The sequence below is a fragment of the Hydra viridissima genome, unplaced genomic scaffold (genome assembly GCF_058129835.1).
Source record: "Hydra viridissima isolate aposymbiotic clone 2 unplaced genomic scaffold, HvirCarnegie_v1 scaffold_6, whole genome shotgun sequence".
Lineage (NCBI taxonomy): Eukaryota > Metazoa > Cnidaria > Hydrozoa > Anthoathecata > Hydridae > Hydra > Hydra viridissima.
Genome location: NW_028324305.1, coordinates 2,655,308 through 2,797,333, shown reverse-complemented (window position 1 = coordinate 2,797,333; position 142,026 = coordinate 2,655,308). Strand labels below are relative to the sequence as shown.

Below are 142,026 nucleotides of genomic sequence, written 5' to 3'. Positions count from 1 at the left end.
TAAGTTTAACGCATGACTAGCACATCTAAAATATTGTGGTAACTGAACAAATAAGTCTTCTTGTTCATGGCTACTTTTGTCCAAAATTTCATACAAATTTACATTATCATTGCATAAATTTTCATTGTCATTATCTTTATCATCATCATCATCGCTATCTTCCTCATTCTCTGAATTTTTTGAAATTGGATATGATTTAAAAGCTTTTACAAAATTCGAACCTCTGTCTGTTGTTCTAGCAACTATCTTGTTTTGTATTTTATAGGTTGTATGAATCTTATACAAAACTGTAGCAAAAACAGTATATGTTTGTCTTCCTTTTATGCAACTACATGCTAAAGATACTGAATGTCGCTAAAGAGTCTTTTGATCTATCCAATGGCATGTCACCCCAATATAACCTCTTTTACCTTTACTCCAACAGTCAGCTGTGGTTGCAACATACATAACATCTCCAATGTTGAAGTAATATTTTCAATCATTGATAAATACAGATTATTAGTACGTAGTTTTAAATCTTTACTACAAATAATCTTCAGGTCTTTAGGAAGGCCTAACTTCACCAAATTTACAAATGATGGTTTATCAGCTATAGTTAAAGGTTGTGTTTGACTAACAATAAAATTTACAACAAATTGATCTAAACTTTTTTGATTTAATTTAAAATGCTCATTTCCTTTATTGGTTCCATATTTCTCCAAAGTAGTTATTTTTGAATTAATCAAATAATTTCTCTAAATTATCTGATTAATTCAAAAATAACTACGTGTGACCAACTGAATCTGAACTAGTTTGTGATATTATCCAAATACAAATCATTTTGTTTTTGAACTTTAAAAACAACTATAAAAAAAAGCAAAGTTATAAATATTTGAGGAACTATTACTTTTTGTTCACGTTCCTTCAAAAAAAGAATTTGTTCTCTTTCCTCGTTCCGTTATTTGTCCACTGATTTTTATCAAGATTTTACATTTACAATTGCATTCTGTTTCCTGGGCATTCAAAAAAATCCTGTCCTCTTTAATTTTTATTATACCATTTTATTATACCATTATAGTATTGACATGTGTGATCTCAAAGAGCGATGATGTAAAGATAATAAAGTCAGTTTTCTTTGCTTCTCCCGCTTTTTTAAGGTTTTTAACAACTTCTTTATACTTGTTAATATGTGCTTTCAACTTTTTTACTCATATAATTTAAATGTGTTTTATTAGGAAGTCAGTATAATAAGTTAGTTCAAATTATAATTGTTGCATGTTGACAATCTTGTATAAACTATACAATATCATATTCAATGAAATTTTAAGGTCAATAAAATGACATTCTATGATCTTCAAAATTTTTTAGGGTAGTTTTGAGGTCAAATAGAATACAGTGCCTTCAAAAATCAGACAAAGTGTTTGTCTATATATATATATATATATATATATATATATACATTTTGTATATATATATATATATATATATATATATGTGCATGCATGTATATTTATGGGTTTTCTAGAAAAAGTAGCAAAGATAAATGAAGCCTCCAATCAGCACTTGGAAGGAGTTTTTATGCAAGTTGGCAGATGAATTAACTAAAGAAAATGTGAAGAAAATAAAGTTTCTTATAGGGGATTGTTTGCCTCGTAGGTTACTTTATTATATTATTTAAGTAGGTTACTTTGTTTAAATGTTTATATATAGAATATAAGTCTATATAAATATATATTTAAATATAATTGATGTATGTAAATAATCTATATTCTTTAGAATTTTAATTTTGAGTTAATTTTCATTCCTATTGTACTTTTTCTCCCTTTTGTTTTGCACTTCATTAATTTTTGAGTATGGTTGTTATAGTAATATGGTTGCTTTTCTTGCTTTTACTTACATGTAAACATGTAAGATGTCAAATTCTCACTAAATTTTTATCTATTTTTTATGGTTATATTCTTTTTATTTCTGACATATTATGTAAAAATCAAGTGTTGTCATTTATGTCTTTTTTTTTTAAGGCGGCATTATTGAGAATCTTGATGCACTTGCTCTACTAGATGAGTTAGACAAACGAAATATAATTTCAGAAAAAGACTTGAGTAGTTTGAACAATCTTCTAACTAAAATTAGTAGAAAAGATCTTGAATCAAAAATAAAAAAATTTCAATCTGAAAATGCAAATTTTGCAACTGATACTGCTGTTGATGCTCAAAGTAATAACTGCTTTCTCTTTTTTTATCATGTTTTTTGAATGGGTTTCCTTATTTTTTACAATTACTAAAAAGTTTTGAATCAGTTCCTGATTAAAGTAAAAGCTTATTTGTTGTTTTTATTTTGGTTATCTGTATATTAAGCTTTGCTGTGTAGGTAATGCAGGTCTCTTCAAAAAAAACATTTCACAATATGAATACTATTCTCCAGATTACAAAAGATCAAGATTTGAAGAACCAGATAAATTTTATTCAATGAATACCCCCACAAGTTCATATCCAGTATATCCAAAGCTACCTTCAGAGATATACACAAACAGCGATGTTTGTGATGTAACTCCCAATTGTGAACTAATTCCATCATACAGTATGAACAGTGTTCCATGCGGAATATGTGTTATATTTAGCAATTATTTTGAAAAAGTGGTAACAACTGAGGACAATACCAGGTTAGAGCAACGTTTGGGAAATGGTGTAGATGAAAGTTTATTAAAAGAGACGTTTGATTGGCTGAACTTTAACGTTATAGTTTACAAAAACAAAAGCGCAAAAGAAATGCTATTTTCATTGAGTCTTGAACTTCAAGCTCGAAAAATCTCTGATTGTTTTGTTTGTGGCATTTTGTCACATGGATTTAGAAATGGAGTTTATGGTAATGATGGTTCCAAACTATCATTTGAAGAATTGTGGTCTACAGTTGAAAAAGCATCAATAGGTCTTCAAGGCAAACCAAAATTGTTTTTTATACAAGCATGTCAAAGTGACAATAAAAATCAACAGGCAGATGTAGTTTCAACCGTTGACCAATATCCTGACTGTTTGACATCTTTAGCAACCACACCAGGTGAACTTCTTTTTAAGTGCATTTTTAAGAGATAAAAGATAACTATTTGTATAATATAAAGTCTATTTCTGATGTTGTTTTTTGCAAGATTAGTTTGTTGGGCACATTCTGCTTACCGATGTTATAATATTTATAGGTAAAATTGCTTGGCGTCATTCAACTGATGGGTCGTGGTATATTCAAGTTCTTTGCAAAATTTTGAAAAATTGTGCTAAGAACAAGCCATTAATAGATATGTTACAGGAACTCAACAAAGAGATGGCAGTGAAAGTGGAATCTTATTTTGAAGGAGAAACTGAAATTGAAGCTAAGCAAATGTCCGCAATTTACAAATGCACACTAAGAAAACAGTTGTTTTTTAAACCTAAAGTCTATTTCAATGAAACTGCCCTATCGAAAATCCATATCGATGAAAGTTAGGTTGCTACTTGTTAAAACCTCTTGGGAAGCAGCTTGTTTTTAAGATAAAACGTACATTTAAACTAAACAACCAGAAAAGAACTTTACATTTGAAAGGTTTAAATGTCATTCATTCAAGAAACATTAAAAAAAAAAGATAACTGATTATATATTCAAAAGTAGAAAAAGCACATTACCGTAACAACCATACTTTAAAAAATTGATATAGCGCAAAACTTAAGGGAGCAAAAGTACAATAGGAATAAAAGTCTACTCAAAATCAAAATTACAAAAGGTTAATAAAATTTATATACATTTATACATTTGAATAAAGTAAACTACAAGGTAAGCAATCCCTTAAAAGAAATATTTTTTCTTCACATTTTTTTAGTTAATAAGAAGTAAGATTCTAAAAAAAAAATAAAAGCTGGTTTATCTCTATAAAAGATACTCTCTATTACAAGTCGTTTTCCCTTCGGCTTTTTTTATTTGTAGAATGGATAATATTCGGTGTTTATTCGGTGTTTATTCGTAAGCATGTTCACTAATTATTCGTTGCATGATGTTGCATAAAAATTATGAATAGGCAAACGTTGATGCTATTTGGTGTATTATTCTTAGAAAAAAATGTTCGACGTTTTATTCCTTAGCATTACAAAAAAAAAAAAAAAAAACGAACAACAGGTACGCTACGATTAAAATATCGACTAAGCATAGATTCATGCTATGTTGCGTTTTTACTCTTAGCTTACATGTCATTCGATGTTCTTGTCTTATAAACTATACTTTGAAATATTATTTGAAAATATCTTGTTTTTTGTCATTATTTTTAACTCGAAGGTTTTTTCTTTTTAATGTTTTTCAACCATTTGTTTGTAAAATAATTTTTTAATTAAAATCATATTTCTGTGTTTCCGTGTAAGTTATTGATTTTTTAAAGTTGTTATTTTTACTTTTTAACGCAAATGAATTCAAATTTTAAATATGTAAAAAAATGTAAGTGTCTACTGACTTAAGATTTCTTCATGTAATCGAATCAAAATTACTAGAAAAATTCTGTTTAACCCTTTCATGCGCTGGGTTGTTTTATAACAACAAATTAAACCAAGCTTCCCCAATGCAAATAGTGCATGATAAGCGATTGAAAACAATATTATTTTATAAAGGACATTTGATTAGGGTGGAAGAAAAAGTCTTCTTTGCTATTTCATAGTACAACTGACATTTTATAGATGATTTTTATGGGTGAAGTCGGTACTGGGAGCAGACAACGAATACTACTTACTTAAAGGGTTTAAGGTGGTACACCCCCATTCTAAAAAATTTCCTTAAAATAATCAATACAAAATTAAAACTACAATACACAAGTTAAAACAAGTATGCTGATTTTTTTTTTTAAATAAGAAATCTCGATTGCTCAACTTTTGCCTCACTTATTCCATACGAATTGCCAAAATATGGGTGTAATTTAAAACAAGATATCTCCAGTTCTATATATCTTTTAACTCTGAAATTTTCACACTATGTTCCTAAAAGGTACGAAGAGGTTATGAACCAAAATCATGCATTAAAGATGCATAAAACATTTTAAAAATAATTTTCTATATATTTAAAAAAATTGTTAACAAAAAAAGCAAGAAAAAAAGATTTTAAACATACTTATACATCATATTTATTTGTAGTTTTGGTTCATTACCTAAGTCAATTAATAACAAAAACACCCTGAAAATTTCAAGTCAGCATATGGTCCCAAACAGAAAATATTGCGTTTTAAAATTTAGGTATTTGGTAAACATGACATTTTGAGAAAAACACAAAAAACAAAATAAAAGTTCGTTATATTAGGAAAAGAAGCACGAGCCCAATTAAAAACCTCCACTATTATATTGTGGGTCCTTTTCGTATTAAATCATATGATTAGTAAGTAGTTTACATTTTTTGTTTTTAAAATGCGTTGCTATGGCGTTGCTACGGACTTCTCAATTTACTATGGCCAAAAAACACATAATTATACACACTTCCTTATTTATTTATTAAAAAAAAAATTAATAATATTGTTCTATGAAAAATTTTGAATTTAAAAAACCAATTTTCAAAAAATTGATTTTTTCTAAAAAATTTCAAAATTAATGGGGATGTACCACCTTAAAATTGTGATCTTGTTGTAAAAAAAAATGTTTTTAACTTAACATAGTACTGTTCTTACTGCTCATTTATATTTTTGTTTATTTCTAACTTTTTTTTTATCTAACAAATGAAATTAATTTGTTGTAAAAACAACAATTTGTTGTTGTAGAAACAGCACTGCACTCCGACGGAGTAAAATCCAATCCATTATTATTGTTTTATGCGTTAAGTTTTTTTAACTAAAATATTTTTTTAACCATTTAATTATTAAAATATGTTTAAAGATATAATTGTATATGATTTTGACGGTAGTGATGCTGATAGTTATAATAATAGTGATCTCGAGGATGCAAATATAGAAAAGGATTTGGCCATGTACATTGATTTTACTTGTTCAGAATCTGAGTGTAGTGTAGATGAAAATTGAAAGTTTGTGGATGAAAATTGTAGATGAAAGTTCTGATGATGAAAGTATCAATAATAAAATAACTTCAGCAAATAAATTTCATAATCATGCACATCGTTGGCCTAAAGTTTCTGTCCAAAAAGAAATCGATACTTTTAATGGTGAGCCTTTTTCAGAAGCACCTTATCCAGAGCTAACACCTTATCAGTACTATAAACAAGTTTTTTGGTTCTGAAATATTTTGCCTAATTGTAAAACAGAAAAATCTGCATAATGCAAATTTGACAGGTAAATCAATATCAGTGACAAACGATGATATAGAAAAATTTATTATCATTTTAGTTTTGATGTCGATAGTTATGCTTTCACATAAGAAATTTTACTGGAGTAATGAAACGTTATTTGCATTTTCCAGATAATAATCATAATGATAAATCAATTCCCTTAAACCACCCTAATTATGACAAATTATTCAAGGTGTGACCTCAAATTCAACTTATTTTAGAAAACATCAAAAATATTCCACAAGAAAAAAGTCATTCAATAGATGAACAAATTATGAAAACAAAAGGAAGATCGTTTCTAAGACAATATCTTCCTAAAAAAGTATGTAAGTATGGGCTAGATGCGAAATTCAGGAATTTTACACGATTTTGAGATTTATTGTGGAAAACGTTCGTTGAAAAGAGATGAACTTCCAGATCTATTAATGGGAGGCCCAGGGCGTAAATAAAATATGACTGTGCACTCAAACCTTTTAACAGTTATCGATATTGTAAACAGGTTATTCATTAACTTCCAGAGCTAAGAGGTTCGTGAAATAGATATAGTACATGAAACACAAAATTGTGAAACTGGTATAGAGCATAGAACAAAAAACTGGGCTCCATATACCAGTTCTTGTAATTTTTAAAGGATTTTTTAAGTCATTTTCACACGTATTTTTATTTGTATTGTTAAATTTATTGAATTATTGATGATAAAGTTTATTTTATGTTATTTGTAATTTAATCGATATTTAAGGTTCTTAAAATTATATACAATTCAGGAAATTTTTATGTTATCAAATTAAAATACGAAAATAAAAACGAAAATTAAAATACGAAAATAAAAACGAAAATTAAAATACGAAAATAAAAACGAAAATTAAAATACGAAAATAAAAACGAAAATTAAAATACGAAAATAAAAACGAAAATTAAAATACGAAAATAAAAACGAAAATTAAAACATAAAAATAAAAACGAAATACGAAACTTTATGTCATTAATTGAAATGTGATTATAATTTTTTTTTCAGTTTTTTAGTCCTGCAAGATTCGGAAAAAGATGTTGAAGCCAAAGATCCTAACCGTAGTGAAAAGAGGAAGCATGCTGGAGCCACAGACAAGTGGCTTGTCCGTTCAAATGATCAGATGACATGACAATAATGAAATGGTTGGCAAATGATAACTTGCTCTTTAATCTTGTCAAAACAGCTATATTTTCCAAGATGATGGGCATCATGTGCGCGAAATACTTTTTTGCCAAGTTTTGATAGTACTATTAACAATTGTCACTTACAGTTGTGGACAAAATAATAGTAGTGGCTAGTAAAACAATCATTTGTGATAGTAATTTTATGTAAATTTAAATATAAGTTAATAGATTTAGGCATAACAGTAATACAAACACTGAATAATGAAATGGGAGTAAAAAATGTTGGTAACACTGTTAAAATTACTTTAGGGAAGTCCCGAATTTTATATACGAACATATCTAGATTTGTAGGTTAAAATAATATATCTGTTGTTTCCTATCAAATTATTTATATTAGCTTTTTGTTTATTTGGTTTTAGTAAGACTAATTAAAGGTAAGATTAATTTTAGTATTAGTTTAATGAAATATATAAAATAATCGTATAAATTTATTTTATAAATAGGAATTATGGGTCGTGCAAAACATTGTAGTGCAGAAAAGAGACAACTAATTATTAAATTAAAACAAGAAGGGAAAACATAAAAATTTATTCAAGAGACATTAAGTTGTTCTCCTATGATGATTAGAAATGCTCTAAAATGGAAAAATGTAGGCGAAACAAGGGGCCGAAAACAAAAAACAACTGAACATGAAGACAGATTGATAAAACGTGCTGCTGTTGCCGATCCTTTTGTAACGTCCAGCCATATTAAAGAAGATTTAAATTTAAGCGTTTCTTCGAGAACAGTACGTAGGCGGTTAATACAAAGTAAGTTAGTCGCCAGAAGCCCAAGAAAAGTTCCCCTTTTGAAAAAAAGGCATGTGGTAGCAAGATTACATTTTGCAAAAACGCATGCAGATTGGCCTGTTTCAAAATGGCGTAATATTTTGTGGTCTGATGAAAGCAAAATTGTTTTATTTGGGTCAAGTGGACGCAGGATGTATGTAAGGAGGCCACCTTACTCTGCATACAAACCGCAATACACCATAAAAACTGTAAAACATGGCGGAGCAAAAATAAATATTTGGGGTTGTTTTTCTTATTATGGCGTAGGGCCAATCTATAAGATTGATGGTCTATAATGACCAAGACAAATACCTTCAAATATTAAAAAAAACCATGTTGCCCTATGCAGAAGAAGATATGCCCCTAAGATGGGTTTATATGCAGGACAACGACCCAAATCATACCAGTCGCTGGGTAAAAAGTTGGTTCATTGAGAATAGGGTTGCAGTTATGGATTGGCCTGCACAGTCACCGGATCTCAATCCGATCGAAAACCTTTGGACGAATGTAAAAGAAGCAGTTTATAGTCAAAAACCAAAAAATCAGCAGGAGTTATGGCAAGTTGTCCAGAATGCTTGGAACAACATTCCTTTAGAACGTTGTCAAAATTTAATTAACTCAATGCCGAATAGATGCAAAGCTGTGATAAAAAACCGGGGGCATGCGATTAAATACTAATTTTTTACTCTTGTTTAATTAAATTTATATCATTTTTTTGTTAATAAAATAAATTATTTGCAATATAACATTAAATAAATTAATACTACTATTATTATGTCCAACCTGTTTTTTATACTTATATTATTATTACAAATAAAAGCAAAAGTTTAAAATTTTCTACTAATTAGTTTATCATCTCACACCTATTTAATTAATAATCCAGTATTACAATTTCATTTTCAGTAACTGTTTAAAGATAATAATATTAATTCGTTAATTTTAATCACACTACTATTATTTTGTCCACAACTGTACGTAAGATTTGAATCTAACTAACTCAATTAGTAACAATAAATATTTTTAATTTTTATCACTAAAGAAAAAATTCAGTCAGGTTTCTCTTGATACAATGAATAATTTTAAAGTAATTTGAGTTTCACTTAAAACAATTTTTTCTATTTTAGGCACAAGCTGGGTGTCAGTCCCTTCTCGATGCGCCACACTTGTAAAAACATAGCAGAATTTCTCAATGAACTAATCAAGGGTAACGAAGACCTGAACTCTGTCTAACATTGTGTTGTTGTAGTTGATCTGCCATACACCGTGAAGGCTATACTCCCTGTTTCTACAAGTGGAATCATTTAACTAAATTTCAATCCAATGTACGGATCATAAAATGAACACGGACCTTTGCAAGACCATTGAGAAGGTTGATGTCTTGAAGTCTAATATTGATGTCGGGACAAAAGCGACAACCAGGCTACATCACTCTCTTCATGCACAGCAGCAGTTTCTTGCAAAGTATGAAACTAACCATTGTAACTTAGTTGAAGCTTAAAAAATGAATTAAGATTACAAAAAATAAACTGAAAAAGTTTCATTACTTAAATAAAAACAAAATATGGAGTTCAATAAAATATATACATTTTTTGCAGGGAAATACATGCTCATCCCTGCCCCGTTTGCTATCCGCTGCCAAAGCCATCAGATGATGATTTCTGGACTCACAGAGTTGCAGGAACCACTGGAGCGGTTTAACAAATCACCCTTGGATGTGAGAATGTGTCAACTGCTTATAAGTTCATTCTTCTGAAAAAAAATACTCATGATCCTGTTATGCTTCAGGGAGACGTCAGAAAGTCTTTCAACAGACAAATTTCTAAAGACATCTAAGAAATGTTTCTCTACTTTAGCTTTCTGAGCCAAAAGATTGAGCAGGCAAAGATTGGTGACCCTAATCATAATGGTCTAAAAGTGTAATGGTGCAATGCTTTCCTGATTTCAATGATTTCCTGAGGGAGGCATAGGAAACCTGCTTGACTTCCAGTTTTTAGGTTTTTAAAAAGACATTGGTTAAACCTTAAGATTACGCTTGGATGAGATGGTTTTCCCAACTGGATCTTAAAATGAGGATCACCAGCCTCCATTTGATAGAGAATTCAAAATATACTCTGCCTTCCAAAAAGTTGACCTAGACGTAAGTTTTAATTTGAAATAAAAAAAGATATTGATAATTTGTTATTAGAAGTATATAAAATTTCGTCAGTAGCTGTTGATGATAACGTATTTGTTCAAACATAAAAATTTGTAAGTGAGGCTAATTATTAATAACGTGTGCTTGTTTTTAACACTTATTTACAAAGTTGTGTAAAATTTTTCTATACGGTTGACCCTCCGGATTTATAGAGATCAAATGAGAAGTATCTATCGTTACTTGCTAGTCTGGCGCATGCATTCTTGTGTACTCCACCCAAATAATTAACCGCAGAGAGGGCCTTCTCACAGGCTGTTATAACCATCACTCAAAAATGAGCAAAATTGAAGTCTAACACAGCCCAGAAACTGGCCTTCGTTCAGCTGAAAAAGTACTTAAATCTTCGAAAATATTTTTTCGAAGATTTAAGTACTTTTTCAGCTGAATCGAAGTTTATTTTTTAGTTTAGTGTATTTTTTTTTTAAATTTTCATTATTATAGGATTATAAAGCCACTATTACAAAAATAATCATTGTCTAATTTCTCTGCAGTGGTTGTAAATTAGATAAATAGTTTGTAAAACTTTCTTTAAAACAAATAACTATATACTTTTTCTTAGCCTTACTAGAGCATCCCACCATCGGAAATTGCGTAAATGCGTAAATTCCGATGTGAGAAATAATTTATAAAGGTGACTCCGATATGATTTAATCTTTTTATTTTCCGATATTTTCCGATGGTTTGTGGTGGCTTGCAAAATTTCGCTGTAATTTTGTGAAAACTTCGTAATTATAAATAAATATGTCGGAAATACCACAATATTACGAGTTTACACTTTAAATACGATTTATTGTGAAATTACGCGAAAATATCGTACGATAATGCGTAAATCTCGAAATATATCGGAGAGTGCGTGAAATTCTCGCCATCGGCCTCCTACTACATCGCACCTCCGATATGATACCATTCCTCACCATCGCATCACATCGGAGTCACCTTTATAAACTATTTCTCACATCGGAATTTACGCATTTACGCAATTTCCGATGGCGGGATGCTCTAAGCCTTACGCAAGACCAAAAAAAAATCTTAAAAAATTTTTTTCAAAAGGCGTGGTAACCACAAAGCTACCCACCCCCCACCTCCCCTCCATCTTTGGAGTAGTCTATGAGCAGTCATCATTAAAATATTGCTGTACACGGCTTGAAGATTTTGACCATTTTGCCGACTAAATATCCCAGATTTGCCCTTTTGAGGATTGATTCTATATATATTGGGGACTCCAAAACAATAAATTTTAAAAACCTGAATTAAAATCCAAGGGAGATATTTACCTTCGAAATTACCGAATTTTCTCACTTACTCAAATACTTTGTTTTGGAATTGGAAAGCCTAAATTACCTCAAATAATTTTAATATATATTTTATTATATTTCTATAAAAAAAATAAATAGATAACAATAAATAAGTACACAATAAATATGTAAAACTATTATTCACAACATTTCTAAATTTAATTATCACAAATATCTTCGTTGTATCCTTTTGTGCTTCTTAGAACTTTTTGCTATTGTTATCAACAACACAATTCAACAGCTGTTTGGAATAATCTGGATGAGACAATTCTTTTGAATCTGTGCCAATGAGGCTTGAAATTTAAATGGAGTGCCTCTGTTGCTTGCTCAATGTAAATTCCAAGACCGGTTTTATGATGCTATAGAAATTGTGGAACATTGTAAAAGACAACATGAACTTTTTGGTGTAACAGAAACAGTCAACTTTAGATAATTGCTCTCAAACTCTTGAATCTTTTTTTCGAAGGTGGAGAGAGTGAGAATCCCAAACAAGAATTAACAACTTGGAGAAACAAATGTATGTTCAGCGTGTCAATTTTTTTCAGCAACTTCATGCAATTATTGGCATTGAAGTGACCTCCATGGTACGGCTGTAATGGTATATGTATTAAAGTCAACCATTCTTTTGTTTTTGGCAAAAGTTGAACCAAGTGCTTAATAAGATGGTTAACAACGCCAAGAAGCAAATGAAGTTCTATTGGAATAGCTTCTAAGATAAGCTTTTCATCTAGCAATCGAAGTATTGGTGGATGAACAGCATTCTCGAATTCTTTTGATTTCTTTACATCATGCTCTGAGTCGGCCACAGTTGTTCAAATTTGTCGACTCAATGTTGTACCAGCAGCAAGGATATTTTCTACCGTGAGACTGAATTCCACAGATAATGTTTGCAAGCTTCATGTTACATGACAGCATCAATTTGTCATTTAATTCATTAACTTGCATTAGGTCCAAAATCAGCTTGATATTGCCAAATGTTTTAAGGGTGTTTTTAGAGATTGCTACCATTAGTTGCTTTTTGACACCTGTGCTTTTAAAGTTTTCACTTGAAGCCAACTTAATTGACTTCTTTACTGGACTTTGTTGTTCTGTTTGGGGTTCAGAAAGTAGGCTCAAACTAGCTTTGAAAAAGGACCCTTCACCATCAAGGCCCAGTTTCAAAGTGTCCGAGCTCATCAAATCTTTTTAAACTGTGATGTTTTCCTTCAGGGTTTTTAAATCGATACAATGAACAATGTCACAAACCTCATTAGAATCTGGCAATTTTACATTGGTAGCAATGAAAAAATCTTTTCGACTAGATCCTGCTGATACAAATTTCTGTTGAAAATTTGGCTCAAGAAGGCGAGCTGGACTAATTTGGTTTAGAAAAGATCCAAGCTTTCTGATTTTGTTGTTTGAAAGCCCAGTACTCTGCTGAATATCAACCATATTTTTTGTTGTCAAAGGGCCTTGAAAGAGTGAATGTGCTGCAGATGTTCCTTAAGAAAGAAAACTAAATCAGCTACTTCACTTATAAATTGTATTGCTCAGAATGTACAGAATAATAAAATAACTAATACTTTCTTATAGAAAGGGGTGTGCTATCAGCTTGACCAAGAAGAATTATTCCGCCCGGAGATGCTTCTTTCGATACAATGACAGATGAAGCAACTTGTTCTGCGCCCACAGAATCTTCCAATGCAAATTTATATACAGTATTGGACAAAACATTTGCTACCAAATAATGCTAATTTAGTTTCTTTATATAAAAGTGCTGCATTTTTTCAATTTAGAGAAATAACTATGTAACTCTTTAGAGACAAAGTTCTTCAAGTTTTATTGATCACAAAGTTCATTATTTGTACACGAAAATTAATAAATTAATCAAAAGTATTAAAAAAAGTTGATTTCCTTCTGGACAAAACAAGTGCAACTCGACAAAATGTTGACCAAGCTGTATTTCGCTATCAATATTTTGTGGCGAATCCTTTGTTGTCGATCACAGCCTTGCATCTTCGAGGCATAGATTTGATCAGGTGATCAATGAAACTTTGTGGAATTGCAGCCCAGGCCTTTTGGATTTGTTCAAACAGTTGATCCTTATTACGAACACCTTCACGATTATTTCTGCGGTTGACGATCTCCCACAGGTTCTCGATAGGGTTGAGATCCGGAGATTGAGGCGGCCAATCCATCACCAATAGGTGGTTGTCTTGAAACCACTGCTTGACTACTTTTGCAGTGTGTTTCAGATCGTTTTCTTGCTGAAAAACCCAGTTTATTGGCATATTCCATTCAGCATGAGGTAACATAACATCTTTCAGGATATTTTTATACATGAAACGGTCCATTATTCCATCGTTTCAATGTAATGGACCTAGACCGTTAGCAGAAAAACACCCCCAGACCATGACATTGCCTCCACCATGCTTCACGGTCTTATGGCAGTTACTTAAATCGAGGCGTTTTCCGGCCGGTCGACGTACACGGCAAATGCCATCGCTCCCAATGATGTTGAACTTCGATTCATCACTGAACAGGACAGTTCGCCATTTCTGCACATTCCAGTCAACATGAGATGTAGCAAACAGGAGCCTTTTCTTCTGGTTTTTTAGTGAAATCAGCGGTTTCTTTGCAGGGCGTCGAGAAAACAATCCGGCTTCAACAGCACGTCGTCTGATTGTTCGGTCCGATACAGGCAGCTCTAATTGCTTTTGTATCTCGACTGATGATATCCAGGGATCCTTCTTGACGGATCTGACGATCATAGAATCCTCTCTAGAAGTGGTGGAACGCGGTCTTCCACCTTTGTTATCTGCTACCAACTTCCCCGTAGAACGATATTTGGAACATAATTTGATGTTGGTTGCAATTTATTGTTTTGTAGTCCCCAATATATATAGAATCAACCCACAAAAGGGGCAATTTTGGGATATTTAGTCGGCAAAAAAGTCAAAATTTTCAAACCGTGTGTAATGTTGTTCATCAAAGAGAAAAAAACGTTTTTTCTTTTGTCCTTGGTCTATCAAAATGTTTTGCGTTATTCTAGGGCAGGTGATATTTTTTGATCTGATATTTTTTGACGCTCTTCTACCCACAGTTTCTGTAGAAGTTTTTCTTTTATTTAATTTTTTGATTAAAATCATTTGTAAAAATCATTTTTGGCTGAATATAATTGTGCTTATAGTTGTTTTAATATTTTTCTTCAGTGTTTTGTGGTTTTTAGAACCGAAATATTTTTATTGGAACAGTTTAATTTTCTTCAAAGTTTAGTAACTTTTTTATAGGATGAATTATTTTTTAGTTACAGTAAGAAGTTTAAAAATAATCTTATGTATATGAATGCACATTATCGCAGAAATTCGAGCCAAAAAAACAAAAAAGATCTTAATTCTAAAGATGTCCCCAGAATAATCAAACACGCGAAACATATCACAGTACCTGGTTCTAATCCTCTTTAAGTAATGCCTTAAGTTCAACCCTCGAGGTTATGTAAATATCTTAGAAATCAAAATTTTTAACTGGTTCAAGGCCAATCCAGAACTCTACTTTTACTTAAAGTACCTTTCCGCATATTAAAGAGGTATCTAACATGGATGAAAAACGAACTACAGTGCTGGATGAAAACCACTTAACCTATTAGGCTTAAGTAGCTCTGAAGCCTAAAATATTATGCGAACTGACTTCCCTTGTAAAGACAGTTTTTAAAGCCTTTCTAAGGATCATATCCTAAAAACTTGTTCCAGGCTCAGCCAGACTGCAAAGGGTTTAATAAGGCCGGGGGCGGCCTTATCAATTAAAGTATTCCTAAATAAGTGTAACTTTTGAATTTTTTGAACCCCATTAATGCTGTTGAGAGACATTTTGTGAAAACGTCGATCATTTCATCTGTTGTGAGACTAGTCTATAGTAAACTATGAACACTTTCTATTCGTTATTGCGAGATCAAAAAATGGTGATTTACTCAAATATCATGCGATTGGCGAGAACTCAATATTTACTGACTATAAGGTCAAGTTATTATTCAAGCATTTTTTTTTCTAAAATATATAATCTTGTTATGAAAACCGATTTTTGGTTAGAACTTTTTATTTTTTATACGTTTATGTTCGTAACTTCGTAATACACTCCAAATTTTTTTTGTCTCTTAATATTTTTTTTTTTTCCTCCTTTGTTTTATAAATTCTTTTTTCTGGATATTTACAAATTTCTTGAAACGCGAACCGTTATTTACTTTTTAAAAAAAAATGTATTTTTAGAGCGTTGCGAACAGTTTAAATTTTGATGTTTGTGATTTGTTTTTATGAAAACAAGATATAAAAAAGATGATTTACCATTTTTTTAAAGCACTTTTATGTTGTTCTATTGTCTGGTGTAGCTGTATTACTCGGGAACCTTCAGCTACATGTTTATTTACTGAAAAATTGACGAATAACTTCATGCCGACAATAACAAATGGATTTGTAGGTACCGTTGTGTTAAGCGATAAAATACATGTTGGAGGGTTATATAACGGAAGAGCAAATACAAGGCCTAATTTTCTTTTTGAGCCCCATACCAGCAATGACAACAAAGGGATTCGAAATTCAAACATGCACACACACAGAGCAAGAATTCCGTCTACTGTAGCTGTAAAATTTAAACTGAATATCAGTGGTAAAAGTACTGCTGCTCTGGATGTTCAAGCCAACGTGTTTTATCAGTGGTTCGACAGTTTAAGTGTCAATATAGAACAACGAGTTTACGCTCACCAAGAGATAAGAAACGTTTTAGTGAATGAAATCACCGTAAACGCAACCCAAAACCTAATTATGCATTTTGAGACAAATAAAGGAGTACCAAGTGAAGACATTACTTTTAGGCACATAAAACTGAATGAAACATCACCGTACAATGCAGAAGAGGGTGAAATAAAAGAAACTGAGATAGAAAACGTGACTAAAACATCAGTAGCTGTTGTGTGGTCAAAAGTACCCAAAGCTGTCGAAATAAAAAAAAACACAAAAAGATTGTTTGTATTTATTACCTCAATAGTAACAAGTATCGAAACGGCCGAAACATTAAAAGATGCAGTGATGTTTTGGGAAAAAGCGCAAAACCTCGGAGAAGGTTTATTTCAAGCTCATCAAAAAAGAAAGATTCAAGCTTTTAATGGCTTTTGTATAGAAGTCGAAGGCAATCTGTTCCTCGCTCAAGTTATCAACTCAGCTTTATCTAGTTTGTTTTCTTCAGTTCGCGAGGATTGGGAATTTGGACTTAGCCCAGGAGGTCTTGCACCGAGTGATGAGTATTTAGGTCATGTATTTTGGGATCAAGACATTTGGATGGCACCGTCATTTTTAATATTTAACCCTGATCTTGCAAAGATCTTATTAAATTACCGAAGTAAAAGGTTAAATGCTGCTCAAGATATTGCAAGAAAATACAACTTTAAAGGTGAGTGCTTTCGCGTTATATTGACAGTTGTACTTTATATTCTAAAATTGCTTTTCAAATCTTTTTTGCAAAGTAAATAGTCTCAAGCTGTTTACATAATTTAAATGAATTCACTTATTACTTTTGTGGTTCAAAAATTGCTATCAGTTCATAAATCAATATTTTAGGAGCCATGTTCCCTTGGGAGAGCGCATTTACTGGTTTTGAAGTGTGTCCGGAAGAAAAGTATGGAAGAAATGAAATTCATATCACTGGTGACATAGTTTTCTCTATTCGGCAGTATTTTTATGCTACAGCTGATTTGAATTGGATTTTTAAGAATGGGATACCAGTAGTTTTTAATGCTGCTGATTTTTGGTTATCAAGAGTTACATTTAATAATACTTTAAAATTGTATGTCATAAATGACGTAATGCCGCCAGACGAATATCAATACCCTGTTAAAAACTCCGTTTACACAAACGTAATAGCAAAAATTTGCTTAGAATTTGCAATTGAACTAGGAAAAATTTTTCAAATTAAGACACCTCCTGACTGGGAAGATGTAGTCACCAAAATGTATATACCGTTTGACAAAATGCTTAAATATCATCCTGAGTTTGATGGATTTGACATTAAAAAACCATTAAACGTTGTCAAACAAGCCGACGTAATTTTACTTAACTTTCCATTAATGTATCCGATGGAAAATGATGTCAGAGAGAATGACCTTTTGTTTTACGAGAATATTACAGACTTAAATGGTCCTGCAATGACTCATTCTATGTTCGCAATAGGATGGTTAGAGGTTGGAAACAGAGTTGCAGCAGAAAAAGCTTTTAAAAGAAACTTTGAAAATATTCAAGAGCCTTTTAAAGTATGGACTGAAATAAGAAAAGGTGAGGGGGCTTCGAACTTTTTGACGGGGGCGGGAGGGTTTCTTCAAACAGTAATCTTTGGCTACGCTGGAATAAGATTGCGTAACTTTAGTCTTGATTTTAATTTAAATTTACTTCCTGAATCAACGTCTTTACTGCTTAAAGGAGTAAAATATCGTGGTAATAGCTTGACCTTCAGTGTAAATGGTAATAACAAATGCTTTGTAGAACTAGTTAAAGCCTCTGACACACGACTATTTTGTTTGTTAAACGGCGAAAGAATGCCTCTGAAAGTCGGACTAAGAATAGTAGCGTGTATTGGTTCGATTGTTCCACATAGCAAACGTTTTTTGTATAAAACAAGTTAAAAAAACTGTCGCCTGATATCTTTTAAAACCATTTTGATGTTTGTTTTTTTTTCTTAATAGAACTTTTGAAAAAAGTTAAAATACTTAATGTGACTATAAAAAGTTAAAAGTTTATTATGATAACAAAAAAAGTCATTTTAAAAAATTAGGAAACATTAAAAAATAGGAATTCTTTAAAAAAAGTAAATAAATAAAAGAAAGAAAAACAAAAATAACAAAGTGACCAATGACAGGAAAATTTTTATTCTTTAGTTTTTTACAATTGCTACAGTGAGTTCGAAAGTTGCGACTCATAAAATGCTTTGATTTTCGGAAAGATTTGAATCAAGAATATCCTTGGGTCTATAAATTAGACCGGGTCGCCAGTTCTTTTAAGTTATTTTTTGCTTTAAAGATAGTTTACCTTGATGTAGATATTTTATTTATTCTTTATTTACGTATTGTAGCCTAAAACAATGTTGTTGTTTTTTTTTTTGAAGCAATCGTTGTTTTTTTTGCAGCCATTATTTTTTTTTTAGCAACCTTTGTTTTTTTTAACAAGAAAAAATGAAAACCTTTAAAATAAATTCCGATGTTGATTTTAAAAAAGAACTAATGACATTATACACGTTGACATCCAGTGTATTTCAAAACTGTTAGTTTCATGAGTCCAGTAAATATTTAGATGCTTCAGTTGCACTATATACAGTAGCGTGCAAATGTTTATAAACAGCTAAATTTTTCAAATTTTTTTGTCATTACTTTTTGACTTTTCACTAAAAATAAATGAAATTTTCAACAATTGTTTCTATAATGTTATAATATTTATATAATGTATAATGCTTATAAATTATTCAAAAACATGATAACTTGTAACAGAAGGAAGAATTTCAAACTTTATTGAAAACATAATCGTGCAGAAGTTTATAAACAAATGAAAAGTTTCAAAAAAGAGATACTATTTCTAATTCCTCCATAGTTTTTTATCACAACACATTTGTATTTGTTAGATAGCCTCTAGATTTTAACATTGCTTAACAACAACAAAGTATAGAGTCAACTAAGTTGATCAGAGCATCTATGGGGATTTTTTGCCCAACAATTCGAAAGCACCTGAAATAAATCATTTTTATTGGTCGATTTTTCGTCTTTTAATTGACGGTTGAAATATTCCCAAAAACGTTCTGTTGGATTTGAATCCGGGTTTTGAGAAGGCCAATTCGAAGTAGGAATGTTTTTCATATTTGAAAATTTTTTGATAGAATTTGCACGGTGCTTTAGATTGTTGTCTTGCTGGAAAATCCAACCACGAGGTATTTTGTCTTCTCCATTTGGCAGCATAACATTCTTGATTATATTTAAATATACATTCTGATTGATTATGCCTTCGATGCGATGAAGTGGACCAATAGAATCACGACTGAAAGATTCTCAATCCATTATATTGTCACCACCGTGTTTAACTGTTGGCATTTGATACTTATGAGCAAGTTTTTCATCTTTCGGACGTCTCATATACTTCATACCATTGCTATCAAACATACAAAACTTTGATTGAATAAGAATAAGACTTTTGCCCATTCTTTTGAAGTCCAATATAAATGATCTTTTGCAAACCTCATACATACATACATACATACATACATACATACATACATACATACATACATACATACATACATACATACATACATACATACATACATACATACATACATACATACATACATACATACATACATACATACATACATACATACATACATACATACATACATACATACATACATACATACATACATACATACATACATACATACATACATACATACATACATACATACATACATACATACATACATACATACATACATACATACATACATACATACATACATACATACATACATACATACAAACTTTTGCACGCTGCTGTATGAGGAATCAGGAACCTTTTTAAAATATCTGTGAACCATTTTATCAAACTGTCACAAAGGTTATTTTTAGAAAATAGTCATATCATTCACAGACTTACAGGTCAATAAAACATTAATGAAGTACAGTTTTTAGTTTAATTCAATTTAATATTTTCCCCCACTTCAACTTTGCCCCTCGCAGATGACAAAGTGTTGTCATTTGGAAAAAATACAATCACTGAAAATTTTGAATGAAAATGAGAAGAGTTCATGAAGAAAAAATGAAGAATTTCAGATCAAATACTGCGCCTTGCTAGGATGTTCAAGAAATCCTGACCTATTGCGGGCCTGATATAAATCTTGATATGAATAAGCTTGCTGAAACTCTTTTCTATGCTGCTGTGGTTGGTGCTGTAAGGAAAATCCTCTAACTGACATCGAGGTTAGAATATTTTTTAATAAAAAAATCGAACGAAAACATTTAACAGTTTCAGTAAAACCCAACTTTTTTCTACTTAAATTATGAACCAAAAATGTTTTTATGGGATTTATTTCCTGGATTTATTTTTGATTTATTTGCTGCACCTTTCACAGCTGATATCTTTAGAGCACTTCTCAGATAGTTAAGCTGCTTTGCGCTTTAATTTCTCTTCTTGCATCTTTTATTAATTTTAAAGAAAAATCTATTTTACTGCATTGAAACGAACTGTAACCCCCTCCAACAATATTAACCTATATTACAAAAAAAAAAAGGGCTTTCGGAAGTGGGTTTCCTTAGGGGATTCATCTGCTTCGTCCGCTTTACTCACATTTTCATTAGGTGCATCCTCATCATTGAATTCTGGCAGTAGTATTACTTTTTTTTAGACAATTTTACTTCTGGTGTTTTTGAAAGTCACTAGTTGTTCAAGTTGCTTCCATATTTTTCTATTAAAGTTGGTGGGTTTATTGGTGTTATTATTTGATTGCTAAATTTAATTAAAATAATTATTAGAAAACAGGGATGTCAAACTTGCTAGAACTAATTTAAAGTTTTCATCCCAAGTTACCCCTACTGTTCCAAGTACACCTAGTTGGTGGTTTATCTATTTATATTCCCAATTTAATATATAAATAGATACAGCTTTCTTCTTAATGCGAAGCTATTATAAGACTGAACTATTGATTTTTTAACAGGGGAAAATTATGGTTTTATGATAAATTTTCTTACTTAAATACTTCTTCTGCAATTTTTTAAAAAAATTTTCAAGCTTGTTTTAAAGTTTAAGTGTAATTTCAAAGCCGCATGTTACATTTTTTTGCTTTTGATAACTTCATGTGACCGTTCAACTAATCAGCATTTACGATATAAAAACAAAACAAAAAACAAAACAACTTTAAATAAATTTAAAGCTTTATGTTCATTTTAGGGATCAATAATTGGAAACCCCAATTTACTTTGGGAATCTACTATGGAAATCCCAATTTACTTTTCTTAAGTAAAAATTGAATGCTTCTTAAAAAAAATTCTCTAACTGTAACAATTTTTATGAAAAGTTTCTTCAGAAATTTGGAGAGGCTAAAAATTCAACAATTTTGAAAAACAATGTTCAAAAATTTTGTGGTATACGATTGATGAAAACACCCGAAAAAATCCCTTGCAGAGGTAATAGTACATGCCAATGGGATATCATTTCAAGTAATTTTGAAATCTGGGATGGGCGCCTGTGAGAGAAATTTGCATTTAAATATCTACTAAAAACAGAAAAAATCAAAATCATCATTCTTTGAAAAAAATCCATTAAACAACCAAATATTGCATTTCTTCAGGTTTATTTTGAAACAGATAAGCACTAGAATTGTAGTTCAAAAAATTTTTATGGTTTTTTTGTTACTTACCACAGACCTACAGCTTAAAGTTTGTCAAATTTATTATTGTTTTTAGTTACGGTTAATATTGTATTTACTTTTAAATTTTCTGTTGTTTAGTTATTTTCTAAAATATTTGAGTGAAGAAATTAAAGCTTTGAAATGCCAAACTTAGCAGAATCTCACACTGAATGCTGAATCTATGTTTGCATTCTTTGCAAATCAAAAAGTGACCGATCACTGTCCCCCTTTCTGATAAGCAGATTGACAAAGCACTCATCAAAACCTTTGGAATTTACTGATGACCGACTTTCAAATGGCATTTACACAACTGTCGTTTCCATCTTCAAATTATTAATGAAGGAAGAGCAAAAAAGCTTTTTCCTAAACATTATGACTTCTCTTCCATCTTTGTGAAACAGCCCACACAGAATTCACCTTATTATGGCTGCATCATTTACAAAATTGCAAAAACCAACCGAAAAGCACCGTTACCATTGACCAGTAATGTTGTCCCAGAGAGAAGCACTCCCACAGTTCAAAAGAGATGTTCCCATTGTCTGAAAATAGTTGGACCAGGATTACCACACCATTGGACCCCTGTATCAAGACGGGCTAACCTACTTTGGTTTGCAAAAGAAGACACAATAGATGCAGAAGTTGTGGTTTCTTCAATAAACCTTTGATAAACTTCCCAGATGAGTCCCTCATTCTAAATGCGATCCCACCCATATGGTGTTGTCAATCATCTCTACAAAAACTTGAACAACATATGACCAATATGCAAGACTTGGCCTGAGGCATTAAACATCCCTCTGAGCCCTTCCATACAGGACATTTTTAATCTCCTTCATCTTCCAGCAACCAACACAGCAAAGGTTCATGCTGTGTTCTTCCATCTGTCTCAGCTTATCTTTCAGAATCATCAAGGTCTTAGCCATTATAGTGAACAAGCCACAGAAGCACTTCATCCAAACTTTAAGCCGAACTGGCAATAGTTCAAGAGACAGACAACTTTCCCAGAATATGGAAAGTATTTGCTTAACTGTGTTGTTGACTTTAACAGTAAACATGTTTAGTTAGAGTATTGAGATTCCTGACTGAAAGAAAAAAAAAAAGTTGTAGAGTAGAAGCTTGTGCTTAATTTATTTTCTAATCTAGTCTTCAAAATCCACTTTACTTTTAAACAGAGAGTGATGTTTTATAAATGTGTTGCTTTGTTATTTGTGCAAAAAAATATATTTGTTGAATAAAATACAGAAAAAATGTTTTATAACGTTTTTCTATAAGAAAATGGGTTTTAGTTTGAACTATTATAGGTGAAAATTAAAATCCAAATTTCTCTCACGGACGCCAATCCCGAATTTCAAAAATACTTAGAATGATATCCCATTGGTATGTACTATCACCCCCCCCCCCCCCAAAAAAAAGGATTTTTTCTGATGTTTTTATAAACAATACACCCTTAAAGTTTCTAACAGTAAAAAGGAGACTGTCAGTTTTGAGATTTTAGTTCTTCAATGAGTTTTAGCAACAAAGACAAGGAGCTACTTATAGGTGGTTACTTAGGGGTAAATAATTTTGCTTACATTTCGTTATAAAAAATTTTTTTCTCGAAGTATTACATCATGTGACGTAGAGCTTTTAATTGTGGGACAAAATAAGCATATCACGCTATATTTTGAAACTTACTTGTATCTGTAGTTAGCTTTCTAGCAAAAGCAGATTTGCAAAAATAAAAAATGGAAAAATCTCTTCATTCAGCGTACATTTTGGTTCGTATTAAACTTAGAAAAAAAATCAAATTAGTCCACGACAAAATGACTTTAGCATACTCAGATGGCGCTCCTTCGTACATGATTGTTTTGAGATGGATTAATTGATTTAAATAAGGTATTGAGGACCTTGACCGTTCTGGAACACCATTTACAGCAACAACTCCACAGAACATCGGACCTTAGAACAACTCATTGACAATGATCCCATTTTTCTTCATACCAACTTTAGGCTCAAAAACTCGTTGTCCTACAGTATCATTAAAAGAATCATTCACAATCATCTTTATCTTTAAAAATTTGCATCATTCTGGGTCCTTCATTATTTTACGACAGGTTAAAAACCAAAGCGTACTGTTTTTTGCCAGCGAAACGGCGATTTTATGACGTTTTCAAGGAGGAAGAATCCTGGATATACTTGAAAAAGTTTATCCAGGACTCATCATCCTTGAAAAAATAAGTTTGTTTCAAGCAACTTTATTCATTTTGAGTGGATGTTGGAGAATCCCCGAGAACTTTTGTCCGTCGAGGCCAAGTTTAGCCTAATTACATAGTTACCGTCATGTTTAAATCGGACAGGCTCACTTCTAATCCACTATCTGGATATGGGAAAAATAACGAGTGCTCAAAAATATATCAAAAACTGCCCTAAGCCTGAGAATTGAGAAGCAACGACCAACTTTAGGCACCAAAAACATGAAAATCTTACATGACAACGCAAAACCTCTTGACAACAAAGCCGTTCGAGAGTATCTCAACAAGGAGGGCATTGCAATGACCACTCATCCATCCTAATTGCCGGACTAGGCACCTTGTTTTTTTTGAGTTTTTAATGAAATCAAGAAATACCTGATTGACAAATATAGATGTCTAAAGTCTAAAAAACCATATTACGGAGATAGTGGCTAAAATGTTCGTGAAGTATCTGGAGGGAATACAACTATGCATTGGTAATAAGGTTGAAAGATTTAGTTACATAAAAGTTTCAAATATCTTACTCTTTTTTTTTTTAAATTGATTACATCATTCCTTCTGGGTACCTCTTAGTAGATCAGCTTTAGCTTCACTGTAAATGGAATTGGAGGCACCAACAGTTGAATAACCTTGTATTTTGCTTTTGTCAAAATTTAAAAAGAATTTTTATTAATAGTAAAGGATAATAATAGCTAATATATGAATTTTAAAACTATTAAATACGAATATACCTAAACTGAAGTTGATTGTTGTAGATTTAAGTAAAATTAATTGTATATCATACACCGTTTCACTGCTGATAATCTTTAAAATGGTTGCGATGATTTCTCAAAATAAATAAATCAGTTTTTTTGAGTTATTTTTTAAATAGTATTTAACTGTAAAAGTTGAGATTTTTCTCTATTTCAAATTTCCCAAAAATTATTTTTAGCAGCAAGAAATCGTCGCGTTGGTTTGACAAGGTTCTAACTGACATTTTTGCCAAAATTGACTTAATCATTTTATTAGACAATTTAAATCATGATGAACAAAATAAACTGAAATTTACAGCGATATAGCGCAAAACAAGCAAACTGCTAAAGTGCCAAAGTTCTATCTGCAACTTTATTTAACTAATATTTAGTTTGACAAGGTCCTAACTAACAATAACTTCATAATCTCTTGCTGGTTTTTATTAACTAATTATTATGATAGAGAATTTTATACCCATCAAAAATCATATAAAAAATAGGTCTGAAAATCAACAAAAAGTGTTCTAATTTGACACCGATGTAGAATAAAATACCATTAAAGCTATTATTTGAAAATTTAAAAAAATCTTTTTTATAGCGCTACTCAAATTGGCACCTGTCACATTGCGAAGCAAAATACTGGTTTCGATTAGCATAGAAATAACTGTTATAATTCAAAATAAAAGGGGATTTATGAGCTAAAATTAACTTTTTATTTTAAAGTAATGATGTTTTTGCATTAATAAATTTACAAACTTACCGCAGTCAATGTAAGTACAATTTGCCGCACAATTCCCTTACGGTAAGTCGATCTAACTATATTTTGCAGCGCCTACCAAGTCAATACTTCTTTATTTTTCTTTACTTATCTACAACGGTTAGTCAATATATGTGCACTTTGGAACGTTGATCTTACAAAGTAACTTATTTTAACTTGTTAAATCAAAAATATCAGTAATATTAAAATTTAAACAACTTGTAATAAAACGTTTTTGTAGCAATAATAAAAACCAGGCTACGTAGTTAAAAGAGAAACCGCGAGGAAAACAATTGTAGTGAAAATGCAAATAAAAACTGAGGACCACGCTGAAAAAAAAGATTTTTTTAAAAAGGAAGTACGCCTATAGATACTTTTTTCATGTAAAAGGAGAAAAAGTCCGTGTTTGCAAAACATTTTACCTAACTACACTGTCAATTTCACAAAAGCTAGTTTACACAGCTCACAACACCAAAGATGTTAAAACAAATAATGCTGCACAAGATCTACGAGGTAAAATCATGAAAGGCAAACGTTCACCGCACAGTGCACCAAAACGTACACCAACTTAGCTAGGGATCACATAAAATATTTTTCAACAGTTGAGTCACATTGTTGTGTAAGTACCAATAGAGAATACCTTGAGTCACACCATAATATTTCAAAAATGTATAATCTTTACAAAGAGAAATGCATAAACGAAAATGTTGAGCCAGTAAAAAAACCTATTTACTACCATATTTTCTCCACCGAATTCAATCTTGGTTTTCACATTCCCAAAAAGGATAGATGCGACCTTTGTGAGAAGTTTAAAGTTGCTGAAAACACTGATACAATGTCTGAAAAATTTAGAGAAGACTTTGAAAGACATCAAGTTTTTAAAAAAGAAATGAGAGATACACGTGCTAAAGAAAAAAAAGATAAAAATTGTCGTATCATTCAAATGAAACCACATGACTTCAAGGAGTATTCAGTAACAGTAAATCTATTTAATTACAAGTCAGTTCCTTTTTCTGACGTTACTGTTCTAATATTTGCGTAAACATCTCACATCATACATTTTAAATATAGCCATGATCGCAATGGACCTATGAACTGTGCAAATGTCAAGTTCAATGAAAACCCTAACAGAAAGAATGCAGCAACAAGTCCATCAACTTCCACTGTTTTGAATGTAAACCCAAAGTTTCAAAATTGTACAAAGGAACTTGCAGACTTAAAAAAAAAAGATATTAAAGCTGCATTTCCGTTTATGCCTCTCGAGGACAGAGATTACTATCGAGTTGTTCTTCACCTATAAAATAAACATGAAAAACTTTTAAGGGTTGTACTTAATGTAATGATTTTAAAATGTAAGAAAAAATGTAGCACAAAAAAAAAAAAAAAATGAGTTAACAAAATGTTGTAACCTTGTTTTGTGACTGAAACAATAATCTAATTTATTAAAATTAGCTTTTTGTTATATCATTGTTTCAGATACAAAATTTAAAGTAACTAACTGCCTCAGTCACAAAATTTAAAAGTCACTAACATGTTTCTAACTACCATTAAACAGCAGTTAGAACCTTGTCATAGTAAGAATATGATTATTTCACTATGACAAGGTTCTAACTGCATTTTGGGGGTATTCATTTTTCTATGAAGAGTGAAACATTTTTTGATAAAAAATAGTAATACTTATAGCAAATGCTTATGTTATCATGAGTAAAAAATATTACCGATGGATTTTAATAATTTTTGATGGAAGGAATATAACAATTTTTAACATTTATTTACTCAAAACTACTCGCTGATCAGTTAGAACCTTGTCAAACCAACGCGACGAAATGTCTATAAATAAAAAAATTAATAAATGCTTTGAAATTCTCTATGTGAAAACCAAGCCATATAATTTCCCGTAAATGCGAAATAGCGCCAAAATGTTTACTGATTTGCTTTTTCGAATTTTGATTTAAACTTTAAAATTTAAAGAATCTTAAATTTTAAAGTATCTTCATTATGTTCATAAACAATCAATAAGACTAAGTTATTTAAAAAAAAAGGAATAAATAGCTAAAAATTCTTCTATGTTATGAGTTACAAAGACTTGTACAAACTCAAGTTCAAAGTCAAAACAAATTCAAGAACTTATTAGTTGTTATATTCTGTTTTAAGTCATATCTCCTTTTAGTAAAATTGGCAGGAAATAATAATTCTGCAATTAATATGGCTAAAAATGTGTATAAAACTATTGTTTATTGCATATATCTGTGTAGTGAATAGTATGCAGAGATAAGTTTTTGCAAGTTTTTAATTTTAGCTTTTAGATTTTATAAAAATTAAACTTTTTCTTTGTATTTATTTAGTGAAAAGAAATGATTGCTTTTGGCATCAAATCTTTTTTATGTTGTTTTATGGTGGCATTTGACTTTGTACACTCACAATGTAAATGCTTACTTGTATTTATTATATTATGTCTATTTAAATGCAGTACAATATTTTTATATAGATGTAGCGTACATAAATATATAATATGAATGTATATATGTATGTATGCATGTATGTATGTATGCATGTATGTATGTATGTATGTATGTATGTATGTATGTATGTATGTATGTATGTATGTATGTATGTATGTATGTATGCATGTATTTATGTATGTATAAATGCATACATGCATGCATGCATGTATGTATGTATGTATGTATGTATGTATGTATGTATGTATGTATGTATGTATGTATGTTAGGATATTTCACGAAAGCAAAGTAACACATTTCAGTTGTCCACAACATTATTTTTGTTCTTTGTTATGATTATAACAATTTTAATAAAAAACAAACAGCATTTAGAGCTCAGCCCATTTAACAGAATTTAGGTAGCATATAAATAATTACATTGTGGCAAGAAAAATATTCAATAAAACAAATTGCAAAAAAATTTAAAATTTTTACTTCAACAGTACAGAATATTATAAAGAAACTGTGGTCAATCAGAAACTATCAGGGCATCAGCAAATTACCTCTGCTACTGAAGAAAAAAGAATTGCAACCACTTGTAAAAGAAATAAGTTATTGACTGCCCCAGAAATTGCAAATAGCATGAATTGTTTCCAAGGACAACAGTGAAGAGGTGATTGACAGTCACAAAGTAAGAAAAAAAGACTACTGTGGGCAAAACAACATGAAGAATTGACTGTTGATGACTGGAAATGTTTTATTTGGACTGACAAATCAAAGTTCCAAAATTTTGATTCAAAAAGAAGAGTATTTGTTTAAAGAAAAGTTTATGAATAGATGATGAAACAGTGTGTAGTGCCATTGGTAAAAATTAATGGTTCTTCAATTATCTGACTTCCTGAATGAAGCCAGATAATTGGAGAACCATTTCATTTTCATTCATTCATCAAGAAGATAATGGCCCTAAGCAACCTCAAACTCTGTAGGATTCAATTAAGTAAATTAGAAAATGATAAAATAATTGAAAGAATGATTGTTCTCCCCAATCACGCAATCTTTGCCCTATTGAACTTTTATGGGGTAAGTCCTGGGACTAATGAATAAAAAAGTTTTTGATGTTATAAATTGCCTTAAGGAAGATTGTCAACATTGAGTTTTTGGTTCTTTTAAAAATTTTCATAGCATAAAGTTTTACTTCAGTTATATTTAACATTATAAAAAGAATTTTTTATGTTTATAACAACTGTTCTTATAAAGGTTTTTTTCTTTTTCTTTGATTTTTTTTTTTTTTTTTTTTTATATGTGATTATAAAAAAACTTTATTTTTGTTAAAAATGTAAATTTTTATAACAATACATGCCTGCAGTAAAATAATGTTAATAAGAAAGCATGAGTTTGTACATATTTTTGTATTTAAAGAAATATTTGTACATACATTTTATAAGAGTGTTTGACAATTCTCTTCTCCATTTGTTGATAGTATAAAAATTTTTAATGGCTTTCATTAAACATGTCAGAATTTCTTATAACTGAATATTTGAAACACCTTACTATATAACTATAATGTTAGATAAATTATGCATATATTTTAGCATGTACTTGCGACTTAACTTCAGAAAAGTGTGATATTAACTGTTGCTGTGATGTAGACTGTTCGTCAAATGATAAAATCTCATTTACCACATGTAAAGCTGTGGAAGAAAAGTAAGTTTAAGGAGTATGTATATTCTTTCTGATGATCACATACAGTTAGTTGTTGATCTTTTTACAATCTTAAATCATTTTTTGGCTTTCTTGGTCACCAATAAAATGATCATTGCTTCTTTTATAACTTTAAGATGAGTAATTATTTTGTTATTTACTGTAGCAACTTGCGAGAAGTTTGTGTTTCTGATACTTTATTATTTTCTGCGAATGGAGAGTATCAAGCTAGTGGTAATGGTGGAGGATTGTTTTGTGTATACAAGGATAATTGTAAGTATATTTTGCTTTTTTGTTCTTGCATCAAAGTTTGTAAATATGTTCTCAGAACAATCGATTGAATTAAGTTCATTATGAGATATTTTTTAATCAAAAGGTTTCTATTTAAAAATACTTTCCTATAAGATGTACAAAAAATCTCCAAAATCTTTTTATTTTAAGTCAAAGCAAAATTTTGTTCTACTACACGTTTTTTTTTTTTTTTTGTTTGCTTTTTTTTTTTTTTTGTAAGTAACCAAGCAAATAGGCTAATACTAGAAAGTTTCTTACTTTAAGGGTACTTTTTTTACAACTCTAGTATTAAAAGTTTCTTAAGAGTTTCTTAAGCTTCAGATTATCAAAAGAGAGAAAAAGTAAATAAGATGCAGTTTGAAAACATGTTAACAAGATAAAATGTTTAGCAGTCAACTAAAATTATTTGAATTCCATCAAAATCATTCAATTTAATATAATTTCATCAATATCATTCAGTATAATATAATCCTCAGATTTGTCCCTGAACAGAACCACAAATTAGAAAATATTCCTCAAACTTTAAATAAGTTTCTTATCAAAAAGTAGCCTAGTACAAATAGTTTCTTAAGATTCTGGGGCTTCTACTACTAGTTTCTTATAAAAAAAGTTTCTTATTTAAAAAACGTGTAATGATTAGTGTATTTTTACTCAAAAATTCTCAATAGAGACATGTATTGAGCTTTCCATTCAATTAGTTTAGGTTTTCTTATACTATTTTCTTATACTATATTTTCTTATATTATATTATTTTCTTATACTTATATTTAGTCTTCCCTCCTAATTTGTGTGTGAATGCAGTTAAAAGAAAAACATTCAAACTTTTTACTTTTATGCAGAATATAAATGTCAGAATGTAATAAAATGTCACAAATGACAAATGAGTGGTGTCACCATCACTGGCAGCATGGACCTCACACACATGTTTTGGAATGGATTCTGCAAGACTTTGTAGGTAGTCCTAAGTCATTTATCCCCATTTAACCCTGTAATTTAACCTGGACCCTGTCAATGAGCTGCTTCTTGTTTATGGGTTCTATTAAAATCCTTTCCTTAAGTTTATTTTGGTTCTCACATTTTTTCCATAGAATGTTTATTAGTTCACCCAAAATGGTCATCATTTAAATAGCCATGTTCTTCTAACCAATCACAGAGTTTTAGTCTATCTGTCTTGTTATTGTCAGTAAGAGGTTTTACTGGCCTTTTTCAGGCTATTTTCCACATCATTTATAAGTAGTGTATCTCTGAACAGCTGAGATGGATATTATTTTGCTGATAATATTTTGACAAATTCAGCCTAAGATTACATGATACCATTGATGTTCCTCATTCATCCTTCATATTTAAAGTGGCAAATTTCTTCAGATTTGGTGTTTACCCATCCACACTTTGTAAATAGTAAACAACAAAGAGCTGCAATAAGAATCAGTTACTTCATGGCAGCTCTTTTTTTATGCTTTACCTTGGGGAAGACAAACCATTTGAGAAACTCTGTAATACAAAAGGACTAATTACAGTAAAATACAGTATTGATAATGATAATCATAACATTACTCATAATGTCATTATTTTCCCATTTTTTCAGATCAAGAGAGAAACTTCTATGCTGATGTGTCAGTTGGGAGCAGCACTAAAGAGTTTGATGCACTTGTTAGTAAATATCAAAAAACCTCTTATAGCCCTGGTGAACAGATAGTGGAAAATTACCAAAGCTCTTTTAAGGTGTTGAATATTATTACTGTAATGGTGCTTGCTATTATTGATTTAATGTGTATAATGTATTTTTAAATTATTTAACTAAGAGGTTTTATAAGAGGTTTCATTTGGTTAAGAGGTTTCATAAATTTTGCATTAAATCCAGGCATTTTAAGTATTTAAATGCATTCTTGTTAAGTTTCAAGATTTAGTGAATTTTGTTGAATTCCTGAAAGTTTTTCATAAATTTCTATTTAGTATGGAGATCCGCTTTTTGTTTTGCGTTCAAATAACATCCAAGGTTTTCTCGTGCAGCCTCTAAATGGTGAACTTTGTTCTCTAGCTAATGCTGCAAGTGAGTATTATTTTAAGTTTTAAAATAAATTACTGTGAGGAAGAATCATCATGTAACAATTTTATGAGATATACTAAAAGTTAAGGATTATCTTCTTTTTTTTTTTTATTAGCCAAACTAGTTGAAATATAGAACAGGAGCAAATAAATGGTTTTGTTTTTAAAACATCCTTAAAACATCCATCAAAAGTTTCTGTTAATTACTTTGAATATCTTTTCTGAACATTTTCTTTTGTTAAAGTTATCAAAATCCATTTAAAAATCAGTTCATTGATTAACTAGTTTCAAAATGTTTTTGGTAAACCAATTAATGTAAGTCTTTATTTAAAATTAGGTTAAAATTGATTAATCATGAACAGTTTTTAGCAAACTTTCTGATAATAACAGTTAATTGATTAAATGACTTTGTTACTTAATGAATTCATTCATCAAATAATTGCTGTAGCAGAAATCAAACAGGACATTAGTTACAAAAAATTTTTTCACAAAAGGTTTCCTCTTTCAAAAGACAAGACAAAGTAAGATAGGGAGATGGCATTTTAGTTTAATATTTGTTAAAAAATAATAAAAATTTTGTAATAAGTTTTTTATTAGATTTAAATAGATAAAAACAAGTCAAAGGCTATATTTATACTGAATTAGTGAATGTCTTGGTCCAGATAAAAACCAAACCCACCCAGACCAGAACAGGTATGACATGACACCCTGGAATGAGCAAAATATTTTTTTGTTGATATCTGATTACCCAATCAACTATTACCCAATAGCACTGATTTAATTGGGCAAATTTTAATACTTAATGCTTCTGGTAGTAAAATTTTAGTTAACTGACCTCTATGAGCTCTCTTCGTGTCTGAACCATTTAAAAAAAACACTCATCCAATACCTGAAAGATTCTATTATCAGATAGTACAAAAAACAAAAGGTTTATTTAAAAGTGTGTTTATATAGGCAATTTTACTTGTCAATCATACTAAATGATGCATTTTTGATACGATTGATCCAAAGAAATTTTTTAAAAAAACTTTTATTTTGTTAATTTGTTCTATTGAGTTTAATCTTTCTTTGTGCACCTCCAGGACTTAGAATCTTGAGTACTCAAGAAGTAAAAAATGTATCTCATGAAGTACTCAAATTAAGTGCTCATTTGAGAATATTCTAGTTTTTATTGAGACTAAATGGTCATGATGCCAGATGCAAAATGGGTAGCAGGTTTTCAGCTATTGAAAAAATATAATTTGAACATGTATGATAATACCTGTTCAATTAATATTTTTGATAACTGATAATCTTTTGGTTTTGGCTTCTCATTTGTCATTACCTGTTAACCTGATTAGTTATCACTTTGGGTACTTGTATAACAGATATTTGCCAATTCCATTCAGGTTTAGATTCCCATATTTTACAAAATTGCCTGTTTGATGGCCTGATGAAACCAATGCCTGATGACATCCCTGCACTGACTTTTTTAGATTAGATTTATAAATTAAGTTTTTTAGACTAAAGTTTTATTATAGTAATAGAAGAAATAAGCAATGATTTTTTTTAATACTTTAGCAGGTTGACAGTTCTCAAAATTAAAGAGCTTTTATAAAGCTATATACTTGAGAAAAAAAAATTTAATTGAATAAAAAGGTTTTGTGGCATGTTTGCAAAAAGCACACAAAACATGTTTTTAAAGTTTTTATATAAAAATATCCCTGCTTCCCCCTTTGTCCTCCAATCTTATCAAAACCCTCTAAGCACAAGTTGTCAGCAAGTTGTCTGAAATAATTTCTACTTAGGTTTTATCAGTAAGTAATAATTTTTTACAAATTGTGATAACTACTATTTGGTTGTATTATATTTGTTATAAAACTACACCCTGAAAAATAAGTCATAAAATATTACAAAGCCAAAAGAAAACAATCAAAATATAAAATAGCCGGTCATTTGTCTAAGAAGTAAAAAAAAAAATGTCTTTCCGTTATTCTTTTAATCAATGAGTTGACTTAAGGTCAGTGAAATGCAGTTTCTGATTCTCACCAGAAATGTGAAGAAATTAATTGATTTGACCAGAATATTTTAAATTGACTTTTCTATCAACAGTGGTTAATAAAACACTTAATAGAATTGCATATGTTGATTAATTGGATTTTTAGTTAATTGATTTTTTTATTAATTTTTATTTAGTGTTATAGTTCAAACATTGATGCTTGCAAAAAATCAAATTCTTTTAGGATTTCTTCACTCCAACACATCAACTTGTGTTCAACAGGTAAAAAGTATAGCAAACCAATGTTCAAATGATGCCAGTTGGAATGCTCTTAATTACGTGCAAGGATTCAAAGTAGCTCCAGTAAGTCATTTACCTGTAATTATTTTAGTTTTTTCAGAAAATGATAAAATATGATATTATACTCCTTAAATGCTATTTGCTTTATTGATGTTGTTAAATATCAATAAAGCTGAATTCTTTTCATTATATATTTTTACATCAATAATATCCTTTTTACTAAAGATACTTGTATTGTAACATTTGGTTAATATTCAAGATAGAGTAAGGTGATTCACCTGGACAGATTTATTTCTTTTGCTTAAAAAGAAAAATTAGCATTTCTTACTTAGAAATATTCATAAAATATATAAATGTGTACGAAACTATCAACTGTAATTATTGGAGACCATTAATGTGACAGCTGAGTGTTCAATTTAATCATGATTTATTAACCCCAAAACTAGTTTTATTATTTTTCTCCTTAAAAACCACATCCTATGTGGATGTAGGACAATTTTAGACTTCTTCAATTTTAGACTTTGTAAAAATAAAAACACAAAGTTTTCCAATTAAAAATGCTTCAGTTTCTTAACTCTTTCCTTCACCTTCAGCTCTTCTTTAGAGTAAACTACTTGGTAAATGTTTTAAAAAAAGTGTTCATAATTTAATAATAAACACAATATACTGTTACAAAAATTAATAAATAAAAAACAAGCAAAAAATAGCTTATTACAGCATTCCTTCTGGTATTAGATCCATTTTACATTATGAAAAGATCTGGACAGTCAAATAAGAAATCAACACTGAATGCAAAGAGTATGGCCCATTCTTTACACTCTTCCTGTGGGCATGCCAAATATTTGTAATAAACCCTTTGTTAGTAAAAAAAAAATTTTCCACCACTAAATTTAATTTTATGAAACAATTTGTTGAGTCACTGAGAACTGACAGTGTTTACTTACAAAACATAAGTTCAGAGTTTCTGGGTTTGTTATTAGAAATTCTTTCTTAGTCACTGCAGTTTACATTATTTTTAGGCTATAATAACTTGAGACTTTGACAAGATGGTTTTTGCACTTACTTTTGACTCTATTTTTATTTATTTCTTTTTTAATTTTGTAAAAAAAAAAAAAAATAAATGAATTGCTTTTAAAACATAATTAGTAACTCTGTATGAGTATTCAAATTTTGCTTTTCAGAAATTCAGAAAAAAAATCTCGGTAAATATTTTTAAGCCTACCTAAATTTTGCAAGAACCTAAAAAATGCCGCATTGAAAAAAATCTTGTAACTTGTCATAAAAATCTGACTTTAGATTTGAATAGCATATCAAAATTATGCAAAGTTTCAAAGTTAATGAAATAAATTGTTTGTTAGTGTCTGTAATTGTCTCCTTTTGTTAAGGAAGGTTTAGATAACATTGAAGGAAATTGTTGAGTTTATCGTTTTAGTATCCTTCATTCATAATTGGGATGAGTGATGGGATGAGCCAAAACTCATCTAATGAACTTATTTCCCCAATTCTAAAGCTACCACTCAAATGCAAAGGAAGTGATGTTAAGAATTGCTCCTTTTCAGACATTTCTGAACCAAAACTTTTGTCAAGTGGAGTCTGTAGCAATGTACTTTCAAAGGTAAGTTGAATTTTTATGATAGTATTATTGTTAAAATACTATTCAATAGGTTTGTAAATGTTGAAATTTAAAAGTAATTTTTTTAAACACTAAAAGCTATTATAATTACACTATCATTTAATAATTCTAAATACTATTACTAGATGCTATATTGCTATATTACTATATAACTATATACTTTATTACTATATAAACACTATTACTTACTATACACTATATAGTGTACTTATTAAACCTTATCAAGTTTATAAAGGAAATATTGTTCCTTTATGATATAAAATATTTTCAAATCAAACAAACTTTATTTAAAGAACAAGGGCATTGTTAATATTTTTAGATAAGTTATGACATCACTTACTCTACAAATATCACCATTAAGATATCAAGAGTTGAAGTTTCCGTTGAGCTCGCAAATGTTTCGAACAGTTTCACTTCATTCCTTCAAACATATGAATATAGTTTTCATTCTGTAAGTTCAAGATTAAACCAAGGTTAAAAAGAAAAAAAGATGCTAAATGCTTTTAAATGTTTAATAGTTAAGACTCTTAACAAGATTTTATATATCTAAAAAGATGTTGCATGTTGTTTAAAAAGATGTTGCATGTTATTTAAAAAGATATCTCTTGTTATCTAAATGATTGTTTTTGATTTCTAGAGTTTAAATCTTTCTTCAACTTCAAATATTTCTTTAAAAACGTCTTTTGAAAGAAGTGGTAACCCTGGTTATTTAATTGACTATCCTCTTATTGTTGGAAATGTAATACCCAATAATATTTCTGGAGAGTAAGTTAAACTTTTTATGCAAAAAAAAATATTTTTTTTTACAATAAGACATAATTAAATAACTATATTTATTAAAACATAATTGTATGTTTATTATAAATTCTTCTTGTAGTCATTTATATGTGTTAAAATCCAGGGTCGATGTATCAACATTGACAACAATTAAACCTACAACCAGTTCCAAGTGTGAAGATGCCTCAGTGAATCGATTGCCTGTAAAATTTGGCATAGATTTTCATGCAGCATGTTTTGTAAGGTTAGGTTTTTTTAATAAAAATGTGCTTGCATTTGTATTTGTATTAAATTTATTTTATAGTTTTTCATTTTTATTTAACTTCTATTGTAAATCTAAAGATGGTTTTATTGTTAGTTTTTAAAGCAAATTATTGTTTACCATAGCATACAAAAAAATATGAGTGAAAGTGACTGTGTTAGATTACAAGACCAGATTTATAGCCATCTATTAAATAATTTACCTTCACATGTTGGTTCATTTGGATCACTAGATGGTTCCACTACAGCTGGTTGGATTGCTATTATCAATAATAAACCTACATCTGAAGTAAGATTGTTTTTTGTTTTTTTTAATCACCATTAAATTAAGAGAACTTCTTCACCTATAACTTCATAATTGAATAAAAAAGGAAATTGTAAATTAATTGTGTTTTTACTTGTGTGCTATGCATGAATATATTTAGCCAGCATCATCAAATGGTGAATGTCAAAACATGGTGATGAGTGTATCATTTGAAATACTTTATGCTAAGACAGGATTCTTTGGAAATCCTCAAAGAAAGGTCAACTTAAAACTTTGTCTTGAATATTTGGGATTACACATTACTGTAATAAATATATATATATGAGCAGTGTAAATGTAAATATATGAATAATACTAGTATTAATTTATGAATAGTGTAATATAAATTAGTGAATATAAATCAAAATACCTAATCATATAAAAAATCATATAAAAAAATATAAAACAACAAATTTTTGTTTCAATTATTTTAAGAGTTTTTTTAAATTTTCCTCAAAATCATTTGAAGATTTATACAAATGCTTTCTAAAAACATTAATTTTTTGCTAAATACAGGTAGTTGGCTTTCAAGTTAAGTACGGCACAGCCAGAAGTTTGTTTGTTGGTTGCAATGGGTTGTTATGTTCCCCTTCTCATCAGCAAAAGTTTGTTGTGACTCAATCAATAGCATTTATTGATGTATCATCAACACCACAAGCTGAAGTCAGGCCACTCCCATCCTTCGCTGTCAAAGCACCTAATGATTTTTTGTATCCCTTTTTTTGAATAGGTAGGATAAGTTGTTAAAAAGTTTTGTAAAATTTTCAAATGCAACTCAAACCAAAGTTCTCAGCTTATCTATAGAAGTATTTAATATATTCTCAGCTTATCTATAGAAGTATTTTAATAACAGTCGCTTTTAGTGTGTTGTTCTATATCCTTTTTCAAGACATGTATTGGTGTATATTGTTATATTTGGATATTTATAGTTAATATAAGAAAAATTTCCAAAAAAAAATAATGTTAACGTATATATTATATGTATATCTATGTATATATTATAGTTATTTATAATATATATCTATGTTAATGTATATTTTATGCCATGAGAAAGTTCTCAAGAATAAACTCAAAGCGTACGCATAAAGATAAATTTGCAAGGTAAATTTGATAATAATATTAATAATAAATGCCATTATGAAGAAGTTTTTTTAAGATCAGCACGTCGCTACATTAGGTAAATTACAGCTTCTTTGATTTACTTTAAAACTTTAATAAAAAATTTAAAATGTGTACTTCAAACAAAAACAAAAAAAACGCTTTGTACTATTGTGTGAGCTTCCATAAAACCAGTTTGTTTTGTTTGGTTTAAAACCAGACCTCCACTGTCTTAACTCATACAATAAACTATGTAGATAACTTCTATATCATTTTCGTAGCTTATATAATGCATTTATAATTTTGATAGAATTTTTTTTTTTTTTTGTCTCTTTACTAACTATATTTAGCAAAAATATAGTTAGTAAAGAGCACTTCTTAAGTAAAAGTTTGTATGCTTGCAATTAAGTATATCTTTAAAGTAATGCAAATCGAATCATCTCTGCAGAAAATGATGGCCTACCTTATGGCTTTTTTTCTGACACAGTGTTTTTTTCTGACACAGTGTATAGTTACCATGTTTGGTAAGATGTTTTTTACAAAAGTTTACAAGAATATTTGAAAGGAACAGGTTTCATGAGGCAATTTATCAGCTCTAGTTATATTTGTCCTCTAAATAAAGTTCACATAAAATTGAATGTTTCGTTGGTATCCAAGCCAACGATAAAGAAATCGTAAAAAAAAAGGCCATTTAAGTTTTGTTATGTTGGAAAATGAAATTTTGCAATGTGCTTGTTTTTATTGCTAAATTAGCCAAGATGTACGTTTTGATGCAGAACAGTTATCGATCACTTAAAATTTTCGATCACTTAAAATTTTACCGATTAAAAAATTCTTCAGGAAAATGAAATTTCTTTAAATATTTTTTTTTTTTTTTTTTTAATAAAAAACTTTTATTTGTTAATTTATAAAACTGGCCTTTTTATTTCCCCTTTAAAAATGTGAGACATACGGCCATGAGTTGGCCATGAATTAAAAATTACTTAATTGTAAATTCCATGTAAATTTCACAAAAACACTTATATGGAAGTTTGTGCTTTATCCGTTATTCGTTACAAAGAGAAAAATAAAACTCCGACGCTTATTCAAAACATCCAATTTCGCAATCTAATAGAAGATTGCACAGCCTACGCTGGCACAACCCACGCTTTGTGATTGATTTTGCAATCTTAAACGATTGCACGTCTAATTACGAAGCTCAAGCTTCGTAATTGTTAACGCAAAAACTTTTACGTGGCGTTTCACTTCAAACATTTGTAAGGATCCGAGCACGAATTATTTCTTGTTGAGATACCTCTTAAAACTGGAGCAACATTTGACATTACAAAAACCAGTGAAAAAATTACACAAACTTTAATCAGGTTAAGAAAAAATGGGAAGGTTTTTATTTCTAAATAATTTAATAAGGATTTCATCTTTTAGTAGCAAGCTTTTTTTTCTATCAAATTTATAAGGTTTTAAAAAACATTTTTTTTTTTTTTGATTGCTTAACTTTTCTCCAAATTTCAACCACTGTTAGTAATCGAGTAATTAGCTTTACTTGAAATTGTTTCAAAACATTCCGTACCAACCAATTTCCATAAAACTGTCGGCGCATTAAAGTTGTTTTCTCTTCCTTTGTTTTTCTGCTTAAGTGCTCTAAATGTGTCATTTGGAATAGTAATTTAAAATCAACTTTTTTTTTCTCTTTATTTGTAACATATCAACGGATGGTATTTAAAACGTATCATGTTGAAATTTTAAGTTCTAAAAAAAGACTAAGTTCGATTTTTCCCTCGGTTCACTAAATTTAAATCAGCACGTTGCTTGGCAACAACACCCCTAACTTCCTTGTATTGATCCATAAAGTACGTGTGCACTATCAAAATTGCGTAGTTTGTGTGTTCTTCGGTTCGTGTTTCTTTCTCGTACACTGTTCAAAGCAATAAACTTATAATCTTTCGATGAGTAGCCACGCAAAAAAACCTTCCAGAACAATCGAGACATGTTTCAAGGTAAACTGAGTTAAATCATTGTGTTTATTAAATATATATCATATATTATTTAATTGTATCTGTTTTACAGGTTTTATATATATGTTTCCAGCAATCCTCTTCTATATATATTTCTTTTTGACATCTAAGTATTTTTCTTGTATGTCACACAGATGTGTGGTACACATCAGTTAGAAAAGATTTGTTCCAGAGGCGAATAGTGAACTCAGTTAATCAACCAATGTCCTTTTTTTACTTTTTAAAATTATTCTTCATTTGTATTCAATAAATACTATCGTTTTATACTGATGTTTTCGACAATTGAATATTTCCTCGTTAGAAGATAATTTTATTTCGCGGAGGTTTTTTTTTTCCGGATTTCATTTTGCGAAGTTTTTTGTATTTTCCGGATTGGCGTCAGAGTTGAACGATTTTCCATTCATTTTTTATCGTTGAGATTTTTTTATCTATAGTTCGTTTTCTTTTCTTTCTCTAAATACAAAAGTTCTCATGACTTAATATCTATCATCAAAAAATATAACATATGCAAATAAGATGCTCTTGCAATTTGAGATTAACTCGCAAATATCGTTATTTCTAATTTTTAAATTGCTTCTTTTGTCGCTTTCATTTGAATATTTTCAGGCATGGTCTAGGAGTAGAAGTATCTTTGCTGTGCAACAGAAAACAGCATGGAGATAAAATAAAATACCATATTTAACGGTTTTAAGTTTACTCAGAGTTCCCAAAACTTGTAAAATCTGTTCTTAATTTTTGTGAAACTTCAGATAGGTTCTATATAGGTGATTTGAAACACGCACTGATGGTTATTTCGTTGTTTGTTTTTTTAATATCCTCTTTGTTCGTTCTTAGACTTCGATCAAGACATTAAATGAAAAAACCGTTTTGCACAGAAAATGCATTATCATTTTCAAGACGAGCTGCGTGTTGTTAGAAACCACATGAAGGCATTTTTTTTGGCGTTTAAAGTTTTTTTTTTTAAGTTTCAAGAAATTCTTGATATTTAGTTTTAAAGAGTTGGTTGTTTCTATTATTGACACTCTTCTAAATATTACAATTCCCTGAACGTGTGAAATACATGTGCATGGAATAAAGGGAGGGGGGGATTTTAATGTTAAAGAGAGTGTCACTAAAAGTAATAACGCAGATGTCTCCTGCTTTTGTAAAGATTTTTCTCGGATTTAGAGATGCAAAAAATGTTTTTGCGGTTTTTTCAAATGTGATACTCTTCTTTGACCTAAGATGATCTTCAGAAATCTTAAAAAGGTGATCTTTGGTAATTTTAAAAAGTGAGAGTATCGTAACTCTTGTAAAGTTTTCTTTTAAAAATCGGCTGAGCGACGTGATAACACATCTTTATCTTTACATCAAAATTAGGTGACCGTCATTCAGATTTACTTCAAGATCATGTAATCTTACCGAAGCAAATTACGGATGAGTTTTACGCGACTTTAGTGAAGTGTTACGAAGAATTATTTCACGTGTTACTTTCACCAAAAAGTCTGAAAAAACCGAATTCAGGTGCCTCTGATGGTTTAAAAGACTGGAGATACACAGAACCAATTATGAGCGATGCATGTGACTATGTAGCACCTTCAAAAGTCCAATCAACCAAACCATTCAAAAGATTTTCTCTGGTGTTTTCAAACTTAGATGATATGTTAAACAACCCATTAACCGATAAAGCTGTCGTGGTTCGCAAGATAAACGAAAAAAAACGATCAAAAAGCCATATTTTCGACAAAAAGGAGAAATCAAATATGGGCAAAATTCTTTCTAATTTTTCTCTTCGTAAAAAGTCGTCTACAATTATAAGCAAGGATGTGGCTTAAAAGAAAATGTAGAATCTTTTTTCAGACTTTATCGTTTCTTTTTGTAAATAATTTTAAGGGAAAGAAAGTTTTAAATTTTTGATGATTTAAAGTTTTCTTTGTTCTTTGAATTTAAAAAGGAATGCATTTTTAAAAAGACAAATTTAATTTTTTTTAACAAATTTGTCCTACAAATTCTTAAACTCAACTTGAAAATGTAAAGAATATCTGTTCACCTTTATGTAGAGGTTTCCTCTAAAATAAAAACTACGTAAATCATATCGTCATATGTTTTATATTTTGATTAGATAAACACGTGGTAAAATTGAATTAAAAAGATTATGCTTATAGATGGCAATTTCGCCATGATATTTTTGCAAAGCAAATTTATAACTGTAGATTTCTATATCATAGCTTCGTATCGTTGATATGATAGTATGAGCCTTTTAAAAAGAATTGGCAGCTGAAAGAAATTCTTTAGATTTTGAAATTTTTTTATCTCAACCCCCAAAGGGAAGGGAGTTTTTCGCTAATATGGTATATTAAAAACTTTCGTTTAAAATGTTTATAATAATGTTATTACTTTAAATATTTTTCATTTTGTATTTTTCTATTAACTATTTATCAATTTCGCTCAATAAGTTTAGGGAGGTATGTCTTTATTTGTCTAGTTTTGTGGCTTTGTTCCTGAACATTGGCTTATTGTTCTTTCTTTAAGGTCATTTTTTAAGTTGAAAACAATTTCAAGTCTTTATTTTAAATTTATGTTAACATAAGTAAAGTGCTGTTGAAGCAGAGTTATGTGTTGGAGACACGCAATATGTTAAGTTATTATTTCGAATTGGGAAATGTAGGCATCTTTATTTAACTTCTTACATTTTTGAGAAACAATTGAGCCGAAGGTTTTTGATGCTGAGTTTCGGAGATTTTTTTTTTTTATTTTCAATGTTTTTGTCGAATGTAGTTTTTATCCCCTTTGTTAGAAATTGTCGAGTTTTTTATCTCCTTTGTTAGAAGTTCAAATGAATTTTTATTTTTTAAGAGTTTAAATAGAAAAAATACTGACGGAATAAAAGTTAGTTGTTATTCTCTATGAATCTTTGATGATTGAAAAAATGGCCAGTACGCTGCAAAGCAACCGTCACAATCAGAGATTCAGTGAGAACTGTTCGTCTTTTTTTAAACTTTCTTTCTCGTATCTTAGATCTAAAGAGATTTGTCGTTTAAATTTAAATAGTAAAATAAAAATAAACTTCTAAAGCTATCGCATAACAGCTTTTCATGGTTATATTGATTGGTTCCAACAAAAGAGACATCTGCACGTTGAAAATTATATGAGGGCCTGGTAATGAGTTGATTTAAAAAGAATTTTTTTCACCGGAAAAACATTTTTTTAAATTACTTTTAGAGTTTTATAAAGAAAAAAACTCAGTACTTATTTATTGTTAGCAAAGAATTCACATTTTATTTCTCGCTCTGGTAGGCTATTGATTACCCATCGTCAGTCTTCTTTGATACGAAATGAAATTTTAAAATCTGCCCTATTTTAGATTTTTTCTGATGTGGTTTTATTTACATCAGAGTATCGATGAGTCATTATAATCTAAACAAGACGTTTGCTTTTGAATTTACAAACAATTGAATAATTTTATCGTAATAATATTGTAATATATTATTTTTTTTAAGACAATTTAAACATATATATACATATATATATATATATATATATATATATATATATATATATATATATATATATATTTAGATATATAATGAGATTTAGATTGCGCTGTCTTAAATATGTCAAAGTTGCTGAGGAATCAACTGACACTGCTTACTTTAGTATCAGAGGATTGTCAATATGATTCAGATTTAGAAAAGCTCTTAGTTGCAGCAAAAGATTTGTCAGCTTTTTGTAATACCTGGTTCACAAATGAAAAAAATGTGTACAGAGATTTGGCAAGGAGTGGTACTGACTGTGCCATATTGGTTTTTATCAACGAAAAGTCGCTAATAAATACACAATTTCGCAGACTTTTTACTATGCTAGTTGGCACAAATTTGAGGATTGTGATTCTTAAATACAGTGAACTTAACAACGATATTGTCTTGAGCTATTTCCCTTATGTTGCCAAACAACGACTTAAAAAAATTATGAGTTTAGTAAATAAAGCAGTTATCGTAAATTCTCAAAATTTTTTGTTATCAATTATAAATCGGCTGCAGCACCTCATCAAAAGTTGTGTAATAGTTAGGCCTTCAACAGAACACAAAACCGAAAAAAAATCAGTTTTAACCTATGAAGATGATTTGGCTATACAAAGGGCGAAACAGGCTGTTCAGCCATGTATTTTTTCATATAATCCTGTCAACAAAAAGAATCATTCTATAAAAAAGAGTTTAGTTAACACCTCTAGCCCTTTAGTAGTTAAAAAACCAATTAACGAGAAGACCCAAAAACGCTATCTCACAAACAAAAAGCCACTTATTTGTCCTACGATAAAAATTAGTTCCTCCGAAATCAATGAGAAATTGCAATGTCCTTCTTCTTCTGATGGCTTCATTGAATCAACGAAAAACTCAGCAGACTTTAGTTTTTCAAATCTACCTCACTCAAATAAGGTCGGCAGTCCGGTTATGCAGTTAGAAGAAACCTTATCGGTTGACCATCCTGATATGCGTTCATTTCACCATATACCATTAATAAAGGAATATTTTCTCGAGAAAGAAAATTCAAACGGAAAACATCAACACGTGCCTAAGACTTATGTTTTATATGATCCTTTAGCAAATTCCAAAAATTTGCTTTACGTTAGTACACCGCATATTGACAATCTTAGTTTAAACGATGTAGAGCACCACCGTCGAGCACGCCATACTTCACCAAGAAGTTCAATGTTGTTTAATAGCATGAGTTCCGATGATTTTAACAATATTGAAACTGCTTATGACTGTGTTAATCTCTTTGAATCTCCGATTCCTACACCCGATATAAAGATTAAGTCTATTTATCATAAACCAATTCCTTCATTTTCACAGGAAATGTGCTTTCCACCTGTTGGTTTGTTTCCTTGTGAAACACTGCAGAGCAAAAGACCCTCCATATTTGATGCTTTGCGAATGTAAACTCGTATTTTTATTTTACTGATTCTTATTGATCTTTGTAATTGTTATTTAAACTGAAATTATTGTTGTTACTATGGTTTTTCAATATGGTGGTGCTTTTTTTTTTTTTTGATTATGCTAGGATTGATTTGCAAACATCAATTAAATCACAAATTTTGAAAAAAGGTTACAAAAAAATAAATTTCCGTCCAAAAAAAATTTTTTTTTCACAAAATATTTATGCAATTAACTTTAATGCTTGTAAACTGTTAGTTTAGCATTATCAACACTTTTGGCACATTCATTCAGGTTGGGATTCATTAACTCCGATTTCTTCGAATCTTGAACTCGCGTTAAAATTTGTAGTCTCTCAAATAACCAATTAAAACTGACGTTGCAGTAATTTCAAATGACCAATTAAAACTGACGGTTGAAGTAATTTCTAGAAAACCTTTAATTTTCCCTTTTTATCGAGTGCTCTGCGGAAAAATCTCTGATGCAATATTTTCATAATAAGAATTGATAAAGCGTTATAGGTAATACTCTTTCAACATTTTTAGAAAGTGTTTAAATAGTGAGTTTGCTTTATTGGAATCTACGAAACGCTGAATTAGAGTACACCTTAGTGTTGACACTACGTTGCTTTTAAACTCTTGATTTAACGCTCCTGTCGTAAGGACAATCATTTGGCATAATTTTCGTTTTCATGTATCTTATACATCAAACGCATCTGCTTAATGTCTACAAGTAGATATCCTGTTAATCTTCAGTATTGAACACATTGAAACAGAAAGACATAAATAGAATTACTATGTTCAATTTTTCTAGAATGAATTGCCCATCCAGAGGAGAAATCTGAACTTTAGCTTTTACTTATATTTTAACACATGCTTTTTTGTAACTGTCTCTGATTTTTTTTCAGAAGCATAACGAAATACAGATGAAGAACAGGGCACGATTGAAGGAAAGTTTAAGGACCATCGCGTAATGGTCCCCGGAATTAAATGCTCTTATGCAGACGTACTGAATTCTTTTGAGAAGTTAGATGAATAGAAACGGAGATTGCATAAGAGTAATACTGTTAGGAGTATCAAGTTTGTTGTTACAAAGAAACGCACACAAAATCACAAGTAGATTTAAGATTATAAACTAACAGTCCAATTCTTCGGTAGTTGCTCTTCAGCAATAAGTTATAAAGCAGTATTTCCCATAATTATGGCATAGTAGTTATTAGATAAATTCAGACTGAAACTTCTGTCTTTGACATGGCTGGAGAATGTGCCAATTGATTTATTCTGTATGTCCTCACCAAGAATTAAACAAAGAACACTAGATGTTCAGAGATTTTTAATCAGAGCATACACTCTCTAATAAGAGCATAAGCATCTAATTCTGTACATCCGTATGCAAACTGTACGAGTAAATTGGGAAAGAGAGTACAGATTTGATAGCTGATCTAGAGTTGGTCGAATTGCAAAGGAGTATTTCACATCCATGTGTTAACTTCATTGATCTCGTACAGATGTAGCAACATTCGTAGTTAAATTTAGGAAGATAGGGTTTTGGTCCTTCGTTCATATTAGGGAGTAAGAACTACAGTTTGTGGCTGACTATAACTTCACTACCGCGCAGTTCCATTAATTAAAAGAGAGTATTCAAAACAGTTCAGTGCCTCAAAAAGTTTAAATTACTTTACTTCCAATACAAATCAATATTGCATTGGGCTAGATGTCTAGGAAGGGTAGGAATATACACATGTAGGCCTCAGTTGAATAAGTATTCAAATGCAAATTTGCATCAATGTACAAAGGGAAAGAGATTTGAAGGCTACAGATTTCAGAGTTTTCCCGAATTCCAAAACATCAGTTTTACTTGAGCATATTTTATTTTGTCAAAATGAATTACATATACCATATTGAGATAAAATATTTTTAGTTTGTGAAACCACATTAAAGCTTTAAAATGCTAATAGGAAATTAGCACAGCAAACTATTTAAATAAAAACAGTGCTTGCAATTGTGTATTAGATTTAAATTTACAACAGGAGAGCATGACATAAAATATCAACAGGATTTCGAACATTGATAAAAAATATTTTACTTATTCAAATGGAGTAACACTGAACAAGTAAAAACATGACAACTTTTAAAGCATGAGAAATTAGTCAACTTCTTCAATGGTTGGTCCACCTGAGCTACCAGTGTTAGGAGCAGCACCGCCACCTGGAAAACCACCAGGCATGCCTCCAGGAAAACCACCGGGCATACCTCCTGGAGCACCGCCTGCTTGGTAGAGCTTAGTAATGATTGGTGCACAGACCTTCTCCAGTTCCTTCTGTTTGTGCTCAAACTCTTCTTTCTCAGCAGTCTAAACACCCAATGAAAAAGTGTTAGAAAGTAAATAGAAAGTAAACAACCAAACAGCATAAAATTGTACGCTTAAGACTGTTAACCCTAGGCTCTTTACAACTAAATCAATAGAGTGAACAGTTTGAAAACTGCTTACTTGATTGCGATCCACCCACTCCACTGTTTCGTTGCACTTCTGCAGTATAGTTTTCTTGTCTTCTTCGCTGATCTTGTCCTTCACTTTGTCATCCTCCACAGTTTGCTTCATGTTGTAGCAATAGCTCTCTAAAGAGTTCTTTGCTTGAACCTTGTCTCGTTGAGCTTCGTCGTCAGCTTTGTATTTCTCAGCTTCTTGAACCATTCTCTCAATGTCTTCTTTGGAGAGACGACCTTTGTCGTTTGTGATGGTGATCTTGTTCTCCTTTCCTGTGCTCTTGTCCAATGCAGACACGTTCAGAATGCCATTAGCATCAACATCAAAAGTCACCTCTATTTGAGGGACACCTCTTGGAGCTGGGGGAATTCCAGAGAGCTCAAACTTGCCAAGCAGGTTGTTGTGTGCTGTCATGCTCCTTTCTCCTTCAAAGACTTGAATCAAAACCCCAGGTTGATTGTCTGAGTAGGTGGTGAATGTCTGAGAGTACTTTGTGGGAACTGTTGTGTTGCGCTTGATCAGTGCTGTGAACACTCCACCAGCTGTTTCAATACCTAGCGACAGTGGAGCAACATCGAGAAGCAGCAAGTCTTGAACAGCTTCATGCTTGTCTCCGCTCAGAATGGCAGCTTGGACTGCAGCACCATATGCAACAGCCTCGTCAGGGTTGATGGACTTGTTCAGCTCCTTACCGTTGAAGAAGTCTTGCAACAAGCTTTGGACCTTTGGAATACGAGTTGAACCACCGACCAATACGACTTCATGAATGTCTGACTTGGAAAAGTTTTGACCGTTGCTGTTTTTCCCAGCATCTCTGATGGCATCTGCAACTGGAGTCAACGTGCCTCTGAACATATCAATACACAACTCTTCAAAACGAGCTCTGGTGATAGATGTATAAAAGTCAATACCATCAAACAGAGAGTCTATTTCAACACTAGCTTGAGTACTGGCAGAGAGTGTTCTCTTGGCTCGTTCACATGCTGTCCTCAAACGTCTAAGTGCACGCTTGTTGCCTGAAATATCTTTTTTGTGTTTTCTCTTAAACTCATCTACAAAGTGGTTGACCAGACGGTTATCAAAATCTTCTCCACCAAGGTGAGTGTCACCTGCAGTGGATTTTACTTCAAATATACCGTCCTCTATTGCAAGAATGGAGACATCAAAAGTACCACCTCCCAAATCAAAGATCAGAACGTTTTTCTCTGCACCAACTTTTTTGTCCAAACCATAAGCAATTGCAGCAGCAGTGGGTTCATTGATGATGCGCAGAACATTTAGCCCAGCAATAACACCAGCATCTTTTGTGGCTTGACGTTGAGAATCATTGAAGTATGCAGGAACTGTGATGACAACATCTTGAACTTTCTTTCCTAGGTAGGCATCAGCAACTTCTTTCATTTTTAGTAAAACCATAGATGAGATTTCTTCAGGGAAAAAAGACTTGGTTTCCCCTTTGAACTCCACCTGAATCTTAGGTCGGCCACCTTCATCAATGACCTAGAATGAGTTAAAGGTATTTTGGTCACAAAAACTGGCTGCACTTATCAATTTTACAAATCTGTCATACAGGAATTAGTGTAGGCTTTGGAATTCTCTTACACTTAATTACACTACAAAAACATTTTTATCAAGTATTAAAACCCTATTCAAATTAGGAATAAACTTTTTGTGTTAGTAACAGTGTTAGTAACAGTAGGGTGTTAGGTAACAGCAGTAAAAGTGTTAAGTAACAGGTCTTAGATTAGGAAAAACCGAACCGAACTTACTGTAAAAGGCCAATGTTTTCTGTCTGAAGTGACTGAAGCATCGTTGAATTTTCGTCCAATAAGTCGCTTAGCATCTAAAAAGGTTTAATTTCAAGATTAACTTTAAAAAAAAAAAGTAAGAAAATCAAGTCTCAAGACTGAAGTCTGTAAGTAAGTTTTTTTGAACTAGGCTCTAGATTTTTAGATGAAAACAAAAAATTTACAAACCGAAGACTGTGTTAGAAGGATTGATCGCTACTTGATTTTTAGCAGCATCTCCGATAAGTCTTTCAGTATCAGTAAATGCAACGTAACTGGGGGTAGTACGGTTTCCTTGCTCGTTAGCAATTATTTCAACTTTACCATGTTGGAAAACACCTACACAAGAATACGTTGTACCAAGATCTATACCAATCGCTGGTGCTTTAGACATTTTCACTTTCTCTTTTTATTCTTGGTAGGCGTTAGTCACAGTCAGCCTTTCGACAGAGAATATTCAAGTAGAGAGGAACATGGCGAAAGGAACTTTTTTTATATAAGCAAACTATGACGGGGGTTCATGTCAAGGAACAAAACCATTATATATGTTTCTGAACAAGAAAAAGCAATTATAAAATTAAAAAGATAGCAGTTAGTTATCTGATTCTCTTTCATAAAACTTAAATATATTTATTTATATTAAATTCTAGATTATAAAATTGAAATTCACTTTGAATACCTTTTGACATAAAGTTCCCGATAAATGAACATAAGTAAAAACTTCTAGATCATTCTTTGGTAAAATTTCTCTTTAGAAAGGGGGTAAAATCCAATTCAATTCATAAATTATCTTAACAAGTTGACTTTTTACAGGTTATTTTCTTTATCAATAGTAAAAGATTTAACTTATAAAATATTTTCTTATATATATTTTTAAAAAATATGTAATACGACAGCTCCAATGGCAGCAACAGCATAATTCGTTGTACTCGTTTCAAATTTAAATGCCGCGAAAAGGTTGCCGTTTTGTTTCGAAACTTCACAACCTTTACATATGCCAATGACGTCATTGTATGAGCTGTTGAGCAAGACTTTGGACCATTATTTTCATTCTTAGACTCGATTATTTATTTAATTCTTCTCACAAAATTATGATAAAATTTGTCTGAACTTTTATTTTTAAGAGATAGGCCACCTTACTTCGCTGTTTATCTCACATTACAGATAAATGTTTATTCAGTTTCATATATAATAATGATAATAATAAAATAATAATAATAAAAAAATAATAACAATAATAATAATAATAATAATAATAATAATAATAATAATAATATAAATAATAATAATACAAACTAAATAATTAGCTGAGTGCATATCGATATATACCGAATGTATATCAAAATATATTGATATATATCAATATATATCGATACATGTTGATATATATTGTATAAATCGGTATACCAATATATATCGATATATATTATATATGTATATTTATACAAATATTTTAATTAGGAAGAGAAGTTGTTGTTTGAATGATTAATTTCATCACTCAGATCGCATCGTGGTTTATCAACGAAGATTGCTCGTTAATAAGTGTTTTGAATTGATGCTCATAACATCAGCAGAGCATAATACACTTGTTTCTTCATGCTGTGCAGCGAACACATTTCTTACAGCCAACTTTGATATTTTTAAGAGTTGATATTAAAAATGTGATGATAAAAATGCTCCACCAGCAAGTTTAAGTTTAGCTCATCCATTAGGGCGGATGACAGCAAAAAACTTTCGACTGTACTTAAAACTTTTTATAAAGCATATCCGATGTTCAAAGGATGGCTGTCAGTATAACTTATTTTATATAATTATGAATTATAAGTTATGATACTTATAATTTATGATAGTCATGTATTGATTGGTTTTGTAGATATGGATTAAATTTTCATGGATTAAACTACAGCCGCTTGACTGTTTAGACCATTCAAGAAATAAATAATAACAATTACTTAACTATGGTTTTTTTTCATCAAATATGACCATAACCTGTCACTGTTACATTCTTGACGCCACAACATAAAAAAGATATCACAAAAATACTGCATAATGCTGTAAAAAGTCGTGTTTCAGCAAGTTACTTTTAAAATACAACAAAGTTATGTATATACTTGTATATGGCATATACAAATATACAAATAAAATATTTCTTTAAGCGATTAGCAGTTACTGCAATTAAATATAATTTAATCGTATTCTCACTTACTTAATTCTCATCCAAAATTATTTAAATTTATTTAAAAAAAAACGTTGGATAGATAATATTAACAAGAGAACAACGTATGAAACTAATATCAATTCGACATTATTTCGGCGTTTTTTTACTCTATTACCTGTCTGTTTATTATTTATCATTCTCTGGCTCTTCTCTGTCTGTAAGGCACGATGACCTTTGGCAGACTATTTACATTCGGTTCTCAATTTTTTTTTTTTTTTTTTTGTTTAAGTGGTATACATGTTCTCCACATATGTTGAGATGATCAGCCATATTGCTTTTTTAGCTTGCTTTTGACAGATGTAAAGGTTAAACGTGGCTTGGGATGCCTGGCGAAATCAAGAAGATGTTAATGAACTTGACAGCCCTGGAAGCCCTAGCACGTCAATAACCCATGAAAACATAGAAGCCAGAGCTGGTAAAAGGGGGGTGCAAATGTTGCTTTTTTCCGAAATTTTTTTGGGGGCCCTATTTTTTTACAGTAGAACAAAAAATGAAATTTATTGTTATTATTAATATATATATATATATATATATATATATTTTTGCAATTTCCAAACAAAAGACCAAAGTTTAGTGAAATAGGTGTGGCCACACCGGATTCCTTATAAATTGCTACCATTAGTAAAAATGTCGGTTTATTGATGTTTTAATGCAGTACTGAGTGTAATCAGGAAATACGAGATAAAAGTGGTAAAAGAAAAAGTTAGTAAATAAACTTAACGCTAGTAACAAACTCCTTACAGAAAGTGCAGATTGTGGGTAGAATGGCCATTCGTAGGATTTGAAAATATGAACCTGGTGCTCTGAAAAGAAACAAAGTCTTGAAACAATTTTCCTTCTGAAAAGTGCTCTAAATAAGTATATTAAAATTACCTTTGATAATTTTGCTGCAGAAGAAATTCCAAGTGGATCTTTACAAACAGTAGACAGCGAAGTCGTCAATCAATCTCCAGAGAATGAAAATGGCATATTCTTGACTCAGGTTGTTACTAATATGCGTATTATTACAAAGCCTAAAGTTTTAATGGCATCGGAGCCCCCTGTTGCCTACGACCAACCCTAATTGAAGTAGCGAATAAAATTATTATGAAGAACTGTTAAATCAATATTACAGTAGTTGCTGAGAATGTTGACATATCGGTTGGCTCATGCCATACATTTTTTTGGAGAGTTTTGGGGATATCGCTAAACTTTGACCAAAAGAATCTTCGCATGAGAATTGCTCAGGAGCTGTTGAATAACGTCAATGACATTTAGATTTTCAAAAAAAGGATTGTAATTAGTGAGAAGCTTAGTCATCCGAAAGGAAGCGGCCAGAAGGCCAACGAAGGCACGCCAGGTTTGATCAACTTGGAAGGTTTCTCTCACTGTTTTCTTTGAGTACAATTGCGTAGTGCACCATGAGTTTTTGTTACACTATTATACAGTCAAAAAGGAATATTGCCTACAAGTTATGCGTGAAGCAATATGAAGAAGACGATCGGGTAAAAAAATTCATGAATTTTGCATCACAACACCTGCTCATACATCATTGCTTGTTCGTAGCTTTTTCGCCGAAAGCAACACTGTAATCATGCCTCAGCGGCCATATTCACCGCACTTGCGCCCCCCCCCCCCCCGGCATCTTTTTCTTATTCCCAAAACTGAAAAAAACACATGAAAGGACGGCGTTTCGCCACAATCAAAGAATCAGGATTAGGAAGATCAAGGAGTCGTTAAAAGAACTAAAGGCCAAACCAAAAAGCAAGTTTTAATCCATTTATTTATATTGTATAGAATTTAGAATTAATGATTTTTTTGGGGGGTGGGGGTTAGTGCCAGGGATGGTACCACATCAATATAAATACCCCAGAAGAAGTTTTTACATCAAACATTCAATGAGTATTTTTGTATCTTATTTCTCAGTGATAAATTAAACCTTACTATATAATTGCTATTTAGGGAAGTTAAAAGAATATGATAAATCTTCAAAACTTTGAGACTTTGAAGATCAACTTAGATTATATCTAGTTCTTTTATAATTACAATTACTTCTTGGTCTTCTTCTCCTTTACCTTTTTTCTTTTCTTTTTCTTCTACTTTTTCCAGGAGATCAGGAATAGTCGAACAACTCCAAAGATAACATTTCTGAAACTTTAACTGGCCTCTTTGTTTTCCTTTGAAAAAATTGGCTAAAAAAAGTACTACTAATGAATAATTTAAATACTATAAAACATACAAAAAATTTTGCTTCAACAATTTCATTCTTTAAAACTTTAAATGACTTTTGAGACAAGTGTATTTAAATTGTAAAGATAGAATGTAAACAAAAAAGTGCTTATAAAAAGTTTAAAGCCTGTGAACAACGACTAGAAAAGCCTAGAAAGAATCGCCTTGACAACTAAGTATTTAGTACCATGAGGAATTTTAAAGAAGTTTCTAGAATAATTCACACACGGGAGGTTTTCTAAATAATTAAAAAAAAAACTTATAAAAACTTAAAGTAATAAAATATTTAAGCTCTAAATCCTATTTAAAAAAACTAATAAAAAATTATTTTGATTTAAATAATTGCTCAATATAACTGTTACAGTTTAAAATAGCAAATATAAAATTACTAATAACCCCCTGTTTAGTTACAATTACAAAACTTAAAAACTGATATAAGTAAACTTGCTTCAAGTATGTAGATAGGCTGATTCACTCTAACCCTACGAGGACAAAATAATTGACCTGCACTATTTATATAACACATTAGGTGAATAGAGAATGTCTAAAGCACCAGCGATTGGTATAGATCTTGGTACAACGTATTCTTGTGTAGGTGTTTTCCAACATGGTAAAGTTGAAATAATTGCTAACGAGCAAGGAAACCGTACTACCCCCAGTTACGTTGCATTTACTGATACTGAAAGACTTATCGGAGATGCTGCTAAAAATCAAGTAGCGATCAATCCTTCTAACACAGTCTTCGGTTTGTAAATTTTTTGTTTTCATCTAAAAATCTAGAGCCTAGTTCAAAAAAACTTACTTACAGACTTCAGTCTTGAGACTTGATTTTCTTACTTTTTTTTTTTAAAGTTAATCTTGAAATTAAACCTTTTTAGATGCTAAGCGACTTATTGGACGAAAATTCAACGATGCTTCAGTCACTTCAGACAGAAAACATTGGCCTTTTACAGTAAGTTCGGTTCGGTTTTTCCTAATCTAAGACCTGTTACTTAACACTTTTACTGCTGTTACCTAACACCCTACTGTTACTAACACTGTTACTAACACAAAAAGTTTATTCCTAATTTGAATAGGGTTTTAATACTTGATAAAAATGTTTTTGTAGTGTAATTAAGTGTAAGAGAATTCCAAAGCCTACACTAATTCCTGTATGACAGATTTGTAAAATTGATAAGTGCAGCCAGTTTTTGTGACCAAAATACCTTTAACTCATTCTAGGTCATTGATGAAGGTGGCCGACCTAAGATTCAGGTGGAGTTCAAAGGGGAAACCAAGTCTTTTTTCCCTGAAGAAATCTCATCTATGGTTTTACTAAAAATGAAAGAAGTTGCTGATGCCTACCTAGGAAAGAAAGTTCAAGATGTTGTCATCACAGTTCCTGCATACTTCAATGATTCTCAACGTCAAGCCACAAAAGATGCTGGTGTTATTGCTGGGCTAAATGTTCTGCGCATCATCAATGAACCCACTGCTGCTGCAATTGCTTATGGTTTGGACAAAAAAGTTGGTGCAGAGAAAAACGTTCTGATCTTTGATTTGGGAGGTGGTACTTTTGATGTCTCCATTCTTGCAATAGAGGACGGTATATTTGAAGTAAAATCCACTGCAGGTGACACTCACCTTGGTGGAGAAGATTTTGATAACCGTCTGGTCAACCACTTTGTAGATGAGTTTAAGAGAAAACACAAAAAAGATATTTCAGGCAACAAGCGTGCACTTAGACGTTTGAGGACAGCATGTGAACGAGCCAAGAGAACACTCTCTGCCAGTACTCAAGCTAGTGTTGAAATAGACTCTCTGTTTGATGGTATTGACTTTTATACATCTATCACCAGAGCTCGTTTTGAAGAGTTGTGTATTGATATGTTCAGAGGCACGTTGACTCCAGTTGCAGATGCCATCAGAGATGCTGGGAAAAACAGCAACGGTCAAAACTTTTCCAAGTCAGACATTCATGAAGTCGTATTGGTCGGTGGTTCAACTCGTATTCCAAAGGTCCAAAGCTTGTTGCAAGACTTCTTCAACGGTAAGGAGCTGAACAAGTCCATCAACCCTGACGAGGCTGTTGCATATGGTGCTGCAGTCCAAGCTGCCATTCTGAGCGGAGACAAGCATGAAGCTGTTCAAGACTTGCTGCTTCTCGATGTTGCTCCACTGTCGCTAGGTATTGAAACAGCTGGTGGAGTGTTCACAGCACTGATCAAGCGCAACACAACAGTTCCCACAAAGTACTCTCAGACATTCACCACCTACTCAGACAATCAACCTGGGGTTTTGATTCAAGTCTTTGAAGGAGAAAGGAGCATGACAGCACACAACAACCTGCTTGGCAAGTTTGAGCTCTCTGGAATTCCCCCAGCTCCAAGAGGTGTCCCTCAAATAGAGGTGACTTTTGATGTTGATGCTAATGGCATTCTGAACGTGTCTGCATTGGACAAGAGCACAGGAAAGGAGAACAAGATCACCATCACAAACGACAAAGGTCGTCTCTCCAAAGAAGACATTGAGAGAATGGTTCAAGAAGCTGAGAAATACAAAGCTGACGACGAAGCTCAACGAGACAAGGTTCAAGCAAAGAACTCTTTAGAGAGCTATTGCTACAACATGAAGCAAACTGTGGAGGATGACAAAGTGAAGGACAAGATCAGCGAAGAAGACAAGAAAACTATACTGCAGAAGTGCAACGAAACAGTGGAGTGGGTGGATCGCAATCAAGTAAGCAGTTTTCAAACTGTTCACTCTATTGATTTAGTTGTAAAGAGCCTAGGGTTAACAGTCTTAAGCGTACAATTTTATGCTGTTTGGTTGTTTACTTTCTATTTACTTTCTAACACTTTTTCATTGGGTGTTTAGACTGCTGAGAAAGAAGAGTTTGAGCACAAACAGAAGGAACTGGAGAAGGTCTGTGCACCAATCATTACTAAGCTCTACCAAGCAGGCGGTGCTCCAGGAGGTATGCCCGGTGGTTTTCCTGGAGGCATGCCTGGTGGTTTTCCAGGTGGCGGTGCTGCTCCTAACACTGGTAGCTCAGGTGGACCAACCATTGAAGAAGTTGATTAAGTTCAGACTTTTATAAATAGTTTTATATTTTTTTAAAAATAATGTTCATAGCAGAAACCTTAATTTATTTTAGAAAATGAATTTTAGGGAAAAAATTTTGTACTATGACAATAGTTTTGTGAAATTTAGACAAATTTTATAGACAACGTTTTGTATTTCTTAAATTGTCTTTTATCAGAATAATGGATGTGTATACATGAAAAGGCGAGTGACTTAAAGCGCTAAAATATACCTTTCTACATATTTAACTAGATTTAATTCAATTAACTTTCTTAAAGTTCTAGACAAATATTTGCTGTTATGTTTCGAAACACTCGGGTTCTACAATAAATCTTACACATTCTTTTACATGAAAACATTATGCATATCTGCTCATAGTTAGGAATCGATTCTCCAAATCTGTGTCAACATAACTTTATAAACAGCGTTGTGAGCCGAGTCTCTTAATCGGGCACTTAGGATGACTCACTAACAACCAGATTACTATATTTGTTTGAAAAGGGCGTTTACGTCTGAGTCTCTACGTCATCTTATTCGTTTGTCATGGTGTCAACTGGTTACTTCATTTGTCCTTTAAAAAAAAAGAGAGTCAGACCAAAAACGCGAAATGAACTCTTTCTTCTTGCTTATTTAGGCAAATCGTTACTTTAGGTAATGAACACAATCATGTTGATTCCATTCTGTGTTCTTAAGATTAAAACTCAGTAAAACACGTCCGAGCCAATGGTAAACTACTACTAGGGTGTGTTCTTATACCAGACATGAGAAAGTTTTTATCAGCAAGTTGCTTACCTTTTTAACTTAGCCCATCTAGCTGTTTAAATCTAGATTATCAGGATCTTAAACTACACTTTTAACTTAGCCTAGTTCAAGTATCTTAGTTTGGAGATTTGATTTCACCATTTGAGGGCCCATGCCAATTGTCTTGAAACAATGGCATTCTGAAAAATAATTATTTTTTTCCCTCTGTGTAAATAGACTAAATGTAAATATTTTGTTACTCTTAACACGTTTTCGTTACTGCTAAGCCTGTTGTTTAGTTTCATGTTTTACTTTGCAAATGGGTTGTTAAAAATACTGAAATTTTAATCAGGTTTACTATAAGATGATTACAACAAATGAATAAATTTACACCTATTTCATTTAATGTTATCAAACAATGAATGAGAAATATTTCACTTTCATATTATTCTAGAAATAAATTCATTTTTAAAAAAACAACCCTTTAGAATTTGTCTCATTTTCCTCATCATAACCTTTCGGCTTTTCTCTTGAACCAACAAATTCTTCATCTCACACCTAATAAAAATTCATATCATACTAGAAGAAGTACCCCGCGTTGCCCGGGAGATCAAAGTAGTGACTGAATATCACACTTATGGAAATCCGTTGCTGATTAAATTTAGACGTTGCTCAGTCTGTACCAAGTGGTGGTGGACCCTTATAGACCTTTTTTGCTTATTTGGTTTTTCTACTTCTAATTATTTTTCTGTAATGATAACTTCTAGAAAATTCATTGTTCATAAAACGACAAACACAAATGGGAAAAAAAACAAATCACTGCGAATAAATCCCGAAGTGAATTCTACTAAAGTCATTGCCTTCTAATATACAAGATTCCATGTTTTTCCTTCAGCGAAAATAAAGAATTAAAAAAATAAAGATTCTTTGAACTTCCAACTCTGGATTTTTGGGAGCTAAGTTTTTGGGAGCTGATTTTTTGGAACAATAATTTTATATTAACTAACTTTTTTAGGAAGCATTTGTAAAATTCCCACTTTTTCTTAAAGTTACTGGCGTAATACCCAAGTAACCTTTAGAAGGTACCTCCCTGAGGGGAAGAGACCAACATTTTAAGAAATTTCCTCTCCCAGGAGTACTTACTGCAGTAAACCTGGGTGATCCGTAGTAAGGGTGGTACTATCCTTGGGTCAGAAATATGTCCTATGTCTGACTCTTGGAAAGTTAGGTCCCCATGTCTAATTCGGTGTAGATTGATTCAAAGGTCTGGATTTATATATAAGATAATTTCGCCTTTTGATTAATATTACCTACTAAATCGATTGAAGGAAATTCGTTCAATGCAACTTATAATTTATCTAAACCATTTAATTGGAATCTGAGTTTCTACTTTCTTGAAAGCGTTGTGGGATTATTATCACTAACAATTTCTGTAAATTTTACCATTTACAGAAGCTAATTATATTACGATCCATTTTTTTATTTATCCGCAAAAGATAGGTCTGTAATAAGTATCCCTTGGTTCAATCATTTAACGTATTAGATAGCCCCAAAGATACAAAATATAAGAAGATTTTAGCTTCTGAATATTGCAAAAGCTGAAATGCAAAACAGAAGGAATACTGTAAAAACATTTAAGAAAATAGGTAGACATTGTTAATATCTAGGACTACTAGAATTTCAATAAAAATGTTTAGTCCAGCATACGTGCAATTTAAAACCTAAATTATAAGAAAATAATAAATATGCAAGAATTTAATAAACTTGATGCAGAAGATTTAATTCTGTTGTTTTTTGTTGATGCCTGTGGTTTAATGAATATTTTCTATTGATTTAATTTCTTTGTTTGTTTCATAAAAAATGTGCGGTACAATTATTTGTTTTAAGACTGTGTGGTTGGAGTTTTATCAAAACAAAGAAAATTATAAATGAAAGAAAATAAACGAGAATTTATTTGCTAAAGTTAGGACGCCATCATTAAATTAATCTTAATCTTCAAAAATAAAGCCTGATTCAAACCTGAAAAAAACAGGGTCTTTTTACATTACGTTTTTGTGAATATTTTTGCCGTTCGGCAATATTTTTGCAGTTTCCCAAATAACGTTTTGCTTATGAAAAAATTTTATTGCTATTTATGGATTGATATTTCCTCAATAACATAGTGGAGTAAAAGTGTGGCCACTCTTTCCTCAAAAAAATGTTTAATTTTAAATGAATAAATTTTAAAAAGACCATGCATCGCTCAACATACTGTAAAATGTCAGACACTTTTTTTTATAATGGGCTAGTGAGAAACTATCATACTTTTTATTAAATATTTTATCACGGAAAAAAAATACTTTTTAAATTCTTTAATTTAAATTTTTTACTCTTGAAGAATTCTAAATCGAAAAATCCTAATTTGTCAATTACTCATATATAACTTTGTAAATTATCTTCTAAACCACTTACATAATCTATTATATTAGTATTTGGGAGACTTTTGGTAAAGAAAAAATCTCCTTACATACAATTAACGTAGGTTTAGTATATTATAGGGATAATGTTGTAGTTTTGGTATGTTGTAGTTTTCTGAAATTTTTCAATATATTATACTTTTGTTTAACTGTGGAAACTAAAATTTGAAAAAAAATTTTTTTAACTGACTTAAATTTTTTATATTATTTATATTTTGTAAATAATAACCAAATAAATATGATAAAAGTAAATATAGTAAACTTTAATTACTAGTCTAAAATAAGTTTTAGGGTTTTGGGTAAGAAATATCTAATTACTAACTCCATCATTGTTGTAAGTAAACACCAATTTAATTTGTAGGATTTGCATCAATCAAGATTTTTTTTATATTGATTTTATGCAAATCCTTCAAATTAAATTGGTGTTTACAAACAATAAGCTTTATTTAATTCGGATGATGACATCATTTTAACTGTAACACATTAGCTAAAAATCTTGATTTGGGTGCCATTATACCCTATCAGAGTTGTAGTTTATGGTTTTTTTCCTCCTAGCACCACAATGAATACAATTGTAGGTATTGGTGTAGCATTCCAAGGTAAATAGTATTTACCTTGGAATACTACACCAATACCTACAAATTTACGCATGATTGAGCCTCCTGTCACAGGACCAAGGTTGTAAGTAGTTAGTTACATGAGAATGGTTTTATGGTTGTTGGGCCTTGGGCTGGTTATTCATTCCATGCTTATGGCTGGTTATTTATTTGACCTTAATCCTATTGAAAAATTGATGCGACCATCTAAAAAATTAACTTTAGAAACTTAGACCCTCATCTGCCGTTAAAATACAAGAGGAAATAAATTAGCTATGAATTAACTTATTCCTCCTGAATACTTGAGAAAGTTTATGCACTAGATACCTATCCGTTTAGGTAATTGTCGGAAAGCTCGAGGACACCATTCAAAGTATTAAATGCCTGAGCTACCATTCGCTATTATTTAAGAATATGTCTTTTTTTAATTGTCAAGTTTGCTGACATATTTTTATGAAAGAAATGGATACTTTAATGATAATCATGCTTTTCTATATTATAGTTTCCAAACTTTTAATCGTGACAAACTCAATTTCACCGAAAATTGTAACTTGCCACATTAGTGCGCTGCACTATTGGTTTTTACGGTTCCGCCGTGTGTTCCTCATGAGCTATATCCTTAAAAAAACAATCTTACAATAGGTGAGTTTAAACAAAAAAAACTTTTCAATTCATGACTGAGTATTCTCTGTTATTTCGCAATTTGATATCCGATGAAGGTATATATTTATATTAAATGTAAATAATTGCGAACAAGCTCTTACTTTCCACAGGAAAGTTCACTTTGTTCGGCAAAAAGCACGCTCTACTTTTTGACAAAAGGAAAGATGGCATTTGGTAAACGCGAGAATGCAAATGAAAATGACTACATTGATGATGATGATACAGATAGTGAATTGATGCCATCATTGATAGTTGATAATGACACTGAACCTCCAGATCGATATTCACTTATTTACATAATATTTTTCATTCAAGGCATTGGAATGCTTTTACCCTGGAACTTCTTCATTACAGCTAGTGAATATTTTAGCTATAAATTCCGTGGGTATCATTTTGCTAGTGAAAATTTTGAAAAAGCATTTTCACTGGGATCAATGTTGCCATCATTAATTAGCTTGACCTTTAACATATTTATAACAAGGAAACTTTCTCGTACTTGTCGGATATCTTCATGCTTGTCTATAATGTTTTCAATGTTCATTTTAACAACTATTTTTGTCAGAGTAAATACAGATAGCTGGACTGAGCGATTCTTTACAACTACTATTGTTTGTGTTGTTATCATGAATTTGGCTGCTGGAATATACCAAGGAACTTTGTTTGGTCTTGCAGGTCTTACTGGACTTAGATATACACAAGCTATTATGGGTGGTCAAGGTGTTGCTGGCATTTTTGCTGCTTCAACAGATTTGGTATTTAAACTGGCCAATCCAAACCCTGTTGATAAGACTTCAAGTGCATTTGGTTATTTTGTGACTGCATCAGTTGTAATTGTGATCACAGCAGTAACATACTCTATTTTATTCAAACTTCCAAAAATAAAATATCACCTAAGCCATTTAGGTTTTGAAAACAATATAGAAAACTGCAACGAAGAAAGCATAAATGCAACAAAAAGTTCAATACCATATTGGTTGATTTTTAAACAAATAATGCCTTTGGCTCTATCTGTAAGTATAGTGTTTTGTGTAACTTTATCCTTGTTTCCTGCTGTTATCTCCAAAATTGTGTCTGAAAATAAATCAAATCAATCAAGAGTTACAAATGACTTGTTTGCCACTCTGGTTTGTTTCTTTATTTTTAATTGTGGTGACTTGGCAGGTCGTATAGCAGCTGGTTCTTTTCAAATAGTAACTGAAAAAGGACCTTGGCTTCCCATCTTGTGCTTTTCTCGAGTTATATTTATTCCATTATTCTTAATGTGTAATTTCGAAAATGGAAGTGTTTTGCCAAATGTTTTTAAACATGACTACTGGCCTGTTATTTTAAATTCCCTCTTTTCTTTATCAAATGGATATTTGGGAAGCCTGTGCATGATGTTTGGACCAAGGTTAGTCTCTCAAGAATACTCAGAAACTGCTGGAACAATGATGTCCTTTTTTTTAACAACAGGACTTACTACAGGTGCTTGTTTGTCATTTGCTTACAGTGTCTAAAAAGTATCATTTAGCTTCACCAAAAATTTTGTAATATGCTAATTATTGTTTATTTAAATTAATAGTTATTTTTTATTTCTAATAATCAAGTTCTAACTATACATTTTTGTATAGTAAAATGCAAACCAAAAACTTTCTACTTAATTTATTTTTATAATTTATCTTATAATTTTATCTAATTCTATACATTTGTTTAAAAAAAAAATTTTTCGTCTTTAATTATTTAGAGGAAAAAATATTTCGAAAGTGATTTTTTTCTGTGTGATTATAGTTTTTAAAGAATCAGTTTATTATTGAAGATTTTATATTTCTACAGAATACATTTTTCCTTCCAAAGTTATTTGTGATTCGTGAACCTAAACAGTGCTCCTAACAAGTAAATGGAGCTCTAATAGGAAATACTAGTTGTCAATTCGAAAATAATGCAGAAATTTTGAATGCACAATTAGTGCATTCAAAATTTCTGCATTATTTTCGTTAAAGTTAAAGAGATAAACCTTATTTACGTTCCTGGTTTGAAAGTTTTATCAAATTTTTGGGGCTGGAAAGTTAAGACGAAGTAAAATAAACAAACAAACAAAAAGAAAAATGCAAGACTCTTCCAATAGGGTGTGTCATTCTCTGTTAGGGTGAGTTATTCTCTATAAGGGTGAGTCATTCTCTGTTAGAGTAAGTCGATAATTAGTTTGAACCGTTTTTCATTTTCTTTTCCCACACAGCTTATTGATGATACTATTTAAGAAGAAATAGATCTTTGTGATTAAGAAATTAATATTAATAACTTTACAGCAGGGACTAGATAATCGGTATCGAATCTCGGTTGTCGTCTGGTATTAACAATACACCTTACAGTATCGATTTCGAGATCACGCGATCTTGGTATCGAAGGTACCGGTTATATCGATATTGTTTCGGTACCGATGATATTAATTGGTATCGCAGCTCGGTTCAACACGAGAATTTGTATCTTTTTTAAAATAAACAATTAGTGAAATATTAAATTTATATAATAACTGTGAGTTATTATTAACTCACATAGTATAATAAAAATTCTCAAGGAAAACTCTCTTCGTGTGAAAGAATTGAAAAAAACAATTAAAAATAAGTTGTTGTTTTTTTTAATTATCGTAACTTTTATTGTAAACTTACTTTGTAATGGAAAAGAAATTCATATGAAATAAATTAAAGAATAGCAAAAAAACACTTTTTTTTTTTGTATTCATAATGGCTGAAAATGTGTTGTAAAGCCTGTGTTATTAGCAATATTTTAAAACCTAATGAATTGATTTTGCCTCTATAACTCAAGAAGAGAAGAGGGATTTCTTTGAACTGCCTTCGTTGCCATCTTTAATTGTGAAAAGAGTTTCTAAACACTTTTAAAGGGTTTTTTTGATCTTTGTATTTTTGGCCTTTGTATTTGTATCAAAAAATGTGTTCAATCTGCTAACAATTGAAAGCTACTTCACTAAGTATTGGCTATTCTGAAAAAACAATAACAAAGTTATAACATTAGACAGCACAGATCTATTTAAAAATTTTATTTACATTGGTCACAATACACTTCCGTGGTTTTGCCTAAACGCTGTTATGAATGCCTATGAGATTTTAAGAAAAAACTGCAGCAAAACCACATTTTACTTATAATGCTCATCCATTGTTTAGCATACCTAAGAAAATTTCAATTCAACATTTTTTTTAACTTTGTTTTTAGGCGGTAAAATTCTTTTTTCTTCTTAATTTTTTTTACTATTTATTATTTTTATATATTTTATACATTTTTATTACTATATATTTATATCAACCTATATTTTATATATTTATATTTATATATTCATATCTTAACAATAAATAATATAAAAAATATATTTTATATTTTGTAAAACATGTCGAAAGATGAAACAATAAAAAAAGATTAAGTGTAATCGTATTTTATTTTTTAAACAAAGTGATGAGTGACTCCAATAAATTTTTTTTGTCCCGCTTTTATATTTTTTAAGGCAATTTTTAGACTTATATAAAAATTCAGCTATCCTCTTTTATAAAATGTTTAAAAAAACGTTGATTTTTGATGTCAAATTTTATTTGCAATTGAAATTCATTTTTGGTTATTTTTTAAAAAACTGCTATAAAGTACGGATAAAAACCCAGTTAGCCTAGAAATCAAGCAACGTATAATAGATCTATATCTAGATGGATTCAATGGTAGTGCAATTAGTTCGAACTCTCAAGTCTGTATCCCATTTATGTGCATTCAAACCTATTCAGAAAATAAAAGAAACTACTAGTACTGTGAACAAAAAGCATTATAGGCGTCCCCCGTGCGCAAGTATCGCCAATTATAATCGTATTTACACAAATTACACTAAAAAAATCCTAAGTGTTAGTCAAGAAAGATTGCACTGGAACCTGGCACATGGCTCTTGTAAAACAAATGTTAAGACATGATATTACATGTATCTTTGTTGATCTATTCGGTCCTCGTTGTAGTAAATTGGCTCCACTATACGATTATCGAATAGATCAATATAGATCAACAGAAATTCGATGACATCTGACTGTTGACATTTAGTGACAACATCTAAACGGAGGAAAAAACTGTCTACCCTTTTATTCACTAAGTTAAATGGGGCATATGTCAATATGCTTATTTAGCTCGATGAATAAAAGGGTAGACGGTTTTTTCAATGAAATTGTATTTTCCTGTAAAGACTGCGAAAGCTAATGACGTAAGGGAAATTATAATCACGCAAATATTACAGCTGAAGCCACATTTTATGATAACATCAGAAATAAAGACACAGTTCCTAAGGATAACAGTGAGACTTAAATAATTCAATTATTGGTGTTTTTTATTTGTATTCAAAATTATAATAAAGTTATATAAAAACTGTGTTTTGTTTTATTTTTATTGTTTTGTAAGAGCAATGTATAACACTAAAGATTATAAAATATAATGTGAGCAATCTCACTCTGTAAAAGAAAAACCAACTAATTGCTACAAATACTTTAAAAAATAAGCATTTTATTCATGGCTTTGTAGCCATGAATAAAATGCTTATTTTTTAAAGTATTTGTTGCAAATAATGTAATTTGTAGCAATTTGTAGCAAAAAAATAATGTCATTATCTCAAAATTATTCATGGCTTTGTAGCTAAAATATGCCCATATGTATTCATCAAACCTCATTTATAAAACTAAATCAGAAATAATATCATCTTTATCGGCTGGTTTCTGTATCAGTTTGAATTTATGAGCTCCATTATCTTAAAGTGGGTATTTTGTGACATATACTTTCAGAACTGTGGTCTTTAAATCTTAAATATCAATTAAAACATATTTATATATGTATTTATATTTTACTTAAAGACGATGCATAAAATTGTATGAATTAAAAAGTAATATAAAAAATAGTAAAATAAGAAACTGTTTAAAAGAATCTTTCTCACAAATCTTTTTTTATTCTTACAAGAATCTTTTTTACACAATAAGATCAAAACCTTGGCGAACTTTAGAATTTTTCTTTTGTTAAAAAAAATCCTTAGCTCTTTGGTAATTAACAATTTCGATTTTTTATTATTATTCATTGTTCTAAATTTACTGAGCCACGGAATAAATAAAAGAATTTTCAATTAGCAAACATCAAACATTTTGTTATTTTGGTTTTTTGAAAAGTTTCATTTATTTTATGCAGAAAATGAAATTAAAGTGGTATTTGGAACATGTGTGAATACCACATCATTTAGTTAAAGGAAATGAGTATTGTGTCTTCTTCCTATAACTTATATTCTTAAAGTCAATGACTTTTGACACAAAACACAATAATTGCATTTTATAGCAAATTCGGTGGTTGATAATGACCTAAGAGGTAATTATCAACCATCAAAGAATATAGCTGTCACATAACTATAAGCGTTACACAGAACTAAAAGGGCAATTTATGCTATTTTACGCTTATAGTTATATAGCTAATGGTAGCTAAAATTAAAATGGCAACTTAAACGGAGATTTTTAAGTCAATTTTTAATCATAAACTCTGATTGAAGTAAGTTCTGTCAGCTGATAAGGTGAAGAAGAGTAAACATTTTGTAGGAGTATTTCATTCTTGAGGACGGTCCAAGAAAGAGCGCTTGCTTCATCACATTTTTTCTATTGAAAACATTGTTGTTATCAAGAATTATTTACAAAAATATCAAGAATTATTTTATAAAAAATGAAAGAATAAGAAAAGCAATCTTATCGAACTGTTATAAAAAAGTTATACTGAATATTTTTTATTTTTGTAAAGCATCTATAAGTAGGGCAACCATTGCGGGACTCGGTGCGGGACTGGCACTATTTTTTTCAGAGACCATAAAAATCTTGTAAAAACAGTTTAAGCTAGCTTAATTAATTGGATGTCTTTAGTAAAAATATGTTTTATAAAAATAACGTGAAAAAATATCCATATCAAAAACATCACACGTTTCTTAGAAATTTGTAAAGTTAAACGATACTAAAATTAAGTTACGCCTCAGAACCAGAGGTAGGGGTGGTGGTGTAGGTGGAAGGAAAAAGTTATAAAGTTTTGAAATAAAGTAGTTTTAGTATTTAAAAAAAAAAATTAATCTACATAATCAACATGACTTTTTAATAACTTGAATAGGGTCCAGATCTTACAATTTGCATACTATATATAGAATATTAATGCATAACACGATCACATCTTTTCAAGCTGGAAATAACTTTGTTAAGACAAGATATATTGTTTAATATGAGTTATGAATACAATTGAAAATATTGAAATGTTGAACTGTCAACTGGAGTGACTTAGACCACCGGGGTGATTTTCGCTATTTTTGTAATTTTATTTCTCTGCAAATTATTTTCTTGTTCACTTGTAATGAGTAGATCAGAAAAAAATGCATTTGGCAAAAGTTTATCAAAAGAATTAAGCACAATAACAAAAAATAACTCCAAAAAAACAATACCCTTATTTAGAATGTATGTGAGTGGGTAACGAAATTAGAAATTACTCAGCCAAATCTCACTCCGGAGAACTAAATAAAAACATGTGTGAAAATATGTGAAAAAACATGTGTTAAAATTCTCAAGAATTAAGACTTAAAAGTATTTAAGACATATGAAAATGCTGAGCTTAAGAAACTCATTTCTGTTTTACATTTATTGATAAAATTCGCAACTTATTTTGGATATAAATTGCATTAAAATTTTGCCAATCAAATCCATTGATTTTTTATCTTTCTAAATGTCTCCTAACATCCCAGTTAGTTTCATGTAGTGACCAATCATCTCTTTCAGATATTCTAACTTCAAGAAATGGCATAGGAATTTTAATGTACAGGTTAGCGAATCAGATTAGATAATATTGTATTGGGAATAACTCCCAATACAATATTATCTAATCTGATTCGCTAACCTGTACATTAACATTCCTATGCCATTTCTTTTCATAGTTTTGTTTTAAAATTAATAGCTGGTCTTAAATATCGGCCGCCTTCCAAAAATTTTTTTGCTTGCAAAATGTTCTGACTTCCACCTCCGGTTGCCTCCGGCTTGCCAATTGGAGACCGCCGTTAAAATTTTGTTTTGGAAGCAGAATTTTTTGGAGGCCGTTACCAATCGGTAGGCAGAAGCCACTGGAGGCGGTCTCTAAATCAACTTGCCGCCAAAATATCTTCTTACGGCGGCCGCCAGTGGCTTCCACCTCCAAAAAAAGTCAACCTTTCTGCAGAAAGTTACTTTGCCGCCTGGAGGTGTTATCAACTCTGGTTATTATCTCATTCGTTTAAAACTGGAAAAGCAAACGCCAACGCTAGACTGATTTTTAACGAGAACTTAGGCTTCAACATGAATATAGTTTTAAGATGGTCAGATGTGATTAAATCCCTCAAACCTAATTTGTACTGTACCCCAGTATTATTTTCGTATAATATGATTATTAAATCAACACTATTTCGCAAATTAAAAGTTTCTTATGATTGCGTTTTATATTCTATTTAGTGTATTAGTGTTTTATATTCTAACATAGTTTTGTATTAAAATTAATAGCTGGTCTTGACTCGCAAGAAGATAGACGATTTTTTGGTATTAATATTTTTAAAATTCGTATGCTATAAGCTATCTGAAAAAAATGAATTTTAATTCTTCTTTTTTTTTTTTTTTTTCATTCAATTTTTAAACGTTTATCCGTGGACTACATTTCAGGAAAGAGCTTGTATATTTTACATACAGTTTTAAAAATACAAAAAGTACGCAGCTATGGGACTTCACTTTCGTCTGTTACAATATTTAAAAAATTCTATTATTTATGCTTTTTATTTATGAAAATATGTTTGAATAAAACTACTCTCCAAACCTCCACTATTTCTATTCACCAAAACGTTACTAAAATCTGTTAGGAATTTCTAGATAGTTGATAAGAACTAAGTGATTTTCACTAAAATAAAATCTCTATTTTTGTATTTGAGCAACCAAAAAGAGTTCCCAACGCTCAAATACTCAGTTTCTCTTATACCTTTCCTGACAAATTTAGTAGAGTGTTTGTGAATTTTGGTGAATACCAATTTTTAACTTTGTCTAATAATGTATATTGACATAAAAATATTGATAAATCTAGCTATATAATTAGATACATAACAGTGACGTATTTAGCTATCAATTCAACAAAGGTTTTCAGAAAATTTTAATTTTTTGTTATTAAATAAATTTTTTAGTTATGTTAATTATTTCACAATTTTAGTGTAATCATCTTTGTACATTCTCTTAAGTCTTTTAAGTAGTAGTTACATAAATGTAAAATGGTCTTAAGTATTTGCGTTATTCAACAAATATCTTTAGATGATGCCTTTTTAAAATACCAAACTATTATTTTTAAGATTTTTAAAAGTTGTAAGAACTATATTTAGGTAATTTTAGGTAATATTAGTGTGAGATATTATTAATATTAGTAAAGTATTATTAGTATTAGTAAATTATTATTAATATTAATAAATTACTTATGTTTTTTGTAACATTTTATTTGCAGTGTGATGTTTTAAAATTTAGTTTTTTTACTGTTCAGAATGGATCTAAACATAAATGCTTTGGAAGGTCTAAAATTAGGTGGCGATTGTTTGTATGTGTCAAATGCTGACTATTCCATTGTTTTCAACTCTGTTTTTGAAGTTTTATTAAGAGGAAAAAAAGCTGAAGACCTTTTATGTATTATGTTATTTACATTTTTTTTGGACATAAAAAAAATTTTATTTTGTTACACTATTATGTATATATGTGTATGTGTGTGTGTGTGTGTGTGTGTGTGTGTGTGTGTGTGTGTGTGTGTGTGTGTGTGTGTGTGTGTGTGTGTGTGTGTGTGTAAGTGTGTGTAAGTGTGTGTATAGATCCTAAAATATTTAACATTCTATCAATTCATTACTTTAGCTAGTCTTCAATCAGATAGTTCTGTTATTAAACAATCTTTTTATGGCTTGTGCACCTTAGCTATTGAGTGTGCAAGAAATTCTGTTGAAGAAAGCAGTATTAGGTATTTAATCTTTTCTTAGCAGATTTTATATATTGAGTATATATGGCTTGATAAAATCTTCATTTTAAAAGTTTTAAAATAAAGTTATTAAAATGAAACAGATGGAATTTTTTTATTTAATATATTATTTAATAAAAACATAGAAATCAAGGAGAAAAAAAAATAACTTTGAAAAATAGAAAGAAATCTTTTAATCTTTATTTTAGCTCTATATTAGAGGAGTGCAATTGGTCAACTGAAAGAAAATCAATATTCTTAAAACTTCTAAAGGTAGATTAAAAGATTTTTGAATGAGAAAATTTAATAAAGAGTTTTAAGTTTGTTACAATTCTGAGTTTCACTGCTGAGTTACACCTCTAACACATTTAACACTCCTAATTCTTAGCCAAAATGAAATGTCATTTTCAGCAATCATAAGACTGAATCTCTAATTATTGAAATCAATATGCACTAGTTAAGTAAATTACATACATACATACATACATACATACATACATACATACATACATACATACATACATACATACATACATACATACATACATACATACATACATACATACATATTTTGCAAAAATATATATGTATATTATGTAATTGAAAAACAACAAAATGAGCATAAAAACTATTTGTTTCATAATGGTAAAATTTACTTTTATTATTTATTTCACATTATGTTATGTTACACTGGTGAGTTTTAAATTTCATAGCTATGATATTTTTCACCAGGAAATTTCTAGGTTATGGTAACAGTAACATTTCTAGTTATGGTAACTTTGACTACTCTGTTACCTGTTTTACTGTGATTTCTATCATTTTGTGCTCTGTTTTTTCTTTGATTATTTCTGTAAATAGTAAACGATATATAAATGTATTTAAAATCTGTGTTTAGACCAACTTAAAAGAACTTCAAATAAATTTGGCGAGGTATGTTTGCATATCTTCTTTATGATAACAAGTAAAGCAATCAATGCATTCAAATAGTCAAATAATAAATAATTCACAAATAATGTATTTAAAATTCACTATTTGTTTAGGAGTTTCAATATTCACAAATCTTTGATTGTGAGATCTTTATGTTAATAGCCCTAAGAACTCTAATTATATCAGTTAACTGTGGTTTGTTGTTTTTTAAAATTAATTTTATGTAATCTAAATTTATCATAAAAGGATTAAAATTTTATTTTGAATATAAATAATTTACAATTAATCTTATATAGTATGTGTATAACTTTGGCATTGCTTAATGTTCATCCATAATCACTTTGTTCTTATAATTTCAATGCTAATTTTACCAAAAGAGTGATTGCTTTTTATTTTTTTAGCTAGTTTAATTAATCTCACTCATTCATATCTTCTGTTTTTTGCATTTAATACTTTTGATTTATAGCAAAAAACACTTTTGGTTAAAAAATATTTTTTTATATACATGCAGGATTACCTCGTCTACCTATCCACACATTATTGACCTTGATTGGAAGTTAGATTATAACATTAAAGTTAGTTTTTTTTCTTCCTTTTTTATTAAAATTTCTATAGTTGCAAGTTAATAACTCAGTTATTACCATAATCTTTTTTTTGTACATTTGTTAAAAAGAAAATCAATAATCACTTTATAACTGTAGTATATTTTGATTTTTACTTACTGACTAATTTTAATGATTTTAAGGAAAAGTTTAAGTTTAGTAGACTGTATTTCAATAATTTATCTTATAAAAAGCCAAAGTAGAACTACTTACGAGTTAAATTTATTGTTTACATTCATTTATATTGTTATTATTGGAAAATGTAAGCTAGATTCAATCGTTAAGCAACAAATAAAGTTCAAAGAAATCATAAGTTCAAATGAAAATGTTCTAAATTTCCTTGGCCTTGTGTCCAGGGGCTGAGTCCTGTTGTCATACTTTTAGGAGAGTGTGGTTCTTAGAATCAGTATGTTGCAAACAGAAGATAAAAAAGATCACCTAAGTTTTACTTTAAAATATGAGTAAACTTCAAGGGGCAATAAAATTTAGAATGAATAGAACTTAATCAGCAGGGTTCTACACCTCATTTGCATAAAAATTTCAGCCAAGTTTTAAGGAAGTTTAAAAACAGCTTTAAAAGAGAAGCTATAGAAAGACAAAGAAAAAAATTTAATTCACATATATTGCTGTTATAATGTTCAGCTTTAATTTTAGTTAAAAAATCTGTATTTGAATAAGTTTAAGATTTATTCTAAATTTATGATATATTTATTATAACTGTTTCAGTTTCTTCGGCAATAAAACTGGAATTGTTAAATTCAAATTAAGAGATCAACCTTTATTGTCTCAGAAATTTGTAAAATATTTTAAACAATCAAAGGATTTGTTTGTGAGTTTTTGGAAATTTTGATATTTTTCTGCTTTCAGAACAGTTTACTAGAAAAAGTTGATAGCTTCAAATATTTGATTTCACTTAAAACTCAGGTAAATATATTTTATAATTTAATTATGGTTTACTATTTCTTTAAAAAAAGTGTATGAGATAAAAAGTTAAATAAATCGGCATAAGTAAAAAGGAAGTATGATAAGTATTGCTATCTGATGCTTTGCTGTACCTACAAAATATGTGTATATATATATATATATTGTAGGTACAATATATATATAAACACACACACTATTTTTTATTATTTCTTAATTTTCCAAATAGTTCTTTGATTTTTTTTTTTCTGGTTTTCTATGGAACTTTATAAAATAATGTATAGGGGTATGATGTTTCCAAATTCATATTTAGATTTTTATTTAGGAACCTGGAATAAATGAAAACATTGACTTTTCATGCTCTGTTGAAGATCTTCAGGTATGGTATCTGTTATGATATTTCCTTAAATTTGCTCATAAAACCTGTTTTTAATGTAATATTATTGCTCATAAATATTGTTATTGCTTTTTACTTTGAAGGATTTAGTGAGTAAGCTGAAAGATGCAGTAAGAAGTATAGAAAAAGCAAGTCAGATCTAGTATCAAAGAATCTTTTCTCTTTATCTTGTTATACATGATGGATAAAGGTTTTTTCTCAATAACAGATATTTAAGCATTATTTTTCATTTTGTTTGTTTATTGGTTTTAAAAAGCATTTATACAAACACATTTTGCTCCAGATTATTGTCTGCCCTTAGAAATTTACTTCTTAAGTTAAAAATTTTCCTCTTAAATTGAACTTTTTTTAAATGTAAACAGTTTAGATTTTTGGATATTTTTATTTTTTGAATTTACCATATACATAGATTACATACATTGTCATATACATATATTGTCATATACAACATGTGTATATGACAATATGTAAGCAAATAGAACATTATTGTACTTACGTTGTTGTATATTTGATTATATTTTTGTTAAAAATGGTTTTTAATAGTCTGATCTAATTTTTTTTTGTATAATTTCTAATTATTTAACATGGTTAATTTAACATGTAAATAAAATATTTTTAAACAGAGTTGGTTTTATAAAAGTATTCTAAATTTAGCTGGATTAATTTTTTTATAAAACCTCTCAGTCATTTTTTTCAGATTTTGAAAGAAGCTGCACATAGACAAATGAAATAAAAGAAGAATTTATGGTGTTTTGAATTATATAAGTTTAAAAATATAAAAATAAAATTTTTATTTTGGCATATGATGTTTTGTAAACAAAATTAGGATTTTCAGAAAATGAATATATTAAACAAACACCTTGACGATCTTGAAGTTGATCACTTTCACCATCTTGGCTTTTCTACAAATGCTATTGATTTAAAAACATTTAAAGATGTGCAAGTAAGGTTCTTATGTTTGGTTATATCATAATGCTCTGGAAATAAGCCCACAAAATTTTTATGCATTAAGATTCTTGTAAATTTTAATACAAAAAAAAGATTCACATAAATCTTAATACAAAAAAAAAATTGATATCTTCATCTACCTTGGATTTGTCCCTTTTAAATAAATTTAACTTAAGAATAACATTTAAACTTAGGTAAGCCTTTGCCCTACACACAGAGTTTTATAGTATTATGGTTAAAAACATAAACTGTAATTCTTTTTTTTTTAAAGTACAAATATTACTCATACTCTTTCTATAATCATTTTGTTTTTCACAGTTGGTTTGTGTGTGTGGCAGCCCTGAGCGAGTGAAGAAGTTGGCTGCCTTTTTGAATGAAGAATTGAATTTAGCAAAACCAGAAGAAGTTCTTAATTTATGTCAGACTGATCGTTATGTCATGTTCAAATTAGGACCCATACTTCTTGCTAGTGTGAGAGTTCTTTGTCATCACTGTTAACAAAACATTACATTTTATGTTTATCAATAGTTTTTCAAAGTAATGAAAATTTGTTTTTTATAATACTTATATTGAACATGGAATTAGTGCGCTATTATTTATATTTAGCACGGAATTGGTATACCGTCAACTGTTATTTTGCTCCACGAGATTTTCAAGCTTTTACATTATTCAGGTGCAGAAAATGTTGTGCTTCTAAGGCTTGGAACATCTGGAGGTTTAGGTGAGCAAACCTCAATCATTTTATCATAAACAATTCAAATATTCTTTAATCTTGTGCAGCTAAATAGCAGTTTTTAGTAGTTCACTTATTGGATTGGATATTATGTTATGTACTAAACTTCAATTATGCAAAATATTTTTGATTTAAATTACATGTTAAATATATGTCAACTATGTGATAAGTGTATGTTAACTATGGGATAAACACATGTTAACTATCGGATAAATACATGTTAACTATATGATAAATACATGTTAACTATGGGATAAACACATGTTAACTATCGGATAAATACATGTTAACTATATGATAAATACATGTTAACTATGGGATAAATACATGTTAACTATGTGAAAAATATGTGTAAAAGATAAATTAGTTATATGTTAAAGATATATTTGATTTAAGAATTATTTCATAATTTGTAGAAATTAAAATTTTGAAAATTCTCATGAGACAAAATGAGTTCTTACAAAGATGTTAAATATTTTTTTATAGGTGTTAGACCTGGCACTATAGTTCTTACAAAGAGAGCATTAAATGGGTTTCTACAACCCATATATACACAAGTATTTTTGAAATCATACTTTTTTTTATCTTTCAAATGTACTTGTAATATTTTTAAAGAGCATATTTTTGACATTAAAAAGTATTGTGCTTCTTGTAGATTGTTCTTGGTAAGCCAATTGACCATCAGACAACAATGGACATTTCTTTAATTGAAGAATTGCTACATATAGGTCGTGACAATTTAAAAGTTGATGTTATCAGCGGCGACACATTGTGTTGTGATGATTTCTATGAAGGTTTTCTTATTTTTTAGTCTTACTTTACATAAAAAGTATTTGAGAAATCAAATAAATTTATTGGTGATAAGAAAAGTTTTCGTAATAAAGTCTTAAGACTTATTGAAGAAAACAAAAGAGTAAACAAGCTCATAAGTTGTTGGAAATTTAAAATATTTCCCAGCCTTTCCTCAGATCATCTCATGTATTTCGTTTTTTTTTGAAAAAAATTATCTTTTTCGCCATTTTTGAATATTTTTTAGACGGTGCATTGGATTAATTTTTAACTTCACACGTTTCCAATGAATTGCTTAACTGATTTCTTTAATTTCTCTAAAACATCAGGCAAACAAGAATGCATACCTTTTTTTAAAAAAATAGCTCAAGCAAGGCTAGATGGTGCCTTTTGCTCCTATTCGAAACAAGAGAGAGACGAGTTCATATCGATGCTCTACGAGAACGGTGTACGGAATATAGAGATGGAGTCATTAATAGTTGCCGCCATGTGCAATCGAGCAAAGGTTCGTGCTTGTGTAATGTGCGTAACGCTGGTTGATAGAACGGCCAAAGATCAAGTGGTTCTAACTTCTGAATCACGTGAGGAGTTTGAGAAGAGACCTTGGTATTTACTTTTGGAGTTTATAAAAAAAAATGTGACACTGTTGTCTGCTGATAGTTAAAGAAAACTCTCAATGGTCATTTGATAAATATTTTTAAAAAAAAATTTTTTTTATACTACTATTTTTATAAATAATCAAAACTCTGTGTACTTCATATAAATTATTTTGATTAATTAAAGCCATTATACTTAAAGCCAAATTGCAATTACATTAGGTCAGGTTCTGTATCTCTATCAGTAGAGAATCAATACTTCATGTCGGGAACAAAGTTGTTGTAATTTGTTGTTGCTTGTTGGCGCTGCTATTTATAGAATTTTGCAAATTATATTTCACTTGTATGTTTGCGCAAAATGATGTTCTCATAAATAGCTTATATCATCTATGAATATTTATACTATTGTTAAAATGATGTTCTCATAAGTAGCTTAATTTATTTAAATCTATAATTAATTTTATTGTTAAAAAACATTTTTTGTAAATTGCTGTGACAAAACAAATTCTTTCTTTCGCCATTTCCATAAACCTTTTTAAAGAAACACCAAAACAAAATGGAGATCTACTGTATGAAGTGCAGACCTGCATAATTTCAATAGTATTTCTTTTTTAAAAAAAACTTTGAGCATTCGGTAAGTGTGCTAGTATTTAAAGCTGTTGTTCTAATGATTCAGCACACTTTTAAAGGAATAATACCAATTAATCTTTTTTGATTATCTCCAAACGAAAAAAACAAGTGTCCATGCACTCAACAATAACGTTTTGCCAAAGCTTTAAGTGGGACCATACTTCATAGATGGTGCATCGTATGAAAGCGAGTAGATATCAAAAATCCTAATATCCTTTCTAAATAAAAGATAAAAGAGAAAAACTTAGAATATGATACTGTTTTTGTAGTTACTGTTGCAATGGGCGTGAGAAATCAAATTCTTTATGAAATGAAAACAAGTGGAGTCACAGTATGTTACGCTACATCATAAGTATGTTACGCTACGTCGCACAGTGGAGTATTTATACGAAAAAGTTGATCAAAAGTCAATTTTCAAAATTTTGTCAAAATCTGTTTTTATTGGTGCATTGGTAAAGCTTAATAAAGGTTACATTCCTAAATGGTCATTTCGGTTACCCATCTCCCTCCCACCTTATTGGGGCAGCTTTAAAAGTCGAGTAATTGTGGTAATGAATTCAATTGTTTTTCAACGTTCCTGTTGACGATCATTATTACAAATCGTTTTTTGAGTTTGTGGTTAGTGACAAATTTTAAAAATCATAATGGATATTGAAAAAGAAGGTAAGCTCAATTTTTTGGTATATTTATTTTCTCTATTTTATGTTACTGTCACATTTCTCATCAATTATATTTGATGTAAAAAATTTAACGTTTTTTTTTATATACACGATATTAAAAAGTGTTTTTGAATATCAATTAAGCCTTATTAAGCTACGAGCTTGTGCTTTACGTAAACCTTAGACATTCTATTTACCATTTAAAAAAAAAAAAGTTGCACATGTACGCTCACTAAGATTTTTTTAATTTTTTTAGTCAATAAGGCAAATATATATTTTTTGTGATTAAAACTTTTATTTAATTTAATTCATATTTTTATTGTAGAATCTCAAGCTATCACAATAAAGATGACTAGACAATCACTTTATGAAGTCTTGGAGCAAAGTTCCGAGGAAAAAATTGACGACAAATTCGTGTTTTTATTAGAACACCTTAAAAACATAACTAAATGCCCTGCAAATGAAGAAAGTGCACTAAAAACCATTTTTTCACCTTTTAAGTTCCAATTTAAACAAAAATGTGAAAACGCTAGCCGTATAAGAGAGCGTTTTTTAAAAAATAACAAACAATGGCTCAATACCACCATAGCTCTACCAACTTGGACGCTAACATATTTCAAAGTTCTTTTGTGCCCCTACGGCTCATATGCCATATTGGTAACCAAAAGAAGGTGCTTTGGCAAAACCCAGCACCATCATCTACAAGGTATTGCCGACCAATAAGAATCCGTTTTATTCGGGAGAGCAAAGACGTAACGAATGATGAAATCGAATACATAGAGAACCAAATAAAAGGCTTGAGAAAAAGTGAAATAATAAACGCTTTTGGTGGTAATTTGCAAATAAAGCATGTATTTCTTTTTACTATGATTGATGGAAAAGTTTGCAATGCTGCTACAAATACGACATCAACAATGAGATGCTATATATGTGGGCAAACTTCAAAAGATTTTAATGACTTGAATAACAAAACGACAGAAAGCTGTGAAACACTGAAATTTGGGCTATCAATACTGCACGCAAGAATCAGATTTTTTGAATCCTTGCTGCATATGTCATATAAAATACCAATAAAAAAATGGCAAGCAAGAACAGAAGAAGATAAAAAAATAGTAGCGGAAACAAAACAAAAAATTCAAAATGCCTTTAAAGATGAATTAGGGCTGTTGGTTGATATTCCTAAGGCTGGATTTGGGAACAGTAATGATGGGAATACATCAAGAAGATTTTTCGCCGATCCCTTAACCGCTTCCCGCATCACAGGGGTTGATATAACTCTTATAAAAAAATGTAATGTCATTTTGGAAGCAATTTCGAGTGGGCATCAAATTAATGTAAAAAAATTTGAAAATTTTGCAAATGAGACGGCTAAACTTTATGTTGATTTATATGCATGGCACCCAATGACGCCAACTATGCATAAAGTTTTAAGACATGGCACCACAATAACTGAACAGACTATACTGCCTATTGGCCAGCTATCAGAAGAAGCAGCCGAAGCCAGAAACAAACATTTCCATCTTTATCGACAGAATTATGCGAGGAAGTCTTCGCGAGAAAACTGTAATAGAGATATTTTAAACAGACTTCTGCTAACTTCGGATCCTTTGCTAAGCAGTATGAGAAAAAGGCCCCAGACAAAAAGAAAACCGTTCTCCAGTGAGACAATAGGACTCTTGATGCCGGAAACATTAGAAGACTCACAAGCGATGACGATTGACGACATATCAGATATAGATTCTGATTGAAAATGATTGCATTGACATGTACAAAAATATTTTATTTTATTTTGGATTAAATATAGGGCTATAATAATAAATTTAGATTGTTAATTTCAAACGTTTGGTTGTCAAATCATTAGCCCCTTGTAGCGGATTAACCATAGGATTTAATCCTTTAACGAAAAATAATAATTAACAACAGGTATAACCTAAGGATTAAGTTCAGTGATTGAGAAACCCAGTATAGGTTTAGATGCATCTTTCAAGTGTGATTATCCTTTTTAGTATTATAAATTTAGTTATTTGTCATTATGTTAAATAGTTGTAAAGTTGTAGATATTTGTAAAGTATGTAAGATGTATAAAAATATGTATTTTTTGTTTTAATATATAAATTTTTTACATTTCATGTGTGACCAATCGTTTTTAATACAATATAATGACCCTAAACTTCTTTTTACTACATATTACATAGATAATAAACATAAAATAATTTTGTTCAACTTTTCAAGTGAAATACTCCACTGTGCGTCGTAAGTATGTTACGCTACGTCATAAGTATGTTACGCTACATCATAAGTATGTTAGCATTAATATTAATCAGTCTTCTAATTAATCAGTTTTCTTATTCGACAAAATATTGATGAGAGTTTAGTTGATGAATGGATTACCAATTGAGAATCTACTTCAAACGGGATGCTCTGATCTAGTTTTTAACTATTGAAACAATTCAGGGTCGATTATCTGATTTTACTTACAACCGATGAATTTTCACATAAGATGATTGCTTATCACTTGTGAAAAAGACACGGTCTAAGAAATTTCTCTTGCAGAATTAAAAAATTATAATGTTGACCCAGAATTCGGTGAAAAAATATAAAGTTGAAGCTATTTTGAATAAATATGTTGAGACCTTTTTGAAATAAACTAAATAAACTTAGAACGTGACTAAATTTAGTTTGAACGAAAAACCATTGCAGCTGATGATTACCTACTGATTTGCAATTGATGAGAATGTAGGATGTTGATGTTTGGGAAAGGGAAAGAAGAATGTTGATATTTGAAAATTTTTAGAATCTTATATTTTATTTGAAATTATCTTAATAACATAAAATCTTTTTTAAAATCTTTACTTTCTACAGCTAAACAAAGCACCTGCCTAAGCGCAGTTCAAACAAAAACGATCGTGTATATAAAAATGAAGTAAGATTTAAAAATAAAACCAAAAATTAAGAAAAAATTTTATCAAGATTAACAAGTTGTAAAAAAAATATATAAAAATTTGGAAGTCATTTTGTGAAGATAATAAAATATTACAACTGATTAGTCTAAGGAATGATGGTCTCTTGCATGCTTCAGTGTTACAGCTTTGTCAATTCTTGAATATAAGTTATCCATACTTTCTTTTATAACTTTCTCAAACTTTGTCAGCTTTCGTATTGAACGTTTTTTGTTAGTGTTTTTGATACTGTCTTTCTTTTGGGTTCGCTCAACGGATTCTTTTCTTTTTGTTTTCTTTTTGTTATCTTTTTGACTGTTTTTAAGAAGGGTTTTCCTTTTCTTTTTCTCTTTTGGACTTTTCTTAAGCGATTTCGAGGAAGAAAAAATTTGACGGTGACTTACCATAAAGTTGTTACTTTTGTGTGTTTCTTTGTTTCTATGATCGCCATTATGTTGGTAGACAGTTTTACTTTTTGATAAATGTTTCGCTTTTTGGTCACCAACAAGACTTTTTAGAGATTTTGAAAATTGTATATCGTTCAAATTAATTGATCTAATCATACTTTGCTTTATATTTTCTTTTGCTACGTTTATAATGCTTTTTTTAGTCCCAGTTACCGTTGGTTTAGAATCGTTATCATTTGGCTGATTTTGAAAGTTTCCAATTTTTTCTGGATTTAGAGTGCCAATTTCTTCTGGGTTAAGAGAGGGCTTGATCCTTTCATCCGAGTCATTGATAGCTGCGGGCTTCTCATCAAATGATACTTTTTCTTCTGGATTTAAAACGGGAGTCTCTTTGAGATCATTGGAGCTAAAAGTAGTTTTGTCTTCAAACATGCTGTTGTTTTCAGTAAGTTTTGAAGATAGCACATCTTTGAATTTACTGGCCTTGCCTGAAGTCTCCTGGTTATCTCCTTGATCCAAACGGAGGTCTCCTTGCTCCAAACTATTAGAATTTGTAATTTTTTTTGCTGCTGTTAGTTCAGGAAGAAAAGCGAAATTCTCTTTCAAGTTTTGGTGAAGCATGCTATGGATACGCTCTTTGTTTTTGAGAATTTGCTGCTTAGCTATCTCTTTTTTTAGCAGCCTATGAACACTAGGAAAATCTTTAAGATGTATAACACCATTTTTTAAGCTTCCAGTGTCTGTGATTGTTTGATATGTTTTTTTCCCTTTACTTTGTAATGCATTTATATCGGTCTTAATATTAGTATCTTGTTCCGAATTGATTCTATCATTTACATCAGCGTCAGGTTCTTCAAGTTTTTGATCTGTTACGTTTGCCAGTTCCTTTGTGTTCGTTTCTTTTGATTCTTCTTCGACTGTTTTTTGCATCTGCTTTAAGTCATTGCTAAGAAATATCTTATTGGTTAGTTTATTACTTTCTGCTCCCTTTCTTGGATGAGGATGATTAGGTTTTACTTTTGATGAGTTAGCTTCATCTTCGTTATCTTCGTCGTTACTGCTAGTTTTGTCAAAGTCTTCGATATGCAAACCGAGAAAAGGGTAGAAGTTGACGTAATTAGGATCGCTTTTGTTTACTGGATTTATTGGATTATTACTGATTGGAAAAGATGTTGAAAATGGAGAAGAACGGTTGTTAACTGTAAGTTTTTCAGCAGTTATACTGTTTGTATCATTCTTTTTTTTATCAGATGAATTTATCAGATCTTGCGATTCAATGAAGTAATTTGTTTCGTGTTTGGTAAGTGGAGACGAAGCAACTTTTATGACCTCATTTTTGGAACTGCTACCGTGTGTACGATCTTCAACTTTATGTGGGTGATTTACAGAGTTGCTACTGTGAGTATAATCATCAATTTTATGTGCGTGGTTGCGTTTTTTACGCTTATTTTTTTCCGATAAATATTTATAACTACTCATAGATTGGAATACTTGATCTATCATATTTTTCTCAGGGTCTGATCCTTTTGTTGCATTCGTGTTGCTTTCTAAAAATGGGATTTTAACCTGAATGTAACCTTGTGGTTGTGTTGAAACCATTGATTGTAGGGAAGATTCGTGTGCTTGCAAATGATTAGGGTTCGACACAAATTGCGTTTTATCGATGTTTTGATTTGTATTAGATGCTACTGGTGATGGATTTAAGAATTCCATTTTTGGGTTTTCTATCGGTGATGCTTTTTCTTGGATAACTTCGTTTTTGTTTTGTTGATTTTCGTTTGTTTCTGAACCTTCTTTGGCTTTTTTTCGATCACTTATGATTTGAAAAAAGTCTTCTTTGGTTAGCTTAGCTTTCATTGGAATTTGAAACTGAGGGTTTTTAACGACTACTGCAATCGGGTTCTCTGTTACGCCGCATAAATGGTTTTCCATCGCTAATTTCATATATCCGCCTTCTCCCCAACTACTGGACCAAGAATTTTTTACGATCCAGTACTCCTGATCCTTCGCTTTTCCGTATCCAACAATTAACGCCGAATGGTGCGTTTGGTTCGACACTGAAAGCAACAAAAAGTCTAGCAACGCTGAACGCGCATCACACTTACTTATGAAATAGACAAGAAAGATAAGTTCTAAATAAGGGTGTAGAGTGTTTACATAATGATGATATTTCTAAAATAAGAGAATTCCTACTTACAGCAGTCTTTATCGTTATATATTCCTTTACTGTAGAACTTGAAAGATAAAGGTTTAGTGTTTATTGAAACTGCTACAGGGCCATGCTTTGCAACTACTCTTTTTAAAGCACTTATATTGTATGGCTGAATGTATGAAAAGCCATCAATCTGTGCCCCAAAGAGGGTATCATTAAAGTGACAGTACCCCTCCTGAAACATAGAAAAGCGGTAAATTGTCATTTGTTTGTTACAAATAAACCAAATTTGTATTTTTGATCAGTATTTTCTCAATTAAATAACAAATCACATTCTAACATTTGAATAAAACATAGTTTAATATTTAGCTGTGTTATTAAAATAATTGTCAATCGATAAAAGGAGAACATTATTTACGCGCTTTTAAAACTCTGTACCTGTCCCAGATATTTTCCGTAGCTCTTATCTGTTGATATTCCATGCGTGAAAACCCAACTCAACGCTGATGCATAATGGCCACCTTTACAGCCGTGATTACCATACCCCCAACTACAGTCCACCAGCTGTTGAGGTGACACCTCGACTAATTTACCTGTCTAGATCAAAATTAGAAATAAATCTAAATTTATTTTTTTAATGGAATTGTTGCACTCATAAAAAATTGTTAAATAAAAAATGAAAGGATGGTACTCATTTAAAACATTTAAAGTTGAAATTAAAAATCGCGAAATTGAAAAAAGCCGCGATTACGAAAAAATGAAAAAAGCCGCGATTACGAAAAAATGATTTAAATAATAACGAAAAGTAAATCAAAAAAATACATTTTAAGTGAGTGACAAAAACTTTGGAGAATAAAAATTTAAAAAATGGAAACCATTCCTGTGTCCTTATGTAAATAATCTTTACTTTTTCTATATAAGTTCATCTGTGATGTTCATTACGAAAAAATGATTTAAATAATAACGAAAAGTAAATCAAAAAAATACATTTTAAGTGAGTGACAAAAACTTGGAGAATAAAAATTTAAAAAATAGAAACCATTCCTGTGTCCTTATGTAGATAATCTTTACTTACATAATACATAATAAATATGTATTATGTGATAAAAACATATTATATAATAATTGATTCATAAGGGGGACATAAGAATGGTTTTATACCTTTCGAAACCACCCTCCTTCTGCTGCACCTGCAGCAGTGAAAGCATAACATCCGCTGCAAATACCTTGACCTTTAACACTGGTTACAGCACCTAAAAATTTGACGTTGAAATATGTTTGAAAATTGCGAAAATAGTTTATAACTGAAATTTTAATTTGCATTAATCAAATTTTGTCGACACAAGAAAGTTAAACTGAAGCGTAACGCGTAACGCGTGACGCGTGAGGTTTGTTCAATATATTGGTTATCTTCATTTGTTCATTAATTGTTTTGTTGCATTTTTTAGCAGAAAATTTTACCAAACTCTCTCCAATCAATTTCTTCTGGAATTTCATCTTCATTAACATGAAGCGTGTGCAACTTTCCGTCACCACTAATGTCTGCGTTTTTGTGAATGTTGCTTTTGCCCTCTGAAATATCTGCTATGTTTACGATTCCTTTATGTTTTTTTGTATCTCTTCCTAACGATCCATGGTGCATATTGATTTCTTCTAAGGACATGTCAAGAAAGTGATTTGGTTTCAATCTGTACGAAGCATTTTTTCTGTTGTGAGAGTCGATGAATCTATATGACAAGTTTTTGAAAAATAAAAAAAGTTCAAAAAATAAAAAAAATGACTAAAAAGTGCCAACATTAGAAAAATATACTTTATAGCAACAGCGTAAGAAAAAGAGTGTATTTTGGGTATTTTTAAAAATCCAAAGAAACGAAAGTCTCGTTTGCTGTTAGAACTTTTAGGTTAAGTAAATTGACTTTTATACTAAAAAAAATATCTCACCTTGCGTTATGCTTAAAAATGTGTGTTCTTCTTCGTTCGTCAAGAGTAGAACTGTTTGCTTTGTTGTGTTCTGCTTTATATGCGTTGTATCGTTCTTCAATATTAATTGCTTTTTCTGGTGTAAAAACTGCAAATTCTTGCATAGGGTTGCTGAGCAATGATGACTCCAATGATCGACTCCAATTATAACAACTTGTATCTAAAAATAAGAGAGTTAATCTTTTACATTTTCGCCATCATAAAAATAGAATTAACCAAGACTCAGGACAAAAAGTTCTATGATATTTCAAAAAGGTATATGAATCTTAAAGTAGTTCTTTAAAACTATAGAATTCCAATAACTTTAGAAACCCTGCAGGATTTCTGAAGAATATTTATCCTGGATATATTGTGAAACTCTTAACGAAATACAAACAAAGACATATTACAAGTAGGCAGGTTAAATATTTCGTCTTTTCCATCCCACTTCTCAAATGTAATGTAGTTAATCACGTAATGATCATAGTAGGAGCCCAACATCATATCATAACCAATCATCTCGTATCGGATTGGTCTGTGTGGTTTGGCTTCTGTTATCCATACAGTTTGATGGTTTCTCATTCCAAATGCAAAATACTCATATGTCCATTTTGTTGCCAATGTCCCCGTGTACACTGTGGTTGAATTGTACTAAATGAAATGGAGATCAAGATTGTCAAGATCAAAATGTCAAGATCAAGAGAATCAGAAAAAAAAAGAATCAGAATCAAGAAAAGTGTTTTTTAGTGTTTTTAGGGGAAGGGAGAAAAGATGGGCTGGAGTAATAAAGAAACTAAATATGGGTTTATGTTTAGGTTTGAGGCTTACAGTAAACCAAGTCATATTGGGAGTGATTATTTGAGGTATAACAGGCTGATTAGTGGTTCCTGTTAATAGCCAACATCCATCAAAGCTTCCTTTTCCATCTGTATACATAGGGACATATTTATACGCAACACCATGGTCACCCAAATCACCACGCTGAAACGTTTTATCGGTACCTTAAAATGATAATTTTTTATTTTTGTTAAACGAAGGGAATCAACATATATCCTAAGTTTTAAAGTAAAAAATTTGAAAAAACGCGAAACCAAATAAAACTCTAACCGTAGTAATAATCGATTCGACTTTTTTTTTTACTTGGTGCGTACCAAATTTCAAACGGCTCTGCAATATTACTATGCGGAAGAATCAGTACACCAGATGCATGATAATTTTCCTCAAAGACGGGAGTAGATTCATCATGTTTTGTTGGAGGTAAATAACCTCCATCACGCACGTGATAGTTCTCAGTTGCGCCATGATAACTACTTTTTTTGAAGTTTTCGTTTCCAAATTCATCCTTAGGAGTTAAAGTTTTAATTGAGAAATTTTTCATATTTTTTGACATAACATTTTCAAAACTACTTTCGAATGAAACTTTTTGTTTCTCGTCTATTTCATGTCGCGATTTAAGTGACACCTCCTGCGGGAGTTTTTCATTTCTTTTGACTTCTTTGTTTATATGGTTAGACGACGAATTTGCATACAACGAGCCGAACGTTGAAGTACCAATGCGTTGATTATTTTTATCGTTAATTATAGAATTATTTTCTGAGTGAGGAAAACTTTTTAAAACTGATGAAGTTGTTAGCTTATTATTTTTGAACGGTATATCTAAGAAAAACAAACCATTATTCTTGCTTTCACTTACTGCCCGACGAAGTGTTTTGTTTGTATAGCTTGTTTTTTTCATGTTCTTTTTAGAGAAAATTTCTTCAGCATTGTTTGTGAATTCCCCGGAAAATTCATTTTCCGGAGATCCAATAGTACTGCCTTCAAACAAGCTTCCGCTTGTCAACTCAATATCTCCAGACTGCACAGCGTCGTCTCTTAAATCATTTGCGACGCTGTTTATAGTCGATCTTCGCGTTACGAATGCCTCTTTATTCTTACTCCAAGTTCTCGTGACAATTAGGGCAGCGGAAATGACGCAACCCACTGCCGTTAAACAAAAACTTATTTTAAAAATATTTCTGAGTTTCGACTTTCCATCTTTTTTTGTCATTTTTCAATAGTAAAAATAAATGCTTATCAAAAATAAAACTCGTTAGCGATTACAATGATAGCGCATCATTTGTGAAAAATCACATTTTAAAGTCCGAATCCAACTCTATGTATATGTTAGCATAGAAGACAACGCAACCATAACAGTCTTGTGTTAGGAACAATCCACTCAAAACTGCATACAGAGAAACACAAGTTTAATTGAGGCATGCCTGCTTGTTTATGTTTTTATAACAGCTGGGCGTTCGGTGAGCTTAAAATACCCATTCCTCGAAATAATAACAGCTATGCGTTTGGTGAGTTTTTAAAACCCATTCCTCGAAATAATCATGCGCAATGTAAATTTGGCTTCCGTTCTCGTTTAAATTTGGTAAGTGGAATTTCTTTTGATCATTCAAAGCGTTGCACAAAAAATAGCAACAATAATATGTATATACATTAGTAATAGTAATAACAATGATATAGACTTATAACATTATCAAGTACAATTTTAAAGTTAGTTTTAAAAGAAGAAATATTAAAATTTTTTCTACTTCAGAACTTCAAAAAGTTTAACAGAAATTTACATCAAAACGTAAAACTTAATTTATATCAAAACGTAAAACTTAATTTACATCAAAAGCGTAAAACGTTGTTTATGATTTTTTGTTTATAATATTTTTTCTAATTTCTTAATGAGATTAAACTTTTTTTTAAAAATTTTTAAACGATAAAATTACATCTATAAAGTATTTAAAAAAATTTTTTTTGTATGAAATGAAAACTTACTAATAGTCATAAGTGCTGAGACCCGCTCACAAAACAAATTATTGTTAAATAACTTGGTTTATAAGATTTAATAAACAGTTTCATATATCAAATAAAAATAAGGACATTTTTTATTAAAGATTTTAGCAAGTAATTCTTTTAATGAGATTTTAATAATTCTTTCGTCATAATTTGGCACTTGTAGAACTATGAAGATTTTAAATCAACAAGAAAAACGTGACGGGAAAGAATATTGATCAATAATTTGAAAGCGTTAATAACACGATTAAAAAAGCTGCGCAAACTAAGATCAGCTTGATCTTTGTTTATTTGTCATCAACTTATTTTTTCTCTATGTTCTATCAATTTCAAAAGAAATGCTGTCATTTGAATTCTGAAAGATGTAACTACATGTTGATATTTCGGTTATTACAAGATAAAAGTTCTGTACTTTCAATGATCTGGGCGCTATAGCGGTTAATATGTCACTTGGAGTTATGATACGTCCGTTCAATTCACAATCGAGGATTCTCTTACAAGATGACTACCTCTATGGTGTTGATCCATCTTCTTTTACGTGTTCTCCAGTTGTTGGCATAGTGACGATGCTCAGGTATTTGACAACAAAACAAGGTTTTTTCGGATGATACACATAAACAAAATGCCTTAAATGGCTTTTTAAACCCGAATTGTCTTCAATTCGGGTTATCGAGTTAATACTTAAAGTATATATGCTCATGTATATGCTCAAGTATATATGCTTAAAGTATATATGCTCATGCAGACTGGAATCTGATATCGTGCAGGTGCGTTTGGAACCGATATCATGCAGTTACATTGAAAATCGATATCAAACAGATAGTTTGGGAACCCATATCATGCAGGTTGGAACCAATATCGCATCAAAACGTTTGCTTGAAAACTCTTTTATCAACATTGTATGTATTTATATTTTTATCAACATTTTTTACAAATGCAAAAACAAACTGTGAAATCATAAAATCAAGACAACGTTATAAACATGACAAATCGTTCGGATAAAAAACCTTATTTGATCTTTTTTATAATTTGACAGATCTTCTATAACAGGTTGAAAATGATGGAGTGTTGTTTCAAACTGCTTTATTTGAAACTGTTTTCTCTACGGCTCAACTTCCTCCGTTTGTAGATAATACTTCTTGAGTTTCAAAGAGTATTTTTTTTTTTTTTTTTGAATGACTGAGTATATTTATAAATGAGAGTTGCAATAGAGTTAGTACGGGTTCTCTATCGCGTAGGACACTCAGGTCTTAGTTTTCCTCTGAAAAAAAAAAGCGCAGCTCGTATTTGTTGAGAAATAGTCATCTTGTTGCGAAATTTATTAATGAATATCGTATCATTATATTTATCATATTTCTAACACCTCTAGAGCTGTTCTCTTCTTCTTGCAAGATGAAATTCACTTTTATCTTAACAATGGATTGGTAGCAAAGGTTAAATTTAAGTGTTCGATCCAAAAAACACTCCTGGTTTTATCAACTGAGAAGGCATATATGGGAGCCCAGAGTATGACCTCAAGTAGACTCTTCAAATATTTAAGATACATCTCCTTAAAGAACTTCAACCATAAAACATCAATGACCCAATTTTTGTGACTATTTATTAAATATTCTTTCAAGCAGCATTTACAAATTGTCTTGGAATTTAATACGCAGCTTAGTCACTAAATCCTGCCACATTAGATGACAGTAATAAGCCATTGATAATCTACTCGAAGGATTAAAAATCTATTACTGATCTTTTTTTTTGGAAAAATAGCTGGCTTATAACATTTACCTCGATTATCTTGATTTAAGAGGAATCTCTTTTCGACACGTTATTGTAAAAAATTCATTTCGGATTCTGAGGGATTTAAATCTGATATAATTATGGCTGGGAACACAACAGAAGATTTTGTATCTTATGAAATATTCTCCAGGAAGTCAATGGTTTGACTTGTATCGTATTTGTACTTGGACAAAGTTCTACTTGGTAACTTAGCATGGCAATTGTATGGATTAAACTCTTTGTAGCAACTTAACATCAAGACAAGCTGATCATCAAGACAAGCTGCATCATACTGCGTCACTTCTAAAGCCTTTCGCAAAAACAAAAAACCTGGAAGAAAAAAAAAAAACGGATATAAAATTTGATAATTTTCTACTTAAAGAACTTTTTATAAAACTAAAGTACAGCTAACCTTAGTTTTTATATAAATTGTCCATCATCTGTAGCTTTAGTTGTTTGTCATTGATACTTTAACAAGAGTCCATTAAGGTGCGAATTAACGTACGAATTAATGTGCGCATTAACGTGCGAATAAATCTGCAGTGTCTCTATTTTTTTCGTTTGTATTTTTAAGCCTTTTTTAAGCTTAATAGTACAATTGTGAAATAATTTTGTACAACCATTTCCAAAACATGTACAGACAATCGTGTCCTGATCTTATACCAACAAGATTAGTCAACAAGGATAATCTTGTTTTCACGGATTTTAAATTAATTTTTAAAAACTATATTTTAAATGATATATTTTACAGAACAAAAAAATAATTTTTTTTATTGACAAAGAAATTTTTGATATCTTAGTGCAGGAAAAACCTTTGGTATTAAAAAAAAGATAACCAGAAAATCTATATAAGAAAATTTATGCGGTCAGAAAACGTAATACACTGAAAATAAATACTTACAATAAATATTACAAAGACACAAACAAATATTAAATGCAATTTATATATTTACAGTTATTTTTGTTTTAAAGCTAGTAATAGAAAACTAGATGCAATTAAAGGAAACACTTTTAAAACTTTCATTTCTGATTTTATTTTTTAAATGCTGGTTTTATGACATAAAACTCTTTTTTTTATAAGCTTTTTCTCTTTCCATCTTTTCCTTCCGAAATTTCAGTTTTAATAGCTACCATAACTTCAGATTATCATAAATTTACCTCTAAAACATGATAAATCCATATCACAGATAACTTAAAATATTATACTTTACGAAACTCATCGATTGTCAAATGAAATTAGCAATCGTCGATTGATCAATTCATAGAAAATGATTTCCTTCCAAACAATGTCTAACGTTTTTTTAATTGAACTGTAGAAGGAACTGCCAACGAAGTATTTTCAGCCTTATTGAACAAATTTTTTTTGCCAGTTTTTCCGCTGTTTTTTACATGTGCTTGTGGAAGAGACTGATTTGATTTTTTATGACCACCTTTTTTTAACTTAGATTTAGGGGTGGATCGCCTAAAGTTTGCTAGCTGTTTAAATTTTGTTTGTTTTTTAAAGGCGAACTGTTTATTTTGTTTTTCTGACGTAGATTGTTGATCAAAAGGTGAATTATGATGGGGTGTAACAGGAACAATGTGATAAAATTTTTCTGGTGGAGGTGATGTTTTTTCTTGAGGTAATTGTAATACAGGATGTGCCTTTTTACTTTGAGGTGTCAGCTTTGTTTTTTCCTTAGCAGGGGTAACGTCGCTTTCTATATCAATCGGAACTTCTTGAACATTCCATTCATAAGTTGGTAGATATCCAACACTATGGGATCGCTTATAATTAGGAAGCGGAGCAGATAAATTCTGTTCACTTTTGTAGCAAAGTAAAGAAAGATTGTTCAAGGATAACATGCTGGACTCTGGTTCCCACTTCAAAGATTCTTCAGAGGAACAATGGGACATGCTTTCATCACTATATGTGTTATTTTCTTCATTTTGGGTTGAATGGAAATCATCATAACAATTATCAATGATCTCTTCATCCCTTGCAGTTGGCTCTTTAATCTAAAAAGTGTAAAAATAATTGACAAAAGCATTTTTCATCAAAATTATTTTTAAGCTCCCCCTTTTTCTTTTAAATCATAAATTTTTTTCTACCTTCAGTGGTTGGAGAATATCCTTGACAAACACAACTTCCATACCAGTAAGTATATCATCACCCATCTCATAAGATAAATTAAATTCTACAAGACCAGATACAAACTTACGGAATTGTTCATCAAAAGTATTAATTCTAAACTCTAAGGAATGTGTAAGCATCTGCTGCTCAGAAATAATAAAGTAGTACACTTGCTGTAAGCATATATCAAGTCGTGGAGGTCTTATTACTTCTTCAACATTTTCATTAGACTGAGAAGTATTACCAATGTATTTTAATTGTACATCAACATAAGCAGAATTAGGTGAGTATATCTGATGGCTAACAGGAAGACCTTCAATTTGAACAAGACGCACCATCAGCTCCTCTCTAAAAACCAAAAACAAACTTTTATATATTGATTTTGTACTTCATTGGATAACCTGGTGTAAACCTTGCAAGTGAACAACTAAATAAAGATTTTTAACAATTATATAAAAAAAAAAATTTTCAAAATTTTACTTGTAAAAGCGCTCAAAAATACAAGTGGGAATTTTTAGTAATTAAAAATCGAAAGGGTTACTTTTCTTATTTTATAATAATTTTCTTAACACAGTAAAAGAAATAATCTTCACACTAAACTAAAGAAAATTTTTTTAAGAACATTCATAACTTATTAAAACTTTTCAAACTAAAAACAAAAAAACATAGACTGAAATATATATGAATTTGTATGATTGATAAGTCATGTACCCAATGGACAACTTGTGAATACCTATGACTGATACAAAACTATGTAAAACAAGTGGTATATCATGTATTTATCCTAAAAATTGTTTAATGTCCCTTAGGATCATTTGAGCTCAAGAAATTTAGCTGTAAGTTGTTTAATCCTAAAACCTTAAGAAATTGGATAAAAAAAAAGAAAATTTAAAATTTTTTACTTTACTAATAAAATTAAAATAAACCTCTTTTTGTTGTAGCACATGACGAATATTATGCGACCTAAAGGATTCAACTCCTTATCCTCATTCTGATAGAAATCTTCACCATCCAAAGAATCAACCTACCAAAAATCAAAACACACCAACTCTTTTATTCATTTCATTTTTATTAACTTGTTAATCATTTAGAATGTTTTAAAACTTCAATTAAAATTTTTGTAATGTTAGCTGCAAAATATAACATCTAATAATTTTCTTATTCAAAACAGAGCTAAATTTCTTACATCATCATCTGGACCATAAGGCTGAACACCTTGGGCATGGAACTGTCCTGGTATTAATGGCTTTCGCTCAACATCCAGCCAACTTTCACCTAACTCAGAATCATTTTTGTTTCTTTTATTCCATTGTAAATAACAATAAACACTCATGTAGCCAAAAAGAATAACAAATGCAATGCTTAACAATGCCAATAAAGCTGCAGAAACTTCACCGCTTGCTTCCATTACTCACATTTGATAACAGCTTTCTAAACTTTAAAGAGAAGGAGCAAGTACAAGACACTAATTTTATCTGATTAAAACTATACAGGATACTGTATCTAGACATAAACTTATATAATTTCTTCTTTTATAAAGAACTTTTATTAATGATTTTGCAGAATGTCTAGCACTTCTTAGAAATAACAAGTCAAGCTGTTTTAACCTCTTAAAAAATTTGCATTCACTTTTTAACATGATGTCAGTATTGCCAAAAGTGTTTGCTTCTTTGTTATTTTAAAAAGAAATTTTTATTTGAAATTTAGTTTTCAAAGAAAACTTAACAAAAATAGAATCAATGTTGTTTGATAACAAACTGATATGAGCATTCATTGTTAGTTGTCACTGATAAGAATGAATTTTCAAAACAAACAAACAAAAAAACAATAGGTTATGTTAAATGATTAATGTAAAACAGATGTTTTTGATTTCTTTTATCCTAAACATTAAATATGGGCTTTGTGATGACTTATTATTCAGACAGACCCTTACATAAACACATAAAACACATTTAAAGAATGAGATGGACAAGACTTACTCTTTATTGTGTTTCCTCTTTTAGTTACTCTTTAGTTTTGTAGATTGACTTTCTCATAATTTTTATTAGTGTTTACATTACAGCAAATCTAAAATTAAAATATTTAAATCATTTGAAGAAAGAAACACTGGAATAAACACATGCAGATAGACAGAAGGATTTTGATCATTTTTAGAAAAAAGACACAATAACATCAGTCATCATAGTATATTAGCATGTAGAATGTTGTAATAACTTTATAAAAGCAAAACTCTCTTGTGAATGGTGTAATACTAAGTATGACTTAAGTCTTATTGTAGGATGTTGATGGGGTTTATAATTTCAAATGGTATTTCTACCCTATTAGGTACAATTATCAGGTAAATGTGCTTTTGGGTATATTAAACAGAAATATTAATTTTATAATTTATGAAAACAAAATGAACTTTTTTACTGTAAACTTGTCTATGGAATTTTTAAAATTTATTCAACTTAATCAAACACCTAAAATTTGTTTGATTAACATAAAATACAATGTTTGGTTTAAAAATACTTGGTAACCAACATCTTATCAACTCTTCACCAAAATTAGCAATGTAAACAACTTTTAATGAATATGCAAACAGGAGCTTATAATTCTTTTATTGCCTACATAAAAAGGAAAAGATCAGTCATTGTTTTCATATGCATAAGTGTATGTGTGCATATATACAGTTTTCTATATACAGAAAAGGTATAAAAATCAAAAAATTAGTAAATTTCACAAACACTGTAAATTAAATGTAAAATATAAGTGTGTGTATATATATTTGTATATGCATACTTACATTTATATATACATACATACATACATACATACATACATACATACATACATACATATATATATATATATATATATATATATATATATATATATATATATATATATATATATATATATATATATATATATATATATATGATGTTTTCAACCTCTTACTTTATAATTACTTAAAATTACTTATGAGATTACATACTTCACATTAAATTCAAAAAAAAATTGACTACTTATCTTAAGATATGCATTTATTTCAAGATATTATTTATTACAAACCTAACTTACTTCGGTTTTAACACAAGCAATGGAATGCCAATCTTTGAATAATGTACTCATGGAAACAGGAAACAGATTTAAAACAATCAGTTTAAAAAATCTGAGTTAAAGACTTATAATAGCTTAATGGAAAAAACTAGGTTTTGTAACCCTGAATTAATTAAGAAAGGTGAATAAGATATCAACCAACCAATTTTAAAGTAATCATTTGTCAACAAACTATATAACAAATTTAAAACAATGAGTTTTAACTAATATTTATAAAATATACTTTTAAGTACATTTTCTAATCTAGTATTACATTCCATTAAGTATTTGGGAATATATATAATAGCAAGCTAATTATACATAAGGATTATATATAATTATACATTGAATTTATTTGCAGCTTTATTTGCAGCTTTATGCTATGTGAAATATGGTTTGTATGTACAATTTTATGACTAGATTTTTGCACAAAACTATTTTGGTAAATTCATTTTCAGCTATTATATATATATATATATATATATATATATATATATATATATATATATATATATATATATATATATATATATATATATATATATATATATATATAATTATATATATGTGTTATATATAATTTACATATATGTAAAAAATTTTAAAATTTTATTAAAATTTTATTTTAATGTTGCATAAGATTTATAGACATATAACATATAAATTTTATATCAATGTTACATGCTAAATTTGTGAAAGCCAAGTTTGAAGCTTCTTAATCTGTTTTAAAACTTCAACTTTACTTGTACCCCCTGTTGATGTATATTGATTGACACTTGACTCATAATTCCAAACATTTTCAACACTATGTTCAAAGACTGGATGTAAAGTGAGCAAGTCACTTAGGATCAAACTTTTTAAAGCTACTTTTTTTTCCTCTGCTAAAATAACTGCTTTACCAGCAATTTCATGTGCTTCACGAAATGGTACTCCTTTCCGTACCATATAATATGCTAAATCTGTTGTTAGCATGCTTGAATCTAATGCTGCAAGGCATTTATCTTCATTCAATTTAAGTGATTTTAATGTGCCAGTTGAGATTGATAGGACACCTTTTAAATTATCAACTGTATCAAACAAAGCTTCTTTGTCTTCTTGTAAATCTTTATTGTAGGAACTTGGCAGTCCTTTGCAGGCCATCATAAGTCCTGCTAAATTCCCAAATATACGACCACTTTTTCCACGAACTAATTCTAAACTATCAGGATTTTTTTTTTGTGGCATCAAACTGCTTCCAGTACTAAAAGCATCGGCTAGAGTAATGAAACTAAACTCTTTTGTGTTAAAAATGATTAAATCCTCTGCCCACCTACTTAAATGAATCATGGTCAAGGAAGACCAAAACAAGAATTCAATAATAAAATCTCGATTACCAACACTATCCAAGCTATTATCTGTTACACCATTACAACCTAATTCTTGTGCTAAAAACTCTCTATCAATACCAAAAGGATTACCAGCAAGAGCACCACATCCTAAAGCCAAGACATTAACTCGCTCAAATAACTGAGATAATCTTTCAGCATCAGCTTTAAGTACCCATGCATGACTCATCAACCAATGACTCCATCTTATGGGTTGAGCTTGCTGCAGATGAGTATAGCCTACCATTAAAACATTGATCTCTTCTTCTGCTCTCTTTTCAAATGTTCTAATAAGGTCAATTAAAAGGGATTTTATTAACAATATTTCTTTTCTGAGCCATAAACGTGTATCAGTTATAACTTGATCATTTCGACTGCGACCTGTATGAAGCTTTCCAGCAACACTGCCTATTAACTCTTTTAACCTACGTTCGTTTGCAGTGTGAATATCTTCATCAACAGATGGCTTTATGAAAAAAATTTTTTCGGACCATTCCGTTGCGATTGTATCCAATCCTTCACATATTAATTTTTCTTCTTCTTCAGTTAATATATTTATTTTGGTTAATCCTTTTGCATATGCTTTGCTACCTATAATATCCTCTTGCCACATTCGCTTATCAACCTCTATTGAGGCATTAAACCGTTCCATTAGAGGGTGAGTTTTACTAGTAAATCTACCTCCCCATAGCTTCCCACTTTCTTCCATAATATCATCTGTATTCATTTCCATTAGGTTTTACAGATGAATCAGCCAGTAAAAAATAAAGAAAACTCTCCAAGTGACGGTTAAAAATCACGAGTACGTATTTATTGACTGATGATCGACTGTTTACATTTTCGTACGCACATTATTTCATTGTGCGGAAAATGAATTTCGACTTAATAGAAAGCCTGTTATGAGGTTTTCAGAAAGTAATATGAGAAGAAAAATTCCATATTGACAAGAGATGAAATAAAGTGAAAAGAGTCAAATAAAAATCAGTTTCAATAGCTTGTATTTGTTTAGTTCAAACAAACTGATTATATATAGTTTGAGTTTCTATCTAATATAGCTTGAGTTTCCAACTAAAAAAGCTTACAAAAGCTACCGACAAATTAATTATCTGCGAGGAATCAAAAGAGATATTCAATAGCAGCAAAAACTGTTTGAAAGATTTTATCTTTTCGATTATCATTTTATTGAATTATTACTATGGATGTTGATGACGACAATTGAGATAACGACTCTTTTGCTAAATTTATAAAGAACATACTTTGAGATTCTGATTGCCCCAATTCTACAGTCACCTATCATCATCAATGGTTAAAATTTTTAAATCTCTTGGTCTCATCATGACGCGTGATCTTATTTTTCTGCTTTTTTTTTTCTTTTTTTTTTAAAAAAAAACAAGTTTTAAATAGAATTACGAAGATTGCTAAACTTCTTGTTTGGAGGGCGTTCTTTACATGATTTTCCGGTTTTTACTTGCAATCAGCTATTCATGAAAAAAAAAAAAGCCTTTTGTTGCCACTGTTTCCGATATATTTCGGTTCTAGACAAAAACCGGTGTAAAAATAAAGCTGTTATTCGTTTGGAAATATAAATCGATCTTATTTTTAAAAAATTTCATAAATATAAAAACAGGTGCCTTAACATTCGATGATTAAAATAAAAAAAATATCTCGTTCGCTCTCGCTTTTGTATCTTTTCTTTCTAAATGACATCAGCAATGAGTTGCCAAAACGTTACTGCTGGGTTACAGAGCAATTATGCAAGTTATTAGCTTAAATGTTTGGAGTCACGTAATAAATTAAATGCAAACTCCTCAAAAAATACTGGCATAAAGCATTTTGTAAACACGACAACAATACATACATACATACATACATACATACATACATACATACATACATACATACATACATACATACATACATACATACATACATACATACATACATACATACATACATACATACATACATACATACATACATACATACATATATATATATATATATATATATGTATATATATATATATATATATATATATATATATATATATATATATATATATATATATATATATATATATATATGTATATATATATACATAGCCACCGAGAGAAATTTCGGGCCCTTCTTCTCCGTCCACCACCCACTCCTCTCAGCGACCATGTATATATAATATATTTATATATATTATATATATATACATATATATATATATATATATATATATATATATATATATATATATATATATATATATATATATATCACTTACATGAAAATGTGAGTTGCATTTAGAGGTTCAGTTGTGCATACTTTTAAAATTTTCACTAAGCGTCTTTAGCATATTCATCAAACAAATGTTGTACAGGTTATTAAGATTTCTTTAAAAAGATTTTTAAAAACCGTAGAATTTAACAACGTTCGTAATGGTATATAATACAAGGGTAGATAGTTACTAGTTACATAATCAACCCAAATAAAGTTGACGCGGGGACGGGAAAATATAGGTACGTCTCATACAACTGAAACAGTAGAAAAGAATTAGGCTCTTTTCAGAATAAAACAGATAACAAAAGATTTTTTAACCCTTGTATATCCCACAATCAGAGACAACAGTTGAGCGACAGGTGACCTTCAAAAGTTTTATATTCATGCTGACTAAATCGCTCAACAGGAATGTAAATAAGAATTATCATTGTTGGAAAAAATCGTTTGACAGCTAGGGCACGATGATTACAGCAAAAAACTTAATTTATGGCAATACAAACAAAATAGTGATAAATAACATAGCAGGCATATTACTAAAGCATAATATCATTCTAAATAAAATATTTGAAAAATTTTTTTAAAAAAAAAACAAAAAAAAAAAAAAAATTACTTAAAGAGAATTTTTAAACTAAAAAAGAAGCCATTCTGAAAATAAAGATAAAAAAAAAAAAAAAGCCCCTAATAACAACTTAACAAGCCAAAATCAATGTTCCGTGGTGTGACCTAACAAAGTCCTATGCTTTAAGAAGGTCCTAATTTAAGAAATGACAAATTTCGTATATATAAAATAAACATTTGGGGAAAATAACTTGTTGTTTTAACTAGATATCTCGTTAGTTAGAGCAGCTAAATTTTTTTCTCTAAATGATTATTTTATATATACGAAATTTGTCATTTCTTAAATTGGGACCTTCTTAAAACATAGGACTTTGTTAGGTCAAACCACGGTACCTAATTTCTCGAAAATAAGTAATTTAGCTTTTGTACAATTAATGAGAGAAACCAGTAGCCTTTATTTTTGCAAAGTAGTTAAAAACAATTCGTTTTCTTTGATAAGATCAGGAAAATTTCTGCATTTAATAATAATGTAAATAAGATGACACTCGGATTATTCGAATTCGAATAAATGTCTTTGCATTCTAAAGTTTATGCTCTAAAAATTGAACTAATTCATTTGGGTTGCTATAACTTTTTGATTATTGGAAAGTAAATCATTAGAGATAAGTATTTCTTAAGTCATCCCAAAATGAGGTTGTGAAGTATTTTACCTGCTAGACTAATAATTTACATTTTTGAAACAAATGTAAAGGAAAAATTTTATAAGTTGTTACACACCGTAATTCTATTCATATTGAATTTTCAATTTCAACAAAATAATAAACGCAACATATAAGAGTTTTGTTCTCGCATTTTTTTTTGCACAGAGTTCATCGTTTATCTAAATTAAATCATAAAATGATTTTTAGGAAATTTGTGTAAAATTCCTAATCTTATTAGTATCAGCTATTTTCCTTGAGCACGTTTTCTTATTCAAACATTTCTCATGCAGAGATAACAAATATTGGCGTAGAAATTTTTGTTCAACATACTTTTATAACTCGAAATTAGCAATATTCATTCGAGGAAAGAGAGAAGGGATAGAGAGAAGTATAGGAGAGGGTGGGGCTTTTTTTTCTTCTTACATTTATATTTAGTCATAAAGCGAATGGAATAAAACTTCAACTGATAAAAGTATACATTCCGCCAAGATTAAACTCTATGGAAAAAAAATTACGTTCGACGCAACAGGCGCTGTTTTGACATGCTAGAGGGTGGTGTTTGTTGGAGTTGATACAAAATTTAATGCCAAAGTTTTCGGTTCTATACATCTTAATAACAAATAGGAAAACAAAGGAATATTAAAAACCCATCTAAATGCAAAATAGAAAACTTTTGTGAATCATGAACAAAAGAAATAAATAAATGATAAAAATATTTACAACAGAAACCAGGTAGAAACCCGAATAATAAAAAAGCGAATCAAAATTATAAAATATTCGATCGTAGAAAACGAGATTTTAGAAAAACATAACAAAAACGCTTTTTGTTTTCTGCAAGATGAGGTTTGTGTTTAAATATTAAACTATATACTTTTTAATTTTTTTATAAACACCAATTAATTTTACTTTGGTCTAAATATAAAAGCTGTAAACTCTTGCTTACTTTGGACAAACTCTTTACCAAGCTCCACCTGACAGCCCTCAATGAAGCCTTCGGTCAATACTTCAGAAATTTTAAAAGTAACTTCACCGTCAACTTTTAAACGAGAAAACGGGTCATAACGCAACAAAAATATTAACAGATAAGTGGTTTTAAGTTCCAACCGGTCAAGTCTAAATTCTATACTTTTTTTTATGACTGCTCGTACTGGACGACGATAGCCTGGATTTCTATAAGTTCGAAAACGATAAGGAGAAACTTGTACGTCAACGTATGTTTCAGACGAGTTCATTTTACTTTTCGTTTTACTATCCAAATGCATCACAATCAGCTTTAAAATCGACCTAAAAAAGTTAAACAAAGCTTCAAAAAAATAAATTGTAATAAAAAATAAAGCTTCAAAAAAATAAATTAACTCGCTCATTACCATTTATCAAAAAATCGTTTTAAATTCGAAAAAAAAAAATTACCGTTGTTTGTCATATTGAAGCAAGATCTTGATTTCATGCCTTTTTTTCAGAGATACCTGTTGAGGAGACGGATATTCGTCATGAACTTTTAGGTAACCATTTTCAGTAATAGGAAGATCCTAAAGTAGAAGTTTGCTGTAAAAAAGCTATAGAAAAAAAAAATAATAATAATAATAATAAAGAAAATGTAACAAAAACTCTTAACTATAAGGTAGCGATCGAAAGATCAAAAGAGTTAAAAATGAAGGAGCATTTTTTTGAAATCTACAAATTTGTTGTTTATAGCCATATCGTCGGTAATTTTATATAAAGTTCTAAGCCATTCGTACTTAGATGATTCAATAAGATGCTCTTACATTCTTGAAATGATATCAAGAATAAAAAAAATATTTTTACAAGTTTGTTTTTTATACTCAACAAGTACTTCAACGAGTGTGACTCATTCACTTCAACGAATGACTCATTTCACCGCTCTCATTTTATATTAGATCGGTCTAATAAAAATCTCAAGTATAAATCTAACCTTAATGTCCGGTTGAACAGTGTTCACATCTATCTCTTGTTTCCCTTGTACATCGCTGAGAGTTTCAAAGCTGTGAACTATACTTGAAAATGTTGGATCAGACGATAGTAAAGAGCTGTCTTTAGAGCCAGAGATACTCGATAGCAACTCTTGTTGCTCAGCCAAATCAGTTTCGTCCGTAGATTTCTCGTGAAGCTTATAAATTTTGAAGAGGACGAAAAATAACAAGAAGATAACAACCACCAGCACGAGAATAATAACGTCAAAATAGAGTTTCATATTTTTTGCTCAACATTACAACGAGGGTTTCTTAACCTGCAAATAACAATTCATTACATTATATTTAAAAATTAAAAGCATTTTTATTTAAAGAAAAATCATAAAAACGTCGCTGTATCGACTGAAATGCTCAAGATGATTTTAGTGTAGTTCTTACGTTAAAAAGGACGCGTCAATATAAAAGACGGTTACAGCTCACATATAAGGACATTTATACGCTAATTATTGTGTATTTTACACTAATTTAGTCACTGCAACTATCATTTGATTTAAATTCAAAAACAAAACAAAAACTCAACTCACATTCATTCTAAAATGTCAATCTCAGTCATTAAACCTGGCAAAGTTTAAAAATTTTTTAATCTTATCAAAACCCATCACGAACAAACAACTAATATATTAGAACGCTCTCAAAACCACTCGAAACTAGGTCTAATTCTAAATCAAGTGAAAAAATTCAGCAACTTTAAAATTAGACTCTTATGTTGATAAGCAGAGAGAGCTACAAGGAAACTACAAGCGCAGATGACGCAAAAGATAGTTTAGAAAATACACACATATAAGCATAAGATCTTGATGGTTTTTTCGAAGATACCTACCAACAATATACGTATATCATTCTTCGTTACGGTCTTCATGAATTTCTAATTATATTTAATTCTAAAAATTTCATACCTAAAAAGACGGTTTTTAAGTTTGAAAAGAATAACAACAAAAAATCTAACAGTAAGACGAAAAATAATAACATAGCACTAGCAGCATATTTACCATTTAAAAACATAATAGAAACCATAATCTGCTCAATATACGTCCTCATTTCATTGATAAAGTCATTAAGCTCGCTAAACGGAAGACTGCAGTTCACAGGTAAAACAAAAAATCTTAACTTTAACGAAAATGTTTTCTATGCCAAATTTGTATGCAGTTTTAGTGTTTAGTATTTAAAGATATCCAACCGTAACAATTTAAACACTTAATGCTGCTGCAAATAAAAAAAAAAACGTTTTAGCAGATAAAATCTTCCAAGCGAAGCGAAGATAACTTAATCCCTCACTACAATGGTTGTGGTAAGATTTTCGCTACAATTTCTACTTCTACACGAAGAAATTCTTACGCATTCCTTAAGTTAAGCTAATATTGACGTATGAAATAACTCTTGTCAATATTTGACATATAGAACGCCCCAACAACCTCATTTAAAAAAAAAAGCTTATAAAGAAATATTTTCGCTTTGTTTTAAATCATAGCCGATTCTTTTAAATTTATAAGAGTAACGCGTAAATTAATCTCATTACAATTATTAAGTTAATAGCAATCAGAATTGTCATTAAACTGCTGAGTTCGGATTTTTGTATCTAGAATATTAGAGGAGATGTGCTGTTATGAACTGTGATATAAAGAAAATAAAATTTAAAAAATTGTTAATGTAAATAAATGTAAAAATGTAAATAAGTAGAAAAAAAACAAAACAGAAGTTAAAATCCGTTGAGTATTTTTTTTTTTTTTTTAAAGTAAATCTAAAAGTTAAAGCAATCCTTACTGACGTATCACCATTATAAAATTTATATGAAGTTAAAATAATGATAAAATTCATAAAAATGATATATATATATATACAAAAGTATTCAAAACTATATTAAAATATAAATAAACAAGCAGTAAAGCATAAATTATAACTTTATAATTTATGCAATAATTTATGTAGATAAATAAAATAACAGTAAAATAATGGGAAAAAAAATCAAATGTTTATATTTTAATTTGTATATCGTTTAGAATTTTTCAACCCTTAACAGAATGGATTAGTTAGCTACGTCACGCAATTAATAATACATAAAATAAACTTACGCACGAGAATAAACACAACTACACTCATGAAAACAAATCTTAGTTTAGAGATAAACAAAAAATATTTAATAATCTTTAATATATATGTACATTCTCTCAATGACCGATAAAATACATAATTTGAAAATAAATTTGAAAAAGGATCAAACAAACAAACAAAAACAAAAACAAAAAACACAGATTATGATTATAAAAGAGAATAAAAAAACACCTAGAAAATATTGAAAATGTTTTTTAAAGATAAAATCATGTAACAGCAACTCGTATAGGTTCAGAAAAAATTTTTACACCAAAAGATGCAGATGAATTTTATATAATAAACCGACATAACGCACGTATTGTTAAAAGCTGAACAAAATGTCACTAAAGAATACCGCTATTTATTTAGTAATGAAAAAAAGAAGCAGAAAATGAAAAAATAGGGAACTAATTGTTGACACATTGTCATGTGTCATATCTTTTAGAAAAATTTTCAGGAAAGACACCTTTAAAACCATTTGAATCCATTACACCCATGAGCCAACCATCATCCTAAAATAAAAATTATGAATTTCTTACTAAAAAAAATAATATCTAACTGATTTAAATGATTATAAGCATTTTAACAAACATTCTTCTATTCAATTTTAAGTACAACGTTTAACTTTGATTCTATCTTTAGCGTTCATTTCGTCTTTAACTTTTAACCAACTATGAAGTTTTAAATAATTGTTAAATAATAAAAGAAAACAGAAAGTTAAAAATACCTGCTCTTCAGGATCGTCATAAGGAATCACATGTATTATTTCCCCCTTTTCAAAAGACAGTTCATCTTCATCTTCAGGTGTGTACTTATGTGTTGTTACAACCTAAACAAAAGACTTTGAATTGAAGATTGTAACAAAAATCTTAAAAAAATAGTAAATATTGGAATCGAAGTATTAAGTTTTACAGATTCTTTAAAAGAAAATCCTAAGAATAAATGAAAACCTTATATAACGATTTTGGTACAATAAGATTACAATTGCTGGGGTTGTCAGGCGTTTTGATGTTTCTATATGCAATAACGTTATCAGCTCCAATGGACATATTCTCTTCATTTGAAGTTACTTTATTTACATGGACTTTAGTTTCTTCTTTAGATACATTATTGATTTCAGTTTCAATTTTCTGCAATTGTGTTTCCTATTGAGAAAAAAAAAAAAAAAAAAAAGTAGTTAAAAAATTAAAAAAGCCTCCTCTCAAAAAAAGTAGTTGAGCATTTATATTGAACATTTTAAAGTAAACTATGTATAATATTAGTGTTAATACCTATGGTAAAGAAAACTAGTAAATAAAGAGCTAGATTTAAAAATAATTGTATCATTCATGATACAATTATTTTTCGAGAGGCACAGAAAAATTAGGAAGATACAAAAAATATTTATAGAGTGGAAATAAACACAGCTAGGTAGGGAACAACAAAAAACACCTGCTTTTACACCTGCTTTTACATTGTTTATGTTTGTTTCACTTAAAGTTCACTTAAAACTTGATTCATATCAAAACTAAAATTCAATAGTGTGTTTTTTTTCCTGTGAGTTTCAGTTATTTACAGAAAAAGAAAACAGCAAAAAAAGCATTTTGTTAAATTAATCTTAAGATAAAACCAAAAACAAAATAAAACCTGATTATTTTGTTGAACAGCTGCATTTAATGGAGGTTTGGGTCTTGCAGGTGGAGTGCTTGGGCGTGCTGGAGGAATGGGAGCTGGTCTGATAGGTTGAATTGGCAATGATACACTTTTATCTACAATTCGATTTAATTCCTCAGAATGATCAGAATCTTCCTTATTTTTGGAAAATTTTAACTCAGTAGGTGATTCAACACCTCCATCCAATTCATCTGAGGGCACAGCTACATCATAAAACTGTGTTAAACTGCCAGTTAACTTTAAATCATTGTCCTCTTTTTCACTTGTGTTTGATGAAGTTTCTCTAACAAAAAAAGTAGTTGAGCATTTATATTGAACATTTTAAAGTAAACTATGTATAATATTAGTGTTAATACCTATGGTAAAGAAAACTAGTAAATAAAGAGCTAGATTTCAATTGCACTTGGAGTTTTAACAATAGCAATAAAGCTTACTTATAAAATATCAATCAATAGTGTGAATACATATGTATTCTTTTACATTATTATTTTTTTGCCACTGCTTAGTGATTGTCATTATTCAACTGTTCTTCACTGCCAAAATCTGTTTACTTTGATGTCTTGTGCAGGTTCCATTTTTTCCCAACATTAGAAGAATGACTCCACATTTTCATGATTACATGCTTACCTTAAATTGATTGAGGCCACATGTTGCTTCAGGTCCATTATCCAATCATTCAATCTCTAAAGCTTCATGAATAGAGCATTTACAAAATATTTGTTGCATTGCAAGCTTCATGATGTTACCCAAACTTTATACATGTTCAGGAATTACACTTTCCAATTTTTTAAAAAAAAATTCTATTTTGTTGAAAAGCTTTATCTTCGCTCTTGCACCCATTCTACCCATGTATCTTCTCCCATATTCACAATCTACAACATATATGCCTGGCTTGCTTTTCTTTAGTTATCGAAAACATGTAGAATCAAGACTAAAGTAATATTTAGGTATATATTGGCAGTAAAACTTGATTAAGTTTGAAAACCTAATTTTATAATAACCACATGTTATATCATATACCATGTTATATCATATATCCAAGGCCGCTGAGAGAGGGGGTGGGGGGCAGGGAAGATTTTTAACTTTCAATGCCCAGAGCACGGTTCTTTTAGTCCTGGGTATATAATTGATCATATGAGGGCCCCTTAAGAAAACTTCCCCGGGGCCTGAAATTTCTCTCAGCTGCTATGCATATACCATGCTATATCAAATACCATGTTATATATCATGTTATATGATATACCATGCTATATTATATACCATGTTGTATCATATATCATGTTACATAAACTGTTAACAGCTTTTTTAATAATCTAAACTTAGGTGCAATTCAATTAGAAAAGTGAGCATAAATCAAAAATGTAAAAAAAAGAAAAAGATAGGATAAGAAGCATGATAGAATAATAGCAAACCTAAGAAACCATCATACATAACTATTCAAGCTTTATTCTATCATATTGCAAAGTTTTGCTAAATAGTTTATAAATAGTTAGCATTTTAACTAATAAAAAGTAACATCTTCTGAAAACTGGTAACTGTTTATAAGTTTTCCTTTTTGACTACATTTTAGGGTGCTAAAACAGAAAATTACACAATAGAGAATGAGTTAATTTTTGTTAAAAGGGCACTTTTTTTTTGGAAATTGAGATATTTTTTTTTATTTTTAACTTTTACAAGTTGTTAACTAAACAAAAGTAGCTTTCACACTTGTTCAATTATAAGGTATACTAACATGTGTCCAATAAATCAATAAAATATGAGACAAATTTATTTTGCGCTTAGTTTTGCACCCAGTTAATTTTTTTTACATGATAAAGGAACTTTTAAGCTTTTTATTCATGTATGTACATATGTTTCCAAAAAAATAATGTCTAAACAGTCAAACTTGAAATCTAGTGTGTACACTTTCTATAATTTGCAAAAAGAAAATGGTAGAGCCTCTATTAGGGAGCACTTTAAAGGTGAAGGTGAAGTTCATTTAATGATTTGTAGATTATTTAAACATGCAGAACAAGGACGAAATGTTACTAGAAAGAAAGGATGTGGTAGAAAGCCAAAAATTAACACTCCTAGTAACCATGCTTAACTTAAGTGAATGTTTGATAATAAAAAAACTACATTTTTTAAAGAATAGCATCATAAAAGTTCTAAGTTAGCAAATCAACAATTTCAAATATACTTAAAAAGATGAAGAAACCCATAATATGCTATTAAAGATCAAAAAGACCAAATAGATCACCTGTAAAACATTTGGTAGTTTGTCCAAATTGTCACTACCTATATTTCAAATATAGAAATTACAAATTTATAATTGATAGTGAGTCGTACTTCACATTATCAAATGCCAATTCGTCTGGAAATGTAATTTTTTATTCCAGTAACTGAAATAAGAAAGATGACTGTCAGATACAATGATCAAGGAAAGAATGAAGTTAAATTATTGAAGACTTTTGGCAATTTCTCAAACGAAATATGTACTAGAGAAGAGTCTTACGATTGTGATTAAACGAAGTTACGTCAGTTTAATCGCGAACGAGGAAAACTTTTATCTTCCGAAAATCGATTAAATTAATTGCATTTTTCGTAAAAAACGTCAATACGATCATATTCTAATCAACGAAATTAATTGTAAAATTCAATCATAATTTTTTGTATTTTACATCAGTTACGAAACTTCCGTTAATAATTTGCGTTAAAGTTCGTAAATAACGATATGGGTCTTTTTATAAATTTTTTTAATATTTGTTTACAAAATTGTGCTCAACATACTAGATCAGTTCTTATTTTAAAAAAGAGTTCTAAAGTCTTGTTTTTACTGGTATTTTTATTAGTATTGTTGAGTTTACTGAATTTATTGAGATATTAATGAAATTTATTTTTTATTTGTATTTTAATCCTTATTTACGATTCGTAAACGTAAATATTCTTCAGTTACGAAATTTAAGTACATTTTTTTCAACAACATTTTTACTGCCCTGATGTCATCAACATGTCAAGATCCCCCATATGGTGAGGTTCGGTAAGGTCAACAAGGGTGGTCAGGTTCAAATTGATGACTCGTAAGAGGAGACACTGAGGTCTTGGACTCAGAGGAAGAGATAAATACCCAAAATACCTTTCAGTCTCAGTACTCAGCAACTCAGAGGAAGTATGTCAGAACACCAGCCAAGAAATAACTGAGAAGATTATTTCTTGGCTGGTTTTCAATAATTTTCATGATTATTGTTGATTCCTTTAAAGAGAAACAGTGTCCAGTCACAAGTGTAAAAGCAGATGTATGAAACATTTCTAAGCATATCTAAATGCATTTTCATGATCATATACGGTGTAATACATATGACACTAAATAAATTGTGGTATATACAAATAAATTGTTGAAATACACATGAAATTTTATTTTAAGATTAACATGTTATGTAGAATACTTTGGTAGATCATTTGCCTATAACTTTAGATTCTGACTTCAGATTTGAAATCAGCGCATCAATTTAGTAAAGAACACATAAATGTCAGAGCAGCACACAACGGTTTGTAATTTGTCAACAATTTTACTAACTGACAAGTTACACTGAAAAAAAACAACTGCTCTTAGTTTAAAATCAAATTTTGTTTATTTTTTATTTTTCATTCAAAAGTACAAAAGATTCCAGCAAAAAAAAAAAAAATCAAATTACTTACATTCCTGAGCAAAATGGTTTACGAGTGCTAAAGGTTCCAGCAGAAAAATCTGTGATAAGCTGATCCATCAAGTCATTAAGTTCATGTTTTAACTAAATAAAGGTATGGAACTACATCAACTTATAACAGTCTATAACTTTAAATCATTATTAGAAACATCAAAGTACATACTCTTGCTGCTTCTCTATGGAACACTTCTTCTAAAGTAAATATACTTTGAAAACTTGTTGCATAAAAACCAATACGACTAAAAACAGAAGAAAAAAAAAGTTAAATTAAATAAATGTACTTTCATTATTGTATATAATATGAAATAAAATATAATAATAAAAAAAAAAAAAATTATCATGCTTTTATTACATAACAAGGATAATATATCATATTTATTTTCCATATCTTATATCAAGATACACTTCATATTTATCTCATGCACAATGAAAAGTAAACAGGGATTGAATTGTAATATTTTTCTATTTTTAACAGTCTTTTTCATTATGAAAATGCTTATGAAATGTTATTTGATATGTAAGTGACAATAACTAAAAAATTTAAATTAATACAACAACATAATATTAATACATTTGTGACAATTTACTATGGCCACCTTATAAAACTGTCAAAATTTAAATATAACCTTTTTTTTCTTATTTTATATTTAAAAACTTGTTGTTTTTTATTTGGAAGGCTTAAATATCTTTTGGTCACAAAATAACTGATAAAACTTTTTGTTGTTGAAAGGCCTACCTTACATTACAGCCAATGTAACAAGTTGTGCAGGTGTGCATTTTATGCTGAAATTTTTATGAATTTTTCTAGATCTAATTAAATACTTAAATCAGATAGATTTACTTAAATACTTAAGTCCATAAAATTTCGTTTGGTCAACATTTTTCTAAATAAAAACCAGTTTGTTTTTTTTGCAGATTTTAAGACACAAATATGTGAATTTTATGAAATATGTGAATTTTAACAAACAACTATAAGTCTAATAAACATTGTTTATTTGTAAATATAGGCAAAAAAAAATAAATTTATCAACACGAAAAAATGCTGAAATTATCTCTGCTAACTAATACTAATTATCTTTAAAGAGATATTGCTAAAAGATGTGATGCTTCTCGGGTATCTGTCCAAAATATTAAGAAAAAATGAGCTACAATGGAGAAAGCTTAACACCAAAAAGAATTAGGTGATGTGGTAAAAAAAAATTTAACACCTCATGGTGAAAGAATACTGCCCTTGATTCATCATTCCTTCAGCAATATACAGTCTTCCCATCCATTTGTGAAAAAGGGATGGGAAGACTGTAACTTTGCTGAAGGAACGATGAATCAAGTGCAGTATAAATGTCTTAGGACAAAAAAACAAGATGGGGCAACATTTATGCAAGATGGGGAAACATGCCATGTAATGCTAAATTAAAAAATTTCTTTTTGAATGGAAAATTCTATTGTTAGATTGGCCAGAAAACTCCCCAGTCCTTATTCCAATAGAGGATGCTTGGGAGTTTCTAAAGAAAGAAATAGCAAAAAAAGATCATCTTTATAAAGATTTGAAAAAATCAGTTTTTTTAAAGATTTTTGCTATAATTTTATCACTGACATAGTAGCAAAAATCTTTAAAAAAAAAACCAACCGAAAATTGTAAGACATCTAATTTATTAAATTGTATTACATCTAATTATTTGAATTTGAATAAGAATTTGCATGATATCTTTTTTTATTTATTAGTTAAAATAGATTTAATTCAAAACATACTATTTTTACTTGAAATTGCATAAGTACACTGGAGCTGCAGGCATATTATACAAAAAAAAAATCCAGAGCACAGTGGTCCAGGACGATGCCATAAATATATCTTAAAATTGAATTATATATGTTATGTGAAGACCAAATTTAAATTTTCAAGGTCCATAATTTTCTTAAAAATTTGTCTAAGGAGGGTTTGAAGTTCAAAAATTGAAGAAAATTACATTTCTAACTACAAACTTTTATACATGCTGACTCCTATTTCATAGATATGCAAATTTTTTGAATATTCTTATGAAAGAAAAAAGGCCATCATGTAAAAATTTAAAATGTAAAAAAACAAAAGACACAATTTATCACTTGTTAAACACTTTTTTAAAGAAATTGTTAAAAAAATAAAATTTTGATCAACCAGGAAAATTTTCACCCAGGTTTCGCCCACTTTAAAACTTTTTGCTTTTGAAAAGTTGGTGTGTATAGAAAAGTTTAGAAAAAGCTTTGGCTGCTTTTGTTTGCTTTTGCACCTATAGGGTCAGTTCAAATATGATGTATTTAGACAAAAATGCAGCTCCCCTCTCACTCCCGATGTTTTGAAATATTGTTTTTTGTAGTTTCAACTGTGAAAACAAATAGCGGAACATTCTAGAATAAAAGCGGAAAAAAAAAAAGAAAGAAAAAAATCAAATAACTAGTAAGCTGTGAAACCAAGTTTTAATATGAAAAACAAAGACATTTTTGATTACTTGTTTAAAGGAAAATATGAGAATAAATATGAAAGTTTAATTAGTGAGGAAGCAAAAACCGAAATTAATATATTTTTTCTTAATGCTATCCCAAACACAATCAGATTAGGTTAACTAAAAAATTTATCAAAGACTTTTAAAAGAAATGGAATCAAATAGGTAGACAAAATGGAAGATTTATAAATTGTTATGAGAAATGGTTAAATATGGAATTTATTGTAATTGAACCTTACCAGCAAGTTAGAATAAACAATTTACAACAAGGTGCACCATCAAAATTATTTAAAGATCTCTCAATAAGGTCTAAGAAAAGAAGATTGTCATTACTGAAAAATTAGGAGTTACCAATGAAATTCTGTTTCATGCCCTTGTTCTTAATCTCAACAAAGAAGGACGAACTAAAGATGCCCAAGTTCTGAAACATTTGATGGAAAGTAAAAATGATGGATCCTGTAATATATCATACTCTAAAAGCTACTCCGCAGAAAAAGCTCTAGCTTTAATGTTAGACTGTAGAATGAGTGGGCTGACTATCAAACTATTCATCAAGGGACCTTAAATAAAGGTTTCATGTTTACCCTGCCTACAATTATATTTTGAAAGCTAAAAATGATTGCATTCCAGATTATGGAATTGCAACCTTAAAATACAGTACTTCTTGTAAATCTTCAAGGAATAATAGATTACATTTCAAACATGATTTAGAAAGTCATGGATAAATCAAAACTACCTTCTTATAAGCAATACTCTTATTCTTACAAGCAAAACTCTTATTCTTATAAGCAAAGTCGGATTTGATGGTTCAACTGGACAGTCTGTTTATAAACAGAGAACTGAAGATGAAGAGTACAAATTTCCAGTTCCAGTTGAAGAATCTTTGTTTCTTTCATGCATAGTACCTGTGCAACTTAAAATTCAGAAAGCTAGTGTTACTCTTTAAACGAACCCCAAAATATCCTCAACCCAATATTGTTGCCCTGTTTAAATACAAAAGGTTTAAGAAAATCAGCAAATTGTTAAAGCAGAATATGATTTTTTTATGTCAACTGAGCTCAGAGCAACAACCATAGACTTATTTCAAGCCAAGCACAAGTTGGAATGTATTATGACTGATAGCAAAGTTTCCACTCTTCTTTCTCTATTAGGTGATTCTTATAAAGTTTGCAATGTATGCGGATTAAAGCTTAAAAAAACAAATGACTTTGAATTGCTTATAATAGACAAATCAATCAGATGTCTTTAGACCTGGACCACTGTGCAGAGTGCAAAAAAAAAAAATTAGTTTCAAAAAATATATAAGATTATATTTAACTAGTTAATTGTGTTTAATTTGTATTTTGTTCATATTGTAGGAAATATTTTTGCACACAAATGATATTTTTGCAAATAAATTATTTTTACAATGTTATTAGTAATTGGATGTTTCAATTAAATATCATTAGTTTGCACATCAAGCTGTGTGTTCACTTTTGTTGAAGAATGTAAAAAAATATTTAAAGAAGTAAAACGTTGACTGCCAAGTTTAATATTCAATGTAACTTAATATATATCATATTCCAAGAAACATATATCATGTTTTACATACATACATCTTGAGTTTACTAAAAGTAACAAAATAAACTTGTCAATTCAATTCATTTCATTTAATCACTTACCTATCATATAGAGCTGGTAATTCATCATACAGCTCAGATGTCAAGTCAATAAATACTTCTTTTGCTTTTTGGTAATCTTCCTCTGCCTGAGGAACACAAATAATTTAGAAAAGAACAGTATAAAAAAAAAGTTAATGTAAAGAGAAAAAAAACCATCAGCAGGTAGTTAAATAGAGAACTTAATAGCTCTGTATTTATCTGCAAATTTTGTAAACATGTTAAGGGATTGCAAAGAATATAATAACTAAATATCAGATGTAAGTAAAAAATCACAGATATTATGAAGCCTTCTTACTATCAGTTAGAAGTCATTTTGACATTATGTTTTATAATGTCAAAATGACTTCTAACTGATAGAAAGAAGGCTTCATGATATCTGTGAAAATATATTCAAACAAAGGTTTAAATATTTCTTCTTTATCTGCAAAAAGCTCTCACTCTAGGAAAGAAGGCAATTAACCTTTTTTTTGTAAGATTTCTTATGTAGTCACAGTGGATGTGAGAAGTATGATGTGAAGTTCACTTTCACTGCAGAAGAACGTTTTTTAACCTTGTTTTTAGAACATATCTCCAAATTATTTTTTTTTGTTGTTAAACAATAACAGAATTTTTATGTAAATAATAAGCTAATAACGACAACACTTGATAATAAAGTAGGTATAGTAATAAATTAATGACATGATAATATTAACATTAATAATTTAAATGTGATAACATTTATATAACATTTAAATGTTAAGTAAACCTGGTTCAGTTTTTTAGAATCATTTACTTTTGATGCTCCTTTTGCACGAAGTGTCTAAAAAAAAAAAATTTACTATGTACTTTAAAAATGATTTTTTATCAGAGTCAATATTTAGTTTTTATCTATATAGTTTATATTTATATAGCTTATAATCTCTCTTGGAAATATTCTCAACAACATCAATAAGACCTCAAAAACCTAACACTTAAAAATTAGGATAGTGAATTAGAAAGTGAATGAAAAGAAAAAAATTAAACAGATTAATTAAAAAAAAAAAAAAAAAAAAAAAATTTAGATTGAATTGCAACATCTGGTTCATTAGGAGATTAGAGCTTAACATAAGATAGTGGTAGCATCTTTAAAAACTTTTTGGACCATCATCATGCAAACAATCATTATATATATTAATATATAATATATATTATTATATATATATATTATATATAGTGCAGTTTTAGTAAGGGTGCATCAAAAGCTTTTCCAAATAACTTCCATTACATAGTTTGATTTTTTTTTAACATCATCATACAAAACTTTATTACTTTTTGGTTTTCCTCAACAGGTTGGAAATTCTTTTTTTCACTTTATATCAGCGTTAAATGTTTTTAAATTTAGATAACCACAGATTTTTTTAAAATATAATAGTTCCCATTATCAACTTCCTGAGACAAGTATAAAGTGTTCTTGATCAAAAAATTGTCACTTTAACCATGCACAAAAGTTATTACCAAACTTTTATCATAGAAAAACTATCAATGTTGTAAACTCTAATTTATCTAGTTGAGTACTTTAATGAGTAGGAAAAAAGTTATTGGTTTTGCTACCAAAAAGTATAATAACTATTTTTGATTATTATTTATGACTTTAACTGATTGGTAACTAATTAATAACTGATTGATAACAAATTGATAACTGATTGATAACTGATTAACTACTGATTATTTGATAAGATGCTTTGTGTTCATGATGACAATGAAATTAAACTAATACTTACATCAACAGTATGTCTAGAATGATCATAATCAACAAGCTTTCTTGCTCTTTTTTGAATTTTTGTCTAAAATCAATATTATAAAATAAATGATAGAAGATCTGGATATTTCTATTTCTGTAATAAAACTAAAAGAAAAAGAAATTTACATCGAAAAAAATAACCAAAACAAACAAAATTGTTCTTTGAAACATATAAATTAATATAACGTTAACAATATTAATGTATTAATAACAAAAGAATAACTATGTAATAAACTTGCATCAATATTTACAAAAAATATTTTAGCATAAAAGAAATGCTAAAAGAAGATTTCACAATTAGGTCTGAAGACTTTTATCCCACAATTACTGACATGAAAACAAGGAGAAGATTACTAACAACATTTTAGTAGTAGTTGCATATAATGACATAAGTAGTCACATAGTATTTTAGTAGTAGTTGCATTTAATGACATAAGTAATCACATAGTAGTATTTTAAAATACCTTAACTTCTATAAATGGCTTTTGATAAGACATTAAAGGCTCCAACACTTCCTCTGTTAATCTTTTGCTCAAATTTGTCCAGTTTGAGTTTGCATTCTGAACAAACAAAAATTAAATGTTAACTTGTAATCATCATCCTTTATTTAGAAGATAAAATTGTAGAAGTGATACCTCAAATAACTCAAATGCAGCTTCTCTTGAGCTCCATTCTGGCTCATATACATTTTTCATAGCTGCAGAAAAATTCTCTGCAGCAAGTTGCATGGCTAGTAAAAAAGTTGATAACATGAACAATACCAAAAAAAGTTTTTGAAAATTTTAAATTAGATTTGAAATGAAATTTATCAATAAATATGCTTGATAATTGAAATCAAAATTTGACTTAAAATGAAGCTCATGCAGTAATTTATTAAGTTTACAAAAAGTTATTATTTGTTTATTTGCTGAATAATTACAACCACCATGTCTTTGGAAAATAGTGATTGTATTTATTCAGCAAATGCTATATAAATGCTACATAAATCTACATTAATGCTTAAAACTTTAATTGCAAATAATTTAACTTCAAGAGGTAATTTAACTTTAGGAGGTTATTGATTAATAATTCTCTCACTTATTCGATAAAGTAAATTTTTACACTATTTTACCCACAATTACCACTAACTTGCTAATTTTCATCTAAATTATCACAAATTACCTGAATTACTGATAGTTACTGGTTTTTACACAATTTTACTTCAAAGAAAATTTAAATTTCTTAAAGAAAAAATTACAACATTAAGTCACCAGAATAAGAAATGGACTCCTCAGTTCATAAAGTATGCTTCTCAGATATGAAAGGATGGACAAATTACTAACAATTTGAGATAACCTAAAATTGATTATTCATTGATTATTCAGAATATGGAATGCTAGAAAATGCAGCATAAAAGCTAAGCTGAATAATTTATTTTAACTCTCACATAATGAATTAAATAACTTGTTTGGTAACTTAAATCTATCCTAAAAAGAATTATCTGAACTGTTAACTACAAGATTTGTTGTAAAAAATTACTTAATTGTAAATGATAGAACACCACTTATGATAATATTCTTTTATACAGCAGTTGATCATCACATTAGGACCCACATAGTCATCACATTAGGATTTTTTTTACAATTTATTTCAAATAAGTGGTTTAAATTCACATGATAAAAACGGTTTTGTTTTTGTCAAACCTATTCTATTCTTAGTAAAATTTACTAAAAATCTTAATGATTGACAATTCTGGCTGTCAGCAATGACCAGTCACTCAGTCTAGTGCAACTGAGACAACTTGAGGTTTTTTTTTACTTGTTAGTTTGATTAAAGTTGTAATTTCCTTTGGTATAATTCAAAGCTTAAGTATTTCATTTCATTAACTTATTTTGTGAACTCAAAGTTAGTCAGTAAGTGCTTATCTTTAGATAAAAGATTTTGCTTTTTTTTTTTTTTTAAAATATTTATATTAAAGATACCCATTTTTTGAAGTTTTAAATTTAAATTTTCAGAGGAATAAATATGATATTGCTCCAACAAAAATTAGTTAAATTAAATGTCTTCTACAGAATTCATAACATTCTCACCAAACTTCTCACCAAACTCTCACCAAAGGTTTCTCACCAAAGTGCAATGCAAGCAAGAAAAAAAAAATATTATAGAGGAGTTGGAGGTTTAGTCCAAGGAGATGACATTCTTAATGCAAAATAACACCAAGAGCTGACCATAACACCCAGAACATCTGCCCGGAAAACAGAAAAAAAACCACAATAAATATTGACTAACCTTATTTATAAAGTTAATATTGTTGTGTCAGACAATTTGCAGAAGAAAGAAGACTGAAAGAAGATGGATTGAGGTGTCATTGTCTAGCAAAGAAACCAAAACTAACTCTCCTTCCAGGAACAAAAAAAACACTACCACGTGTTTGAGGATTAGGTATTTTTTAAAAAAATGCTTTTTTGTTCGCATTCTTAATCATGATTTATTTTAAAATGTCCCAGGATAACTGAGAGATTTTAAAATAAATCATGATTAAGAATGTGAATAAAAAAGCATTGCTCTAAATATGCTTCTTGGATGAGTCTATCATTTCAAGTAATGATAATCAAAACACTGATTGTCTGTTGCTGACTAAACAAAATGTTTCATCCTGACTGCATTGTAGAAACAGTCAAGCATCCACCCTCAGTAATAGTCTGGTTCATTATTTCTGTGCAAGGAGCAGGATGTCTTTACAAAGTGGTAGGGACGATGAGTCAGGACTAATATAAAGAAGTCCTGGAGAGTTAGTTGCTTTCCCAAAGGACAGATTGGTCAGTAAAGGTCAAAAATCTTACATTTATGCAAGATGGTACAACTTGCCAAACAGCAAAAAGAGTTATGATTTACTTGAAAAATTGATGGATTGCCATGGCAACTCACTTAATCTCAAGCCCATCTAATTATTTGGAAGAACTTAAGTAAGAGATTGTAAAGGAAACTAACAAGTTATAACGATTTTATGGAAAAGATTATCATGATCAGGCACAATGACACAGAGTTGACAGAAACTATAAGAAAAATCAATTTCAAGCATGTAATAGCGCATTGATGCTGATATTACAAATAAAGGTTTACAAATTATTACAGGGTGCAGCAGTAATTCACAAACTAATTTTTGGCTAGGTTTTGTGATGTAAATAAAATATTGTTTTTGTTTGTTAATGTTCAATAAATGTCTTAGATTTGAATAAAATTATGAATAAAAAAATATCTGAGTTAAAATTTTTAAAATGGAAGCCAAAAGAACTGAAGTTTTAAATTTGAATTCACATGGGTTTGCCTGAATGTGAAGTGATTTGTATTTCCGGAGTGTCTAAAACTACATTTTACAAAATGAAAAATTCCCCATGCAAAAAACTTTTTACATGACAGTGCTGAAAGAGTCCAAATGCCCTCTTCAGTGAACAAAAAAGTTGATAAAAAGTTCACTGAAAAGCTTAAAAAGAATGTTAAGAAGAGTTCTACTATATCCATCAGAAAGATAGCAAAACTGTTCAATGTTGATGAAAGGACAGTCAGAAGAACTCTAAAAACACTTGAAAATGTCAGTGTGTTACAACATACATGTCAACTTTTGACAGAAAGGCTAAAAACTTTGAGATTGGAGCAACCAAATAAGCTTCTGAATCAGCTGAAAAGCCATACTTCGTCAACAGTTAAAACTTTCTCAAATGAAAAACTTTTTAGTGTTGACTGTTTGATCAATAAGTGAAATGACAGATTCATTGTGCAGAAGGGTGACAGAGCACCACATGTGTTATACCAAGCACTCTAAGTCTGTCATGATATTAGGTATCCTCACTTCTAATGGAAAAAAATGTCCTCGAATCTACATCAAAGAGAAAGAAAAAGTTACTTCTGATGTATATCTGCTTACTAAAACGTTATATGGTGCCATGGCTGAAGACATTCCCAGAAAACAAATATATCATTTAACAGGACAATTGTCATGTGTCCAGAAAAACCCAACAATATCTTCAGGACAGTATGGCTAATTTCTGGCCCAAACACTTTTGGCCACCATTCAGCCCTACCTGAATCCCCTAATTACAGTGTGTGGAGTGTAGTTGAGAATAAGGCTTGGAAAAGGGCCCACTTAAGTGTCAAGTCACTAAAGTCATCAATTGCCAGTGCTTAGAACTCAATGTCAAGGGACTATATAATCAGCATCTGCTAGTCCTTCTGTCCTAGGCTTAAGGCAATGATAAAAAAAAAGGGAACCTAATTGAATGTTAATGTGGGAAAAGCATTTATCTTCAACTTTTCTTTTATTAATATTCCATGGATATAATTTTTTAGTGCTTTAAAAATTGATTTTGAAACATTTTCTTAAAAGCTTGGGAATTGCTGCCACATCCTATAATTTGATTAACATATTTTTATAGTAACCAATAAATACTTAAAATGTTTTGTTTATTTTTTATCAAGCAATACTATGTGAATGAAAATACAAGCTTTAAATTGTACCATTATTTTTTTTGTTACTTGAAAATTCATCTTTACATGATATTTACAAAAAATTATCAATGGTCCTAATATGATGGTCAGCCACTGTAGCATCTCAGTGAAGAAAAAGATATCTTGAATTCCAACAATTTCTTGAATAAAGTAAGCAATAAAGACAAGTGATTTTGGAAAAACAAATTTTAATCAATTCCAATAGCTTACCAGTGATAAAAAATCTCAAAACTAAAAAAGATATTTAGCTAACAACTTCATATGATCATATATCAGCATTTCAAGAGCTTTTAAAGCTGATTTGGATAAAGAAAAACCTAGGTACAAATAAGAAAAATGGAAGCCGCACTTCAAAATTTTTACAATCATTCTAAATTATCTAAAGATCTTAGATTTAGTAATTTCAAAATGTTAAAATTAAGTTAAATTATGCAAAATTATTTTTTTGGGTGGGATTGAGTTACCTGTAATACATCGTAGATAATTTCTCAGCTCTGCATTCAGAGATGTCACGGCAGCCTATGAAATATTGAATATAACATTAGTCAAGTTGCTTTATTTTACCAATATACTTTTGGCATGCATTTATGATATTTATTTGTGGTATGAAATTCACATGTTATGTTTTATGAGGTTGCAACCTGCTACAGTAAAGACAAAAAAGTTTATTTTTTAAAATGAATTTTAATAATCAAATTTACTGCTTTATTTTTACCAGGTTGCAATTACCTAAATCATGTTATACCAATTTTTAAACTTTAGGTATTGCATTTTGCTTTAATATTTACAATAAAATTTTTGCTCTCAAATGAGTATTGCTTTAATATTTACAATAAAATTTTTCCTCTCAAATGAGTATTGCTTTAATATTTACAATAAAATTTTTCCTCTCAAATGAGTATTGCTTTAATATTTACAATAAAATTTTCCTCTCAAATGAGTATTGCTTTAATATTTACAATAACATTTTTGTTCTCAGCTTATTTGTTGAATCAAATTATCAAATTCAGAGCTTTTTATCTATAAACTCAAAACTGCATAAAATCTGCGTAAAAAAGGAAAAAAAACTTAGTTTGATAAACTTGGTTTTTCAGCATTGCATGAAAATTAACAAAAATAGATTTTAGAATATATAAAACGTCTTTATCAGGGTGTAAAACTATTAGGGTGTAAAAATACTTAAAAAAACACCCTAAATGTAATGAAAAATGTAATAGAACTGCAATCAAAGAAAATCCAATAAATGGACTGAAAGTCAGAGGTCTACTTATTGAACTTATGTTATGATAACACAAGCTAGCAATATAAAAATTTTAAACAATTTTATATAATTCTTATCTTTTTGGGTGTGCTGACTCTAATAGTAATAAAAAAAAGTCATATCACCAACTTTTTTCCTGCATTTGAATATATAGAATATGAAATTAAATCTAATATCTGTGCATCTTAGTAAAATAAAACATCCAGTAAATTTATATAAAATTAGAATGGCAGTGAGAGATGGTAAAAGGCAATTTTAGTACTATTTTTTATTTTCTGTTCTTGTCTTTTATTTAAAGCTGTTTGTTTTCTTTCAATCAACATAACCTCACTTTTAAGCTTTTTGCCCGTGTGCTCTAAGTATAATTGTGGTTGTAAAAACTTTCCTAACAGCTTTTGTTATACATGTGGTGAGTTTATTTAACTTAACATACTAAAAACATAATGTATTAACCCATATGCGGCTAGCGTCAGTTTAAACTGACAGTCACATTATCCGATTTAATTTGCAAAATAACAAACATTCTTTGCATTTTCGTAATAATTACATCATGTGTGAATGTATGATGCTGATAATAAAGTAAACTGCATTAACTTATTTTAATTTTTGCTCAGTTGACACACTTTAGTTGCGTTGATTAATATTTTTCGAACATGAGTGTTTCGTCAAGAAAAAGGTATGCATATATGTTTTGTTTTTAGTTGAAATATAGATTAAATATTTTGTTAAATATCGTTTTAACATTTGAATATTCGGTATAGTCAACAAAGCTAGTCTTCTTAAATTTTTATGCGATTTCTGTGCGTCAGTTTAAACTGACACTAGCCGCAGGAGGGTACAGGTTTTCAAACAGTTTATTCACTTCGGAATAGAAGGCATTTTCGTCAGTTTGTAGACACTGTATGACTCCTTGTAAATATATGAGCCTTATCTAATACAAAATAATTAAACTACAGCAGTCTGGTATTTATGTAAGTTACTGTGACCCACCTTATTTCCCTTCTGAGTTCTTATATTTGAAGGTTGAGAGTTGTTTATTGTTAATTTTTATTATTATTTTAATGCTACTTTATAATGACGTAATTTGTGGGAATGCTTTGACGTCATTTCAACATCAGAGCAAATAGATAAGTAATAACTAATTTCATATATTTTGCAGGTACCGGCTTCATGAGGTGCTACAATTGCTAGAAGATACAGACGATGAATGTCTTCAGAGCGCCGAAATATCAATTGTTCCTCCAATAACCTCTGGTGCAGACACTGACGAAGATTCTGGTGATGAGAATGAGGTGTGTGGAGATCCAAACAGTCTCAATCGTAATCAACTTCTGGCGGAAGCGACGATGAAACTACGAAGACCCAATGGAACTGATGTTATTGGAATGGAAGAGTCGGACGGTGCAGAAGACACTGCAGAGGAGGACAATGCAGAAAATAATACACAGGACACTGGAGATGATATAGTGGAACAGGGTCCACAGCATAAGAGAACAAAGAAACAAGTTCCGTATAAACCGTCATGGGTCAAAAGCGACTTCAAGGAGGCCGTCAGAAAGGAAAAGTTTCCATGGACCATACCCCCACCTAAAGTAGAAAACCATCTGTCACCAGTGTCATTATTTGAGTTGTTCATGACACCAGAATTAATGCACAGAATATGCAACGAAAGCAAAGAATACGCTGCTCAAAAAGGCCATGACAATTTTGATCTGGACATTACATCACTCAAGCTTTTCCTATCGATTCTTCTAATAAGCGGCTATACTCCTCTGCCTTGTTGCCCTATGTATTGGGAAACTGCGGGGGATATACACAATTCCATGGTGTCGGCTGCTATATCACACAATAAATTCAGTTCCATAATGAGTAATATACATTTTGCCAATAACAACGAACTTGATATGACTGACAGGTTTGCCAAAGTCCGCCCTCTTATCCAGTCCATCAATGCTGCTTGCCTGGCAAACTTTCAGCCTGAACAAATCATCATCATCGACGAAAGTATGATCCCTTATTACGGAAAACACGTTGCAAAGCAATACATCCATGGCAAACCCATCAAGTTCGGGTATAAGATGTGGGTGGCAGCAACTCGTTTGGGATATGTAATCAATTTCTACCCATATCAAGGTGCCGGCACGACAGATAAAGATCTGGGCCTCGGTGGATCGGTGGTGGTCAATCTCACAAAAGATTTACCAAAACGTGACAGTAATTTCTTTCACATTGTGTTTGACAATCTCTTTACCAGCCCACGACTGTTGCGCTTACTAGCGGATAGAGGAATGGCCGCCACTGGCACTCTCCGTTCTAACCGAACTGAAGGTGCGCCATTGAAAAACATCAAAGCAATGGACAAGCTGCCTCGTGGCTCGCATGACGTTGCCCTGGATCAAAAGGCTAATGTATGCTTGGTACGCTGGCATGACAGTAAGGTTGTGACAGTCGCATCAACTTACGCTGGTGTCGCACCACTTCGCAAAGCTAAGAGATATTCATCAACACAGAAGAAGCGCATAGACGTTGATCAGCCTTCAGTAATACAACTGTACAATTATGGGATGGGCGGTGTGGACCGCCTAGACCAAAATCTAGCTTGCTATATGATTCAGCACCGATCAAAGAAATGGTATTGGCCAATATTTAGATTTTGTGTTGATTTGGCCGTTCAGAACGCCTTCCAGCTGTACCGTATGCAGGAGAAAATACCTGGCGCCCCGGAGCATGATCTGCTGTCATTTCGACGTCAGATTGCACAAACCTATGTGCAGACACTATCAATGAAGAAGAATTCAGTGCTGTATCCGCTACCTCGTGTAGCAGTCGATCGACGAGTACTTACTGAAGTACGCACAGATGCTACAGATCACTGGATTGCTCAGGGTACACAGCGTCGATGTGTGGCACTCGGCTGTAAAGGCACATCAGTCTTCTACTGTGAGAAGTGCAATGTGGGACTGCATCCTGGTTGCTTTAAGGCATTCCACTGCAAATAACTGATGCCTGTTTTTGTCAATGAAATATAGTTTTTGCAACTTAACATTAATGTGACATTACAGTTATTATGTGCTATTTAAAAGTTCATGATATTTTTTGCATCCATTTTGTTGTTTCTGAACACTTTTGCGTCAAACAGGCAGTTTTCACTCGCTAGGTGGCCCTGTGAAATAATTAATAACAGTTATAAAACGTCACTGTGAGTTATGCTGCATCAGTTAACATTGCCATGTGATTCCTGGTTTCAGAGTTTGACTATTCTTCTTGTCATAGCCAAATATGACACGTGACAAAACCTGTACCCTCCTGCAGCTAGCGTCAGTTTAAACTGACACCTATATTTTCACCTATATTCACTTAAGTATATAAAAAATTATGAAACAGTTGATGAATATTGTTCATTTGGACCTAAATCACACCAAATAAAGACAAGAAACACACTTTAAAAATCATGGGTTTATATGGGTTAAGTTAAATATAATATGTACATGATGGCACATAAATTGCCTTACCATTTTAAAATGCAATATCTTTTTTCTTTGTTAATATTTTTTTTTTTTTTTTTTTTTCAGGATTATAAAGTAAAATCTTTGGAAACTTAACCATGAATAAATTTACAACCAAAGAAAGAGTGAAGGTAATTGAAGTTTATTTTGAAAATAAACACTCAATTATTTTAACATAGAGATCCTTAATGTACCATTTCAATGTTAGGCATTTTCCTACTAAGCCTTGGTGAATTAGGGATATTCCAACCACATTGACTCGAAGACATTCTCAAGAACTTGGAATCTCACAGAGGTCATTGTAGCAGATTCAAACAGGCTTGAACATGTATCCTACAAGGTTCAATTAGTGCAATCTATACAACCATTAGACTTGCAACAGTAGCTAGATTACGCTGTCAGATACATTAATTTACAAAAATGATATTTTAAAATGGTAAAGCGAATTACGTACCAACCTGTATTTAAGTAAAAGTATTGTAAAAACTACATTTTAAAATCCAATTGAGGTCATATTACAAGAGAACTGTAGGTGATACAAAAAAACTGATCTCAGATATGGTTTCAGCATCCAAAAATACACAAGACTCAGCTGCATTTGTTTAAAAAGTTTTAACAAGATTTTTTTGTTGGCCTGTAAAATCAGTATCAATATTTATTTGTAGGGAACTAAATAGAAATACATTCTTAAACTATATTATATCATTTATTTATATTTTGTTAAATAATGACTTTAGAAGCTTAAATATACTGAGTAATAATGACTATTAATAGTTAACTAATTTATTATCATATTATCATAAATTACTTATTCTTTTATATTTTAATTTGAAACGTATATAAAAAAAAATTCTTTTAAAAAATATTGTCATTAGGCATTTAAATTAAATTTGCTTTTGAAAAATCAATCGCATGCAGATTTATATACTAAAATACATGACAAGCTACAATAAAAAATGACCAAACATGATAAACATGAACTGTAAGAAATATCCAATTTTATACTAAGAATACCGTAAATTCTTTCAAAATTACAAAGCTATTTTCAAAGAAAACAGTCTTCAAAATCATTGTTAACAGTATATCTTGTTAACTGCAACATTTTTTACTTAGTGTATTTCTCCATAAAAAAAGACTTTAATGTACTGTATATTCTGGTGTAAAAGTTGAGTTCCTATTTTAATTGGGAAGAGTAGTTTTAATGTTTTATAAAAAAAAGTATAAGTTGAGGTTATTGTCCACAAATTAACATTTTCATCTTATGTTCTTAAGGAACATTTTTGATCCTTTCTAAATACCAAATAGTCTGGAATAAGTACCAAAAAGTCTGGAATTTTACAACACTTTATTTGGTATCTATGATATACTAAATAAGTTTAACATTTGATTCTTCATTAGGTGGCCGCCTAGGTAACTCTTCATATTTCCAACTTAATACCAAGCTATAAATACCTGCTGCTTATTGAAATTTGCAACAAATTCATCAAACACTTCATCTTTAGTTTCATCACCTTTGCCAACCTTTTGCTTTAACTAAAGTGAAACAAAAAAAAAAAGTCAAATTTTTTAATGAAATGCCGTAATTAATTAGCCTTACATTAAATACTTCTAATTACAGGTGAAGAGATCCCAGAATACTAAGTACATTTTTATGACCCTGCCAAAGTTTAAAATTTGGTCAACACATAGATTTCATTTTTAAAAGTTGGAGATATATTTCAGCTAAATCGCAAAAAAGGTTAAAATCATTTTGAATACAGTATTCAAATAACTTTAGATGAAGATTTAGGATATTTTTTTTTTGTTTGGGATCTTATATTGTCAGGTTACTTAATAAGTAGTTTTTTATTGGCAATTTTGCTTAGATAATCATGAGTTTTTGCATAGCTTTTTTTCCCTGCTGAATATACTTTTAAATGTTTGTTTCACTTTTCTTTTATACTTTTTATATTCAACTGCAAAAAGCTAAGTTAAGAAAATTCAGGATGCTAGGTGAATGTTGAAAAGTTAATTGTATTCAATTTCTTCTTGATGATTTTAATCAACATTGAAACATTGAGATGTGAAATATCAAAAGTACATCATGAAAAAGACACAGACAACTGTATCTATAAATTGTGCTCTAGACTGTACAAAAGAAATGGCATGTAATCGTTTTAACAAATTAGCTAAAGAACTTATAAAAACTAAAACTTTCATTGATACAACTCAATTAGAAACTAGTGTATGGCAGGAATATACTGTACCATCAGAGTATGCAATCATGTTTAAGCCTCCAGTTTGTGAACTATGGAGTTGATGGTACTTCAAATGGTTTAGTGTATGGTGGACAAAGGAAAAGTTGTCAATGGATGATAAGAGAAAAAAAGGAATGTGTAACAATACAATCTTTTGTTTCCTTTGGAGGAGATATATCTATGAACCACATCATATTCAACTGAATCTGACATCAGTATCAAGGGAATGGAAGGTATAAGAGCCCACATTCGCTATGGCTCAGCAACCATGAGAACTAATTAAATATTAACTGAGAAATCTATATCATTAGAAGAAATACCTAATTTGCTGCTCAGAGCTTAATGGAGAGGAAAAAATACTGAAAAAGGTGTCAGCAATAAAAAAAAACAAAAAAAAACAACTAAAATATAGCAAGCAAAATAAAAGGAAACCCATGCAACAACAGCAAATTGAGGCATTCTTATATATATATATATATATATATATATATATATATATATATATATATATATATATATATATATATATATTTATATATATATATATTTATATATTTATATATATATATATATATATATATATATATATATATATATATATATATATATATATATATATATATATATATATATATACTTTTTTAAGCAAAAATAAAGTCATTGCTAAGGATAGGCAGATAAAAAAAAACCCTACTGTTTTTGGGCTTTGATTACCTTTGTCTGTGCTCGTTTTGCTGTTTTTGTTGTATATGTTGCAGTGCGAGCAAGTATACCTTTCTCACCACTTTTTTCTTTGTCTGTCATTTCAGTTATAAAAGTTTTCTAAAATAGTTGAAAACAAAACTTTTGCTGAAAAACAACATATTCAATTTAATGAACTTATTTATATGATATACCTATGCTAATTGTATTACATATATAACTATTGATACAACTTTTTTATTTGTCTATTTTTTAGTTCAAATATTATTTCTCTGATATTATGTGTAATATGTCCAAAAAACAAAATATAGAGAAAAAAAATTTCTTTTTTTTAAATTCACAGCAAGATATAATAATTGTGCTTTGTGTTAACTAATGATGGATATCATTTTTGGACATATCACAACTATCTTTTACAAGCTTAGGTTACTGCTAATAAGATTTTTATAAAACATTTACTTCATGAAGACATATTACATTTGTCCTCTATACAATTTAACAACTGCATAGTGTTCAACTGAACAAATCACCAGTAATACAAATGTCTAGATTAAACTGCAAGGGCTACAAATGAGTAGTAAACTAAAAGCTAAATTTCTCGACAAAGCTATTTCAGTTTTTCGCAATAAGCTGTATCATATTACGAAGATGAATGATAGATTTATAATTTTTGACAAATGGAAGGTATTGCTTTTTATTAACAAGACAGGATTATCCAAATTCTACCGGCTGCAATTTGTTAGTCATAACGAGTTATTAGAACTATTTTTTTAGCATGAAGAAACCATGCTAATAAATAATAACTTGATATATTTTTACAGCAATGTTAATTGCGGAAATATTCACAGTTTCCGTTTAAAATCAAAAATTTAGTTTTCAACTAATTTAAATCTATCAATCAACACTTCTATTTGAAATTTATTTTAAGAGACTAAAATGAAGAACTATAATTTCTTTTTTCTTTTTTTTTACTTCTACCGCACTCAACTTTGAGGAAATTCTTTTTGATGAAATAGGGTTTTCATTAAAACTTTTAAGGCAAACATGGATTTTAGGAAGTAATTTTTGAAGCTCTTCATCAATGTTTTATCAAATCAATGCAAGAGTAGATTTTAAACTTTGTTAGAATTGTAGTTATTTTTAATTGTTACGTTAATTTGAATAGGTCTTTATTTCCTTCCGGTGTACATATTTAACTCAATTTTACCAAAAATTGTCATAAACGCATTTGTGCGCAATACAAGCGAATTTGTCAATCGATTTAAGCGCGACTTTTTGAATTAGCGTATTATACACTTTTATTTAACATGCATTATGCTATATGCCATTATTGATTGTATTAATTTTACATCGTCACAAGATATCAATAACAAAAACAAAAGGTTTACATTAATTTTCGTCTCGATTAGTAACAATATTAAATAACAATTACAGTTAGTTAACTTAAAAAATACATAGCAGCAAGTCAAAAGTTAAACACCATATAATCGAGAAACATTAAGTACTTATAGCAAACTTTAAAATTTGTCTTGCTTATTTTTTAAACATTTTGTAGAATTGTATTTGAAAAGACACCAGTCAGAAGGAACCATGAGATTCCAACTTCTTCAAACTAGAATTTCATATTATTACAACCCAACAAAATGCTTCATAGAGCTTACTTTAAGGATATTTTAACCGGGAAGGTCAATTTCTGCTCTAACTTTATTGTCAATCAGGCGTTGCTTGATTTTGCTAAAAAGCCGAAAGTATGGTGATATAACTCGTATACTATTTTCATAATTCAGCCTCCAGTTTTTTAACCGCTTGTTCGAATAATAGGCCTGATAGCCGTGAATGGACTCCTATGCCGAAAATATTTTGATAAAATCATTTTTTGGAAGGAATGGATTTTCAAAATTGTTACCACCATATGTCTAAATGTGTCGTTAAGTTCAATTTTTTAACCATATACGAAGTACGACATCTAGGCAGACGGTATAGACTTCAGCAAACAAAGTTAGCATTATAAAACGACAGGTAAATATAGACAAAAGATTGTGTTGATTGCTAGCTTGTTTGTTCTATATGCTCTTATAAAATGAAAATTTTACAATCACTACTATAAAATAACTCATTGTTTAAATGGATTTTAATTTAAAAGAGTTACTGTTTTTTTTTATACATGTATATAAACAATGACTTAGGACAATATGAGTGCATATTATACATTTAAACGTTCAAAAGCTTTATTTCGAATTTCAAAGTTTTACACTTTTAGGTCTAAATGGTGTATATGTACGAGGGCATTCTGTTTGTACTCACCATCAAAACTCAATTCCGTTTGCAATTATGAAAAACCCAAACCCCACGGCAGGGGGGCATAGGTTGTTCTTGCCACAGTATTAATCACTACCTCTGCCTTTGGTGAACTTTGTTGATAATTTGCTGTTGCCTTTTTTGGGTTTGGTTCAGCTAGTAGCCCTTTTAACAAAGGATTTTTTTTTGCTTTCATTATTTTTTTCTCAATAGCTTCAAATGTAGCTGATACTCTGACGACCGGTCAACACTGAGCAGCAAAAGTAAGAAATTGTTTTTGCTACTAAAGTTTAAAATAGCAAGTTATGATTTCATATGATGTATGCTGGTTTATTTTTCCTTTTACATAAGATATACAAATACACATATAAAATTTCAAATTAATATTCTAAATTAGTTAAACAACAGTTTTTATAAAATAATCCCCCACCCACCCCACCCACCCCCACCCCCTTCCCATAAAGCTGAATTTTGCAAATTAAGCACGGTTTCTAATACGAGTCAGTAAATTCTCAAAAAAAGCCTTTAATAGAACTGTTTAGTATTTGATATAGGAAACATCAAGGGCAGGGTTGGGCTGGAGCCGGTTGTTAAAATTTTTGAAACTCGGCGAGCCGCTTGTTAAATTAACCTTAAAACCAAAAATAAGCCATTTTAATAGTATGTTTATGCAAAATAAATATTTAATATATATTTTAATAATTTCAATAAATATTTTGTTTAGTTATTTTGTGCAATAAATGTTTTGTTTTGTTATATATATTTTATACTGTACAAAAATTAATGAAGACAAAGTACGCCATTTGCCGTTTTTTTTTTTTTTTTTGAAATAATAGCGAGCCGGTTGTTCAAAATTTGGCAGCCCACCCCTAATCAAGGGTTTCTTTAAAGTTAAAAATATCTCCGTTATGATTACGTTATGATTATGTACATGCAAACTCGAGATTTTCGAGGTCAAAATTTTTTTCGACACAAGTTTTTCGATACGAGTGTCAAATAGTAAAGTTTTTCGAATAATTCAAGTTCAAGTTTTTTAAGTTTTGTTTTTATTGATATACTTCGATCAAGTTTCACAAATTTATCAATTTTTTAAATTTTAACAAAGTTATTTAACAAATAAAATAGTTATTTGAGATATAAATCAATCCAATACTGAATCATCATGTTATTAACATTAAGCAGATGCGAGTTCTTCAATTTTGGCGAGTTCGAGTTTTTCGAGTTTTTCGAGTTATTGTTATTAACGTAATTAGCATGTAATACTGAATCATCATGTTATTAAAATGATATTTAAAAAAAAACAATTTGTAAACATCGTATTAAACATCATGACGATTTCAAAGTTAATTGTGTAATGTTAAAAAAAAAAAATTGTTTTTGTTCAAAAGCAAATTAAAAAATACCAACTTTTGATAATTACAATGTGTCATAATCACAACAATGACTGTTCATTGAAGTTGGTTTTTTTAAGTTAAAGAATAGCTTCAATGGACAGTCATTATTGTGATTATGAACATTTGTTGTGATTATGAAAATTCTCATTTTAACCGGAAAAAGTACAACATCCAACACAAAGTAAAATTTTTAAATAAATCAACATAGTTCTTTTAGGTTTCCTTTTTTTTTTTTTCTGTTTGTTTTCATTTTTTAAATTACATTTTTGTAATCACCAACAAGTTTATAAAAATATTTGACAAAGCTCAAAAATTTTATAGTTAAGTTTACTAAATATTAAATTTTGTCGATAGCTTCTCATTTTAAACCCTTCGTCACACTAGCAAACTTTGGTAACTAATACTCTGTTAAAAAGATAGTTATTACAATATCGGGGACAAAGGGTCATTGTGACAAAAGCTAAAAAAGAAGTTACTACCCTGTAAATAACGTTTAGCTTATAATTGTTGGATGATGTTAATTAAACAAATTGTTATATTTTTCAGGACTTTTTTTACAATCGACGAAAAAGGTGTAAAAAAGGCCAAATACTAAATATAACTTGAAAAAGCCCAAATACTAAACCTGTTATACTATACTTATTCTTACCCTTATCATTACACATTCACCACATCTTTAATTAATCATCTGGAAAGTCTTCACCCAAAACATAACATGGAGGTTCAGCAAACTAAGGAAGAGATGATCAGAAAGAGAAGGGCTGAAGAAGATGAAGTGGCGTGCATTAAAGTAGCTCCCTAAAGTAGCTAAGCCTTATCAACTATCAATTGAGGCATCGTTCCTAAAGTTGACTTCTAATGAGCTTAGTAATCCAAATCAAATATTTATGGAATGGCAACTTTTATCTGGGAGGATAATCTTCTTTTTAATGCGGCTGAAGGGAGAGGATTTCGTAGACTCATGAACATGGTGTATCCAAAAGTGACTATCAAGTCAAGCACAACATATTTTTAACTTTTAATGACACTCACACGTGAGTTCATATCAGTGCAAAAATAAACCAACTCATAGCCACGCTGCCATTGGAAAGTCAAGAAGAAGTACAAAGATGGTGTGTAAAAGATTGTGGTTCAAATGTCAAGCTGACCGTGCAATTAAGCACAGATATTCAAACTGAAATGTTTTATCCTGATTACATGCTTCACCTAGTTATTAAAAAAAGTTCTAATAAAACAAAAGTTGTGAAAGATGCTCTAGCAAAGTACTCCTTATTGACTGCTCTTGTTGACGGAAACATTCACTCGGAAAGCTTAATCAATGAGGCATGCGTTTTCTAAAGTTGGACTACAGGAAAATTGTTTTGCCATGTAAAACCAGATAGAATAGCGAATTCTATTCTATGAAACCAATACTTTTTTCAAGAGCTGCACTTGAGATGATTGGAGTAAATTATTCAAAATTTGACAAGCTCGCTCCAAGTACTCTTGAGTTTCCAATTCTTAAAGCCTGTATGCTGATTATAGAGCAATTTGATAAGTTCTTCAAACATGGATCAGGGTTGAAATAGCCAACAATTCATCAAATCAGTTCTTCTTTATTCAGGATCCATGCAATGATCACTAAAGTCATTGATTTAATGCAAGACTGCGAAGGCTTACAAAAACTCTTTTTGAAAACCTTTTTTTCTACTATCAAAATCTGAGATCAGAGTTGGTTGGATATTCAATGACACACATTTTGAATCCAGTCACACAAGGTTTATTCTTAGTAGCATACAATTTGGCTGCAGAATCTGAACACCTCATTCCTTCAACATGATGTTCGACATCGGATGAGGAAAAAGATTCAGGTTTTTCAAGTTATCAATTCCTATACCCGAAACAATCCAAAGAGTTCAGTTGAGCAGCAATCTGGCAAATCCAACATCAGAATGGAGTTATAAAAATATCTCAGCACTGCTTTGGCTTCAAGAATCACAAAGATCTTGGAATGGTGAAGGCTGACGCCTAACTTTTACCCTTTTCTCGCAAAACTTGGACGGAAAGTTGTTTGCGTTCCAGCCTCATCAGCATCAGAAAGAGTTTTTCCTAGGTCAGACAACACAGTCACATGCGAACGAATAAACTTTCATGTAAACAATGTTGAAAAGCTTGTTTATGTCCGAGAGAATATGAACTTTGTCAGTCTTTAATTTGCCAGTATAGGATCGATTTAAAAACAAATTAAGTAATAGTAATTCAAGTTTTTAAGATTTATTTCTGTTATTTTTTGGAGAAAAATATTAAAGCTTTGTATTTAATTATTCTTGTAAGAGTGATGTAGGTATTAAATTGATCAAGTTTCAAATTCGAACTCGCATGTCCCTATTTGTGGTACCGTTGTAACTGCATTTTCAACGCTATTTAAATTTAAATTTAAATTTAATCGATAAAAAAATAATTTGAGTTAAACCAATATAAAGCATATTGGTTTAACTCAAATTAGTTTTTTAAAATTGAAGTTTCATCTTTTTTTTTTTTCATTCGTATAACTTCTTTAAAATCTCTGTTAAGTTTTTTTTCTTCGCAAATTTGCGGTGAAATTTTCGAATCGTTTTGTACACTCATTTTTTTTACTTAATAAAAGTTGGTGAAACAAAAATTATTTTTCACTCGTTACTTGCAACTTAATCAGATTGGAAATTACTTTAGGCCTGTTACTTAGGCCCGTTTAGGCCTTAATGAAGTTAACGCAAAAGTTAATTAAGTTAAAGCAAAATTAACAAAACAAATTGCGAAAAGAGGACTGGGTTGCACAGTGCTATGCATGGTCTTCTTATGAATAAACGAGTTATAAAGATGGTAAAATATAATAACTATAGATATGTGTATGCATAAAGTTAATTTAAATACTACGATAAATACATGTTTATAAAAATTTATTAGAAACTTTGGCAACATAGTGAAAGGCAGTCAGAATACTAAGAACAAGAAGTTAAGAATGCGAATTACACTGTTTTTTTTCGTAATAACTGTATGCATTTTCAAAGGAAACTTTATTCCTATATTAGATATAGAACTAGCAAGATTTCGCTCTTTTAACGGAGACGTATTCATTGTGCGATACCGTGACATACCAGCAAATGTTAACGAAGAAATAACTTTGGATTGCTTATTACCTAAAGCTGAAACTTACGAATGGCAACTTTCTGCCAAGTCGGGAAGTCCTTATGCAGGAAGCGTGCAACTTGGATTGCCAATAAACCGTGATATTTTTAGACCCTGGAGTATAACTGTACGTAATCAGAACCTGACTTGAAATTTATTGTTTTGAAGTTGTATTGTTAAATCGATGTATATATGAAGCTATTACAATTGTTGTCTACTTTTATTTAGCTTACTGAGGAAGAATACATGTGGGATGCAATGTTGGTGAAATGCACTGCAAAGGTTTCTAATCGAAATATGATTACATTAGTTTGGGTAATTGCGAAGTTAAAATCAAACACAGAATCTCCGTATCATCCTGCAATATGTTCTTTTAAAAAAGCAAAATGTTTATCGAAGATGTACAACTGCATTAATGGAAATGGTATATATTATTGTTATGATCATTGAGCAATCGGAACTGGAGACAGCAGAGGGGGCTATCCACCCTTCCTCTAAATGATTTTCAACAACTTTATCGCGCCCTTTTTCATTTTTGATCAACCTATAATTTTTGTCACGAAAAATTTAGCCCATGACCAAAGATAATGTTAAACTAGAAAATATGTGTTTAGAAACATTTCATTCTTTAATATTTCTTTTGGTTTCATGCTTTAAGAACAACACCGACCGACTCTGAACTGTTTGCAGAATTCTGTATTGTTTGTTTTTCAGCCTATAATTGCACCGATTCGTCCTTAATCATCTACGTCCACTATATACACAATCAAAATTAAAACCCTCTCTGTACTACTTTCATCACCTGCCATTATGAGGTCAGCGTCAGGTTTAAATTTTAACTAATTCATGTTAATATTCAGAGTAACTTTAATTAAATTTTTCTTGCCTCGATTGACAATAACTGCTTTTCATTTCGTTTGAAGCTTTTCTAAAAAACGTTTGTTTTTTTAATTGAAAACACTAAACGTTGTGACTTCAGTAGGTCCGTCATATATATAATTTAATTGGTTATAAATATTAGCAAAAAGTATATGCCTTACTATCATTTATTATCGTGATATCAATTTCCACAATATAGTCTTTTACAAGTTTTCTACATTCTTAAAACACAATATTAAAAGTATATGTTTTTTTTTTTTTACAATAATTTATTTAGGAAGCACTTATCGTGGCACACAAAATCGCTCTAAAAGTGAGAGCAACTGCCTGTTCTGGAACTCTTTATACCCATACAAATCAGAATTTTATTTCGATCCATACGACAATATCCTTAAGGATGTGGATGCTGTATTTGAAGCAAATGGAAATCATAATTATTGTCGAAATGTTAGAAACGCACTTAGTGAACCTTTTTGTGTTAATCAGAATTCTAAGATTGAAGTTTGTAATATACCGCAATGTACAGATTGCATGTATGGGATTGGAGATGGATTCTACCCAGGTGATCTTTTAAGAAATAATTACATTAGTAATAATTATTGTATCAGGTTAAATACTTACTCCAGATTTTATTGATACTCGTAGATAAAGTCAGTGCCCCATTATACTTTGGTACTACTACTCGTACTGTCATCGAGACAATCAACGACAGTGGCGAAAGATCTCTTCAAAAATGTTATCGAGGCCAGTCAGTCTGGTGGGCTAAAAACGTATGTAAAACAAATCCTGATATAAACGGTCGTAAAGAAATCGGATCCAAACCGATATGTTTAATAGTAGATCCGCAGTACAGGCCCCCTTTCCCAGAAAATCCTGGTTGGTCTGGTTATATTTGGGCAAGATGCGTTGCTCAACAATGCACAATAAGGCAGGTGTGTTAAGAGAAAGTCAACAAAGCATCTGCGGATTTTATAGTTTGGAGGCGTCAAAAACAATAAGTTCAATAAACCAAAAATATTTAAACAAAAAGTAAGAATTTGGTTATATATAAAAATCAAAATAATATTTAAAGAATTATTCATTAACCCTATAGGTGTGGTTTGCATTAGTTGATATGGATGGTTTCGTTCATCTTGACGAAAACAATAAAGATTACATCCAGATACCTATACTCATCGGCAAGAAATCAAATATATACTTTTATCATTTCGGAACAACATTTTGTTCCTCTTTCAGTCTTAGAGGGGAGGATGCAACAGAACCTTTCGCAGATTTTATCCCAATTTTCTGCAAGAACACTCCAGAAATTTCTTATTTACAAATTGCTAATCCAATTAAAGAATATTGTGGCAAATATACTCTTCAGTAAGAAGTTTGTAACCAACAAATATAACTTTCTACTTATTTCTATTTCAAGTAATTAAAATTACTTTTTAGCCTAAAAAGCATGCTTTCTTTACAAATAAGTTAAAGAAAAAATATTTTATTTGAATTCACAGAGAATATTTCAATCTCAAAATATTTTATTTTCAATTAAAAAAAAAATCTAAGTTTTCTTTTGAGTCAAAAAGAAATGCATTTACTTTTAGATATTATTTTTAGATATTATTTCACGGAAGGAAACCCATTATTGGATGTGGTGGATTATAGATTAAACTTTGAGTTAGTGTCAAGAATACCCACTAGCATTGTAATACAGCCCATCCTATTCTGCCCTGGCTATTCCACCACTGTTGAGGCAGAAATTCTTGGGTCCTACAGTCTTAATCCAAACTCAATTAAATGGCTGTTTACGAACGATAATATTACTTGGTATGACGTAAATGCCCAAAAAGAAAATTTTGCGTTATCCATGGACGGTTTGATGCTGGAGATATCAAAGATAACTAAAGAAATATTTATCAAAGTAAAAGCAAGCAGTTTATCAGGGGAAACTGAGTCTGTTCAAAAAGTGACTTTTCTAGGTAAGCCGAAAGTGTTCTTTTTTGGTTTCTTTGTTATTATTTATAACCAGAAAAAAAAAATCCATTTTGGGTATTTTCTCAGTTATTTTATCTTCTCAGTTATTTTATCTTCTCAGTTATTTTATCTTCTCAGTTATTTTATCTTCTCAGTTATTTTATCTTCTCAGTTATTTTATCTTCTCAGTTATTTTATCTTCTCAGTTATTTTATCTTCTCAGTTATTTTATCTTCTCAGTTATTTTATCTTCTCAGTTATTTTATCTTCTCAGTTATTTTGTTAACTATTTTAAACAAGTTATAAAAGGTTTTAATTTTTGAAACACAAAAACATCAAAACTTGTAATTTTCATTTTTCCTTTTTATAAAACCGCCTCATTTTTTGTGTGTGTGTGTTAAGAAAAAAAAAGAACAAATGAAAGCAAAACATAAATTGAAGAGCTTCTAAGTTTTTTTGATATATGATTTTCTAAGGTATTGAAGATGATTTTCTTCATTGGCGAATGAAATTCTAACATATCGGTAGAGAAAAACCATACTTAAAGTTGTTTGTTCTGTATTTTTGCTTAGATAAAAAAAAAACTGACAAAACTATAAATGAATGTTGTTTTTTACTTAGACATTCCTTACATATCTCAGAGCAAAAGCACTTTTGAAGAAAACGCCGGAACCAATGTTAATTTCCAGATAAAACATAAGTCAAGCGCGAACGTGAAGTGGATGTTTGGATATACATTGATTCAAGGGAACAAGATTTACACATTATCGACCATCAGAGTTGACAGTCAATATGCGACATCTTCGCTAAAAATTGCAAACTTAGATAAGAATAACGAGGGTATTTATACAGCTGAAGTTACAGATAAAAAATGCTCGTCATCTGTTAGTTTTTACCTTTCAGTTAAAGGTTAATTTTGTTGTAGATTTTTAAAACGATTTTCGTTTAAAAGCAGCTAAAACGGTATCTTGATTGCTACGCAAAACTATTTCTTTCTTCTTCGCGCTAATTGAACCACCCCTAAAACATCGATAAAACTGTACGAAGGTGTCCCATATGCAACCTTCAGTAAACTGGCAAAACAAACCAGGATTATTTGATATCCGCATCCCTTTAAGAGATAGTTTTCTATTTTTATGAATTTTTACTGTTCTGTTCAATATTAATCAAATCAGGAAGAATACAAAAGCAGTTTCGTACCACTAGGAAGAACGTATAAAGGGACACTTTTTAAGTGGTATCTTGAATGTTCTACCGACTAGATAAAATTTTTTACATTGTTAGATATTTTGAGAACTGATATCAAGTAATTTATGTTAAATATATTGTGTGTACTACGAAATAGATTGCGTAGAGTATAATAGATTACATCCCTTGAGTATTATTATTAAGTAGTTTTAATGATATCCCTTGAGTATTATTATTATTAAGTAGTTTTACAATAAATCTAATACAAATTATAGTTCTTAACAAAAATGTATTCATGTTCAAAAATGCTCTTGGGACTCTTTTATTTTGCTAAAATGTGCCTTTTGTAGTTATAAGTTCCTGATACTGTAAATTTAATTTAAAGGCAAATACTGAGTTTTAAAGGTTTTTTGACAATTTTTTTTTTTTAAGCTTTAAGTGTTATAAAACTATTTTTCAAATACAGGAATTCGAAAAGAAACGCACTATTTTAACTTAAGCTAGTAAAAATCAAAATAATCAAAAGTAAATTTTTTTTCAAAAACATAACTAAATTAGGAATACTTTTGTGTTTATAATGAACGCTCAAAATGGCCTCCATTTTCTCGCATAACGGTTTCAAAACGGGCCACGCCATTGTCGATGGTTGTCAATGATATATATTAACTAGATGTCTAACTTCCGAAAAAAAGTGAAGCAAATTTTTTTTGCCACCAGCATATGATTGGATAATAACTTGTTTTGCCACCAGCATCTGATTGGTTAACAGATATTACGGAAAAACGAATAGCAAAAATAAAACAAAACATCGCTAGAAATTTTTCTTCTTTGCTGAGGCTACCGGTTTTACAACCTCCAAAAATTTGCTTCACATTTTCTTACGGAATTTATGTGAAGTTAGACATCTAGTTAATATATATCATTGATGGTTGTAGCTGTTTTTTCTTGTGAAATGTTTGCTATTGCTTACTCAACGCAATTTTTTTAGACCATATAATGCAGTTTGTATTTATTCTGCCATTGATATAGAAGTGGCATTTATCAGTCTACAATACCAAAAGTTTCTTGTTTTGAAGCAGACAAATTAGCAAAATGGAGTCCAAAGGGTAAGTTGTATGTTACAGGAAATACTGAAATTATTAAGTAATGCTATTTCAAATGTCTAGTACTTCTCGAATAATAAATCATTATTAAAAAAAAAAACATTTTAATAAATTTCTAAGTAGCATATGATGACAAAAGTATGTTTCTTGAAACTATATTTGGTATGTTAAAACAAGTCATACAAGTAAAAAACTCAATTTCAAGAAATACAAATGTCAATTAGTCCATAAAAACCTTATTTTCCGCCATTTTCATTTGTTTTGATATAACAAACCACTGTTAAAAAATGGCGGAAGACAAGGTTTTTATGGGTTCATTGATATTTATATTTCTTCAATAACTCCCGGTACCGCAGGTGACCGCAGTAATACCTTTATATTCTAAAAGTAAAAGTGTTAACTGAAAAAAAAAAAAAAAAAAAATCTCCATGGAACTCAGTAGAACATTTTTTTTAGCTGATATTTAAAACAAAAAAGTATGTATATATTCTATATTATTTTAGAAAATTCTTCTAATTTGAACAAAAAAAATCAGATTTTGGCAAAAAATTTTCTTCACTGCGGAGTGCGAGTTAGATATCTAGTTAATACAATTGATCTGTCTCTTAACGTTTTATAATATCCGGGACACAATTTTTAAATTCCGAGACAAAATTATTGCCCCCATTTATAACTTTATTCCGGGACAATCTTTTCCTTTATCTCGTTATTTTTTTTCCGGGACATTTCTCGTCTCGTTAAGCTTGTCCCGGTTCATTTCGAGAAAAAGATTCCGAGGCGCAGACGCTTATCGAACATCCTGTAGTAAACCGCTTTCTTAACATTTCCGGATCATTTTTAATGACGCATTCCATTGTTAATCCAAAAAAAACAGCGGCTTTAAAAGTGCTTCAATAAAGTTTGATTTTATCAACTTAGCTTCTAGATAAATTTAAATGGCTACATTTTTTGCCGAAACTATTTTTTTCTTTTAAACTATTTACTCCAATTTGAAATAATAGAATGACAGAAATTGCTGATACTTTGTGCTCAGGCATTATTAATGTAACAATAAACGAAAAAGCGTTAAAAGTCTAAGCAGGCAACAAATTACTGGAAAAAATCCCGAGTAAAGTTGAACTTTCACAAAGTACTTTCAAATCTGAACTCTCATTTTAAACTCTTTGTGTCTAAACCGCTTTCCTATAATCCATAGCTTAAACCAAAAAGAAACAAAAAATAATAATATATAAACAAAAAAACAAACTTTTAAATGCAGAACAATTTGTTAAATCATACATCAAGTCGTTTGAACATTTTAAGTTCTTGGCAGTAAGTTGAAAAAATGTTAAAAATATATGCTAGTGTAAATAACAAGCATTTCTTGCGCATTTGAAACATTTTTTCAATCAACTGTGCAAACTTCAAGATTACTATAAGTATATTACAGCGCATGGGGGATGGGGGGGGGGGGAAGTTGTGAATTGTAAAATTCTCTATGTAATGAACTGAATTAAAAGAAGAAAAAATTCTTTGAAATAAAACGAAAATAAAATTTAACCTTAAAATGTAACTAAATCTTTAGAAAATAGCTAAAGAAACAAAATAAACAAAACAGAGGTCGGGGGAGGGGGGAAGATAGTTAGGGTGAATCAAATGAGAAAACATAAGAGGTAGTCTATCGAAATGTTGATATGTATAAACATTAAAATTCAAAAAACACTTCATAAAAGTAATCGTTGTAAGGAAATTAATTGATAAAAAAAAAATTGAATTCACTAAACACCGGCAATTTAAACATTGCATAGAATAAAAAAACTTTGTTCTTACTTTTTATTAAATGTACTTCAACTTTAAAACAGTGTTTCCCAACCTTAGTTCATTCAGGCCCCACTAAAACACCGCAAAGAATTTAAATACACCCCTTATTCTGAAAAAATATAATATTAAATATACCTAGATCCCAGTAGCCATTTGACGTCGAACGACGTCCACAGGACGTCTAAGGACGTCTAATGCCTACTGGGATCCCTATAAATAAAAAAAACGGGAAAAAGTAATAAATATTTATTGAGAAGATAAATTTGACTTCATTCAAGTTTATAATATTCATTCACGTTTATAATATTTTATTTCATTTTATAATTTATTTCAATTTATTATAATTTATTTCATTTTCGTATTTACCTGAACAAATGTATACAAAATATTAATTAAACTGTTCAATACACTTTGCAAAAAAAGCCAAAAATCAAAAATGATCTCAAAAAAATACTTCAAATAATTAATAAAATTCATTAAAAAAAACAAGAGTTCGAATTATTTTGTAAAATTAAAACAATTTTCAAATTTAAATCAATTACAATATTTCACAAAACCAATCAATTCACAATTCAAACAATTTCAGAGAAATTAA

The 142,026-nt window shown here is 30.0% G+C and overlaps 16 protein-coding genes, 1 long non-coding RNA gene and 1 pseudogene across 48 annotated transcripts in view; 11 read left to right on the top strand and 7 right to left on the bottom strand.

Moving 5' to 3' along the window:
- The window catches only part of LOC149886625 (uncharacterized), a 1,647-nt pseudogene extending 828 nt beyond the window's left edge, over positions 1-819 (bottom strand).
- The window catches only part of LOC145190075 (caspase-3-like), a 9,496-nt gene extending 5,050 nt beyond the window's left edge, over positions 1-4,446 (top strand). For 3 of the 9 annotated variants that reach the window (XM_090089629.1, XM_090089631.1, XM_090089632.1), the window contains 5 exons: positions 266-465; positions 1,505-1,631; positions 2,001-2,195; positions 2,350-3,036; positions 3,173-4,446. In XM_090089629.1, coding sequence (XP_089945755.1) covers positions 1,523-1,631; positions 2,001-2,195; positions 2,350-3,036; positions 3,173-3,456 — 1,275 coding nt within the window. In that variant the 5' untranslated portion in view covers positions 266-465; positions 1,505-1,522 and the 3' untranslated portion in view covers positions 3,457-4,446. The other 6 variants (XM_090089627.1, XM_090089628.1, XM_090089634.1 and 3 more) reach the window with 4 other exon arrangements.
- Positions 4,447-15,924: 11,478 nt separating this feature from the next.
- On the top strand, positions 15,925-18,801 carry LOC145190295 (protein-glucosylgalactosylhydroxylysine glucosidase-like). Its single transcript, XM_080067120.2, has 2 exons — positions 15,925-17,120; positions 17,288-18,801. Exons 1-2 carry the CDS (start codon positions 16,010-16,012, stop codon positions 18,343-18,345), a joined length of 2,169 nt encoding a protein of 722 aa, XP_079923246.2. The 5' UTR covers positions 15,925-16,009; the 3' UTR covers positions 18,346-18,801.
- Positions 18,802-28,154: 9,353 nt separating this feature from the next.
- Positions 28,155-42,566, top strand: LOC145190326 (tectonic-3-like). 5 transcript variants are annotated; one of them, XR_016453111.1, is made up of 15 exons: positions 28,155-28,249; positions 29,859-29,970; positions 30,134-30,240; positions 31,844-31,980; positions 32,212-32,308; positions 34,527-34,645; positions 36,015-36,197; positions 36,535-36,666; positions 36,853-36,980; positions 37,117-37,236; positions 37,380-37,542; positions 37,679-37,777; positions 38,074-38,287; positions 38,612-38,658; positions 42,027-42,566. XR_016453111.1 is itself a non-coding variant. In XM_090089623.1 (14 exons), the coding sequence occupies exons 1-13, from the start codon at positions 28,180-28,182 to the stop codon at positions 38,281-38,283; spliced, it is 1,677 nt and encodes a 558-aa protein (XP_089945749.1). In that variant the 5' UTR covers positions 28,155-28,179; the 3' UTR covers positions 38,284-38,287; positions 42,027-42,566. The 5 variants fall into 5 exon arrangements, 4 of the variants coding, with proteins under 4 accessions (XP_089945749.1, XP_089945750.1, XP_089945751.1 ...); XM_090089623.1 differs by lacking the exon at positions 38,612-38,658; XM_090089624.1 differs by lacking the exon at positions 42,027-42,566 and having other exon boundaries at positions 38,608-39,288.
- A 1,645-nt stretch (positions 42,567-44,211) lies between these two features.
- LOC145190516 (uncharacterized) lies at positions 44,212-45,671 on the top strand. The gene has a single exon (XM_090089622.1). The coding sequence runs from the start codon at positions 44,261-44,263 to the stop codon at positions 45,584-45,586; it is 1,326 nt and encodes a 441-aa protein (XP_089945748.1). The 5' UTR covers positions 44,212-44,260; the 3' UTR covers positions 45,587-45,671.
- A 1,760-nt stretch (positions 45,672-47,431) lies between these two features.
- Positions 47,432-50,323, bottom strand: LOC145190390 (heat shock 70 kDa protein-like). The gene is made up of 4 exons (XM_080067235.2): positions 50,044-50,323; positions 49,837-49,910; positions 48,071-49,567; positions 47,432-47,932 (listed from the first exon to the last, which is right to left on the bottom strand). The coding sequence occupies exons 1-4, from the start codon at positions 50,246-50,248 to the stop codon at positions 47,726-47,728; spliced, it is 1,983 nt and encodes a 660-aa protein (XP_079923361.2). The 5' UTR covers positions 50,249-50,323; the 3' UTR covers positions 47,432-47,725.
- Positions 50,324-54,595: 4,272 nt separating this feature from the next.
- LOC145190391 (heat shock 70 kDa protein-like) lies at positions 54,596-57,489 on the top strand. Its single transcript, XM_080067236.2, has 4 exons — positions 54,596-55,025; positions 55,159-55,232; positions 55,502-56,998; positions 57,137-57,489. The coding sequence occupies exons 1-4, from the start codon at positions 54,821-54,823 to the stop codon at positions 57,341-57,343; spliced, it is 1,983 nt and encodes a 660-aa protein (XP_079923362.2). The 5' UTR covers positions 54,596-54,820; the 3' UTR covers positions 57,344-57,489.
- A 4,266-nt stretch (positions 57,490-61,755) lies between these two features.
- LOC145189815 (equilibrative nucleoside transporter 1-like) lies at positions 61,756-63,541 on the top strand. The gene has a single exon (XM_080066485.2). It carries the CDS (start codon positions 61,964-61,966, stop codon positions 63,293-63,295), a length of 1,332 nt encoding a protein of 443 aa, XP_079922611.2. The 5' UTR covers positions 61,756-61,963; the 3' UTR covers positions 63,296-63,541.
- Positions 63,542-69,246: 5,705 nt separating this feature from the next.
- Positions 69,247-74,396, top strand: LOC149886624 (COMM domain-containing protein 3-like). 4 transcript variants are annotated; one of them, XM_090091044.1, is made up of 9 exons: positions 69,247-69,379; positions 70,356-70,495; positions 70,715-70,817; positions 71,024-71,087; positions 71,710-71,744; positions 72,253-72,316; positions 73,211-73,267; positions 73,590-73,643; positions 73,745-74,396. In XM_090091044.1, the coding sequence occupies exons 2-9, from the start codon at positions 70,357-70,359 to the stop codon at positions 73,802-73,804; spliced, it is 576 nt and encodes a 191-aa protein (XP_089947170.1). In that variant the 5' UTR covers positions 69,247-69,379; position 70,356; the 3' UTR covers positions 73,805-74,396. The 4 variants fall into 4 exon arrangements, with proteins under 4 accessions (XP_089947170.1, XP_089947172.1, XP_089947169.1 ...); XM_090091046.1 differs by lacking the exon at positions 69,247-69,379 and adding an exon at positions 69,469-69,543; XM_090091043.1 differs by lacking the exon at positions 69,247-69,379 and adding an exon at positions 69,854-69,963.
- Positions 74,397-74,473: 77 nt separating this feature from the next.
- Positions 74,474-77,108, top strand: LOC145190397 (uridine phosphorylase 2-like). The gene is made up of 6 exons (XM_090091042.1): positions 74,474-74,604; positions 74,928-75,080; positions 75,216-75,330; positions 75,829-75,899; positions 75,998-76,136; positions 76,497-77,108. The coding sequence occupies exons 1-6, from the start codon at positions 74,500-74,502 to the stop codon at positions 76,793-76,795; spliced, it is 882 nt and encodes a 293-aa protein (XP_089947168.1). The 5' UTR covers positions 74,474-74,499; the 3' UTR covers positions 76,796-77,108.
- Positions 77,109-77,240: 132 nt separating this feature from the next.
- Positions 77,241-80,264, top strand: LOC149886623 (uncharacterized). Its single transcript, XM_090091041.1, has 2 exons — positions 77,241-78,020; positions 78,342-80,264. Exon 2 carries the CDS (start codon positions 78,586-78,588, stop codon positions 79,762-79,764), a length of 1,179 nt encoding a protein of 392 aa, XP_089947167.1. The 5' UTR covers positions 77,241-78,020; positions 78,342-78,585; the 3' UTR covers positions 79,765-80,264.
- A 531-nt stretch (positions 80,265-80,795) lies between these two features.
- LOC145189769 (uncharacterized) lies at positions 80,796-88,088 on the bottom strand. 2 transcript variants are annotated; one of them, XM_080066436.2, is made up of 9 exons: positions 86,581-88,088; positions 86,302-86,474; positions 85,884-86,124; positions 85,456-85,654; positions 84,976-85,241; positions 84,676-84,767; positions 83,953-84,111; positions 83,560-83,749; positions 80,796-83,419 (listed from the first exon to the last, which is right to left on the bottom strand). In XM_080066436.2, the coding sequence occupies exons 1-9, from the start codon at positions 87,518-87,520 to the stop codon at positions 81,060-81,062; spliced, it is 4,620 nt and encodes a 1,539-aa protein (XP_079922562.2). In that variant the 5' UTR covers positions 87,521-88,088; the 3' UTR covers positions 80,796-81,059. The 2 variants fall into 2 exon arrangements, 1 of the variants encoding a protein (XP_079922562.2); XR_016453103.1 differs by having other exon boundaries at positions 81,293-83,419; positions 83,953-84,394; positions 84,457-84,767.
- Positions 88,089-88,699: 611 nt separating this feature from the next.
- LOC149886622 (uncharacterized) lies at positions 88,700-92,849 on the top strand. Its single transcript, XR_016453104.1, has 2 exons — positions 88,700-88,879; positions 89,073-92,849. It is a non-coding gene; the product is annotated as an uncharacterized LOC149886622 (long non-coding RNA).
- Positions 90,916-97,920, bottom strand: LOC145189672 (uncharacterized). 6 transcript variants are annotated; one of them, XM_090089590.1, is made up of 6 exons: positions 97,887-97,920; positions 94,165-94,252; positions 93,372-93,621; positions 93,112-93,209; positions 92,164-92,533; positions 90,916-92,070 (listed from the first exon to the last, which is right to left on the bottom strand). In XM_090089590.1, the coding sequence occupies exons 3-6, from the start codon at positions 93,591-93,593 to the stop codon at positions 91,363-91,365; spliced, it is 1,398 nt and encodes a 465-aa protein (XP_089945716.1). In that variant the 5' UTR covers positions 93,594-93,621; positions 94,165-94,252; positions 97,887-97,920; the 3' UTR covers positions 90,916-91,362. The 6 variants fall into 6 exon arrangements, with proteins under 6 accessions (XP_089945716.1, XP_089945714.1, XP_089945715.1 ...); XM_090089588.1 differs by lacking the exon at positions 97,887-97,920 and adding an exon at positions 94,697-94,795; XM_090089589.1 differs by lacking the exon at positions 97,887-97,920 and adding an exon at positions 94,709-94,788.
- On the bottom strand, positions 95,874-97,747 carry LOC145189671 (argininosuccinate lyase-like). Its single transcript, XM_080066320.2, has one exon. It carries the CDS (start codon positions 97,361-97,363, stop codon positions 95,951-95,953), a length of 1,413 nt encoding a protein of 470 aa, XP_079922446.2. The 5' UTR covers positions 97,364-97,747; the 3' UTR covers positions 95,874-95,950.
- Positions 97,921-100,813: 2,893 nt separating the features above from the next.
- On the bottom strand, positions 100,814-103,888 carry LOC145190399 (uncharacterized). 4 transcript variants are annotated; one of them, XM_080067251.2, is made up of 5 exons: positions 103,138-103,560; positions 102,969-103,044; positions 102,091-102,405; positions 101,568-101,686; positions 100,814-101,441 (listed from the first exon to the last, which is right to left on the bottom strand). In XM_080067251.2, exons 3-5 carry the CDS (start codon positions 102,367-102,369, stop codon positions 101,060-101,062), a joined length of 780 nt encoding a protein of 259 aa, XP_079923377.2. In that variant the 5' UTR covers positions 102,370-102,405; positions 102,969-103,044; positions 103,138-103,560; the 3' UTR covers positions 100,814-101,059. The 4 variants fall into 4 exon arrangements, with proteins under 4 accessions (XP_079923377.2, XP_079923378.2, XP_079923376.2 ...); XM_080067252.2 differs by lacking the exon at positions 102,969-103,044 and having other exon boundaries at positions 103,138-103,888; XM_080067250.2 differs by lacking the exon at positions 103,138-103,560 and having other exon boundaries at positions 102,969-103,106.
- A 356-nt stretch (positions 103,889-104,244) lies between these two features.
- On the bottom strand, positions 104,245-127,834 carry LOC145190430 (myc box-dependent-interacting protein 1-like). Of its 2 annotated transcripts, XM_090090356.1 has the most exons (14): positions 127,676-127,834; positions 126,177-126,257; positions 120,422-120,476; positions 116,108-116,202; positions 115,937-116,032; positions 115,453-115,515; positions 114,459-114,512; positions 113,714-113,799; positions 109,739-109,814; positions 109,568-109,659; positions 105,863-106,172; positions 105,187-105,381; positions 104,964-105,065; positions 104,245-104,748 (listed from the first exon to the last, which is right to left on the bottom strand). In XM_090090356.1, the coding sequence occupies exons 1-14, from the start codon at positions 127,763-127,765 to the stop codon at positions 104,662-104,664; spliced, it is 1,482 nt and encodes a 493-aa protein (XP_089946482.1). In that variant the 5' UTR covers positions 127,766-127,834; the 3' UTR covers positions 104,245-104,661. The 2 variants fall into 2 exon arrangements, with proteins under 2 accessions (XP_089946482.1, XP_089946483.1); XM_090090357.1 differs by lacking the exons at positions 104,245-104,748; positions 104,964-105,065; positions 105,187-105,381; positions 105,863-106,172 and adding an exon at positions 106,693-106,820.
- A 3,573-nt stretch (positions 127,835-131,407) lies between these two features.
- On the top strand, positions 131,408-138,325 carry LOC145190177 (uncharacterized). Of its 7 annotated transcripts, none has more exons than XM_090091710.1 (8): positions 131,444-131,536; positions 134,406-134,629; positions 134,731-134,926; positions 135,659-135,943; positions 136,027-136,313; positions 136,475-136,746; positions 136,984-137,345; positions 137,962-138,325. In XM_090091710.1, the coding sequence occupies exons 3-8, from the start codon at positions 134,749-134,751 to the stop codon at positions 138,252-138,254; spliced, it is 1,677 nt and encodes a 558-aa protein (XP_089947836.1). In that variant the 5' UTR covers positions 131,444-131,536; positions 134,406-134,629; positions 134,731-134,748; the 3' UTR covers positions 138,255-138,325. The 7 variants fall into 7 exon arrangements, 4 of the variants coding, with proteins under 4 accessions (XP_089947838.1, XP_089947836.1, XP_089947835.1 ...); XM_090091711.1 differs by lacking the exon at positions 131,444-131,536 and adding an exon at positions 133,926-134,196; XR_016453734.1 differs by lacking the exon at positions 131,444-131,536 and adding an exon at positions 134,171-134,196 and having other exon boundaries at positions 136,475-136,797.
- Positions 138,326-142,026: the final 3,701 nt, after the last annotated feature.

Coding starts and splice junctions, on each gene's coding strand:
- LOC145190295 (XM_080067120.2), top strand. CDS start 16,010: ATGATTTACCATTTTTTTAAAGCACTTTTATGTTGTTCTATTGTCTGG. Junction 17,121..17,287: donor AAGAAAATACAACTTTAAAG/GTGAGTGCTTTC, acceptor TCAATATTTTAG/GAGCCATGTTCCCTTGGGAG.
- LOC145190326 (XM_090089623.1), top strand. CDS start 28,180: ATGATTGCTTTTGGCATCAAATCTTTTTTATGTTGTTTTATGGTGGCA. Junction 32,309..34,526: donor TTCTCTAGCTAATGCTGCAA/GTGAGTATTATT, acceptor AAATTCTTTTAG/GATTTCTTCACTCCAACACA. Junction 34,646..36,014: donor AAGGATTCAAAGTAGCTCCA/GTAAGTCATTTA, acceptor TTATCGTTTTAG/TATCCTTCATTCATAATTGG.
- LOC145190516 (XM_090089622.1), top strand. CDS start 44,261: ATGTCAAAGTTGCTGAGGAATCAACTGACACTGCTTACTTTAGTATCA.
- LOC145190390 (XM_080067235.2), bottom strand. CDS start 50,248: ATGTCTAAAGCACCAGCGATTGGTATAGATCTTGGTACAACGTATTCT. Junction 49,911..50,043: donor TCCTTCTAACACAGTCTTCG/GTTTGTAAATTT, acceptor AAACCTTTTTAG/ATGCTAAGCGACTTATTGGA. Junction 49,568..49,836: donor GAAAACATTGGCCTTTTACA/GTAAGTTCGGTT, acceptor AACTCATTCTAG/GTCATTGATGAAGGTGGCCG.
- LOC145190391 (XM_080067236.2), top strand. CDS start 54,821: ATGTCTAAAGCACCAGCGATTGGTATAGATCTTGGTACAACGTATTCT. Junction 55,026..55,158: donor TCCTTCTAACACAGTCTTCG/GTTTGTAAATTT, acceptor AAACCTTTTTAG/ATGCTAAGCGACTTATTGGA. Junction 55,233..55,501: donor GAAAACATTGGCCTTTTACA/GTAAGTTCGGTT, acceptor AACTCATTCTAG/GTCATTGATGAAGGTGGCCG.
- LOC145189815 (XM_080066485.2), top strand. CDS start 61,964: ATGGCATTTGGTAAACGCGAGAATGCAAATGAAAATGACTACATTGAT.
- LOC149886624 (XM_090091044.1), top strand. CDS start 70,357: ATGGATCTAAACATAAATGCTTTGGAAGGTCTAAAATTAGGTGGCGAT. Junction 70,818..71,023: donor GTTGAAGAAAGCAGTATTAG/GTATTTAATCTT, acceptor TCTTTATTTTAG/CTCTATATTAGAGGAGTGCA. Junction 71,745..72,252: donor CTTCAAATAAATTTGGCGAG/GTATGTTTGCAT, acceptor ATATACATGCAG/GATTACCTCGTCTACCTATC.
- LOC145190397 (XM_090091042.1), top strand. CDS start 74,500: ATGAATATATTAAACAAACACCTTGACGATCTTGAAGTTGATCACTTT. Junction 74,605..74,927: donor AAACATTTAAAGATGTGCAA/GTAAGGTTCTTA, acceptor TGTTTTTCACAG/TTGGTTTGTGTGTGTGGCAG. Junction 75,331..75,828: donor TGGAACATCTGGAGGTTTAG/GTGAGCAAACCT, acceptor ATTTTTTTATAG/GTGTTAGACCTGGCACTATA.
- LOC149886623 (XM_090091041.1), top strand. CDS start 78,586: ATGGCTCAATACCACCATAGCTCTACCAACTTGGACGCTAACATATTT.
- LOC145189769 (XM_080066436.2), bottom strand. CDS start 87,520: ATGACAAAAAAAGATGGAAAGTCGAAACTCAGAAATATTTTTAAAATA. Junction 86,475..86,580: donor TCGAATCGATTATTACTACG/GTTAGAGTTTTA, acceptor TATCATTTTAAG/GTACCGATAAAACGTTTCAG. Junction 83,420..83,559: donor ATATAACGATAAAGACTGCT/GTAAGTAGGAAT, acceptor TGTTGCTTTCAG/TGTCGAACCAAACGCACCAT.
- LOC145189672 (XM_090089590.1), bottom strand. CDS start 93,593: ATGGAAGCAAGCGGTGAAGTTTCTGCAGCTTTATTGGCATTGTTAAGC. Junction 93,210..93,371: donor CTTATGGTCCAGATGATGAT/GTAAGAAATTTA, acceptor GATTTTTGGTAG/GTTGATTCTTTGGATGGTGA. Junction 92,071..92,163: donor ATATTCTCCAACCACTGAAG/GTAGAAAAAAAT, acceptor TACACTTTTTAG/ATTAAAGAGCCAACTGCAAG.
- LOC145189671 (XM_080066320.2), bottom strand. CDS start 97,363: ATGGAAATGAATACAGATGATATTATGGAAGAAAGTGGGAAGCTATGG.
- LOC145190399 (XM_080067252.2), bottom strand. CDS start 102,369: ATGAAACTCTATTTTGACGTTATTATTCTCGTGCTGGTGGTTGTTATC. Junction 101,687..102,090: donor CTGTTCAACCGGACATTAAG/GTTAGATTTATA, acceptor CTTCTACTTTAG/GATCTTCCTATTACTGAAAA. Junction 101,442..101,567: donor CTTCAATATGACAAACAACG/GTAATTTTTTTT, acceptor TAACTTTTTTAG/GTCGATTTTAAAGCTGATTG.
- LOC145190430 (XM_090090356.1), bottom strand. CDS start 127,765: ATGACAGACAAAGAAAAAAGTGGTGAGAAAGGTATACTTGCTCGCACT. Junction 126,258..127,675: donor CAAAACGAGCACAGACAAAG/GTAATCAAAGCC, acceptor GTTTCACTTTAG/TTAAAGCAAAAGGTTGGCAA. Junction 104,749..104,963: donor ATGACGATCCTGAAGAGCAG/GTATTTTTAACT, acceptor TTTTTATTTTAG/GATGATGGTTGGCTCATGGG.
- LOC145190177 (XM_090091709.1), top strand. CDS start 134,336: ATGCGAATTACACTGTTTTTTTTCGTAATAACTGTATGCATTTTCAAA. Junction 134,630..134,730: donor TTAGACCCTGGAGTATAACT/GTACGTAATCAG, acceptor ACTTTTATTTAG/CTTACTGAGGAAGAATACAT. Junction 134,927..135,658: donor CAACTGCATTAATGGAAATG/GTATATATTATT, acceptor TAATTTATTTAG/GAAGCACTTATCGTGGCACA.